The 124,259-nt window shown below is 43.9% G+C and overlaps 4 protein-coding genes and 2 long non-coding RNA genes across 25 annotated transcripts; 5 read left to right on the top strand and 1 right to left on the bottom strand.

Annotated features, from left to right (window-relative positions):
* Positions 1-4,676: 4,676 nt before the first annotated feature.
* Positions 4,677-5,168, top strand: LOC123728179 (uncharacterized). Its single transcript, XR_006760053.1, has 2 exons — positions 4,677-4,802; positions 5,034-5,168. It is a non-coding gene; the product is annotated as an uncharacterized lncRNA (long non-coding RNA).
* Positions 5,169-7,853: 2,685 nt separating this feature from the next.
* Positions 7,854-17,994, top strand: LOC106596969 (uncharacterized). Of its 15 annotated transcripts, XR_006760048.1 has the most exons (11): positions 7,854-8,081; positions 8,520-8,599; positions 8,728-8,928; positions 12,108-12,313; positions 12,710-12,825; positions 13,098-13,236; positions 13,318-13,362; positions 13,573-13,612; positions 13,719-13,776; positions 17,551-17,645; positions 17,753-17,994. XR_006760048.1 is itself a non-coding variant. In XM_045699237.1 (10 exons), exons 3-9 carry the CDS (start codon positions 8,793-8,795, stop codon positions 13,733-13,735), a joined length of 699 nt encoding a protein of 232 aa, XP_045555193.1. In that variant the 5' UTR covers positions 7,854-8,081; positions 8,520-8,564; positions 8,728-8,792; the 3' UTR covers positions 13,736-13,776; positions 17,753-17,994. The 15 variants fall into 15 exon arrangements, 7 of the variants coding, with proteins under 7 accessions (XP_045555193.1, XP_045555189.1, XP_045555188.1 ...); XR_006760052.1 differs by lacking the exon at positions 13,318-13,362; XM_045699237.1 differs by lacking the exon at positions 17,551-17,645 and having other exon boundaries at positions 8,520-8,564.
* Positions 17,995-33,398: 15,404 nt separating this feature from the next.
* Positions 33,399-43,484, top strand: LOC106612415 (uncharacterized). Of its 4 annotated transcripts, none has more exons than XR_006760044.1 (10): positions 33,399-33,626; positions 34,065-34,144; positions 34,273-34,473; positions 37,619-37,824; positions 38,221-38,335; positions 38,611-38,746; positions 38,833-38,872; positions 39,083-39,122; positions 39,229-39,286; positions 43,243-43,484. It is a non-coding gene; the product is annotated as an uncharacterized lncRNA (long non-coding RNA). The 4 variants fall into 4 exon arrangements; XR_006760043.1 differs by having other exon boundaries at positions 38,608-38,746; XR_006760042.1 differs by lacking the exon at positions 38,833-38,872.
* A 16,945-nt stretch (positions 43,485-60,429) lies between these two features.
* Positions 60,430-68,018, top strand: LOC106592393 (ubiquitin-protein ligase E3A). Of its 2 annotated transcripts, none has more exons than XM_014183730.2 (12): positions 60,430-60,744; positions 61,521-61,565; positions 62,116-62,354; positions 62,528-63,207; positions 63,327-63,893; positions 64,066-64,210; positions 64,397-64,602; positions 64,842-65,006; positions 65,184-65,339; positions 65,433-65,506; positions 65,721-65,864; positions 66,107-68,018. In XM_014183730.2, exons 1-12 carry the CDS (start codon positions 60,677-60,679, stop codon positions 66,225-66,227), a joined length of 2,610 nt encoding a protein of 869 aa, XP_014039205.1. In that variant the 5' UTR covers positions 60,430-60,676; the 3' UTR covers positions 66,228-68,018. The 2 variants fall into 2 exon arrangements, with proteins under 2 accessions (XP_014039205.1, XP_045555186.1); XM_045699230.1 differs by lacking the exon at positions 60,430-60,744 and adding an exon at positions 60,780-61,176.
* A 1,893-nt stretch (positions 68,019-69,911) lies between these two features.
* On the bottom strand, positions 69,912-77,036 carry LOC106575665 (cyclic nucleotide-gated channel cone photoreceptor subunit alpha). Of its 2 annotated transcripts, none has more exons than XM_045698610.1 (9): positions 76,766-77,021; positions 74,365-74,500; positions 74,056-74,106; positions 73,677-73,844; positions 73,415-73,471; positions 72,265-72,351; positions 72,054-72,155; positions 71,850-71,956; positions 69,912-71,749 (listed from the first exon to the last, which is right to left on the bottom strand). In XM_045698610.1, exons 2-9 carry the CDS (start codon positions 74,457-74,459, stop codon positions 70,377-70,379), a joined length of 2,040 nt encoding a protein of 679 aa, XP_045554566.1. In that variant the 5' UTR covers positions 74,460-74,500; positions 76,766-77,021; the 3' UTR covers positions 69,912-70,376. The 2 variants fall into 2 exon arrangements, with proteins under 2 accessions (XP_045554566.1, XP_045554565.1); XM_045698609.1 differs by having other exon boundaries at positions 69,913-71,749; positions 74,365-74,503; positions 76,766-77,036.
* A 5,055-nt stretch (positions 77,037-82,091) lies between these two features.
* LOC106575661 (transmembrane protein 131) lies at positions 82,092-117,948 on the top strand. Its single transcript, XM_014152280.2, is given in 36 exon segments — positions 82,092-82,325; positions 83,561-83,622; positions 84,850-84,890; positions 92,141-92,209; positions 94,033-94,153; positions 95,079-95,195; positions 95,514-95,717; positions 95,896-96,046; positions 97,907-97,963; positions 98,110-98,280; positions 98,398-98,506; positions 98,665-98,818; positions 99,097-99,267; positions 99,762-99,872; positions 100,088-100,222; positions 100,704-100,808; positions 102,015-102,101; positions 102,215-102,443; positions 102,543-102,796; positions 103,894-104,003; positions 104,176-104,242; positions 104,350-104,504; positions 105,286-105,428; positions 106,276-106,462; positions 106,604-106,789; positions 107,056-107,214; positions 107,372-107,781; positions 107,994-108,273; positions 108,720-108,862; positions 109,050-109,214; positions 109,409-109,852; positions 109,855-109,981; positions 110,220-110,344; positions 112,196-112,387; positions 114,467-114,627; positions 116,858-117,948. Coding segments are annotated over 36 exon segments (5,817 nt in total). The 5' UTR covers positions 82,092-82,201; the 3' UTR covers positions 117,149-117,948.
* The last annotated feature ends 6,311 nt before the right edge of the window (positions 117,949-124,259 follow it).

Raw genomic sequence — 124,259 nt, 5'->3', positions numbered from 1 at the left:
CTGTGTCTGTCAGCGTAGTGTCCAGAGCATGGAGGCGCTAACAGGAGACAGGCCAGTACATCAGGAGACGTGGAGGAGGTCGTAGGAGGGCAACAACCCAGCAGCATGACCGCTACCTCTGCTTTGTGCAAGGAGGAGCAGGAGGAGCACTGGCAGAGCCCTGCAAAATGACCTGCAGCAGGCCACAAATGTGCATGTGTCTGCTCAAACGGTCAGAAACAGACTCCATGAGGGTGGTATGAGGGCCCGACGTCCACAGGTGGGGGTTGTGCTTACAGCCCAACACCGTGCAGGACGTTTGGCATTTGCCAGAGAACACCAAGATTGGCAAATTTGCCACTGGCGCCCTGTGCTCTTCACAGATGAAAGCAGGTTCACACTGAGCACGTGACAGACGTGACAGAGTCTGGAGACGCCGTGGAGAACATTCTGCTGCCTGCAACATCCTCCAGCATGACCGGTTTGGCGGTGGGTCAGTCATGGTGTGGGGTGGCATTTCTTTGGGGGGCCGCACAGCCCTCCATGTGCTCGCCAGGGGTAGCCTGACTGCCATTAGGTACCGAGATGAGATCCTCAGACCCCTTGTGAGACCATATGCTGGTGCGGTTGGCCCTGGGTTCCTCCTAATGCAAGACAATGCTAGACCTCATGTGGCTGGAGTGTGTCAGCAGTTCCTGCAAGAGATAGGCATTGATGCTATGGACTGACCCGCCCGTTCCCCAGACCTGAATCCAATTGAGCACATCTGGGACATCATGTTTCGCTCCATCCACCAAAGCCACGTTGCACCACAGACTGTCCAGGAGTTGGCGGATGCTTTAGTCCAGGTCTGGGAGGAGATCCCTCAGGAGACCATCCGCCACCTCATCAGGAGCATGCCCAGGCATTGTAGGGAGGTCATACAGGCACGTGGAGGCCACACACACTACTGAGCCTCATTTTGACTTGTTTTAAGGACATTACATCAAAGTTGGATCAGCCTGTAGTGTGGTTTTACACTTTAATTTTGAGTGTGACTCCAAATCCAGACCTCCATGGGTTGATAAATTGGATTTCCATTGATTATTTTTGTGTGATTTTGTTGTCAGCACATTCAACTATGTAAAGAAAAAAGTATTTAATAAGATAATTTCTTTAATTCAGATCTAGGATGTGTTGTTTAAGTGTTCCCTTTATTTTTTTGAGCAGTATATATTCGACTTAGCTTTGCTCAATGTATCACGACTCAGGATATGACCCAGATGCAGACACAGGAGGTGGATGGTTCGGTTCTCTTCTTTTTTTGCTGAGTTTATATTCTGCTTTGAAAGAGGTCTCAAAGAATTATAGTGGAATTAAAGGGTATTTGTGTCTGTCTCAGTCACCAGGCTCAACCCATTTGGACACTTATGGGAGATTCTGGAGTGGTGCCTGAGCAGGGTTTTCCATCAAAACACCAAAGGATGGAATTCCTCCCCAAAGAATGGTGTTGAATTCCTGCAAAAGAGTTCGAGACACTTGTTCAATCCATGCCAAGGCGCATTAAAGCTGTTATGGCATTTTGTGGTGTCCCAATGCCCTATTAATACACTTTATGTTGGTGTTTCCTTTATTTTGGCAGTTAGCCTACCTGTACTTTACCTTATATTAAAGGACCCACCAGAGGGCAATGCTGCCCTCATTTCGAAGTAATTTCTGCCTAATAGCAGAATGCTTGTTTGGGTTCCACCTCCGAAAAATGCTTCCGACTACTTATAGGCCTATATATTCACGAATTGTGGGTGGGAAGGAACGTGGTGACTAGTGATTTCCATGTGGAGTGGACAAACATCAACAAATAGGTAGCTGACAGCTGTCAGTGTAGCTAGCTAGCATGCTAACCTTAGCTAGCTAATGTTATCTGATGTTGCTGTTTTTTTTTACTACACCATATTCAAAAGATTAGGCTATTCTGGAGCTGGATTCGTCATAAGCATTTAGGGAAAAGCATGGCCACAGATGGAAACCAGTATCTTTGACTTCACGTTCTATTGTTATCTCTGAAGATTGGGCATCTTCAAAAAGAGACGTGTTTTTCTCCATTGTAATGGACACAGTGCAACCTTTGGTAGGTAGTCATTGAGCAAAGCCAAGTAATAAATAGTAATTGAATAAAACCAAGTCATATATACAGTCATTGTGTCACACCCTGAAGTGTTTCAGTTGTCTTGTGCTTGTCTTCACCCCCCACCAGGTGTCTCCTATTTTTCCCATTATCCCCTGTGTATTTATACCTGCGTTTTCTGTTTGTCTGTTGCCAGTTCATCTTGTTTTGTGAGGTCTTACCAGCATGTTTCCCATTTTTTCTAGTCTTCCCGGTTAAGACCTTTCTACCTTCCCTGACCCTGCCTTGGACTATGAACCTATGCCTGTCCTCGACCTGCACCTTTGGCTGCCCCTTGGTTATAATAAATATTCTGAGAACCAAACCATCCACCTCCTGTATCTGCTTCTGGGTCATGTCCTGAGTTGTGATACATTGAGCAAAGCCAAGTCAGCCCATGGACTGGAGTTTTTTTAATAAAAAACAATGAGTGACCTAAGCGACTTTAAGCGTGGTATGACCATAGGTGCCAGGCGCGCCTGTTACGGTATCTCAGAAACAGCTGGCCTCCGGGGCTTTTCACGCATGACAGTGTGTAGGGTGTACCTAGAATAAACAGTTCTACAAACAAAAAACATCCAGTCAGCGGCAGTCCTGTGGGCGAAAACAGCTCGTGATGAGAGAGGTCGAAGGAGAATAACAAGAATCGTGCAAGCTAACATGCAGGCCACAAACTGGCAAATAAAGGTGCAGTACAACAGTGGTGTGCATCTAATGCAAAACTCGTCGGTCACTTGTCACGGATGGGTTATTGCAGCAGACGACCACACCAGGTTCCACTCTTATCAGCTGAAAACAAGAAGAAGCGGCTCCAGTGGGCACAGGATCACCAACACTGGACAATTGAGGAGTGGAAAAGCATTGCCTGGTCCGATGAATCCTGGTTCCTGTTGCGTCATGCTGATGGCAGAGTCAGGATTTGACGTAAGCAGCGTGAGTCCATGGCCCCAACCTGCCTGGTGTTAATGGTACAGGCTGGTGGAGGTGGTATAATGGCATGGGGAATGTTCTCCTGGCACACGTTAGGTCCAATGACACCGATGACTCGGGTGGGGAAGTCTATGTTTTTTTGTTTCTTTGTTTTTGGGCCAGTGTGGTTCCCAATCAGAGGCAGCTGTCTATCGTCTCTGATTGGGAATCATACTTAGGCAGCCTGTTTTCCACCTGTGTTTGTGGGAGGTTATTTTCTGTTTAGCATCTATGCCTGACGGAACTGTTCGCTTTCGTTTTGTTGCTTTTGTTTATTCTTGTTTGAGTGTTTCTTGAAATAAATTATCATGAACACTTACCACGCTGCGCTTTGGTCCACTTCTCCATTGAACGACGAGCGTTACAATCTGAGACAACTATCAGACATACTGTAAAAACGTACAGACATACACACTATTAAAAAAAACCATTCATTTCAATTACAGAAACATACAAGCGTCATACTTAGATAAAAAGTCAATAAAATGTACCACAGCATCAAGTCCTGATGACATTCACATTCCTCAGTAACATGTGAGTCAACCAAACTTTTATTCTCCTCCAAGGAAACAAGATCCAGGAGTTTAAAGCTGATCTGGAGAGAATTCCAGGACCACGGAGCTGAGAAGCTAATATACTTTTTGCCATGATCCGTTCTGATTTTAGGAACCGTTGAAAGGAAGTAGGACAGAGACCATAACTGGTATTTATTTCCTGTCCTCATTAAAGATGAAAAGCGATAAAGTGTTTTCACAAAGTGGCCTTATAGATCATAGTATTCCAATGTTAAAGCCTACGTAGAGTCAACGAAGACCAGCGAACAGCGCTATAGAGATCACAGTGGTGTGTCTGATGCTTTTTGGTGGTAATAAAACTAAGTTTGAACACCATAGATTATCAAGCTGATTTAAGTTAACTGTAACTAGGCCACTCAGGAACATTCAACAATTTCTGAAGTTTTACTTCAGTGCCTTATTGCAAACAGGATGCATGTCTTGGAATATTTTTTATTCTGTACAGGCTTCCTTCTTTTTACTCTGTCATTTAGGTTAGTATTGTGGCGTAACTACAATGTTGTTGATCCATCCTCAGTTTTCTCCTATCACCGCCATTAAACTCTAACTGTTTTAGTCAACATTGGCCTCTTGGTTTCCTTCGTCTCCAGCAACTGAGTTAGGAAGGACGCCTGTATCTTTGTATTGACTGGGTGTATTGATAAGCCATCCAAAGCGTAATTCAAACTTCATCATGCTCAAAGGGATAATGAATGTCTCTTTTTTTGTTATTTTCTAATAGGTGCCCTTTGTGAGGCATTGGAAAACCTCCCTGGTCTTTGTGGTTGAATATGTGTTTGAAATTCACTGCTCAACTGAGGGACCATACAGATAATTGTATGTGTGGGGTACAGAGATGAGGGTAATCATTCAAAATCATGTTAAACGCTATTATTGCACACAGAGTCCATGCAAGTTATTATGTGACTTGTTAATTAAGCACATTTTTACTCCTGAACTTATTTAGGCTTGCCATAACAAAAGGGTTGAATACGTATTGACTCAAGACATTTCAGCTTTCAGCTTTTTTCCTCGTACCAAACAATGCAAATCTGCCCAAGATATTCCAGATCATCGCTGAAGGGGTCGCCAACGAGTTGGTCAAGAGTGAGGACGCGTGCAGCAAGAGATTGGCAAATGTCATCCGCCAAGTACAGGTCAGTGATTGCTCTACTTGCCGAAGTTACATTTTGTTCAATCTAGAAACTTCTGCTGTTGATCGATCAAATTGAGCAAAGCAATGAGGAATACTGAATCTTGGCTTGAACCAAACACGTTAATTTGAAACACCTTGTCAGTGTCCCACATTGAAATGTCCTAGGTCTAGTAGTCAGTCAGCAGTTTCTTCATCTCTAAAAGCTTCTTGTGTTCCTCTACCCCCCCCCCAGGGATCTGGAGGACTGTGGACACAGTGTGTAACGATGCTGAATGAGACTCAACAGAAGGCCATCCAGGACCTCCTCAACACCGCTTGAGAAGCCTTATCCCCTTCCTTTGTTTGTTGGAAAGCAACGATACCATGTTTGAAACATCTAGCTCCTGGATCTCCTCCTTCCTAATTCACCACCTCCCTCCCTACCTCCTTTTCCAGCTCTGATCTGTAGTGTGTGTGTGGACTTCACTGCAGCCTCCTGCCACACCCCTCCCTATCCCCTCAGTCAGTCTCCCCTGCACTCAACTAACTGTAGGGACCAGGTTGGTTTGACCCCTCCCCTTTAAGTCACTAATGTGTTTACGCCCACTGGAGCGGTCTATACCCTCTTTTCCTGAATCCTGACGGTTGGAGCATTGTTGGCCTCACCTGCACAAAGGGAAAACAAATTAACACAAGTATTAATCCAGTTTCTTCTACATCCTGTTAAACTACTAAGAAATATCTGGTTTTATGATGAAATTAGACTTTTAAACCTTTCCATAACAAAATTGACTGGTGTAGTTTTGCTCATGTGAAAATGTCATGTTTACCCAGGTTTTAGAAACTCCTAGAAGTGTCAGACTTGGTAGGACCCAGATGCTGTATGAGGAGGAGTCTTGACTGGGGAATAGAAGAGGTGGGAGTGTGTACATGTCATGGGGTGACCACTTCCTGCCTCTATGAATTCACGGTTATTCTTTTTGTCTAAGCTGACATGGAATTGTTTTAAGATAGGCCTTAAATCCATGGAATGACCATTTCATGCTCTAGTCTCTGTTTGGCGTTTACAGCCATCTTTACTTCAACAGGCCGACCAGAGGACACATCCCAGAATGCAATGTTGCCCTCTGAATATGATCAAAGCCCTTTCCCTCACTTTTGAGCTCAGCTCAGTCATTGAGCTACTGAAAAAATAGTGAAGCCTTTCAATGTCTGTTACAAATTCCTCCAAAATACATAGCTATCCCTATTATTTTTGTGGCTATCAAGTTTTCCTTGATTCAGGCAACCCGGGTTCCGCCAGTGTTCACTACACTGGTGTCAGAAGTGGGATGCATGTACTAACAATTTAGTTATTTGAAGTCTAAGCTGTTGTGGGGGGTTGACATATGAAATGGTTTTAATTGGGTCATACCATGGATCATTTAGCTATTTGATTTAGAATTTTTGTTATCCCCCCTAAAAATTCTAAAATATTGAATTTGACCAAGTAATATAGCCCATAGAAACACATTGCATAAAACATTCATAAATGGCAAAAAAAGACAGACCAAAAACGTATAAGGAATAAGGTTCTGAAGTGTCTGTCCTATATCTAGGAGATATAAGAAAGCTCAGGAAATATATAGGCAATGCTGTATATATTGTTCACATCCTTTTTTGGGTAGGCACAAAACTACCTCCATACTTTCATTCATTTTTTAGACTTCAGATGAGTCCCCTGACACTTGTGGAGTTCATAGAGAAAATGTTCGTGAGAATCTCCCCTTTCCACAGTGGGGTCACATTAGTTTGTAGCTCAAAATGTTCGGATGCTACAGCCATTTTCGTGATTTCTAATTGTCTGACAAACACCGTTCTAGCTCTGCCAACTTTCACCGCAGAAGCGAGACATCGGCGCATGTGGTGGATTGAGACGCAAAAAATGCAACAAAAAAATAACATATCTCTAGTTTAAACGGAATTGATTTTGATTATGATTTTTTTTTTCAAATGTTACTTATATTGACACACCGGTGTTTAAACCTAAATTACAGGACAATAACATCAATCATGATCTGTGGTTGAAAATATGCCGCGTTCAAAACAACTGGGAACTCGAAAAATTACGAGGTCAAATCATGATGTCAGTGATCTTCAAATCGGAAAGTCGGAGCTCTAGAAAGAAAACCGATTTCCCGAATTGGAAGAGTTAAATGACCGTTCAAACCGAGTTTTCCCAGTCGGAGCTCTTTTTCGGAGTACCAGTTGTCTTGAAAGAACTGAAGTCTGAGATTTGCGAGTTCCGAGCTCCCAGTTGTTTTAACGCCGCATTAATTCTACAGTTCAGCCTGACGACATTCTACCGCGAGTGCTAGGAGTGCAGAAAACCAGTGTCACTATCAAATCAAATCAAATTGTATTTGTCACATGCGCCGAATACAAGGAAACGCTTACTTACGACCCCTTAACCAACAATGCAGTTCAAGAAATAGAGTTTAGAAAATATTAACAAAATAAAAGAAAGTAAAAAATACAATAAAAAGCAACACAATAAAATAATAATAACGAGGCTATATACAAGGGGTACCGAGTCAATGTGCAGACAGATTTTTAAGCAATTGAGGCAAGCAAACAAATTGAAATCGTGCTTGGTCTAACTACTGTTATGCACCTTATTAAAGTGGCAATCTGCTATTGGTACATACATTTTTGGACTTTTGAATTAATGATATATACAGCCATTGATTCTTAAGGACTATAAATTATAATTGCACTATGAGATTACTTCAACTGTCAACCCCATCAGAACCCAAAATATAAACTTGTTTTATTGCATTGTTTTTAAATGTGTAATTGTAAACAAACACTGTATAGCCTCAAACCATGGCTAAAATGATCATTTTGATATCATGGATGGTGGAGCATCCATAGCTCTGTCTATAAATGTGTGGTTACATTTCTTCAGCCCATCCCTCAGCTGTTTACCAAATCAGTGGTGCCCACTTTGTTGTTTGAACTATAGATTGCCTAGATGGTTGCGTTCATACAGGCAGCCCAATTCTGATGTTTTTTTCAGATCAGCTCTGAAAAAGTTCTGTTGTGAAAATATCTGATGTGATTGGTCAAAAGACCAATTAGTGGAAGAAAAATCAGAATGCAGCTGCCTGTGTAAACTCAGCATTTGTGACTTTCTGAAAAAATTGCCCCCTCCCCTTATTATCTCATGCTGTTTAGTCTTACTTTCTCTTTGCTATTAGAACAGATCACTTCAAAACACAACTGCAATACAGTTAACAGAAAATAATCCCATAGCTGCAGGGTAAGTCTACTTTTGTGATCATTTAATATTCTATGTCTACAACAGGAATAAAACAGTACACATGGTTAAGTGGAAACTGGTAGTGCAGAATTTAATGGAATGTTTTTTAGATTACAGTAATTCTATGAATGTAGAATAGAACAGAGGCAGTAAGTACATTTACAATAACACATTGCTTTCACTTTCTAATTCCAAGAAATCATGTGGTTCAGTGGAAGGACTGAGGTGGTTAAGTACTCTAGAGCTGGATATTGTGAAAGATTAGAGCAAAATAGTTACTGTTTAGAATGTGGAATTGCCTCACACTGCTGTACACAGTTTGTACTGTAGAGAAAGATATTTTATGTTCATGGTTTGCACACTGGTTGTAATTTTCCTGTCCTGAATTTATCTATCTAGACTAATAAACCCCTTTGTCTGTTCATTCACTTTCTATAGATCCATATTGGAGCGCAGAGGTCATTTTCAACAGGGCTCTTTCGTGTAATTTCAGATTTTCATAAAGTGTGCACTATAAAGTAAATTGTTAAACCTACAATACTCAAATCTGTCTGAACTATGGAGCAAATATCCATCGTGCCAAAATAATGTATACTTTAATCAATGACCTTTTTGACCTTCCTCTTTCTTGTCTGTTTAAAATCAGTGGCACCCGAGATTAAATACTACACAGTTGAGACTGGCAATACTTTGGATTCTCATATTCAGTTTATGAGTCAACTCAACAAGACCACAAGATGTTTTACGGAAGTCGAGTCGCCAGTGGAGAGTGATGTCATCCTGGCTTTCTGTCCCATCGTCTCCCGCGCCGGGACTGATATTGAAGCAGCACTGCAACAGATTCCAAGTACAGTAACTCATCCCAAATATGACTTCCCAAGCAATGTTATTTCCTTCCATACCAGATACAGTGGGGGGAAAAAGTATTTGATCCCCTGCTGATTTTGTACGTTTGCCCACTTACAAAGAAATGATCAGTCTATAATTTTAATGGTAGGTTTATTTGAACAGTGAGAGACAGAATAACAACAAAACAATCCAGAAAAACACATGTCAAAAATGTTATAAAATGATTAGCATTTTAATGAGGGAAATAAGTATTTGACCCCTCTGCAAAACATGACTTAGTACTTGGTGGCAAAACCCTTGTTGGCAATCACAGAGGTCAGATGTTTCTTGTAGCAGGTCACCAGGTTTGCACACATCTCAGGAGGGATTTTGTCCCACTCCTCTTTGCAGATCTTCTCCAAGTCATTAAGGTTTCGAGGCTGACGTTTGACAACTCAAACCTTCCGCTCCCTCCACAGATTTTCTATGGGATTAAGGTCTGGAGACTGGCTAGGCCACTCCAGGACCTTAATGTGCTTCTTCTTGAGCCACTCCTTTGTTGCCTTGGCCGTGTGTTTTGGGTCATTGTCATGCTGGAATAACCATCCACGACCCATTTTCAATGCCCTGGCTGAGGGAAGGAGGTTCTCACCCAAGATTTGACGGTACATGGCCCCGTCAAATGGTGCAGGGAAGTTGTCCTGTCCCCTTAGCAGAAAAACACCCCCAAAGCATAATGTTTCCACCTCCATGTTTGACGGTGGAGATGGTGTTCTTGGCGAGTTGAGTTGATGCCAAAGAGCTCCATTTTGGTCTCATCTGACCACAACACTTTCACCAGTTGTCCTCTGAATCATTCAGATGTTCATTAACAAACTTCAGGCGGGCATGTACACTGCAAAAAAAAATAAAGGGAACACTTAAACAACACAATGTAACTGCAAGTCAATCACACTTCTGTGAAATAAACTGTCCACTTAGGAAGCAACAGATTGATAATACATTTTACATGCTGTTGTGCAAATGGAATAGACAACAGGTGGAAATTATAGGCAATTAGCAAGACACCCCCAATAAAGGAGTGGTTCTGCAGATGGTGACCACAGGCCAGTTCTCAGTTCCTATGCTTCCTGGCTGATGTGCTTACAGCCCAACACCGTGCAGGACGTTTGTCATTTGTCAGAGAACACCAAGATTGGCAAATTCGCCACTGGCACCCTGTGCTCTTCACAGATGAAAGCAGGTTCACACTGAGCACGTGACAGACGTGACAGAGTCGGGAGACGCCGTGGAGAACGTTTTGCTGCCTGCAACATCCTCCAGAATGACCGGTTTGGCGGTGGGTCAGTCATGGTGTGGGGTGGCATTTCTTTGGGGGGCCGCACAGCCCTCCATGTGCTCAGCAGAGGTAGCCTGACTGCCATTAGGTACCGAGATGAGATCCTCAGACCCCTTGTGAGACCATATGCTGGTGCGGTTGGCCCTGGGTTGGCCCCGTTCCCCAGACCTGAATCCAATTGAGCACATCTGGGACATCATGTCTCGCTCCATCCACCAACGCCACGTTGCACCACAGACTGTCCAGGAGTTGGCGGATGCTTTAGTCCAGGTCTGGGAGGAGATCCCTCAGGAGACCATCTGCCACCTCATCAGGAGCATGCCCAGGCGTTGTAGGGAGGTCATACAGGCACGTGGAGGCCACACACACTACTGAGCCTCATTTTGACTTGTTTTAAGGACATTACATCAAAGTTGGATCAGCCTGTAGTGTGGTTTTCCACTTTAATTTTGAGTGTGACTACAAATCCAGACCTCCATGGGTTGATAAATTGGATTTCCATTGATTATTTTTGTGTGATTTTGTTGTCAGCACATTCAACTATGTAAAGAAAAAGAATTTAATAAGATTATTTCATTCATTCAGATCTAGGATGTGTTATTTTAGTGTTCCCTTTATTTTTTTGAGCAGTGTATATGTATTCTTGAGCAGGGGGACCTTGCGGGCGCTGCAGGATTTCAGTTCTTCACGGCGTAGTGTGTTACCAATTGTTTTCTTGGTGACTATGGTCCCAGCTGCCTTGAGATTTTGACAAGATCCTCCCGTGTAGTTCTGGGCTGATTCCTCACCGTTCTCATGATCATTGCAACCCCTCGAGGTGAGATCTTGCATGGAGCCCCAGGCTGAGGGATATTGACAGTTCTTTTGTGTTTCTTCCATTTGCGAATAATCGCACCAAATGTTGTCACCTTCTCACCAAGCTGCTTGGCGATGGTCTTGTAGCCCATTCCAGCCTTGTGTAGGTCTACAATCTTGTCCCTGACATCCTTAGAGAGCTCTTTGGTCTTGGCCATGGTGGAGAGTTTGGAATCTGATTGATTGATTGCTTCTGTGGACAGGTGTCTTTTTTACAGGTAACAAGCTGCGGTTAGGAGCATTCCCTTGTCATAAATGTTGCCGTGTTGAATTTACCAAACCGCAGCAGGAATACTCATCTTTTTAATATTTTAGAGCAAAGTATACACAGAAAACAAAACCACGAACGACTCCAGACAGGCTGACAGGCTACTTACAAAATCATAGCAGTGTTAACACAACCATCCACAAACCCAAGTGACAAACATACTCCTAAATATATGACTCCCAATCAGGAACAACGATAACCAGCTGTCCCTGATCGGGAGCCACACAGACCAACATAGAAACATAACACCCAGAACAAACATATACAGACATCTTCTGCCACTTCCTGACCAAAATACTACACAACTACACCCTCTGCTGGTCAGGACGTGACATCCCTTTAAGAGTGTGCTCCTATTCTCAGCTCGTTACCTGTATAAAAGACACATGGGAGCCAGAAATCTTTCTGATTGAGAGGGGGGGTCAAATACTTATTTCCCTCATTAAAATGCAAATCAATACATAACATTTTTGACATGCGTTTTTCTGGATATTTTTGTTGTTATTCTGTCTCTCACTGTTCAAATAAACCTACCATTAAAATTATAGACTGATCCTTTCTTTATCAGTGGGCAAATGTACATAATCAGCAGGGGATCAAATACTTTTTTCCCCCACTGTATTCTCTTTCCACACCAGATTTACTCAATGTGCCAACAGCATAAATTACATTACTAAATATTTTATTTGAGAGGATTATTGGTTTATTTTGACATATTCCCTCATTCTCTTGACAGTTGGTAAAGATGTAATTCTGGTAGTGCTGCATCACATCTTCAACCCAGACTCCACTGTACCTGACAGCTGCAGACTAGTGACCAGAAGTGATGTAATACTCACAGTGGACTGTCTGTTCCATGAGAGCCAGGGAGGACTACTGGACTGTCCTCGCAATGATGCAGCAGTCAGCGCGATTCTGAGGAGGCTGATTAAACAACCTAAGGTAGCTAACCCTAATTCAAGGTTCAGGGAGGACCACTCTCCCCATTCTCCCTGCAACAGCCTGTGCTGTATGGTTACAACCATGTTCAATAACTGTCAATGACTAACTTTAAATAGCACAAAAGGTTAACCTTTTCCCTTAATCTTAACCACACTGCTAACCTTATCCCTAACTTTTAAATTAAGACCAAAAAGCTCATTTTAGTTTACATTTTACGATATAGTTAATTTTGACTTTGTGGCTGTCGTAACTAGTGGAAACCCTTGATTATCTCATGCTGTTTAGTTTCACTTTGTCTTAGTTTAGCCATTGGTAAATGGAAAGGGGTCAGTTGTACAACTGAATGCATTCAACTGAAATGTGTCTTGCACATTTAACCCAACCCCTCTGAAACAGAGAGGTGCAGGGGGCCCAACGCTCCTAACCTCCAGGCCACCTGCCGCCCCCCGGAACAGATCACATCAAACCACAACTGCAATACAGTTGGCAGAAAATAATCCCATAACTGCAGGGTAAGTCTACTTTCCTCATTTCCTTTCATTGACAGTTCATGTTCAATATGAACACCATAACTATCATTTACAGTTGGGTGGGTGTCATGAAAGTATTTCTGATCATTGAATATTCTATGTTTACAACAGGAATTAAACAGTGCACATGGTTAAGTGGAAACTGGTAGTGCAGAATTTAATGGAATGTTTTTTAGATGAGTAATTCTATGAATGTAGAATAGAACAGAAGCAGTAAGTACACTTATAACAACACATTGCTTTCAACCTGACAGCAGCAGACTAGTGACCAGAAGTGATGTAATACTCACAGTGGACTGTCTGTCCCATGAGAACCAGAGAGGACTAGTGGAGTGTCCTCACAATGATGCAGCAGCCAGCGCGATTAGGAAGAAGCTTGGCATAGATCTTATGGTATGATGTCAATTAATCATCATGTTGAATACAGTTTTTCTGTATTTGATGTACTCATTTTTCCTCTCCTTTATTTTACAGACCAGAAGTCATGGCTTTCTATCTAGGATTATAAACATTGTCATGGTATGTCAAATCATTGCAAATTATAAAAGTAACTATACATCATTAACTACTATAATGAACAAAAATAAACGCAACATGCAACAATTTCAAAGATTTTACTGAGTTATAGTTCATATAAGGAAATCAGTCAATTGAAATATATTAATTAATGGGGCTGTTAAACAACAGTCAGTACAACTGTGGATCTCACACCAATCATTCTCTTTCCAGGCGGCAGCGACTTCAGTCTACGACTACTTTTTCAATCACAGTAGGTTCTATTGTGTGGTCATTCATCTGTTCAATTTGATACAGTAATCATCACAGGTCAAATCAGCACTAACGTCTTGTGTTTTATGTTTCCTAATCTTTTCAAGATCCACGTCCTTCTTAAAGACCTTGTTCTGGCAGTCTGAGATTGTGAGCTATATAATGGTTTGTCAAATATTATACATCATAAACTAAAGATGTAGGATCTTAATTTGATCACTCTTTTGTTGCTGAAATGCAAACTGGTAGTGTATTTGCATTTTAAAAAGGCTTCTAAAGTTTGTAATTTCCACTATGAAATTTCAGGCCTTTCTAATCGACCTGGCCCTGGTACCCTGGAAGGATATTGACCTCATCCCTTCAGTAGAGGATGCCTGGTTATTTTTTTAAATGCCTTCCTCACCATCTTAAATAAGCATGCCCCATTCAAGAAATGTAGAACCAGGAACAGATATAGCCCTTGGTTCTCTCCAGACCCGACTGCCCTTAACCAACACAAAAACATCCTGTAGCGTTCTGCATTAGCATCGAACAGCCCTCGTGATATGCAACTTTTCAGGGATGTTAGAAACCAATATACACAGGCAGTTAGAAAAGCCAAGGCTAGCTTTTTCAAGCAGAAATTTGCTTCCTGCAACACAAACTCCAAAAAGTTCTGGGACACTGTAAAGTCCATGTAGAATAAGAGCACCTCCTCCCAGCTGCCCACTGCACTGAGGATAGGAAACTCTGTCACCACCGATAAATCCACTATAATTGAGAATTTCAATAAGCATTTTTCTACGGCTGGCCATGCTTTCCACCTGGCTAACCCTACCCCGGTCAACAGCACTGCACCCCCCCACAGCAACTCGCCCAAGCCTTCCCCATTTCTCCTTCTCCCAAATCCAGTCAGCTGATGTTCTGAAAGAGCTGCAAAATCTGGACCCCTACAAATCAGCCGGGCTAGACAATCTGGACCCTTTCTTTGTAAAATTATCTGCCGAAATTGTTGCAACCACTATTACTAGCCTGTTCAACCTCTCGTGTCGTCTGAGATTCCCAAAGATTGGAAAGCAGCTGCGGTCATCCCCCTCTTCAAAGGGGGGGACACTCTTGACCCAAAATGCTACAGACCTATATCTACCCTACCCTGCCTCTCAAAAGTCTTTGAAAGCCAAGTCAACAAATAGATTACCGATCATTTCGAATCCCACCGCACCTTCTCCGCTATGCAATCTGGTTTCAGAGCTGGTCATGGGTGCACCTCAGCCACGCTCAAGGTCCTAAACGATATCTTAACCACCATCGATAAGAAACAATACTGTGCAGCCGTATTCATTGACCTGGCCAAGGCTTTCGACTCTGTCAATCACCACATCCTCATCGGCAGACTCAATAGCCTTGGTTTCTCAAATGATTGCCTCGCCTGGTTCACCAACTACTTCTCTGATAGAGTTCAGTGTGTCAAATCGGAGGGCCTGTTGTCCGGGCCTCTGGTAGTCTATGGGGGTGCCACAGGGTTCAATTCTTGGGCCGACTCTTTTCTCTGTATACATCAATGATTTCGCTCTTGCTGCTGGTGAGTCTCTGATCCACCTCTACGCAGACTACACCATTCATTATACTTCTGGCCCTTCTTTGGACACTGTGTTAACCACCCTCCAGACGAGCTTCAATGCCATACAACTCTCCTTCCGTGGCCTCCAACTGCTCTTAAATACAAGTAAAACTAAATGCATGCTCTTCAACCGATCGCTGCCTGCACCTGCCCGCCCGTCCAGCATCACTACTCTGGACAGTTCTGACTTAGAATATGTGGACAACTCCAAATACCTAGGTGTCTGGTTAGACTGTAAACTCTCCTTCCAGACTCACATCAAACATCTCCAATCCAAAGTTAAATCTGGAATTGGCTTCCTATTTCTGTCACGGTTGTCGTAGGATGAAGCGGACCAAAGTGCAGCGTGATTGTCGTTCCACATATTTTATTGAACTGTGAAACTATGCGATACATACAAAATAAACTGAACGAACAAAACAACAAACCGTGACGCAGCGTTACAAAATACACCTACTCAAAATCAATCTCCCACAAACCCAGGTGGAAAAAACACCTACTTAAGTATGATTTCCAATTAGAGACAACGATGACCAGCTGCCTCTAATTGGAGATCATCCCATACAAAGCCAAACATAGAAATACAAAACTAGAACATGACAACATAGAAAAACTAAACTAGAAAAACCCCTGTCACGCCCTGACCTACTCTACCATAGAAAATAACAGCTTTCTATGGTCAGGACGTGACAATTTCGCAATAAAGCATCTTTCACTCATACTGCCAAACATACCCTCATAAAACTGACCATCCTACCGATCCTCGACTTCGGCGATGTCATATACAAAATAGCCTCCAATACCCTACTCAATAAATTGGATGCAGTCTATCACAGTGCCATCTGTTTTGTCACCAAAGCCCCATATACTACCCACCACTGCGACCTGTACGCTCTCGTTGGCTGGCCCTCGCTTCATACTCGTTGCTAAACCCACTGGTTCCAGGTCATCTACAAGACCCTGCTAGGTAAAGTTCCCCCTTATCTCAGCTCGCTGGTCACCATAGCAGCACCCACCTGTAGCACGCGCTCCAGCAGGTATATCTCTCTGGTCATCCCCAAAGCCAATTCCTCTTCAGCCGCCTCTCCTTCCAGTTCTCTGCTGCCAATGACTGGAATGAACTACAAAAATATCTAAAACTGGAAACACTTATCTCCCTCACTAGCTTTAAGCATCAGCTGTCAGAGCAGCTCACAGATTACTGCACCTGTAAATAGCCCATCTATAATTTAGCCCAAACAACTACCTCTTCCCCTACTGTATTTATTTATTTATTTTGCTCCTTTGCACCCCATTATTTCTATTTCTACTTTGCACTATCTTCCACTGCAAATCTACCATTCCAGTGTTTTACTTGCTATATTGTATTTACTTTCGCCACCATGGCCTTTTTTGCCTTTACCTCCCTTATCTCACCTCATTTGCTCACTTTGTATATAGACTTATTTTTCTACTGTATTATTGACTGTATGTTTGTTTTACTCCATGTGTATCTCTGTGTTGTTGTATGTGTCAAACTGCTTCGCTTTATCTTGGTCAGGTCGCAATTGTAAATGAGAACTTGTTCTCAACTTGCCTACCTGGTTAAATAAAGGTGAAATAAATAAATAAAATGTGCCTTAACAAAAAATATCAACCCCTACAAAAATTTCCATTAACAATAATCCACATAACAATTCACATTTCCTGTTGCTGCAGGATTATTTTCCTGATGTAGTAAACTGGCTCAAATTAAGATTCTACATCTGTAAACACTAAGTATACCAAACATGAGGAACACCTTTCTATTATTGAGTTGCTACAGTATATAATTGTCACGCTCGTGTGGAGAGACGGACCAATGCACAGCGTGATTGGAGTTCCACATCTTCATTTTTAGAAAAACTTAAAATAAACCAAGAAACAAACAACGACCGTGCAGTACTGAGGTGCAACGTGCACTCACTCAAAAACAATATCCCACAAAGCAGGTGGGAAAAGGGAACCCTTAAGTATGATCCCCAATTAGAGACAACAAACATCAGCTGCCTCTAATTGGGAACCATACCAAGAGCACCAACATAGAAATATATAACCTAGAACACCCCCTAGTCATGCCCTGACCTACTGCACCATAGAGAACAAAGGGCTCTCTATGGTCAGGGCGTGACAATAATGGTATGTCAAATATTTGCCAAATGATAAAACTATACATCATCAATCATGTGCCTCTTCAGGGAGACACTTATAAAGAAAGATCAATAGAAGTGAAACGTATGGATGGTGTCAGTCATAATGGAGCTGTTAAACAAGAGTCAGTACTGCTGTGGATCTCACACAAGTCATTATTCTCTTTCCAGTGGGCAGTGTATTCAGTCTACAACTACCTCTGTACAAGGCTGTCATATGTGAAGCGGAGCTTCTGGGACAATAATTAGGTTTCAGTAGGTTCAAAGTAGGTTGTAGGTTGTCATTCATGTGGTCAATGTAATTAGAGTAACCATCACAGGTCAAATCTGGACCATTAACATTTTGTGTTTCATGTTTCCTAATCTTTTCAAGATCCATGTCCCTCTTCAAGACCTCGTTCCAGAAGTGATGAAAGCAGTTCCACTTTTGTACCAGCAATGAGACATGTTGATTGTTTTCATGGATTACATCTTTAATTTCATGGCCTACTTAAGAAAATGTCTTTACTTTTGATGCTAAGAGCACTTGCGGTTGTAATGTATAGAAATTGGGGCCGATATAAAAAATGTTAATAAAAATGAATGGAAAAAAATAAAGAACAAACCGTATCTGTGGAAGGGGATGCGTTTCAACATCACTGCTAGTTTACACATGCATCCTACTTCTGACACCAGTGTAGAAAATAGTGGGGGGTAACCCGGATTGCTTGACGCAAGAAAAACTTGCTAGCCACAAACTCAATACGGATAGCTTTCTCTTTTGGAGGAGTTTGTAACAGGCATACAAAGGCTTGACTTTTTGCAATAGTTCAATGACTGAGCTAAGCTGAAAAGTGAGGGAAAAGGCATTTGAACAAAACATTGCATTCCGGGATGTGTCCCCGGGTTGGGTTGTTGAAGTCAAGATGGCTGTAAACACCAAACGGAGACGAGAGCATGAAATATGCCTTAAATGAAGTTCCTTACTCTATAAAATCCTTAAAGGGCAACTCCACCACTTTTCAACCTCATTGTCATTATCTTCAGCACAATACATGCACAATACCATTGTCAACATTCACTATATATACAAAAGTATGTGGACACCCCTTCAAATTAGTGGATTCGGCTATTTCAGCCACACCCATTGCTGACAGGTGTATAAAATCAAGCACACAGCCATGCAATCTCCATGGGAAAAACATTGGCAGTAGAATGGCCTTACTGAAGAGCTCAGTGACTTTCAACATGGCACCATCATAGGATGCCACCTTTCCAACAAGTCAATTTGTCAAATTTCTGCCCTGCTAGAGCTGCCTTGGTCAACTGTAAGTGCGGTTATTGTGAAGTGGAAACGTCCGGGAGCAACAACGGCTCAGCTGCGAAGAGGTAGGCCACACAAGCTCACAGAATGGGACTGCCGAGTGCTAAAGCGCGTAGCGCGTAAAAATCCCTCTGTCCTCGGTTGCAACACTCACTACCGAATTTCAACTGCCTCTGGAAGCAACATCAGCAATATAACTGTTTGTCGGGTGCTTCATGAAATGGGTTTCAATGACCGAGCGGCGGCACAGAAGCCTAAAATCACAATGCGCAATACCAAGCGTCGGCTGGAGTGGTGTAAAGCTCGCTGCCATTGGACTCTGGAGCAGTGGAAAGTCGTTCTCTGGAGTGATGAATCACGCTTCACCATCTGGCAGTCCGACGGATGAATCTGGGTATGGTGGATGCCAGGAGAAAGCTATCTGCCCCAATGCATAGTGCCAACTGTAAAGTTTGTTGGAGGAGGCATAATGGTCTGGGGCTGTTTTTCATGGGTCGCGCTATGCCCCCTTGTTTCAGTGAAGGGAAATCTTAACACTACAGCATACAATGACATTCTAGATGATTCTGTACTTCCAACTTCGTGGCAACAGTTTGGGGAAGGCCCTTTCCTGTTTCAGCATGACAATGCCCCCGTGCACAAAGCGAGGTTCATACAGAAATGGCTTGTCGAGATTGGTGTGGAAGTACTTGTTGTCCACATACTTTTGGTCATGTAGTGTATGTTAAAACGGCGCTTTTGTATGAAAAAATATTTAAAAAACGCTGATTTTCAAACACTGATTCGCGGTGACGTAGGGAGCAAGAAAATACCCTACCTTGGGCTAGAAACTCACTGCAGGTTTTGAAAATCTATGTTTTTTACTTAGAATCCTACCCTAAACAACACAATGTAACTCCAAGTCAATCACACTTCTGTGAAATCAAACTGTCCACTTAGGAAGCAACACTGATTGACAATAAATTTCACATGCTGTTGTGCAAATGGAATAGACAACAGGTGGAAATTATAGGCAATTAGCAAGACACCCCCAATAAAGGAGTGGTTCTGCAGGTGGGGACCACAGACCACTTCTCAGTTCCTATGCTTCCTGGCTGATGTTTTGGTCACTTTTGAATGCTGGCGGTGCTTTCACTCTAGTGGTAGCATGAGACAGAGTCTACAACCCACACAAGTGGCTCAGGTAGTGCAGTTCATCCAGGATGGCACATCAATGCGAGCTGTGGCAAGAAGGTTTGATGTGTCTGTCAGCGTAGTGTCCAGAGCATGGAGGCGCTACCAGGAGACAGGCCAGTACATCAGGAGATGTGGAGGAGGCCGTAGGAGGGCAACAACCCAGCAGCAGGACCGCTACCTCCGCCTTTGTGCAAGGAGGAGCAGGAGGAGCACTGCCAGAGCCCTGCAAAATGACCTCCAGCAGGCCACAAATGTACATGTGTCTGCTCAAACGGTCAGAAACAGACTCCATGAGGGTGGTATGAGGGCCCGACGTCCACAGGTGGGGGTTGTGCTTACAGCCCAACACCGTGCAGGACGTTTGGCATTTGCCAGAGAACACCAAGATTGGCAAATTCGCCACTGGCGCCCTGTGCTCTTCTGAGCACGTGACAGACGTGACAGAGTCTGGAGACGCCGTGGAGAATGTTCTGCTGCCTGCAACATCCTCCAGCATGACCGGTTTGGCGGTGGGTCAGTCATGGTGTGGGGGGGCATTTCTTTGGGGGGCCGCACAGCCCTCCATGTGCTTGCCAGAGGTAGCCTGACTGCCATTAGGTACCGAGATGAGATCCTCAGACCCCTTGTGAGACCATACGCTGGTGCGATTGGCCCTGGGTTCCTCCTAATGCAAGACAATGCTAGACCTCATGTGGTTGGAGTGTGTCAGCAGTTCCTGCAAGAGGAAGGCATTGATGCTATGGACTGGCCTGCCCGTTCCCCAGACCTGAATCCAATTGAGCACATCTGGGACATCATGTTTCGCTCCATCCACCAAAGCCACGTTGCACCACAGACTGTCCAGGAGTTGGCGGATGCTTTAGTCCAGGTCTGGGAGGAGATCCCTCAGGAGACCATCCGCCACCTCATCAGGAGCATGCCCAGGCATTGTAGGGAGGTCATACAGGCACGTGGAGGCCACACACACTACTGAGCCTCATTTTGACTTGTTTTAAGGACATTACATCAAAGTTGGATCAGCCTGTAGTGTGGTTTTACACTTTAATTTTGAGTGTGACTCCAAATCCAGACCTCCATGGGTTGATAAATTGGATTTCCATTGATTATTTTTGTGTGATTCTGTTGTCAGCACATTCAACTATGTAAAGAAAGAAGTATTTAATAAGATTATTTCATTCATTCAGATCTAGGATGTGTTATTTTAGTGTTCCCTTTATTTTTTGGAGCAGTATATATTGAAAGCAGGTGCTTCCACACAGGTGTGGTTTCTTAGTTAATTAAGCAATTAACATCACATCACGCTTAGCGTCATGCAGAGAAATGCCCAGTTCCCCATTATTTTGGCTACCATGGATAGAAGAAGAGATCTCAGTGAACAGAGAGGAAGAAGCAAAGAGAAATGGTCCAATCCCATCAAAATCTAGCCATGTGGGAATACTACATTCTGTTTATTAAGCAGACCTCCTGCCTTCTCACCTTTGGGACATCGACTCCCATTGTTAGGGCGGAGACAAGAACATCTCATTATATACATATATATATATTCTGCTTTGAAAGAGGTCTCAAAGGATTATAGTGGAATTAAAGGGTATTTGTGTCTGTCTCAGTCACCAGGCTCAACCCATTTGGACACTTATGGGAGATTCTGGAGTGGTGCCTGAGCAGGGTTTTCCATCAAAACACCAAAGGATGGAATTCCTCCCCAAAGAATGGCGTCATATTCCTCCAAAAGATTCCAGACACTTGTACATTTTACATTTTAGTCATTTAGTAGACGCTCTTATCCAGAGCGACTTACAGTAGTGAATGCATACATTTCATTTCATGCATTTTTCTTTGTTTGTACTGTACAATCTATGCCAAGGTGCATTGAAGCTGTTCTTGAAGCTGTTCTGTCAGATTGTGGTGTCCCAACACCCTATAAAGACACTTTATGTTGGTGTTTCCTTTATTTTGGCAGTTGGCATACCTGTACTTTACCTTATATTAAAAGACCCACTAGAGGGCAATGCTGTCCTCATTTCGATGTAATTCCTGCCTAATAGCGGAATGCTTGTTAAGGTTCCCCCTCCGAAGAATGACGCAGACTACTTGCAGGCCTACATATTCACGAATTGTGGGTGGGAAGGAACGTGGTGACTGGTGATTTCCACGTGGAGTGGACAAACATCAACAAATAGGTAACTGACAGCTGTCAGTGTAGCTAGCTAGCACGCTAACCATAGCTAGCTAATGTTGCCTGTTGTTGCTGTTTTTTTTTACTACACCATATTCTAAAGATTAGGCTATTCTGGAGCTGGATTTATCATTAGCATTTAGGGAAACGCATTGCCGCAGACTGAAACCACTATCTTTGACTTCACATTCTATTGTTATCTCTGAAGATTGGGCATCTTCAAAAAGAGACGTGTTTTTCTCCATTGTAATGGACACAGTGCAACCTTTGGTAGGTAGTCATTGTGCAAAGCCAAGTCATATATACATTCATTGAGCAAAGCCAAGTCATAGATATACAGTCATTGAGTAAAGCCAAATCATATATAAAGTCATTGAAGAAGGCCAAGTCAAATATAAACTCAGCAAACAAAGAAACGTCCTCTCACTGTCAACTGCGTTTATTTTCAGCAAACTTATGTGTAAATATTTGTATGAACACAACAAGATTCAACAACTGAGACATAAACTGAACAAGTTCCACAGAAATTGAATAATGTGTCCCTGAACAAAGGGGGGGGGGTCAAAAGTAACAGTCAGTATCTGCCACCAGTAGGGCTGGTGGCATTGTCATGCTGGAGGGTCATGTCAGGATGAGCCTGCAGGAAGGGTACCACATGAGAGAGGAGGATGTCTTCCCTGTAATGCACAGCGTTGAGATTGCCTGCAATGACAACAAGCTCAGTCCGATGATGCTGTGACACACCGCCCCAGACCATAACGGACCCTCCACCTTCAAATCGATCCCGCTCCGTAGTACAGGCCTCGGTGTAAAGCTCATTCCTTCGACGATAAACGTGAATCCGACCATCACCCCTGGTGAGACAAAACTGCGACTCGTCAGTGAAGAGCACTTTTTGCCAGTCCTGTCTGGTACAGTGACAGTGGGTTTATGCCCACAGGCGACGTTGTTGCCTGTGATGTCTGGTGAGGACCTGCCTTACAACAGGTCTACAAGCCCTCGGTCCAGCCTCAGACTATTGCGGACAGTCTGAGCACTGATGGAGGGATTGTGCGTTCCTGGTGTAACTCGGGCAGTTGTTGTTGCCATCCTGTACCTGTCCCGCAGGTGTGATGTTCGGATGTACCGATCCTGTGCAGGTGTTATTACACGTGGTCTGCCACTGCGAAGACAATCAGCTGTCCGTCCTGTCTCCCTGTAGCGCTGTCTTATGCGTCTCACATTACATACATTGCAATTTATTGCCCTGGCCAAATCAGCAGTCCTCATGCCTCCTTGCAGCATGCCTAAGGCACGTTCACACAGATAAGCAGGGACCCTGGGCATCTTTCTTTTTGTGTTTTTGGAGTCAGTAGAAAGGCCTCTTTATTGTCCTAAGTTTTCATAACTGTGACCTTAATTGCCTACCGTCTTTAGTCTGTTAGTGTCTTAACGACTGTTCCACAGGTGCATGTTCATTAATTGTTTATGGTTCATTGAACAAGCATGGGAAATAGTGTTTCACAATGAAGCTCTGTGAAGTTATTTGGATTTTTACGAATTATCTTTGAAAGACAAGGTCCTGAAAAAGGGACGTTTCTTTTTTTGCTGAGTTTATGTACTACCGGATCAAGTTCTAATGACATTCACATTCCTCAGTAACATGTGAGTCAACCAAACTGTTATTCTCCTCCAAGGAAACAAGATCCAGGAGTTTAAAGCTGATCTGGAGAGAATTCCAGGAACACGGAGCTGAGAAGCTAATATACTTTTTGCCATGATCCGTTCTGATTTTAGGAACCGTTGAAAGGAAGTAGGACAGAGACCATAACTGGTATTTATTTCCTGTCCTCATTAAAGATGAAAAGCGATAAAGTGTTTTCACAAAGTGGCCTTATAGATCATAGTATTCCAATGTTAAAGCCTACGTAGAGTCAACGAAGACCAGCCAACAGCGCTATAGAGATCACAGTGGTGTGTCTGATGCTTTTTGGTGGTAATAAAACTAAGTTTGAACACCATAGATTATCAAGCTGATTTAAGTTAACTGTAACTAGGCCACTCAGGAACATTCAATGTCAACTTGGTAAGCAACTCCACTGTATATCTGGCCATGTGTTTTAGGTTATTGTACTGCTAAAAGGTGAATTTGTCTCCCAGTGTCTGTTGGAAAGCAAACTGAATCAGGTTTTCCTCTAGGATTTTGCCTGTGCTTAGTTCTATTGTTTCTCTTTATCTTAAAAGACTCCCTGGTCCTTGCCGATGACCAGCATACATTCCCATATCCAGTGATTGACTTGGACTAAAATATGTTCCAGTACTCTTGGTGCCGGTGCTGTTTATATTTAGGTGCAGGAGCTCCACAATACTTTTGAGCTTATATTCTAGAAAAGGAACAGGAGCTCAAGCAGTAGAACATTTGACGTTCCGGTACTCAGCTCCGGTGAGCTCCTGCCCAAGTCAAGCACTGCCCATAACATGATGCAACCACCACCATGCCTGAAAATATGAAGAGTGATACTCTGTGATGTTTTGTGCTGGATTTGCCCCAAACATTCCACGTTGTAGTCAGGATATAAAGTAAATTTCTTTGCCACAATTTCTGAAGTTTTCCTTCAGTGCCTTATTGCAAACAGGATGCATGTCTTGGAATATTTTTTATTCTGTACAGACTTCCTTCTTTTTACTCTGTCATTTAGGTTAGTATTGTGGCGTAACTACAATGTTGTTGATCCATCCTCAGTTTTCTCCTATCACCGCCATTAAACTCTAACTGTTTTAGTCAACATTGGCCTCTTGGTTTCCTTCGTCTCCAGCAACTGAGTTAGGAAGGACGCCTGTATCTTTGTATTGACTGGGTGTATTGATAAGCCATCCAAAGCGTAATTCAAACTTCATCATGCTCAAAGGGATAATGAATGTCTCTTTTTTTGTTATTTTCTAATAGGTGCCCTTTGTGAGGCATTGGAAAACCTCCCTGGTCTTTGTGGTTGAATATGTGTTTGAAATTCACTGCTCAACTGAGGGACCATACAGATAATTGTATGTGTGGGGTACAGAGATGAGGTAGTCATTCAAAATCATGTTAAACGCTATTATTGCACACAGAGTCCATGCAAGTTATTATGTGACTTGTTAATTAAGCACATTTTTACTCCTGAACTTATTTAGGCTTGCCATAACAAAAGGGTTGAATACGTATTGACTCAAGACATTTCAGCTTTCAGCTTTTTTCCTCGTACCAGACAATGCAAATCTGCCCAAGATATTCCAAATCATTGCTGAAGGGGTCGCCAACGAGTTGGTCAAGAGTGAGGACGCGTGCAGCAAGAGATTGGCAAATGTCATCCGCCAAGTACAGGTCAGTGATTGCTCTACTTGCCAAAGTTACATTTTGTTCAATCTAGAAACTTCTGCTTTTGATCGATCAAATTGAGCAAAGCAATGAGGAATACTGAATCTTGGCTTGAACCAAACACGTTAATTTGAAACACCTTGTCAGTGTCCCACATTGAAATGTCCTAGGTCTAGTAGTCAGTCAGCAGTTTCTTCATCTCTAAAAGCTTCTTGTGTTCCTCTACCCCACAAGTATTAATCCAGTTTCTTCTACATCCTGTTAAACTACTAAGAAATATCTGGTTTTATGATGAAATTAGACTTTTAAACCTTTCCATAACAAAATTGACTGGTGTAGTTTTACTCATGTGAAAATGTCATGTTTACCCAGGTTTTAGAAACTCCTAGAAGTGTCAGACTTGGTAGGACCCAGATGCTGTATGAGGAGGAGTCTTGACTGGGGAATAGAAGAGGTGGGAGTGTGTACATGTCATGGGGTGACCACTTCCTGCCTCTATGAATTCACGGTTATTCTTTTTGTCTAAGCTGACATGGAATTGTTTTAAGATAGGCCTTAAATCCATGGAATGACCATTTCATGCTCTAGTCTCTGTTTGGCGTTTACAGCCATCTTGACTTCAACAGGCCGACCAGAGGACACATCCCAGAATGCAATGTTGCCCTCTGAATATGATCAAAGCCCTTTCCCTCACTTTTGAGCTCAGCTCAGTCATTGAGCTACTGAAAAAATAGTGAAGCCTTTCAATGTCTGTTACAAATTCCTCCAAAATACATAGCTATCCCTATTATTTTTGTGGCTATCAAGTTTTCCTTGATTCAGGCAACCCGGGTTCCGCCAGTGTTCACTACACTGGTGTCAGAAGTGGGATGCATGTACTAACAATTTAGTTATTTGAAGTCTAAGCTGTTGTGGGGGGTTGACATATGAAATGGTTTTAATTGGGTCATACCATGGATCATTTAGCTATTTGATTTTGAATTTTAGGACCCCTTTAGTTATCCCCCCTAAAAATAAAAAATTCTAAAATATTGAATTTGACCAAGTAATATAGCCCATAGAAACACATTGCATAAAACATTCATAAATGGCAAAAAAGACAGACCAAAAACGTATAAGGAATAAGGTTCTGAAGTGTCTGTCCTATATCTAGGAGATATAAGAAAGCTCAGGAAATATATAGGCTATACTGTATATATTGTTCACACAAAAAATGCAACAAAAAAATAACATATCTCTAGTTTAAACTGAATTGATTTTGATTATGATTTTTTTTTTCAAATGTTACTTATATTGACACACCGGGGTTTAAACCTAAATTACAGGACAATAACATCAATCATGATCTGTGGTTGAAAATATGCCGCGTTCAAAACAACTGGGAACTCGAAAAATTACGAGGTCAAATCATGATGTCAGTGATCTTCAAATCGGAAAGTCGGAGCTCTAGAAAGAAAACCGATTTCCCGAATTGGAAGAGTTAAATGACCGTTCAAACCGAGTTTTCCCAGTCGGAGCTCTTTTTCGGAGTACCAGTTGTCTTGAAAGAACTGAAGTCTGAGATTTGCGAGTTCCGAGCTCCCAGTTGTTTTAAACGCCGCATTAATTCTACAGTTCAGCCTGACGACATTCTACCGCGAGTGCTAGGAGTGCAGAAAACCAGTGTCACTATCAAATCAAATCAAATTGTATTTATCACATGCGCCGAATACAAGGAAACGCTTACTTACGACCCCTTAACCAACAATGCAGTTCAAGAAATAGAGTTTAGAAAATTATGTAACGACCCCGTATTGTGTTCTGTGTTTGTGGGTGTGTTATGGTTCTCATGGCTACTAGCAGGGGTTAAATATGTCAGGACAGAGGGAAAGGTTGGGGGGGTATGATGGGTAATCCCGCGGGATTTGGAAATGCATAAATAGGGATTACTGTCTCATCTTTCTTTTTTTTCTGTTCGGGGCCTTGATCTGTTCCTATGGGAGTGACCCTTAACTCGACATGGTATAATTGTGTACGTTCGGCATTTAGCGGTGTGGGCTGTGGCCTGAACAATAGCCCAGTTTAGGAATAAACCTGTGTTCTGACCTGCACACCTAGAGTCCGTCTCTTTTCCCTTTATGACCCAGCCGGGTCATTACATTGGCGTCAGAAGTGCTTTCGAACTACGGGATCGAGACTAGGCAAGTTAGCTGTTCAGTATAGGCCGGGTTGGCTTTAGCGTGACTCGCATCTACGGTCATGATGCTTGGGGCGAGGCGGAAAATTAAGGAAGAGTCGGACAAAGTGTCCGTTGTGGGCTCGGGGGTACCCGGTCGGGAGGGTCGGGCGGCGACTGCCGTAGAAGAGCTGGAGGGCCACATGGCGGGAGTTAAATTGTCAGTCAGCAAGATGGCAGAACTGGCGGGTTTTCCTTCACACCGCTCGAGAGCAGACGTCACGGCGACGGGGATATCGACGTCACTGGGTGCGGAAATGGCGGGGCCTGCTTATGTAAACAGAGATGGCAGCGGCCTATTGCCATTAGCCACGGTAGCGGCTAAACTACCAAAGTTCAATGGACAAGGTAAATGGGAAGTTTTTTTCACTCAATTCGAGTTGTTGGCTAGAGCCGGGAGGTGGTCTGACGAGACGAAAGCGTTACAGCTTGCCCTGAGCCTGGCAGAGGAGGCGTCGGAATGCCTGTTAACGCTAGCCCCGGACGAGAGGGGCGACTACGGTGCGCTAGTGGAGGCATTGGGGGGCCGTTTCGGCAGCGACGCACAGCCCAACATGCTGCGGATTGAACTGAGTAACAAAAAGAGACTTCAGGGGGAATCATTAAAGGCGTTGGCAAGTGGTATTCTGAGCCTGACCAGGCGGGCTTATGCAACTATGCCGATTGGGGTGCAAGACGAGCTGGCACGGGACAGTTTTATTAGAGCGCTCTCTTCCACCGAACTGGGTAAGCATGTTCAGATGGCGGACCCACCATCTCTGCGGGCTGCAGTGGAGATAGCCAGGAAGAGGGAGCTGATCTGGGGTGAGGGAGTGAGAGTGGAAGTCGCCAGTCAACCAGAGGTGAGAGCAGTGGTGGCTGGGGTGCCAGGGGTCACGAAACCAGAGTGGGTCGACGAGTTGGGCGGGCTAGTCAAGACTGCTTCGCTTGTCATGGAGAGGGGCTCCAGGCAGCGTCGCAGTGTCAGCTCAACTCCTATTGTCTGCTGGGGTTGTGGCCAGCCTGGCCACATTCAGCGGGAGTGTGGCAGATTCCCCCGTCACCAGGGAAACGACGGCGGGTTCTCGCGCAGGGGGCAGCGCGGACCCACCCCCCCGCCCCCGAACCCACTGTAAGCAAAAGAGGTACCCAGCAGCGCAGACAAGAGGGTGGGGACCTGCTCCCCCAGGGTGTAGCTGCCGCCGTGTTTCCTAGTCCGGTAGTTGTGGTGGGACGTACCATCGTTGGGGACTTCTGCAATGTCATCGTCAAGGTAGAGGGGGTGGAATGTTTGGCCCTGGTCGACACGGGCTCTACAGTAACCCTGGTGAGACCAGACATACTACCTGTTGGGGTGCGGGTGGAGCCGACCCTTGTCCAGCTACGGACTGTCACGGGGGAGCTAGCCCCCATGTTAGGGAAGTGTCAGCTATCTGTGACTGTGGGGGGGTGAACTGTGGGGTGTCTGGCGTGGGTAGCAGCGGTGCAGGACCCCTGTATACTGGGAATGGACTTTTTGAAAAACTGTGGGGCTCAGTTGGACTTAGCGTCGGGCACTTTGAGGCTGTCGGGGGGGCCCACAGTGGGAATGTCGCCTTCGGGAGGGCCAGCAGGGGGCAGGGCTGTCCCTCCGTCTTCCTCCAAGCTTGCAGAAACTCCACCGGTCATCCCGGCTGCTCCCTTGGTCGTTGTGCCATTCCAGCAGCTGTCTCCGGCGGCGACGGCCTTCACTCCCCATCATGGTGCAAGCACAGGCAGCTCTGTAGCCCAAAACACACTGGCTCCTTCACCCCATCAGCCCGACGGGGGGAAGGAGGAAGCTATCGACGCCGTCGAGGCTGTGTGGCTGAAGAACTGTCAGGGTCTGGATGAGAGACAACAGAGACAGTTAAAGCAGCTGCTGTTGGACTTTAAAGATAGCTTCGCTTGGGGTGAAGATGAGGTAGGACAAACGCACCTAGTTCAGCACGAAATAGACACTGGGGACGCCCGACCCATTAAAATTCGGCCCGTCGTATTCCCCTTGCCAGGAGGGAAGCAGCAGACACAGCTATTGTTGACATGTTGCGGGCTGATTTCATCGAGCCATCAGATAGCCCATGGTCCGCGCCGGTCGTCATGGTGCCTAAGAAAGGGGGTAAACTTAGGTTTTGTGTTGACTACAGGGGCCTAAATTCTGTCACCACTAAAGACTCTTATCCCCTACCGAGGATTGATGAGTCGCTAGACCACGTGAGAGGGTCCTCGTGGTTCTCCTCCCTTGATCTGCGCAGTGGCTACTGGCAGGTGCTCCTCTCGCCAGGGGCACGTGAAAAAACTGCCTTCTCCACAGATAGGGGCCATTGGCAGTTCAAGGTGCTGTGCTTCGGGCTCTGTAATGCTCCTGCCACCTTTGAGAGGCTCATGGACAGAGTGCTGGCGGGGGTTCCGAGAGACGAGTGTGTTGTGTACCTAGACGACATATTGGTGCACGGCACATCGTTTGAGGGGGCACTGGGGGCAATTAGGCGAGTGTTGGAGAGGATCTCGGGGGCGGGGCTAAAATTACATCCGGGAAAGTGCCATTTCATGCAAAGGGAGGTGGCGTTCCTGGGGCATCAGCTGGGTGGTGAGGGCATCAGCACGATGCCAGACAAAGTAGAGGCTGTGAGGGGGTGGCCAGTTCCAGGGGGAAAAAAAGAGCTAAGAGATTCCTGGGGCTGGCATCCTACTATCGTAGGTTTGTGAAGGGGTTTGCGGGGGTAGCGGCTCCTTTGAACCACCGTCTCAAGGAGGACACTGTTTTTCAGTGGACCGAAGAGCACCAGCGGGCGTTTGAGGCCCTCAAACGTGCCCTGATGGAGGCCCCTGTCCTGGCCTCACCAGACCCGAACCGTCCGTTCATCCTGGACACCGATGCAAGCAATGAGGGTTTGGGGGCTGTGCTGGCTCAGCGTGGTCCTGATGGGGAACACGTAGTAGCTTATTACAGCAGAACTTTTGATAAGGCTGAAAAACGCTACTGCGTGACAAGGAGAGAGCTTTTGGCTGTCGTGGCAGCAGTACGCCATTTCAAGTACTACCTGGGGGCCTGCCGTTTGTGGTCCGGACGGATCACTCCGCCCTGCAGTGGCTTCTCTCCTTCAAGGAGCCAGAGGGTCAGATTGCCCGCTGGCTGGAGGAGCTGCAACCCTACGACTTCCAGGTGGAGCACAGAGCCGGCCTTCGCCACAGCAATGCAGACGCCTTGTCCCGCCGCCCGTGTGCTGAGGATGGCTGTGGGTACTGCGCCAAACGGGTGGAGCGAGAGAGATAACTGTGCAGGGAGGAGGGAGTCACCGCCACGGTGAGTCAGCTGAGTGTGACAGAGTGCCGGGAGCTTGAGGCTGTGGACGTTGGGGAGTGGAGGCGTCGCCAGGAGGAGAAGGCAGAGCTGCGTCCTGTGCTGCGGTGGGTGGAAGAGAGAAGACGACCGCCGTGGGGGGAAGTAGCCCCTCTATCACCCGTCACCAAGGGACTGTGGGCTAAATTCACAGTCCTTAGAGTGGCTGAGGGAGTGCTCCAGAGGGGGTGGAAAAAGCCAGCGACTGGAGAAATTACGTGGCAGGTAGTGGTGCCCAAAAGGCTGCAGGGGAGCGTGTTACAGCAGCTTCATGGGGGAGTTGGCGCAGGGCATTTTGGGGTCTCCAAAACGTTAAAGCGCGTGCGTGAAGGCTTCTATTGGGCCAGGCACAGGAGGGATGTTGAGGACTTTTGTAGGCAGTGCGACGAGTGTGCTGCTAAAAAAGGACCTCCAGGTCAGTCACACGCCCTCCTACAACAATTCCCAGTAGGGGAGCCCATGGAGAGACTGGGGGTAGACATAGTGGGGCCGTTTCCAACCACAGACAGCGGTAACAGGTGGATTCTAACCGCTATGGACTACTTCACCAAGTGGCCGGAGGCTTACGCTCTCCCAGACCAGGAGGCAGAGACAGTAGCTTATGCGTTGGTGGGGGGAATAATCAGTCGGTTTGGGGTGCCACAGTCTATTCACAGCGACCAGGGGAGAAACTTCGAGTCACGGGTGTTCTCAGAGTTGTGTAGACGGTTAGGCGCGGAGAAGACGCGCACTACTCCGCTTCACCCCCAGAGTGATGGGCTGGTGGAAAGATTTAACAGAACATTAGCACAGCAGCTGGCCATCGTTACCTCAAAACACCAGAGAGATTGGGACACCCACTTACCGTTTATTCTTATGGCATGTAGGTCGGCTGTTCAAGAATCGACTGCGTGCTCCCCAGCGCTACTAATGTTAGGTCGTGAGTTGCGCACCCCAGCCGAACTGACGTTTGGCCACCCTCCTGATAATGACGACGGGGTTTTGCCTGGCCCGAACTATGTGTGTCGTCTGCAGAACCGGTTAGAAGTGGCTCACACCTTCGCAAGAGAGCAACTCGAGAACGCAGGGGTGCGCCAAAAGCGCCACTACGACTCGCACGCTAGGGGGAGGCACTTTGGAGCGGGAGAATGTGTGTGGCTTCACAACCCGCAAGAAGGGGCGGTGCCCAAAGCTGGACAGTGCATGGGTGGGGCCGTGTCTGGTGATAGAGAGAGTGGGGGAGGTGACGTACCGGGTGGAGGTCCCCCCACGGAGCAGGAAGGTGGTGGTCCACCGGGACCGATTGGCACCCTACAGAGGGAGGAAAACGGTAGGAAATGGGAGTGAGGTCTCTGATGTGAGCCCACGGGAACAGTCTAACGAGGAGACTCTAGAGCAACCTGAGCCTGGGATGGGGGCTGCTTCTTCGGAGGGTGCTGGAAATGACATTGGGGCAGATGAGTGTTCTGGGGGTTCACCAGTGAGAGCCACGGGGAGGCCCAAGAGACTGATGCGACCTCCGGGTCGTTTTAAGGATTTTGTTGTGTAACCCTAGGGGCTAGGGTTTAGAAAGGGGGGGGCTATGTAATGGTTCTCATGGCTACTAGCAGGGGTTAAATATGTCAGGACAGAGGGAAAGGTTGGGGGGGTATGATGGGTAATCCCGCGGGATTTGGAAATGCATAAATAGGGATTACTGTCTCATCTTTCTTTTTTTTCTGTTCGGGGCCTTGATCTGTTCCTATGGGAGTGACCCTTAACTCGACATGGTATAATTGTGTACGTTCGGCATTTAGCGGTGTGGGCTGTGGCCTGAACAATAGCCCAGTTTAGGAATAAACCTGTGTTCTGACCTGCACACCTAGAGTCCGTCTCTTTTCCCTTTATGACCCAGCCGGGTCATTACAATATTAACAAAATAAAAGAAAGTAAAAAATACAATAAAAAGCAACACAATAAAATAATAATAACGAGGCTATATACAAGGGGTACCGAGTCAATGTGCAGACAGATTTTTAAGCAATTGAGGCAAGCAAACAAATTGAAATCGTGCTTGGTCTAACTACTGTTATGTACCTTATTAAAGTGGCAATCTGCTATTGGTACATACATTTTTGGACTTTTGAATTAATGATATATACAGCCATTGATTCTTAAGGACTATAAATTATAATTGCACTATGAGATTACTTCAACTGTCAACCCCATCAGAACCCAAAATATAAACTTGTTTTATTGCATTGTTTTTAAATGTGTAATTGTAAACAAACACTGTATAGCCTCAAACCATGGCTAAAATGATCATTTTGATATCATGGATGGTGGTGCATCCATAGCTCTGTCTATAAATGTGTGGTTACATTTCTTCAGCCCATCCCTCAGCTGTTTACCAAATCAGTGGTCACCACTTTGTTGTTTGAACTATAGATTGCCTAGATGGTTGCGTTCATACAGGCAGCCCAATTCTGATGTTTTTTTCAGATCAGCTCTGAAAAAGTTCTGTTGTGAAAATATCTGATGTGATTGGTCAAAAGACCAATTAGTGGAAGAAAAATCAGAATGCAGCTGCCTGTGTAAACTCAGCATTTGTGACTTTCTGAAAAAATTGCCCCCTCCCCTTATTATCTCATGCTGTTTAGTCTTACTTTCTCTTTGCTATTAGAACAGATCACTTCAAAACACAACTGCAATACAGTTAACAGAAAATAATCCCATAGCTGCAGGGTAAGTCTACTTTTGTGATCATTTAATATTCTATGTCTACAACAGGAATAAAACAGTACACATGGTTAAGTGGAAACTGGTAGTGCAGAATTTAATGGAATGTTTTTTAGATTACAGTAATTCTATGAATGTAGAATAGAACAGAGGCAGTAAGTACATTTACAATAACACATTGCTTTCACTTTCTAATTCCAAGAAATCATGTGGTTCAGTGGAAGGACTGAGGTGGTTAAGTACTCTAGAGCTGGATATTGTGAAAGATTAGAGCAAAATAGTTACTGTTTAGAATGTGGAATTGCCTCACACTGCTGTACACAGTTTGTACTGTAGAGAAAGATATTTTATGTTCATGGTTTGCACACTGGTTGTAATTTTCCTGTCCTGAATTTATCTATCTAGACTAATAAACCCCTTTGTCTGTTCATTCACTTTCTATAGATCCATATTGGAGCGCAGAGGTCATTTTCAACAGGGCTCTTTCGTGTAATTTCAGATTTTCATAAAGTGTGCAATATAAAGTAAATTGTTAAACCTACAATACTCAAATCTGTCTGAACTATGGAGCAAATATCCATCGTGCCAAAATAATGTATACTTTAATCAATGACCTTTTTGACCTTCCTCTTTCTTGTCTGTTTAAAATCAGTGGCACCCGAGATTAAATCCTACACAGTTGAGACTGGCAATACTTTGGATTCTCATATTCAGTTTATGAGTCAACTCAACAAGACCACAAGATGTTTTACGGAAGTCGAGTCGCCAGTGGAGAGTGATGTCATCCTGGCTTTCTGTCCCATCGTCTCCCGCGCCGGGACTGATATTGAAGCAGCACTGCAACAGATTCCAAGTACAGTAACTCATCCCAAATATGACTTCCCAAGCAATGTTATTTCCTTCCATACCAGATACAGTGGGGGGGAAAAGTATTTGATCCCCTGCTGATTTTGTACGTTTGCCCACTTACAAAGAAATGATCAGTCTATAATTTTAATGGTAGGTTTATTTGAACAGTGAAAGACAGAATAACAACAAAACAATCCAGAAAAACGCATGTCAAAAATGTTATAAAATGATTAGCATTTTAATGAGGGAAATAAGTATTTGACCCCTCTGCAAAACATGACTTAGTACTTGGTGGCAAAACCCTTGTTGGCAATCACAGAGGTCAGACGTTTCTTGTAGCAGGTCACCAGGTTTGCACACATCTCAGGAGGGATTTTGTCCCACTCCTCTTTGCAGATCTTCTCCAAGTCATTAAGGTTTCGAGGCTGACGTTTGACAACTCAAACCTTCCGCTCCCTCCACAGATTTTCTATGGGATTAAGGTCTGGAGACTGGCTAGGCCACTCCAGGACCTTAATGTGCTTCTTCTTGAGCCACTCCTTTGTTGCCTTGGCCGTGTGTTTTGGGTCATTGTCATGCTGGAATAACCATCCACGACCCATTTTCAATGCCCTGGCTGAGGGAAGGAGGTTCTCACCCAAGATTTGACGGTACATGTCCTGTCCCCTTAGCAGAAAAACACCCCCAAAGCATAATGTTTCCACCTCCATGTTTGACGGTGGAGATGGTGTTCTTGGCGAGTTGAGTTGATGCCAAAGAGCTCCATTTTGGTCTCATCTGACCACAACACTTTCACCAGTTGTCCTCTGAATCATTCAGATGTTCATTGGCAAACTTCAGGCGGGCATGTACACTGCTAAAAAAAATAAAGGGAACACTTAAACAACACAATGTAACTGCAAGTCAATCACACTTCTGTGAAATAAACTGTCCACTTAGGAAGCAACAGATTGATAATACATTTTACATGCTGTTGTGCAAATGGAATAGACAACAGGTGGAAATTATAGGCAATTAGCAAGACACCCCCAATAAAGGAGTGGTTCTGCAGATGGTGACCACAGGCCACTTCTCAGTTCCTATGCTTCCTGGCTGATGTGCTTACAGCCCAACACCGTGCAGGACGTTTGTCATTTGTCAGAGAACACCAAGATTGGCAAATTCGCCACTGGCACCCTGTGCTCTTCACAGATGAAAGCAGGTTCACACTGAGCACGTGACAGACGTGACAGAGTCGGGAGACGCCGTGGAGAACGTTTTGCTGCCTGCAACATCCTCCAGAATGACCGGTTTGGCGGTGGGTCAGTCATGGTGTGGGGTGGCATTTCTTTGGGGGGCCGCACAGCCCTCCATGTGCTCAGCAGAGGTAGCCTGACTGCCATTAGGTACCGAGATGAGATCCTCAGACCCCTTGTGAGACCATATGCTGGTGCGGTTGGCCCTGGGTTGGCCCCGTTCCCCAGACCTGAATCCAATTGAGCACATCTGGGACATCATGTCTCGCTCCATCCACCAACGCCACGTTGCACCACAGACTGTCCAGGAGTTGGCGGATGCTTTAGTCCAGGTCTGGGAGGAGATCCCTCAGGAGACCATCTGCCACCTCATCAGGAGCATGCCCAGGCGTTGTAGGGAGGTCATACAGGCACGTGGAGGCCACACACACTACTGAGCCTCATTTTGACTTGTTTTAAGGACATTACATCAAAGTTGGATCAGCCTGTAGTGTGGTTTTCCACTTTAATTTTGAGTGTGACTACAAATCCAGACCTCCATGGGTTGATAAATTGGATTTCCATTGATTATTTTTGTGTGATTTTGTTGTCAGCACATTCAACTATGTAAAGAAAAAAGAATTTAATAAGATTATTTCATTCATTCAGATCTAGGATGTGTTATTTTAGTGTTCCCTTTATTTTTTTGAGCAGTGTATATGTATTCTTGAGCAGGGGGACCTTGCGGGCGCTGCAGGATTTCAGTTCTTCACGGCGTAGTGTGTTACCAATTGTTTTCTTGGTGACTATGGTCCCAGCTGCCTTGAGATTTTGACAAGATCCTCCCGTGTAGTTCTGGGCTGATTCCTCACCGTTCTCATGATCATTGCAACCCCTCGAGGTGAGATCTTGCATGGAGCCCCAGGCTGAGGGATATTGACAGTTCTTTTGTGTTTCTTCCATTTGCGAATAATCGCACCAAATGTTGTCACCTTCTCACCAAGCTGCTTGGCGATGGTCTTGTAGCCCATTCCAGCCTTGTGTAGGTCTACAATCTTGTCCCTGACATCCTTAGAGAGCTCTTTGGTCTTGGCCATGGTGGAGAGTTTGGAATCTGATTGATTGATTGCTTCTGTGGACAGGTGTCTTTTTTACAGGTAACAAGCTGCGGTTAGGAGCATTCCCTTGTCATAAATGTTGCCGTGTTGAATTTACCAAATCGCAGCAGGAATACTCATCTTTTTAATATTTTAGAGCAAAGTATACACAGAAAACAAAACCACGAACGACTCCAGACAGGCTACTTACAAAATCATAGCAGTGTTAACACAACCATCCACAAACCCAAGTGACAAACATACTCCTAAATATATGACTCCCAATCAGGAACAACGATAACCAGCTGTCCCTGATCGGGAGCCACACAGACCAACATAGAAACATAACACCCAGAACAAACATATACAGACATCTTCTGCCACTTCCTGACCAAAATACTACACAACTACACCCTCTGCTGGTCAGGACGTGACATCCCTTTAAGAGTGTGCTCCTATTCTCAGCTCGTTACCTGTATAAAAGACACATGGGAGCCAGAAATCTTTCTGATTGAGAGGGGGGGTCAAATACTTATTTCCCTCATTAAAATGCAAATCAATACATAACATTTTTGACATGCGTTTTTCTGGATATTTTTGTTGTTATTCTGTCTCTCACTGTTCAAATAAACCTACCATTAAAATTATAGACTGATCCTTTCTTTATCAGTGGGCAAATGTACATAATCAGCAGGGGATCAAATACTTTTTTCCCCCACTGTATTCTCTTTCCACACCAGATTTACTCAATGTGCCAACAGCATAAATTACATTACTAAATATTTTATTTGAGAGGATTATTGGTTTATTTTGACATATTCCCTCATTCTCTTGACAGTTGGTAAAGATGTCATTCTGGTAGTGCTGCATCACATCTTCAACCCAGACTCCACTGTACCTGACAGCTGCAGACTAGTGACCAGAAGTGATGTAATACTCACAGTGGACTGTCTGTTCCATGAGAGCCAGGGAGGACTACTGGACTGTCCTCGCAATGATGCAGCAGTCAGCGCGATTCTGAGAAAGCTGATTAAACAACCTAAGGTTGCTAACCCTAATTCAAGGTTCAGGGAGGACCACTCTCCCCATTCTCCCTGCAACAGCCTGTGCTGTATGGTTACAACCATGTTCAATAACTGTCAATGACTAACTTTAAATAGCACAAAAGGTTAACCTTTTCCCTTAATCTTAACCACACTGCTAACCTTATCCCTAACTTTTAAATTAAGACCAAAAAGCTCATTTTAGTTTACATTTTACGATATAGTTAATTTTGACTTTGTGGCTGTCGTAACTAGTGGAAACCCTTGATTATCTCATGCTGTTTAGTTTCACTTTGTCTTAGTTTAGCCATTGGTAAATGGAAAGGGGTCAGTTGTACAACTGAATGCATTCAACTGAAATGTGTCTTGCACATTTAACCCAACCCCTCTGAAACAGAGAGGTGCAGGGGGCCCAACGCTCCTAACCTCCAGGCCACCTGCCGCCCCCGGAACAGATCACATCAAACCACAACTGCAATACAGTTGGCAGAAAATAATCCCATAACTGCAGGGTAAGTCTACTTTCCTCATTTCCTTTCATTGACAGTTCATGTTCAATATGAACACCATAACTATCATTTACAGTTGGGTGGGTGTCATGAAAGTATTTCTGATCATTGAATATTCTATGTTTACAACAGGAATTAAACAGTGCACATGGTTAAGTGGAAACTGGTAGTGCAGAATTTAATGGAATGTTTTTTAGATGAGTAATTCTATGAATGTAGAATAGAACAGAAGCAGTAAGTACACTTATAACAACACATTGCTTTCAACCTGACAGCAGCAGACTAGTGACCAGAGGTGATGTAATACTCACAGTGGACTGTCTGTCCCATGAGAACCAGAGAGGACTAGTGGAGTGTCCTCACAATGATGCAGCAGCCAGCGCGATTAGGAAGAAGCTTGGCATAGATCTTATGGTATGATGTCAATTAATCATCATGTTGAATACAGTTTTTCTGTATTTGATGTACTCATTTTTCCTCTCCTTTATTTTACAAACCAGAAGTCATGGCTTTCTATCTAGGATTATAAACATTGTCATGGTATGTCAAATCATTGCAAATTATAAAAGTAACTATACATCATTAACTACTATAATGAACAAAAATAAACGCAACATGCAACAATTTCAAAGATTTTACTGAGTTATAGTTCATATAAGGAAATCAGTCAATTGAAATATATTAATTAATGGGGCTGTTAAACAACAGTCAGTACAACTGTGGATCTCACACCAATCATTCTCTTTCCAGGCGGCAGCGACTTCAGTCTACGACTACTTTTTCAATCACAGTAGGTTCTATTGTGTGGTCATTCATCTGTTCAATTTGATACAGTAATCATCACAGGTCAAATCAGCACTAACGTCTTGTGTTTTATGTTTCCTAATCTTTTCAAGATCCACGTCCTTCTTAAAGACCTTGTTCTGGCAGTCTGAGATTGTGAGCTATATAATGGTTTGTCAAATATTATACATCATAAACTAAAGATGTAGGATCTTAATTTGATCACTCTTTTGTTGCTGAAATGCAAACTGGTAGTGTATTTGCATTTTAAAAAGGCTTCTAAAGTTTGTAATTTCCACTATGAAATTTCAGGCCTTTCTAATCGACCTGGCCCTGGTACCCTGGAAGGATATTGACCTCATCCCTTCAGTAGAGGATGCCTGGTTATTTTTTTAAATGCCTTCCTCACCATCTTAAATAAGCATGCCCCATTCAAGAAATGTAGAACCAGGAACAGATATAGCCCTTGGTTCTCTCCAGACCCGACTGCCCTTAACCAACACAAAAACATCCTGTAGCGTTCTGCATTAGCATCGAACAGCCCTCGTGATATGCAACTTTTCAGGGATGTTAGAAACCAATATACACAGGCAGTTAGAAAAGCCAAGGCTAGCTTTTTCAAGCAGAAATTTGCTTCCTGCAACACAAACTCCAAAAAGTTCTGGGACACTGTAAAGTCCATGTAGAATAAGAGCACCTCCTCCCAGCTGCCCACTGCACTGAGGATAGGAAACTCTGTCACCACCGATAAATCCACTATAATTGAGAATTTCAATAAGCATTTTTCTACGGCTGGCCATGCTTTCCACCTGGCTAACCCTACCCCGGTCAACAGCACTGCACCCCCCACAGCAACTCGCCCAAGCCTTCCCCATTTCTCCTTCTCCCAAATCCAGTCAGCTGATGTTCTGAAAGAGCTGCAAAATCTGGACCCCTACAAATCAGCCGGGCTAGACAATCTGGACCCTTTCTTTGTAAAATTATCTGCCGAAATTGTTGCAACCACTATTACTAGCCTGTTCAACCTCTCGTGTCGTCTGAGATTCCCAAAGATTGGAAAGCAGCTGCGGTCATCCCCCTCTTCAAAGGGGGGGACACTCTTGACCCAAAATGCTACAGACCTATATCTACCCTACCCTGCCTCTCAAAAGTCTTTGAAAGCCAAGTCAACAAATAGATTACCGATCATTTCGAATCCCACCGCACCTTCTCCGCTATGCAATCTGGTTTCAGAGCTGGTCATGGGTGCACCTCAGCCACGCTCAAGGTCCTAAACGATATCTTAACCACCATCGATAAGAAACAATACTGTGCAGCCGTATTCATTGACCTGGCCAAGGCTTTCGACTCTGTCAATCACCACATCCTCATCGGCAGACTCAATAGCCTTGGTTTCTCAAATGATTGCCTCGCCTGGTTCACCAACTACTTCTCTGATAGAGTTCAGTGTGTCAAATCGGAGGGCCTGTTGTCCGGGCCTCTGGTAGTCTATGGGGGTGCCACAGGGTTCAATTCTTGGGCCGACTCTTTTCTCTGTATACATCAATGATTTCGCTCTTGCTGCTGGTGAGTCTCTGATCCACCTCTACGCAGACTACACCATTCATTATACTTCTGGCCCTTCTTTGGACACTGTGTTAACCACCCTCCAGACGAGCTTCAATGCCATACAACTCTCCTTCCGTGGCCTCCAACTGCTCTTAAATACAAGTAAAACTAAATGCATGCTCTTCAACCGATCGCTGCCTGCACCTGCCCGCCCGTCCAGCATCACTACTCTGGACAGTTCTGACTTAGAATATGTGGACAACTCCAATTACCTAGGTGTCTGGTTAGACTGTAAACTCTCCTTCCAGACTCACATCAAACATCTCCAATCCAAAGTTAAATCTGGAATTGGCTTCCTATTTCTGTCACGGTTGTCGTAGGATGAAGCGGACCAAAGTGCAGCGTGATTGTCGTTCCACATATTTTATTGAACTGTGAAACTATGCGATACATACAAAATAAACTGAACGAACAAAACAACAAACCGTGACGCAGCGTTACAAAATACACCTACTCAAAATCAATCTCCCACAAACCCAGGTGGAAAAAACACCTACTTAAGTATGATTTCCAATTAGAGACAACGATGACCAGCTGCCTCTAATTGGAGATCATCCCATACAAAGCCAAACATAGAAATACAAAACTAGAACATGACAACATAGAAAAACTAAACTAGAAAAAAACCCCTGTCACGCCCTGACCTACTCTACCATAGAAAATAACAGCTTTCTATGGTCAGGACGTGACAATTTCGCAATAAAGCATCTTTCACTCATACTGCCAAACATACCCTCATAAAACTGACCATCCTACCGATCCTCGACTTCGGCGATGTCATATACAAAATAGCCTCCAATACCCTACTCAATAAATTGGATGCAGTCTATCACAGTGCCATCTGTTTTGTCACCAAAGCCCCATATACTACCCACCACTGCGACCTGTACGCTCTCGTTGGCTGGCCCTCGCTTCATACTTGTCGCTAAACACACTGGCTCCAGGTCATCTACAAGAACCTGCTAGGTAAAGTTCCCCCTTATCGCAGCTCGCTGGTCACCATAGCAGCACCCACCTGTAGCACGCGCTCCAGCAGGTATATCTCTCTGGTCATCCCCAAAGCCAATTCCTCTTCGGCCGCGTCTCCTTCCAGTTCTCTGCTGCCAATGACTGGAATGAACTACAAAAATCTCTAAAACTGGAAATACTTATCTCCCTCACTAGCTTTAAGCACCAGCTGTCAGAGCAGCTCACAGATTACTGCACCTGTACATAGCCCATCTATAATTTATCCCAAACAACTACCTCTTCCCCTACTGTATTTATTTATTTATTTAGCTCCTTTGCACCCCATTATTTATATTTTAACTTTGCACTTTCTTCCACTGCAAATCTACCATTCCAGTGTTTTATTTGCTATATTGTATTTACTTTTGCCACCATGGCCTTTTTTGCCTTTACCTCCCTTATCTCACCTCATTTGCTCACTTTGTATATAGACTTATTTTTCTACTGTATTATTGACTGTATGTTTGTTTTACTCCATGTGTATCTCTGTGTTGTTGTATGTGTCAAACTGCTTTGCTTTATCTTGGTCAGGTCGCAATTGTAAATGAGAACTTGTTCTCAACTTGCCTACCTGGTTAAATAAAGGTGAAATAAATAAATAAAATGTGCCTTAACAAAAAATATCAACCCCTACAAAAATGTCCATTAACAATAATCCACATAACAATTCACATTTCCTGTTTCTGCAGGATTATTTTCCTGATGTAGTAAACTGGCTCAAATTAAGATTCTACATCTGTATACACTAAGTATACCAAACATGAGGAACACCTTTCTAGTATTGAGTTGCTACAGTATATAATTGTCACGCTCGTGTGGAGAGACGGACCAATGCACAGCGTGATTGGAGTTCCACATCTTCATTTTTAGAAACAAACAACAACCGTGCAGTACTGAGGTGCAACGTGCACTCACTCAAAAACAATATCCCACAAAGCAGGTGGGAAAAGGGAACCCTTAAGTATGATCCCCAATTAGAGACAACAAACATCAGCTGCCTCTAATTGGGAACCATACCAAGAGCACCAACATAGAAATATATAACCTAGAACACCCCCTAGTCACGCCCTGACCTACTACACCATAGAGAACAAAGGGCTCTCTATGGTCAGGGCGTGACAATAATGGTATGTCAAATATTTGCCAAATGATAAAACTATACATCATCAATAATGTGCCTCTTCAGGGAGACACTTATAAAGAAAGATCAATAGAAGTGAAACGTATGGATGGTGTCAGTCATAATGGAGCTGTTAAACAAGAGTCAGTACTGCTGTGGATCTCACACAAGTCATTATTCTCTTTCCAGTGAGCAGTGTATTCAGTCTACAACTACCTCTGTACAAGGCTGTCATATGTGAAGCGGAGCTTCTGGGACAATAATTAGGTTTCAGTAGGTTCAAAGTAGGTTGTAGGTTGTCATTCATGTGGTCAATGTAATTAGAGTAACCATCACAGGTCAAATCTGGACCATTAACATTTTGTGTTTCATGTTTCCTAATCTTTTCAAGATCCATGTCCCTCTTCAAGACCTCGTTCCAGAAGTGATGAAAGCAGTTCCACTTTTGTACCAGCAATGAGACATGTTGATTGTTTTCATGGATTACATCTTTAATTTCATGGCCTACTTAAGAAAATGTCTTTACTTTTGATGCTAAGAGCACTTGCGGTTGTAATGTATAGAAATTGGGGCCGATATAAAAAATGTTAATAAAAATGAATGGAAAAAAATAAAGAACAAACCGTATCTGTGGAAGGGGATGCGTTTCAACATCACTGCTAGTTTACACATGCATCCTACTTCTGACACCAGTGTAGCAAATAGTGGGGGGTAACCCGGATTGCTTGACGCAAGAAAAACTTGCTAGCCACAAACTCAATACGGATAGCTTTCTCTTTTGGAGGAGTTTGTAACAGGCATACAAAGGCTTGACTTTTTGCAATAGTTCAATGACTGAGCTAAGCTGAAAAGTGAGGGAAAAGGCATTTGAACAAAACATTGCATTCCGGGATGTGTCCCCTGGTTGGGTTGTTAAAGTCAAGATGGCTGTAAACACCAAACGGAGACGAGAGCATGAAATATGCCTTAAATGAAGTTCCTTACTCTATAAAATCCTTAAAGGGCAACTCCACCACTTTTCAACCTCATTGTCATTATCTTCAGCACAATACATGCACAATACCATTGTCAACATTCACTATATATACAAAAGTATGTGGACACCCCTTCAAATTAGTGGATTCGGCTATTTCAGCCACACCCGTTGCTGACAGGTGTATAAAATCAAGCACACAGCCATGCAATCTCCATGGGAAAAACATTGGCAGTAGAATGGCCTTACTGAAGAGCTCAGTGACTTTCAACATGGCACCATCATAGGATGCCACCTTTCCAACAAGTCAATTTGTCAAATTTCTGCCCTGCTAGAGCTGCCTTGGTCAACTGTAAGTGCAGTTATTGTGAAGTGGAAACGTCCGGGAGCAACAACGGCTCAGCTGCGAAGAGGTAGGCCACACAAGCTCACAGAATGGGACTGCCGAGTGCTAAAGCGCGTAGCGCGTAAAAATCCCTCTGTCCTCGGTTGCAACACTCACTACCGAATTTCAACTGCCTCTGGAAGCAACATCAGCAATATAACTGTTTGTCGGGTGCTTCATGAAATGGGTTTCAATGACCGAGCGGCGGCACAGAAGCCTAAAATCACAATGCGCAATACCAAGCGTCGGCTGGAGTGGTGTAAAGCTCGCTGCCATTGGACTCTGGAGCAGTGGAAAGTCGTTCTCTGGAGTGATGAATCACGCTTCACCATCTGGCAGTCCGACGGATGAATCTGGGTATGGTGGATGCCAGGAGAAAGCTATCTGCCCCAATGCATAGTGCCAACTGTAAAGTTTGTTGGAGGAGGCATAATGGTCTGGGGCTGTTTTTCATGGGTCGCGCTATGCCCCCTTGTTTCAGTGAAGGGAAATCTTAACACTACAGCATACAATGACATTCTAGACGATTCTGTACTTCCAACTTCGTGGCAACAGTTTGGGGAAGGCCCTTTCCTGTTTCAGCATGACAATGCCCCCGTGCACAAAGCGAGGTTCATACAGAAATGGCTTGTCGAGATTGGTGTGGAAGTACTTGTTGTCCACATACTTTTGGTCATGTAGTGTATGTTAAAACGGCGCTTTTGTATGAAAAAATATTTTAAAAACGCTGATTTTCAAACACTGATTCGCGGTGACGTAGGGAGCAAGAAAATACCCTACCTTGGGCTAGAAACTCACTGCAGGTTTTGAAAATCTATGTTTTTACTTAGAATCCTACCCTAAACAACACAATGTAACTCCAAGTCAATCACACTTCTGTGAAATCAAACTGTCCACTTAGGAAGCAACACTGATTGACAATAAATTTCACATGCTGTTGTGCAAATGGAATAGACAACAGGTGGAAATTATAGGCAATTAGCAAGACACCCCCAATAAAGGAGTGGTTCTGCAGGTGGGGACCACAGACCACTTCTCAGTTCCTATGCTTCCTGGCTGATGTTTTGGTCACTTTTGAATGCTGGCGGTGCTTTCACTCTAGTGGTAGCATGAGACAGAGTCTACAACCCACACAAGTGGCTCAGGTAGTGCAGTTCATCCAGGATGGCACATCAATGCGAGCTGTGGCAAGAAGGTTTGATGTGTCTGTCAGCGTAGTGTCCAGAGCATGGAGGCGCTACCAGGAGACAGGCCAGTACATCAGGAGATGTGGAGGAGGCCGTAGGAGGGCAACAACCCAGCAGCAGGACCGCTACCTCCGCCTTTGTGCAAGGAGGAGCAGGAGGAGCACTGCCAGAGCCCTGCAAAATGACCTCCAGCAGGCCACAAATGTACATGTGTCTGCTCAAACGGTCAGAAACAGACTCCATGAGGGTGGTATGAGGGCCCGACGTCCACAGGTGGGGGTTGTGCTTACAGCCCAACACCGTGCAGGACGTTTGGCATTTGCCAGAGAACACCAAGATTGGCAAATTCGCCACTGGCGCCCTGTGCTCTTCTGAGCACGTGACAGACGTGACAGAGTCTGGAGACGCCGTGGAGAATGTTCTGCTGCCTGCAACATCCTCCAGCATGACCGGTTTGGCGGTGGGTCAGTCATGGTGTGGGGTGGCATTTCTTTGGGGGGCCGCACAGCCCTCCATGTGCTCGCCAGAGGTAGCCTGACTGCCATTAGGTACCGAGATGAGATCCTCAGACCCCTTGTGAGACCATACGCTGGTGCGATTGGCCCTGGGTTCCTCCTAATGCAAGACAATGCTAGACCTCATGTGGCTGGAGTGTGTCAGCAGTTCCTGCAAGAGGAAGGCATTGATGCTATGGACTGGCCCGCCCGTTCCCCAGACCTGAATCCAATTGAGCACATCTGGGACATCATGTTTCGCTCCATCCACCAAAGCCACGTTGCACCACAGACTGTCCAGGAGTTGGCGGATGCTTTAGTCCAGGTCTGGGAGGAGATCCCTCAGGAGACCATCCGCCACCTCATCAGGAGCATGCCCAGGCATTGTAGGGAGGTCATACAGGCACGTGGAGGCCACACACACTACTGAGCCTCATTTTGACTTGTTTTAAGGACATTACATCAAAGTTGGATCAGCCTGTAGTGTGGTTTTACACTTTAATTTTGAGTGTGACTCCAAATCCAGACCTCCATGGGTTGATAAATTGGATTTCCATTGATTATTTTTGTGTGATTCTGTTGTCAGCACATTCAACTATGTAAAGAAAAAAGTATTTAATAAGATTATTTCATTCATTCAGATCTAGGATGTGTTATTTTAGTGTTCCCTTTATTTTTTTGAGCAGTATATATTGAAAGCAGGTGCTTCCACACAGGTGTGGTTTCTTAGTTAATTAAGCAATTAACATCACATCACGCTTAGCGTCATGCAGAGAAATGCCCAGTTCCCCATTATTTTGGCTACCATGGATAGAAGATGAGATCTCAGTGAACAGAGAGGAAGAAGCGAAGAGAAATGGTCCAATCCCATCAAAATCTAGCCATGTGGGAATACTACATTCTGTTTATTAAGCAGACCTCCTGCCTTCTCACCTTTGGGACATCGACTCCCATTGTTAGGGCGGAGACAAGAACATCTCATTATATACATATATATATATTCTGCTTTGAAAGAGGTCTCAAAGGATTATAGTGGAATTAAAGGGTATTTGTGTCTGTCTCAGTCACCAGGCTCAACCCATTTGGACACTTATGGGAGATTCTGGAGTGGTGCCTGAGCAGGGTTTTCCATCAAAACACCAAATGATGGAATTCCTCCCCAAAGAATGGCGTCATATTCCTCCAAAAGATTCCAGACACTTGTACATTTTACATTTTAGTCATTTAGTAGACGCTCTTATCCAGAGCGACTTACAGTAGTGAATGCATACATTTCATTTCATGCATTTTTCTTTGTTTGTACTGTACAATCTATGCCAAGGTGCATTGAAGCTGTTCTTGAAGCTGTTCTGTCAGATTGTGGTGTCCCAACACCCTATAAAGACACTTTATGTTGGTGTTTCCTTTATTTTGGCAGTTGGCATACCTGTACTTTACCTTATATTAAAAGACCCACTAGAGGGCAATGCTGTCCTCATTTCGATGTAATTCCTGCCTAATAGCGGAATGCTTGTTAAGGTTCCCCCTCCGAAGAATGACGCAGACTACTTGCAGGCCTACATATTCACGAATTGTGGGTGGGAAGGAACGTGGTGACTGGTGATTTCCACGTGGAGTGGACAAACATCAACAAATAGGTAACTGACAGCTGTCAGTGTAGCTAGCTAGCACGCTAACCATAGCTAGCTAATGTTGTCTGTTGTTGCTGTTTTTTTTTACTACACCATATTCTAAAGATTAGGCTATTCTGGAGCTGGATTTATCATTAGCATTTAGGGAAACGCATTGCCGCAGACTGAAACCACTATCTTTGACTTCACATTCTATTGTTATCTCTGAAGATTGGGCATCTTCAAAAAGAGACGTGTTTTTCTCCATCGTAATGGACACAGTGCAACCTTTGGTAGGTAGTCATTGTGCAAAGCCAAGTCATATATACATTCATTGAGCAAAGCCAAGTCATATATACAGTCATTGAGTAAAGCCAAATCATATATAAGGTCATTGAAGAAGGCCAAGTCAAATATAAACTCAGCAAACAAAGAAACGTCCTCTCACTGTCAACTGCGTTTATTTTCAGCAAACTTATGTGTAAATATTTGTATGAACACAACAAGATTCAACAACTGAGACATAAACTGAACAAGTTCCACAGAAATTGAATAATGTGTCCCTGAACAAAGGGGGGGGGGTCAAAAGTAACAGTCAGTATCTGCCACCAGTAGGGCTGGTGGCATTGTCATGCTGGAGGGTCATGTCAGGATGAGCCTGCAGGAAGGGTACCACATGAGGGAGGAGGATGTCTTCGCTGTAACGCACAGTGTTGAGATTGCCTGCAATGACAACAAGCTCAGTCCGATGATGCTGTGACACACCTCCCCAGACCATAACGGACCCTCCACCTTCAAATCGATCCCGCTCCGTAGTACAGGCCTCGGTGTAAAGCTCATTCCTTCGACGATAAACGTGAATCCGACCATCACCCCTGGTGAGACAAAACTGCGACTCGTCAGTGAAGAGCACTTTTTGCCGGTCCTGTCTGGTCCAGTGACAGTGGGTTTATGCCCACAGGCGACATTGTTGCCTGTGATGTCTGGTGAGGACCTGCCTTACAACAGGTCTACAAGCCCTCGGTCCAGCCTCAGACTATTGCGGACAGTCTGAGCACTGATGGAGGGATTGTGCGTTCCTGGTGTAACTCGGGCAGTTGTTGTTGCCATCCTGTACCTGTCCCGCAGGTGTGATTTTCGGATGTACCGATCCTATGCAGGTGTTGTTACACGTGGTCTGCCACTGCGAGGACAATCAGCTGTCCGTCCTGTCTCCCTGTAGCGCTGTCTTATGCGTCTCACATTACATACATTGCAATTTATTGCCCTGGCCAAATCAGCAGTCCTCATGCCTCCTTGCAGCATGCCTAAGGCACGTTCACACAGATGAGCAGGGACCCTGGGCATCTTTCTTTTTGTGTTTTTGGAGTCAGTAGAAAGGCCTCTTTATTGTCCTAAGTTTTCATAACTGTGACCTTAATTGCCTACCGTCTTTAGTCTGTTAGTGTCTTAACGACTGTTCCACAGGTGCATGTTCATTAATTGTTTATGGTTCATTGAACAAGCATGGGAAATAGTGTTTCACAATGAAGCTCTGTGAAGTTATTTGGATTTTTACGAATTATCTTTGAAAGACAAGGTCCTGAAAAAGGGACGTTTCTTTTTTTGCTGAGTTTATGTACTACCGGATCAAGTTCTAATGACATTCACATTCCTCAGTAACATGTGAGTCAACCAAACTTTTATTCTCCTCCAAGGAAACAAGATCCAGGAGTTTAAAGCTGATCTGGAGAGAATTCCAGGAACACGGAGCTGAGAAGCTAATATACTTTTTGCCATGATCCGTTCTGATTTTAGGAACCGTTGAAAGGAAGTAGGACAGAGACCATAACTGGTATTTATTTCCTGTCCTCATTAAAGATGAAAAGCGATAAAGTGTTTTCACAAAGTGGCCTTATAGATCATAGTATTCCAATGTTAAAGCCTACGTAGAGTCAACGAAGACCAGCCAACAGCGCTATAGAGATCACAGTGGTGTGTCTGATGCTTTTGGTTGGTAATAAACCTACATTTGAACGCCATAGATTATCAAGAAGATTTTAGTAAAAACTGTAACTTGGCCTTCAATGTCAACTTGGTAAGCAACTCCACTGTATATCTGGCCATGTGTTTTAGGTTGATGTCCTGCTGAAAGGTGAATTTGTCTCCCAGTGCCTGTTGGAAAGCAAACTGAATCAGGTTTTCCTCTAGGATTTTGCCTGTGCTTAGTTCTATTGTTTCTTTTTATCCTAAAAGACTCCCTGGTCCTTGCCGATGACCAGCATACATTCCCATAACCAGTGATTGACTTGGACTAAAATATGTTCCAGTACTCTTGGTGCCGGTGCTGTTTATATTTAGGTGCAGGAGCTCCACAATACTTTTGAGCTTATATTCTAGAAAAGGAACAGGAGCTCAAGCAGTAGAACATTTGACGTTCCGGTACTCAGCTCCGGTGAGCTCCTGCCCAAGTCAAGCACTGCCCATAACATGATGCAACCACCACCATGCCTGAAAATATGAAGAGTGATACTCTGTGATGTTTTGTGCTGGATTTGCCCCAAACATGACACTAGTCAGTATATAAAGTTCATTTATTTGCCACAATGTTTGCAGTTTTCCTTTAGTGCCTTATTGCAAACAGGATGCATGTTTTGGAATATTTTTATTATGTACAGGCTTCCTTCTTTTCACTCTCATTTAGGTTAGTATTGTGGAGTAACTACAATGTTGTTGATCCACCCTCAGTTTTCTCCTATCACTGCCATTAAACTCTGTAACTGTTTTAGTAAATATTGGCCTCTTGGTTTCTTTCCTCTCCGGCAACTGACTTTGGAAGGATGCCTGTATCTTTTTAGTGACTAGGTGTATTGATACGCCATCCAAAGTGTAATTCAAACTTCATCATGCTCGAAGGGATATTCAATATCTCTTATTTTCCAATAGGTGCTCTTTACAAGGCATTGAAAAACCTCCCTGGTCTTTGTGGTTGAATCTGTGTTTGAAATTCACTGCTCGACTGAGGCACCTTACAAATAATTGTATGTGTGGGGTACTGAGATGAGGGCGTCATTCAGAAATCATGTTAAACACTATTATGGCACAGTGAGTCCATGCAACTTATTATGTGACTTGTTTAGCACATTTTTACTCCTGAACTTAGCTAGATAGCGTTATGGCAAGCCTAAATATCTAGCTAATCGAAAGGTGGGGGACAGACTTTAAAATGACTTACTTGGGTTATGTTCATTAGGCTCTGAACGGTAGTTAACTGACAAACAAGGAATGGCTACCTGGACTTTTTTTATTTAGCTTTCAGTTGCTAAGCGTTTAGACATTTTCCATTGTGTCGCCTAATGAACATGACCCAAGTGTTGCAGTTGATATGTCTATGGTATAGATGTCGTTCTCTTTGTTAATAATGTATTTTCCTACCAACAGCAACAATCATATTGTCCTCGGACCAGACAATGCAAATCTTCCCAAAATATTTCAGATCATCGCTGAAGGGGTCGCCAGCGATTCGGTCAAGAGTGAGGATGAGATTTGCAGGGGCTCGGGGGGAACAGTGGGCGCCGTCGCACAGAGCGCTGCGCTCTCTCCTGTCCTCTCCCCCTCGTCCCGTCATGGTCGCCATCTCTTCTGGCCGCCCTTAGGGTGTCACCAGGGTGACATCACAACCACCTCTCTCGCCGGTGGAGCGGCTGCTCTCTCTGGTGCTGCAGGAGGGGCGGGAGGTGCTTGTGGAGCGGGGGCGGGGCCCACCCTTGGTAGGCCGGATGCTGCGATTCGACGGGCTCTCCATCTGGCTGTAGACCCAGGTCTACTAGAGATGGTGAAGCTGGGGGGCTCTCTGGGAAGTGATCTAGACCCTCCTGCCAATGTCTAGATAGCTGCTTCCTTTATCTTTGTCAGATTCCTTCATGGCCGTCAAAGACAGCCAGAGGTGTCGCTGAAGTGGCCATGGACTTCCCCGCACACACAGCCGGCGGCTGCGGGAGATGAAGTATGGCGCCGGAAATTCTCGACGCCTCTTATATCTCCTCTCCTGACAGCTCAGTCTTACCCGTGGTGAGAGGGGACAGAGAAGCTGCCAAGAGGGCAATATTATTCGCTGCTGCTACAGCCTGGACATCTAGTGCAAAGGACTTCTCTACCAGCTGAGCTGTGAGCCTGTCCTTTGTCGTAGGTAGAGTTGGTTTTCTGGGCGATGGCCAGGAGCTCGTACCCGGGACGAGGTATGCAGCCATGGTGTCCTCGAGCCTGGGGATCCACTGGGGTCGTCTGCCGTCCACTCTGGTGAATGGGGTGTAAGCTTTTGTCGGCTTTCTGGCCATCAAAGGTGACCCCCATGAACCCTCCATATATTTATTGAGCGAGGGCATGGCTGGTGCCAGTGGCACCACCGCCCTTCTTGGTCTAGAGTAGGGGCCGCCCTCCATCATTTCCACTTCCGGGTTGGAGGGAATGGGGGGCAGCGTGATCTCCAGCCGGCCTGCGTAACCGGTGTGAAATGGCTAGCTAGTTAGCGGTGGTGCGCGCTAATAGCGTTTCAATCGGTGACGTCACTCACTCTGAGACCTTGAAGTAGTTGTCCCCTTTGCTCTGCAAGGGCCACGGCTTTTGTAGAGCGATGGGTAACGATGCTTCGAGGGTGGCTGTTGTCTATGTGTGCAGAGGATCCCTGGTTCGATACCAGGTAGGGGCGAGGAGAGGGACGAAACTAAACATTGATGCTGTTGACCCGGATCACTGGTTGCTGTGGAAAAGGAGGTCAAAATTGGGGTGAGTGTAACCGGTGTGAAATGGCTAGCTAGTTAGCGGTGGTGCGCGCTAATAGCGTTTCAATCGGTGACGTCACTCACTCTGAGACCTTGAAGTAGTTGTTCCCCTTGCTCTGCAAGGGATACGGCTTTTGTGGAGCGATGGATAACGATGCTTCGAGGGTGGCTGTTGTCTATGTGTGCAGAGGGTCCCTGGTTTGAGCCCAGGTAGGGGCGAGGAGAGGGACGGAAGCTATACCGTTACACTCGCAGCCCGCTCAATGAGCCCTGGAAAATCCGAGCGCAGAGAGGCCGTTGCGTAGGAGGGGGCTGCTGAAATTTCAGAGCCCGTCTCTTCCTCTCCCAAGGATGAGAAAAACCTTGCACTCTCCATAGGGAGGGGGATTTTTATCAAACTCAGTCAGTGGAGTGGATTGTTCCACTCACTTCCACACCCAAGAAAAATCCACACACTTCCCAATATCCTCGTCTTCTCTAGAGGCGGCATCGTCATATGAAGCCTCAGAACCTGAGGCTAGCACAGAAATGGCGTCCTCTAGAGGGATATCGACCCCTGAAAAAAAGCCCACCACTGCTTCCTCTCCTTTAAAGAAAGGAGGACGTAGCTAGGGCATTCCGGGGGATCTGTGAGGCCGTCCCTAGCGTGCTGTGATCCTAGGCACACAAAACACAAGTCGTGTGAGTCCACAGTCGCCATAGTGGAGCAGCGACACTGAGCTCTTAAAATAGCTTTTGGGTTGGGTGGAAATGGTGTGCTCATTTAGAAGGACGACGTCGAGACTTGGAGATCAACAGCAGGTTTGTCCTGAGACTTACCTTCTCTCTTCTCGGCTTCTTCAGTCCGTCGCTGAAGATAATGGGAGGCTGATTGAGGGGAAGCATCCCCTTATATAGGGACACCTGTACTCCCATTGACTGCAGGTGTGTGCATCATTTTCTCTCAGGCTATTCGCTGCCTAGGCAGCAGGGTAAACCACTAGGAGCAGAGATCCCCTATGGGGTGGAGCTCCACGATATAGAACATGAATCATGATCTGTGGTTGAAAATATGCTGCGTTCAAAACAACTGGGAATTCAAAAAAATACCAGGTCAAACCATGTGCTCTTCAGGTCGGAAAGTCGGAGCTCTAGAAAGAGGCCCGAGTTCCCGAATTGATAGAATTAAATGACCGTTCAAACTGATTTTTTTCCACCAGTTTTTTCAGGGTACCAGTTGTCTTGAACGCACTGAAGTCTGAGATTTCCAAGTTCCAAGCTCTCAGTTGTTTTAAACGTGGCATTAATCTTACATTTCAGCCTAATGACATTCTACCGCGAATGCCAGAAGTGCAGATGACCAGTGTCACTATCAAATCAAATGTTCAATCAAGTCAAATTGAATTTGTCAGGTGCCGAACACAACAGGTGTAGACCTTACCGTGAAATGCTTACTTACGAGCCCTTGACCAACAATGCAGTTCAAGAAATAGAGTTAAAATATTATTTACTAAATAAAGTAAAAAATACAATAAAAAGTAACACAATAAAATAACAAATACGAGGCTATATACAGAGAGTACCGGTACTGAGTCAATGTGCAGGGATACATAAGTCAATAGACTAAAGATGAGCTTCCACCATATTGTTTTCACCTGTCAAGTCTTTCCAATCAGTGCAGGTGAAGGGGACGAGAGGACAGATTTTTAAGCAATTGAGGCAAGCAAACAAATTGAAATCGTGCTTGGTCTAACTACTGTTATGCACCTTATTAAAGTGGCAATCTGCTATTGGTACATACATTTTTGGACTTTTGAATTAATTATATATACATCCATTGATTCTTAAAGACTATAAATTCTGATTGCACTATGAGATTACTTCAACTGTCAACCCCATCAGAACCCAAAATATAAACTTGTTTTATTCCATTGTTTTTAAATGTGTAATTGTAAACAAACACTGTATAGCCTCAAACCATGGCTAAAATGATCATTTTGATATCATGGATGGTGGAGCATCCATAGCTCTGTCTATAAATGTGTGGTTACATTTCTTCAGCCCATCCCTCAGCTGTTTACCAAATCAGTGGTCACCACTTTGTTGTTTGAACTATAGCCTAGATGGTTGTGTTCACACAGGCAGCCCAATTCTGATCTTTTTTTTCACCAATTTGGTCTTCTGACAAATCAGATCAGCTCTGAAAAAGATCTGATGTAAAAAGATCTGTTGTGATTGGTCAAAAGACCAATTAGTGGAAGAACAATCAGAATGCAGCTGCCTGTGTAAACTGTGTTATCTCATGCTGTTTAGTTTCGCTTTCTCTTTGCTATTAGAACAGATCACTTCAAGCCACAACTGCAATACAGTCAACAGAAAATAATCCCATAGCTGCAGGGTAAGTCTACTTTTGTGATCATTTAATATTCTATGTCTACAACAGGAATAAAACAGTACACATGGTTAAGTGGAAACTGGTAGTGCAGAATTTAATGGAATGTTTTTTAGATTAGAGTAATTCTATGAATGTAGAATAAGAACAGAGGCAGTAAGAACATTTACAATAACACATTGCTTTCACTTTCTAATTCCAAGAAATCACTGGTTCAGTGGAAGGACTGAGGTGGTTAAGTACTCTAGAGCTGGATATTGTGAAAGATTAGAGCAAAAAAGTTACTGTTTAGAATGTGGAATTGCCTCACACTGCTGTACACAGTTTGTACTGTAGAGAAATATATTTTATGTTCATGGTTTGCACACTGGTTGTAGTTTTCCTGTCCTGAATTTATCTATCTAGACTAATAAACCCCTTTGTCTGTTCATTCACTTTCTATAGATCCATGTTTGAACGCAGACGTAATTTTCAACAGGGCTCTTTCGTGTAATTTCAGATTTTCATAAAGTGTGCACTATAAAGTAAATGGTTAAACCTACAATACTCAAATCTGTCCGAACTATGAAGTAAATATCCATTGTGCCAAAATAATGTATACTTTAATCAATGACCATTTTGACCTTCCTCTTTCATGTCTGTTTAAAATCAGTGGCACAGAATATGAAGTACTACACAGTTGAGACTGGCAATACTTTGGATTCTCATATTCAGTTTATGAGTCAAGTCAACAAGACCACAAGATGTTTTACGGAAGTCGAGTTGCCAGTGGAGAGTGATGTCATCCTGGCTTTCTGTCCCATCGTCTCCCGCGCCGGGACTAATATTGAAGCAGCACTGCAACAGATTCCAAGTACAGTAACTCATCCCAAATATGACTTCCCAAGCAATGTTATTTCCTTCCATACCAGATATTCTCTTTCCACACCAGATTTACTCAATGTGCCAACAGCATAAATTACATTTCTAAATAGTTTATTTGAGAGGATTATTGGTTTATTTTGACATATTCCCTCATTCTCTTGACAGCTGGTAAAAATGTAATTCTGGTAGTGCTGCATCACAACTTCAACCCAGACTCCACTGTACCTGACAGCAGCAGACTAGTGACCAGAAGTGATGTAATACTCAGTGGACTGTCTGTTCCATGAGAACCAGGGAGGACTACTGGACTGTCCTCGCAATGATGCAGCAGTCAAACAGATTAGGCAGAAGCTTGACATGGTATGATGTCAATTAATCATAATTTTGAATACAGCATCTCTGTATTTGATGTACTCATTGTTCCTCTCCTTTTTTTACAGACAAGAAATCGTGGCTGTGTAGCTAGGAGACGAAACTTAGTAATGGTATGTCAAATCATTGCAAATGATAAAAGTAACTATATGTAACATCTGTCTTCAGAAATGGACCAAGGCGCAGCGGGAATGTGGATACTCATAGTTTAATAAACTTAAGTAAAGCATCCACAGGCAAAAACAATACTCACGACGACAGGAACAGTCTTACAGGCACACAAAACGCAATGCAAGAACAACTACCCACAACCCCAAAGAATATATAGGACTCCCAATCAAAGGCAACTCAACACACCTGCCTTCAATTGGGAGTCCAATCACCAACACAACCATTCACACACACAAAAAACCCTGCCACATCCTGACCAAAACTAACACCATTACGCCCTCTGCTGGTCAGGACGTGACAGTACCCCCCCCTCAAGGTGCAGACCCCGGAATGCACCTAAAAGAAAAAACAAACCCCCAAACAACAAAAAATATCCCCCTAAACAATAAGGGAGGCACTGTGCTACGCCCTCCCTCCCCAACCCACCTCTCCTGGAGGTGGCTCAGGTGCAGGACGTGGACCTCGCTCCACTTCGGTGGCACCGATACCTGCGCCGGGCAGACGGGCCACTCGGGCTGACCCTGGCAGACGGACCACTCGGGCTGGGCCGGAGGACAGGCGGGCCACTCGGGCTGGGCCGGAGGACAGGCCGGCCACTCGGGCTGGGCCGGAGGACAGGCGGGCCACCCTTGCAGACCCGGGCAGGCGGGCACCTCTGGCAGCTCCGGGCGGTCGGGCCGCTTTGGCCGCTCCGGGCGGTCGGGCCGCTCTGGCCGCTCCGGGCGGGCGGGCGGCTCTGGCGGCTCCTGACGGGCGGGCGGCTCTGGCGGCTCCTGACGGGCGGGCGGCTCTGGCGGCTCCTGACGGGCGGGCGGCTCTGGCGGCTCCTGACGGGCGGGCGGCTCTGGCGGCTCCTGACGGGCGGGCGGCTCTGGCGGCTCCTGACGGGCGGGCGGCTCTGGCGGCTCCTGACGGGCGGGCGGCTCTGGCGACTCTTGACGGGCGGGCGGCTCTGGCGACTCTTGACGGGCGGGCGGCTCTGGCGACTCTTGACTGGCGGGCGGCCCTGGCGACTCTTGACTGGCGGGCGGCCCTGGCGACTCTTGACTGGCGGGCGGCCCTGGCGACTCTTGACTGGCGAGGCTGGGCTGACACACTAGACGCCTGATGCGTGGGGCTGGTACTGGACGTGCCAGCCTGGAGACACGCACCTCCATGCTAGTGCGTATAGCGGGAAACACCGGACCGTCGAGGCGCACTGGCGGTCTTGAGCGCTGGGTTGGCATCACCCCTTCCGGCTCGATGCTCACCTCACCCTGGCACATGCGGGGCGCTGGTACAGGGCGGACTGGCCTGTGCGTAGGTATAGACGAGATGGTGCGTACCTCAGCGTAACATGGCGCCCTCCACCTCATACGCACCTCCCTGTAATCACGGGTAACTGGCTTACGGCTCTTCCTTGGCCTGGCCAAACTACCCGTGTGCCCCCCCCAAAAGATTTCTTGGGGGTGCCTCTCCGGTTTCCTCGCCAGCCGTGTTCCAGCATAACGTTCGCTCCCTTCTCCTGCTGCCTCCGCTCTTCTCAGTGCTTCCACCTGTTCCCATGGGAGGCGATCCCTTCCGGCCAGGATCTCTTCCCAGGTGTAGGATCCCTTGCCATCCAGGATGTCCTCCCATGTCCATTCATCCACCCGATGCTCCTTCCTCTTCCGCTGCTTGGTCCTTTTGTGGTGGGTAGTTCTGTAACATCTGTCTTCAGAAATGGACCAAGGCGCAGCGGGAATGTGGATACTCATACTCACGACGACAGGAACAGTCTTACAGGCACACAAAACGCAATGCAAGAACAACTACCCACAACCCCAAAGAAAAACACACACTACTATATAGGACTCCCAATCAAAGGCAACTCAACACACCTGCCTTCAAATGGGAGTCCAATCACCAACACAACCATTCACACACACAAAAAACCCTGCCACATCCTGACCAAAACTAACACTATTACGCCCTCTGCTGGTCAGGACGTTACACTATACATCAGTAACTACTATAATGAACAAAAATATAAACAATGCAACCATTTTAAAAAATGTACTGAGTTACAATTCATATAAGGAAATCAGTCAATTGAAATAAATTCATTAAGTCCTAATCTATGGATTTTACATTAATGTTCAAAGATACCTTAAAAAAGGTAGGGTGTGGATCAGAAAACCAGTCAGTCTGGTGTAACCACCATTTTCCTCATGTAGCTCAACACATCTTCACATAGAGTTGATCAGGCTGTTGATTGTGGCCTGTGGAATGTTGTCCCACTCCTCTTCAATGGCTGTGCGAAGTTGCTGGATATTCTCGGGAACTGGAACACGCTGTTCTACACGTCGATCTAGAGCATCCCAAACATGCTCAATGGGTGACATGTCTGGTGAGTATGCAGGCCATGGATGAACTGGGATACTTTCAGCTTCCAGTAATTGTGTACAGATCCTTGCGACATGGGGCAGTGCATTATGCTGAAACATGAGGTGATTGCGGCAGATGAATTGCACAAAATGGGCCTCAGGATCTCGTCACGGTATATTTGTGCATTAAAATTGCCATTGATAAAATGCAATTGTGTTCGTTGTCCGTAGCTTATGCCTGTCCATAACCCCGCCACCATGGGGCACTGTATTTACACTGTGAACAGAGTGGCCATCGAAGGTGAGAATTTGCCCGCTGAAGTCGGTTACGACGCTGAACTGCAGTAAGATCAAGACCCTGGTGAGGACGACGAACACGCAGATGAGCTTCGCTGAGACAGTTTCTGAAATTCTTTGGTTGTGCAAACCCACAGTTTCATCAGCTGTCTGGGTGGCTGGTTTTAGACGGTCCTGCAGGTGAAGAAGCTGGATGTGGAGGTCCTAGGCTTGCGTGGTTACAGGTAGTCTGCAGTTGTGAGGCCGGTTGGACGTACTGCCAAATTCTCTAAAACAACGTTTGAGGCGGCTTTTGGTAGAGAAATGAACATTAAATTCTATGGCATTCCTGCAGTCAGCATGCCAATTGCACACTCCCTCAAAACCTGAGACATCTGTGGCATTGTGTTATGTGACAACTGCACATTTTAAAGTGACATTTTATTGTCCTCAGTACATCTGCATCTGTGTAATGATCGTGCGGTTTAATCAGCTTCTTGATATGCCAGGTGGATGGATTATCTTGGCAAAGGAGAAATGCTCACTAATAGGAATGTAAACACATTTGTGCTCAAAATCTGAGAGAAATGAGCCTTTTGTGCATATGGAACATTTCTGGGATCTTTTATTTCAGCTCATGAAACATTGGACCATCACTTTACATGTTGCGTTTATATTTTTGTTTAGTGTTTATTAAATATCTTCCTGTCTAGTGTTGGGGATACATGTTCCATAATGTAACTATTTAGAGCAAAGTCAGAACTGCAGTGTATCTCTGATGCAGATAGGTCACTTTCAAATCATTATTTTATTTCCAGTGTTTACGGTCTTTATGCTGCATCTGCCCTTGCGGGATGGGGCTCAACGCAGGCAAAAGTAGGTTCCAGTAGTTTTAAAGCATTCATTAATATCGCCATTGTAATTACAGTTATCATCACGGGTCAAATCAGCACTAACATCTTGTGTTTTATGTTTCCTAATCTTTTCAAGATCGACGTCACTCTGCTAGACCTCGTTCCAGAAATGAAGACGATTCACTTTTGGCCCAACCATGAACACGTGATAATATTTAGTGTGATTTCTGTAAAAGTGATTATCAACATCTTCAATTGCATGTAATTTAGGCCTAGTTTAAAAAGTAAAGATCATTTACAGTGGTAATGTATGGAATTATGCCTGGCTGTATCAATGTAACAATAATATGGAAATAATAAAGAAGAAACAGGATCTGTGGAAGGGCACGAGTCTCAACATCACTGGTTATACCCTAGAGTCTATGCGTTAATCTAAGTAACAAAAATTATATATATTTCATGAGCTTTCTTATCTATTATATATAGGACAGACACTTCAAAACCTTATTTCTTATGATTTCTTTTTTTACTGTCTTTTTTTGTGCCATTTATGAATGTGTTATTCAATGCGTTTCTATAGGCTATAGTAATAAAGGCCAAATTCTATATTTTATCAAATAATTAAACAAAAATATGATATACCTAAAGGGGTCCCCCCCCCCTCCAGCTTAGACGTTTAAGAATGAAAATGTTAGTACATGTATCCCACTTCTGACACCGGTGCAGTAATTCGTGGCGGAACCCGGGTTGCCTGACTCAAGGAACACTTGATAGCCACAATTTTAATAGGGACAGCTATGTATTTTGGAGGCGTTTGTAACATGCATACAAAGGCTGCACTATTTTTGCAGTAGCTCAATGACTGAACTGAGCTCGAAAGTGAGGGAAAAGGCTTTTGAACAAAACATTCCGACCGCAACATTGCATTCTGGGACGTGTCCCTTGCTCGGGTTGTTGAAGTCAAGATGGCTGTAAACACCAAACAGAGACTAGAGCATGAAATAGGCCTTAAATGAAGTTCCTTATTCAATAAAATCGCCCATCACCGTCAAGAGCCTTTAGCAGTAACATAACGTTTTGTTGAAAATTTATCCAACCTGTGGAGAAAGTGTTCATTCATACAGTTACACAGGATCACGAGCAACTGCGGGAGAAAGTCTCGTATGAATTCCGACGAGAGGGACTGTGAGCTACCACAGGCCGAGACATCCCCTGCAGGAGGATACGACAGGTCGGCATGGAGATAAATAGAGTGTCGTGGTTTGGAGAAGGATGCATGTTTTTGTATCTTAGCAATACAATGTTTCCCAACTTCTGGTTTCTGGCTAGCTAGCTATGTAACTGACATGTAAAATGAAGTAAACGTGCAACATTCCTGCAGATTTTCAGTTATGTAGGTCGCTAGTTAACGTAGCCCTCTAGCTAGGCTAGGCCTGAAAAGTGAATTTAGCAACCGCTAGTTGGCTAGCTAGTAATGCTACTTAGTTAGTTATTAACGTAACTGTTAGGTAGTTAGTTCGTTTGCTGTTCTGATTTCACGTTAACGTACAGTTACGACGATGTATTGCTGAATTGTAACTATGTTACCTAAAACATTAACTAGTTAGCTCACTGTTGTATTATCGGCTGTCTTATCACCTGGACGACTTTGCCTAGCTACTTAGTAAGCAAGCTGCACGGTCACCACTCTGTCTGCGTTAGCTAGCTAGTCAACGTTAGCTACTTGTGTCGGTCTTAGAATATTTATATTCGCTGTTCCTATAGCCATTTCATCATCAGTCAGAAATGTTTACATTAACCTAAGATTAACTAGCGTTCACTTACTGATAGTTGTTGTGGCGGCTATCTTAACTAGCTAGCTAACACTATAGTAGTAAAATTCGTTTCACTCACTAGACGAGTTAGTTAATTTCTCTGCTATAGCTAGCTGTAGTAGGTAGGCTAGATGGTTCTGTCAACAGATTTAGCTACATATTCCTGACCTATGCTCTTGATGTGTTTGTTTAGAATACAAGAGGAGTCTCACATAGAAAACACTGAAGCAAGCCGAATGTAAGTTTATTTTAAGTTGTCAGTCATGTCATTCTGTGATTAACATACAGTAGCTAGCTACAGTACAGTAGCTAGCTACAGTACAGTAAGTTAATTTAGTCACCTACCTCAGAACATGTTAATTAACTATCTATGGAATGCTAATATTTAATATCTCCCTCCTTTCACTAACCAATGAATGTACACAGTCATTCTATCAAATTGTCACCATCCATGCACCTTCATATTAATAATTTTCCTCTTTGGCTTCCACACACCATCCCTCCTGCATGGTCTGCTGACAAGAGCAGGCACACAGTGGATGCTGAGTCCACAAGTTCCCAATGAAAATTTACTTTTTCGTTCTTAAATGTTTATGGGCTTATCTCATTTCCAATGTAGACCACATTGATATTTATAAATGACATTAAGTTCCCTTTGTTTTTCGTTTTTTTTAATGTTTACCACTTTGGATGTTGATAAGACTGATTTCAGTGCTGTTTTGATTGAGACTTGCAGCCATGAGTTTCATAACTCTCCATGCTTCCAATCTGAACGGCCTCCAATTCAGGAAGCGAGCAGCCGCCAAGCATCTAATAGAGCGCTACTACCACCAGTTAACGGAGGGCTGTGGAAATGACTCCTGCTCGAACGCGTGGTGCTCCTCGTCCCGGGGCTCCCACCGCTTGGACAACAATGCAGCCGCCGTCAAGGCCCTGGAGCTGTACAAGATCAATGCCAAACTGTGTGACCCACACCCCTCCAAGAAAGGCACCACAATGAACCATTGTGTAAGGGACGACTTCAAAGGTGTGTTGGCATAAGTGACTCATTCGTGCATCAATACTTTTCGGAGTGTTTCAATTGTAGTGCAGAATTTCAGAATCAGACTGTCGATCTTAACTGAAACCGTTAACTTTTTAGCCATAACTGGATATTACATATGCTGCATTAATTAACTGTATTACATTGATGTTTTCCAGATGTGAATTACCTAACAGAGGAGAAAGTGTATGAGATCCTACACATGTGTGGAGAGAAGGAGGACTACTCCCCTCTGATCCGGGTCATAGGACGGGTGTTCTCCAGCGCAGAGGGTCTGGTGCAGAGTTTCCGCCGGTCCAAACCACCCACCAAGGAGGAGCTCAAGTCCCTCCAGAGCAAGGACGAGGACAAAGACGAGGACGAGGAGGAAGCGGCCGCCTGCTCCGCTGCTGCTATGGAAGAGGACTCGCCCGGTTCCTCATCCCGGTTAGACGGCGCTGCATCAGGGGACAATGATGTGGGGAAGCTGGGTCCTGACGAGGTGTCTGTGGACATCGACGCGGTCAGGAGGGTCTACCAGAGACTGCTGTCCAACGATAAGATCGAAGCTGCCTTCCTCAACGCACTGGTCTACCTGTCGCCCAACGTGGAATGTGACCTGACGTACCACAACGTCTACTCCCGGGACCCCAACTACCTGAACTTGTTTGTGGTGGTGATGGAGAACAGTAACCTCCACAGCCCAGACTACCTGGAGATCGCCCTGCCCCAGTTCTGCAGGGCCATGAGCAAGCTGCCCCTACCCGCGCTGGCCAAGCTGGCCCGCCTGTGGTCTCACTACAGTGCTGAGCAGATCCACCGCATAATGGAGACCTTCCAGCAGCTCATCACCTACAAGGTAGCTAGATTCTCTTGGTATTTTGTATTTTCTTTTTTTCGGCCTACATAGAGCTATGAGATTCCTCTGTAATGAAAAGCACTATACAAATTAAATGTATTGTTATTTTAATTACAAAGGTGGTCAGCAATGAGTTCAACAGCCGCAACCTGGTGAACGACGACGATGCAGTGGTGGCAGCCACCAAGTGCTTGAAGATCGTCTACTATGCAAATGTCATGGGAGGGGAGGTGGACACGGAGCACAATGAAGAGGAGGACGATGAGCCCATCCCTGAGTCCAGCGAGTTGACGCTGCAGGAGCTGCTGGGCGAGGAGAGGAGAAACAAGAAGGGCCCCCGGGTGGACCCCCTGGAGACTGAGCTTACCATCCGGACGTCCGACAGCCGGCGGCCCCTCATCCCCTTCCAGGAGTTTGTCAACGAGCCCCTGAATGAAGTCCTAGAGATGGACAAGGACTACACGTTCTTTAAAGTGGAGACGGAGAACAAGTTCTCCTTCATGACGTGTCCGTTCATCCTCAACGCCGTGACCAAGAACCTGGGCCTGTACTACGACAACCGCATCCGCATGTACAGCGAGCGACGCATCACTGTACTCTACAGCCTGGTGCAGGGACAGCAGCTCAACCCCTACCTGAGGCTTAAAGTACGCCGAGACCACATCATCGATGATGCCCTCGTCAGGGTAAGTCCAAGGCCCTGTTTAGTTTCTCCCACCCCGAAGTGTGCACTTGTTTCGTCTACTCCCCCTCAAGGATTTAAAAGCATTGGAGTGGTGTTTGTATTGACTGGAGAGTGTCCACTATATTCCACACACTAGTCTTAGATCATTCTTTTAATTCTGTTCTTGCTGTTAGCTTGAGATGATCGCCATGGAGAATCCTGCAGACTTGAAGAAGCAGTTGTATGTGGAGTTTGAAGGAGAGCAAGGTGTAGATGAAGGAGGGGTTTCCAAAGAGTTCTTTCAGCTCGTCGTGGAGGAGATCTTCAACCCAGATATTGGTGAGAAACCAAGTCGTCAGTGGGTCGATACGTTGCTGAACCGTCACTGTGAGACTGGGATTGGATGTGGTTGGTTTGTGTTGTGTTTTATAAAGGTCCTCATCGTTACTGCAGTGGATGTGGTTGGTTTGTGTTGTATATTGTGAAGGTTGATCCTTGTCCTTAACACGGCTTCCTTCTCCTCAGGAATGTTTGCGTACGACGAGCGCACCAAGATGTTCTGGTTCAACCCATCGTCGTTTGAGAACGAGGGTCAGTTCACGCTGATCGGCATCGTCCTTGGCCTGGCCATCTACAACAACTGCATCCTGGACGTTCACTTCCCCATGGTGGTCTACAGAAAGCTCATGGGCAAGAAAGGAACCTTCCGGGACCTCGCAGACTCCAATCCGGTTAGTATTTGAAGTCCTGTTTATTAATAAAATTAGCTTAATGATTTTCATCTCCAGAGTGGTATTTAAACCTTTGTGCTGCGACATGGCTGTAGACTCCTATGGCGTTACATAGCAATTTATTTCAGGGCAATATAGACTTTAACAGCTAAATACCATTGAAATGGTGGTATGTACGAAGGTGTTATTGATAACGTGTTTCTGTCTGCTCTCCCCTGTGTCCTGTTGTCTGTGTGCAGGTTCTGTACCAGAGTCTGAAGGAGTTGTTAGAGTACGAGGGTAGTGTGGAGGAGGACATGATGATCACCTTCCAGATATCCCAGACGGACCTGTTCGGAAACCCCCTCATGTACAATTTAAGGGAAAATGGTGATCAAATTCCAGTCACCAACGAGAACAGAAAAGTGAGTTTCAAGAATTTGTGGAGAAAATGATTTCACTCAAAATCATGCTTTTAGACATTTTAATTATTAGGGTTTTTCTATTTTAGATGTAGCTTATTTGACCAGTGGGGTTGAATAGAGTATGAGGTAGCGTTCCGTTCAGAGAATCATGCCGTTGTTTCATCTTGTGGTCGACAGGAGTTTGTAGCTCAGTATGCAGAGTACATGCTGAATAAGAGCGTTGAGAAGCAGTTCAAAGCCTTCAGAAGAGGTTTTCACATGGTCACTAACGAGTCCCCGCTGAAATATTTATTCCGGCCAGAGGAAATCGAGCTGCTCATCTGTGGAAGCAGGGTAAGCTGTAGAAAAGAGAATTTAGTCGTTTGTATTTATTTTTCAGTGATTTTTAAATATGATTTTAACTCCATAACTCCATATCACACACAGAACCTAGACTTTCAAGCACTTGAAGAAACGACAGAATACGATGGCGGCTACAGCAGAGATTCACGCATCATTAAGTAAGGGATTGCTTTATTTTTGTGTGTGTGTGTGTGTGTGTGTGTGTGTGTGTGGAGGTGATTGACCATTATTTCAAAAGGGACTTGACTGGAGAAAGGACAGTCCAAACATTTTGAAGTTCAACGATTTGATCTGCTGCTGACATCAGGGACAGTGACCCAAAACCCTGAATATGACACTAATATAAAGCCTCGTCTGTACTTGACCCACCAGGGAGTTCTGGGAGACGCTGCACTCGTTTGCTGAGGAGCAGAAGAGGCTGTTCCTGCAGTTCACCACGGGCACAGACAGAGCCCCTGTCGGAGGCCTGGGAAAGCTCAAGATGATCATCGCCAAGAACGGCCCCGACACAGACAGGTGAGGATGTCTTCCTTCTGCAGCCCACAGAGCTCACTCGCATCACTTTGGAAACATGCAACTAGCAAATGTGTTTGCTATAACCATGTACTTTGCATGCATTTGGTTTGAGGGGAAATTGATGAATTGGCTTCAGACTACAGTGGAACTTCAAGGTAATCCCATTTCAAATGAATGGCCTGTTGACCTTAGCAATTGGAATGGACTTTGACCCCTTCCCTCTCCTCTGCCCCTTTCTGCAGGTTACCCACATCTCACACCTGCTTCAACGTGCTGCTGCTCCCAGAGTACGACACCAAGGAGAAGCTGAGAGAGAGACTGCTCAAAGCCATCCTCTATGCCAAAGGGTTTGGCATGCTCTGAGGCCATGGCTGCCACACTGAAAAAGGACTCCTTTTCACAATCTCCCTCCTTCCCCCATATCAGAAAAAAATAACGAAAGATCACCAACCAACACAAAATTGTTTAAGATTCGAGATGAGAAAATCCGAAAATCAACACAATGGTTCATCTAAAGGTAGAGCGCTCTAGTAGTCGAGTTTGTCCGTGCCAGCGTCCCGATCTCTTGGAGCAGCTTCATTGAACTTCATGTGATCAAACGTACGTTTCCTTTCCCACGTTGTGTGAATGTGTTCTGAACGCATCCTTTATCTTATTTGATTATGTACAGAGGATTGTTTTCCCCCTTACTATTTATTTTAAGGTTGAAATCGGTTATTTTGATGCTTGACTGTATTAACACCTTTTTTTGTTGGGAAAGGGGAGGGCTGGGATTATTTAATAATCTGGATTGTGACAATGACAATGTAGAAACCTTTTACCATTTGTGAGACAGAAAAGGCTGCATCCATTCATGCATCGCAGTCCTCATTGCAGTCTGTTACTTTGCGATCGTTCGGTAGCATCGCTGTAGTCAGATGCTGATGTGACGAGGGAAACCGTGAGCTCTTGGAGTGTATATGATGTCCTGCCACCCCCCCACACCTTCCATATTATTTAGCCAATCGAACCAGACTCCGTTTTTTTATGGAAGTGTTTGGAACTTGGGAAGTAATTTCATTCAGACAGCATCTTCAGAAAATGTTTACCTTGACCATCTGTCCTAAATGACACCCTATTCCCTATCTATTGTTCTACTGTTGACTAGGGCCCATTAGGGTGCCATTTGGGACACATGCCATTATTTTCACCATTGGAGCACTGAGAGTAGACTGAAACTTTGTCGGAGCTGTTGTAAGTGCACTTAGACATTTTCAGAATGTTTATTTTTTTTGGCCACAAGTACATGATTGTTCTCAAATATTTTTTTTCTAAAGTCTTCCTGTGTTGCCCTTGTCTAACCGGTATTATATTGTAATCCTCAGTACATTTATATAATCAGAATAGCATTTATTCTGGTTGTCTACACTTCTAGAAGACCAACCCCAAATATGTCCCAGGTTTAGCTAGGGCATCTTCCTTTTAGAATCCAGGCATTTTGTACTAAATGAAATGTCTATAGACATTTGCCAAGTGTTACTTACAAATCTTTGCTCTCCAGTGATCCTCTTCAGCGATCTAGATTTGTCTCCGGGTAGAAAATAACTTACGACAGACCTTTTTTAAATTGTTAATTTTTGATTTGGAAAAGCTAGCTGTGAAAATTCCTTCAGCACAGTAAACAGTTGATTTGTTTCTTTGTCTTTTAGTTTCTGGACAATTCCATAGGGATGTAATCACTGCTTAGGATTGTCAATGGATCCTGAATCCTGATGCCGTCTTTCAGTCTGTCGGGGCGTAAGCAGTCAGTCAGCTCGCAGTAATGCCACTTAACAACGGTGCTCGGCTGCTTGTGAAGAACCTGCCCCAACAAATATATTTCAGATATTGTGGCCTGAGCCTTCCCCTCCATCGCTTCTTTGGGTTTCTGCTGTACCTCGTTTATTTGTATCTCTGTTTTGTACTGCTGAAGTTGCTGCTCGCCTGTACATTTAAAAGGACTCCAGGGCCCAGAGAATGGAACACTTTCACCCTGGTCTTGGAATGGAAGCAGTCAGATTATAGATTGGTTTGAATTAACTGTTACCTTTAAAAAAAAAAACATGTAATTGATAAAAAGGCTTAAAATCAAGTGTTGTGAAAACATGCTAAATAAAAGTGACTGCTTTTTTCCAACTTGTACTTGGTGAAGAGTTAATTTAAACATGCGAACAGATGGATTTGTAAGACTTTTGAACATTGTTTGTATCATTTATGATTCTGAAGTACTTTTCCACTTTTTTACTGTCTCGTGAAGTTAATCAAGACATGTTAATTTATTCAACACCATACATTCAGTCGATTGGCTTAAAAGAGCTGAGTTGTTCAACCTCTGAAAAGAGAGAACATATTACTGAAAGTTCAAATAAATACGTTTGCATTTGATTTTACAGTTTAAGCTTCTTAGTTTTAACAAGTACAGTACACTCTGAGTTTAAGTGAAAATGACTTGGAAATGATAGTAAACCATAATGTCCATTGCAACTGACCTAGACATTTCAAAAGCACACCAGCAGCAAAATTCAACTACCAGTATCTTTTGGATTCAAATACAGACCAATTTTGGATAATTTGTATTTATTACAAAATAAAAACCTTTTGGTATCACTTTAAACCTATCAAACAAGCAGTACAAATAACTAAACTCAGCAAAAAAAGAAATGTCCCTTTTTCAGGACCCTGTCTTTCAAAGAATTTGTAAAGATCCAAATAACTTCACAGATCTTCATTGTAAAAGTTTAAACACTGTTTCCCATGCTTGTTCAATGAACCATAATCAATTAATGAACATGCACCTGTGGAACTGTCTAAGACACTAACAGCTTACACACGGTAGGCAATTAAGGTTATAGTTATGAAAACTTAGAATACCAAAGAGGCCCTTCTACTGACTCTGAAAAACACCAAAAGAAAGATGCCCAGAGTCCCTGCTCATCTGTGTGAACGTGCCTTAGGCATGCTGCAAGGAGGCATGAGGACTGCACATATGGCCAGGGCAATAAATTGCAATGTCCGTACTGTGAGACGCCTAAGACAGCGCTACAGGGCTACAGGACGGACAGCTGATCGTCCTCTCAGTGGCAGAACATGTGTAACAACACCTGCACAGGATCGGTACAACCGAACATCACACTTACGGGACAGGTACAGGATGGCAACAACAACTGCCTGAGTTACACCAGGAATGCACAATCGCTCCATCAGTGCTCAGACTGTCTGCAATAGGCTGGATGAGGGCTTGTAGACCTGTTGTAAGGCAGGTCCTCACCAGACATCACCGGCAACAACGTCGCCTATGGGCACAAACCCACCGTCACTGGACCGGACAGGACTGGCAAAAAGTGCACTTCACTGACGAGTCGCGGTTTTGTCTCACCAGGGGTGATGGTCGGATTCGCGTTTATCGTCGAAGGAATGAGCGTTACACCGAGGCCTGTACTCTGGAGCGGGATCGATTTGGAGATGGATGGTCCGTCATGGTCTGGGGCGGTGTGTTACAGCATAATCGGACTGAGCTTGTTGTCATTGCAGGCAATCTCAATGCTGTGTGTTACAGGGAAGACATCCTCCTCCCTCATGTGGTACCCTTCCTGCAGGCTCATCCTGACATGACCCTCCAGCATGACAATGCCACCAGCCATACTGCTCGTTCTGTGCGTGATTTCCTGCAAGACAGGAATGTCAGTGTTCTGCCATGGCCAGCAAAGAGCCCGGATCTCAACCCCATTGAGCACATCTGGGACCTGTTGGATCGGAGGGTGCGGGCTAGGGCCATTCCCGCCAGAAATGTCCGGGAACTTGCAGGTGCCTTGGTGGAAGAGTGGGGTAACATCTCACAGCAAGAACTGGCAAATCTGGTGCAGTCCATGAGGAGGAGATGCACTGCAGTACTTAATGCAGCTGGTGCCCACACCAGATACTGACTGTTATTTTTGATTCTGACCCCCCCCCCCCCCCCTTTGTTCAGGGAAACATTATTCCATTTCTGTTAGTCACATGTCTGTGGAACTTGTTCAGTTTATGTCTCAGTTGTTGAATCTTATGTTCATACAAATATTTACACATGTTACGTTTGCCTTAAATAAACGCAGTTGACAGTGAGAGGATGTTTCTTTTTTGGCTGAGTTTATGTTTGAATCTAGGTATACTTTTGACCAGTGGATGCTGGTGGGAGGAGCTATAGGAGGACTGGCTCATTGTAATGGATGGAATGCAATAAATTGAACGGTATAAAACATGGAAACCACATGTTTGACTGCATTCCATTTATTCCATTGCAACCATTACAATGAGCCAGTCCTCCTATAGCTCCTCCCACCAGCCTTCACTGCTTTTGACTAGTCAACAATACAGTTTATGGTTATAATCCACTTGGATGGAAAGCTATTTAGATCTAACCAGATCTAAATTGTGAGTATGGACTATAGATTTACATTTAAGATACATTTAATGTCTGTGTCTACCAAATATGTAGAGTAGATATTCTGCATGTGATTATTTGTCCTTCATCACCTCATCCATCCCCCTGAGGGGTTTGACCCTGGCCTCCATGTTGCTGATGCGCTGCTTGACCTTGGCCTGGTATGTTGCCCATTCAGCAATCATTCTGGTGAACTTGATCGTCATGACCTCCATGTTGGTTTCCATCGTAAGGACTTTGTTCTCCATTTCTTTGGGGTCGGCCCTGTTTCCCAATTCCTCATCAATGAGGTTGTCTTTCATCAGGATGGCCTTGCCTTTCTCCTCCAGAGCGTACTTGGCGTCAGGGTACTCTGTGAGAGCATCCATCAGGTCGTCTTTAGACAGGGCGAAGAGGTCAGAGTAACCCACGCTCCTGATGTTGGCTGTTCTTCTGTTGCCAGCCTTACTGCCCTTGATGCCCAGGATACTGAGATCTCCGAAGTACGCCCCATCGCTCAGCACACACCACTGTGTGACCCCGTCGTCCGCCACCACAGCCAGCTTCCCTTCTTTGATGATGTACATCTCTCGGCCAATGTCGCCCTTCTTACAGATGTAGTCTCCGGGGCTGAAGACCTGTGGCTGCAGCTTGAGCACAAGCTCGATCAGCAGGCCGGCTTCACAATCCTGGAAGATACGCACTTTCCTTAGCGTCTCCATGTGGACGTTGATGGCAATCTCAGCCTTCAGCTTGTCCGGCAGGTTCTTCAGAACCTCCTTCTCGTCGCAGGTCTTCTTCTCCGTCCACAGGTAGTCAAACCACTTGACCACCCTGGCCTCCAGGACCTTGGAGACCTTACGAAACTCCATGTACTGCTTGATGGAGTCGATCTTGGCCTGGAACTCGGCGCGTGCCGCGTTCATGTTGGAGATCATGGCGCCCACGTTACCGACAATGGTGGCAAAAATCAGCACGCCCGTGAGGAAGTCGGCGACGACAAACAGGTACTCGATGTCTCTGACAGGGGGCGGGGTCTCTCCAATGGTGGTCAGGGTCAGGGTGGACCAGTAGAGGCAGTAGACGTACTTCCTGGACAGCTGGCCCATCTCAGGGTCAGTGATGTTTGGGTACACCCAGGTGTCTGAGCCGAAGCCCAGGAGTTTGGAGAGGGCGTAGAAGACGCAAGCGTTCCAGTGGATGATGATCAGGATGTAAAGCACAAGGTTGCTGATTCTGAAAATGTTGGGGTAGTTTGTCCTGGTTTCCGTTCGGTCAAAGAACTCAAAGAGGCGCGCCATCTTGCCGAGGCGGTTGAATCTGAACTCTGGATTGTTGTAACCGTATGGAATGAAGGCAAGATCAGTAGGTATCATCGATATGATGTCATATTTAAATTGCTTCTGGGCTCGGTAGTGTTCTTTTAGTTTCACTGGGTCCTTCACGAGCAATCCTTGTTCCAGGAAACCTGTTGATGACATTCCAAAGCTTTATCGCAAACACTAAATCGTTAAACAAGGATATGTTATGTCAATTATTTCAACAACCCTAAACAAGAATGGTTTTACCTGTCCTAGATCTCACAAACGTGTCAATGTAATAGATGACATCTGAAGTGTAGTCGAGAACCATCCACAGCATTACATAGTTGGCCTGCAGGTCATTGAAACTTGCCCTGGGAGACAAGCAGAAACACAAGAGTATTGATCATTCACAATTACTCAACAATATCTTGGGAAACCCGAAAACTGGAATTCTAAAGCAGCACACACCTTGGCACCAGAAGCATTAAGTTGTAGAATGCTGGGACAGCTACTATTGTCAGCCATTGGTAGTACATATCTGTGGCGGGGTCAATGATCCACACTTCTTTACTGAAATAAACATAAAATACAAAGCTTTTTCCTCTTAACTTATAATCTGTTTTTTTTTTGTTTATAGATATAAGACTTCCATATAACCATAGAAACTGAATATACTTACGGGGGATCCGGTTTCTTCTCATCCGGTTTCTTATCAGGTGGCTTCGGGGGATCCGGTTTCTTCTCATCCTTCTTTTCGTCTTTTTTTCTGAAAACATTATTTTTCCACACATAATTTTATCAATCTCAATGAAGCATGTACTAACTACAGCACATAACACTATTATACAAGGGGAAAATAAGAGGATTATCTATAGCGGGTGTAATCAACCAAGCCTCGTTCGACCATCCTGATCTCGCAAGCTTACATTCTGTTTTTCTATATGAAGCAGAGGAGGCTGGTGGGAGGAGTGGACGGGCTCATTGTAATGGCTCGAATGGAATGGAGTTAAACATGTGGTTTCCATATGTTTGATGTGTTTGACACCGTTCCATTTATTCCCTGCCAGCCATTAACATGCGCCTGTCCTCCTATAGCTCCTCCCACCAGCCTCCACTGATACGAAGTGAAAAGAAACAAAAGCGCAGCAATCGGGAGGGTGGATCAGGCTAATCAACTGAACTAACGTCACTCTTACAGATTTGTTTGGTGATATTGGATTGTAATGTTCATGGAGGGTGTTATTTGGTTTCAATTAGATTTTCCATTGCATGAAACTATGTGCAATGGTTTATCAAGACCAGAGGGGGGCAGCGTGCTACTGTCGGGTCAAGAGAGTAGTGACAGGTCTCTTGGCTTTCTACTGGTATTTCTTTGTCATTTGTCATTCTTTGTCCTCCAGTATGACATTTATAAAAACAAATATGTTTCTGATCACAATTATGTAACACAAAATACTTTGGAGAGTGACAGGGAACAAAACCATATACAGCTATTTATTTACAAGCATTTTGCTACACCCGCAATAACATCTGCTAAATATGTGTGTGTCACCAATAACATTTGATTTGATTAGATTAGTTACTACCTACATAGTAAATGAAAGGTTCTGAATACTTATGTAAATGTGATATTTCTATTTTTTATTTGTTATAAATCAGCAAAAATGTCTCAAAAACAGTTTTTGCATTGTCATTATGGGGTATTGTGTGTAGATTGATGAGGGGAAAAAAACAACATTAATTTTAGAATACAAAGTTTTATCATAACAAAATGTGGAAAAAGTCAAGGGGTCTGAATACTATCTCAACGCTATAGTTGGTCCACTTACTCATCCTTGTTGTTGCAGTTGTTCATATTGTATGCTGCAAGGGGCCATTGACCATTGCTTGAACAAATATATAAATACACGTGTTAGCTTCAAATCAAATAATCTATTTCAATTAGAAGTCATAATAATTGCAACATGAGAGAAAGAGAAATTGAGCGACACACACACACACACACACACACACACACACACACACACACACACACACACACACACACACACACACACACACACACACACACACACACACACAGGGACTCACTTCCTCCTGCGGACTTGGTCAGAGAGTCTGGTGTTGGACATGCTCTCTGCCCTCCAGGCCTCTCTGAACTCTGTGTGTGACTTCATGGTTGAGTCTAAAGGAAGGGCATCTGAGGGCTGACTACTGTGAGATGACCAGCCCTTCACCAACACCATGAAGCGAGACAGCCTGAGAGAAATGCATTGTAATGTTGTTCAAACAATGTTCAAACATTGAGAAAACAACTATACATGCATTATAAAACAATGAGAAACAACTATACACACATTATAAATTATGAAGGATAAAAAAAACAAAGTCTATTGACTTATTTCCATTGTAGTCCTCAAAATGAGCATAAATGTAAATAATGATATGGAAAAAAGACATCTGCACTGACCTGGACATGCCTCCTGTCCCCGTGAAGGAGGGGTCCAGTTGGTCCTCATGGCTGCAGCGTAGAGAGGACACCAGGAAGAGAGTGTGAGGCCTCCACCATGCTAAAAATATACACTGAAATTGTACTAGCGTGGGACGTGTCAATGTTTGTGTTTCCTGTGTTTGGAGTGTCACTACACTGAAATAAATCATGATCACACAGAACGCTTACTGGCATTCAAAAATGGAGTCTGTGTGTTGTTGGCTCTTCAAAGTAAAAGCTTCAAATCCTAAACTAAACCCAGCTGGTAAAATCTTGTAAAATTCTTACCTGCTGCCACTCTCAATCTGGTCCAGGTTGTCGGGGGTGTTTACCGAACAGCGGCCGTGGCTGGGATAAGACTGCTCTGTGCTGATCTTAGGCATCTTGGTTCACTCTATGGTCCCCAATGCATCAGGCTGGTGGACTGCTGTGAACAGAACAGAATAGTGAGGATACATTAGAGTATACATGTAGGGTTTGATTATTTACATTGTTCACAGTCTCACAAGTCAGAACAACTGTGTGTTAAATATTAAATACACCTACAACTATAACGGAGACATTTCAATGTTGAAGCCTAGAAGTTGAGGCTACAATGTTCATATCAGTAGTTGTTTACCCCCACATTTTATAGTAATGTATCACAACTTTATAAAGTGTATGACTATTTTTCAACGATCTATTCTAGGACAACTCTAGGTCTAGGATGACTCTGTCACTCTCATAGAGGGGAGAAGCATGAATAGGGATTTTAAGGGATGGTGAACCACGTCTCACTGTGGATTTAGAAGGGATTTTTACAGACTTAACAATGGTCTGAGAAGCTGTTCTAGAATAAGGAATGGCTGAGTCTTAAATGTCACACAGGATCAACTCCCTACACTGTCTTCTAAGAAACAAGTGTTTAAAATAAGCACTTGGAAGGGCAAATAGGTTTCAGAGATTACATCTATCTACAGATATACACCTACACTGAGCGTACAAAACGTTAGGAACACTTGCTCTTTTCATGACAGTCTGAAAAGGTGAATCCAGGTGAAAGCTATGATCCCTTATTGATGTCACTTGTTAAATCCACTTCAACCAGTGTAGATGAAGGGGAGAAGATGGGTTAAAGAAGGATTTTTAAGCCTTGAGACAATTGAGACATGGATTGTGTATGTGTGCCATTCAGAGGGTGAATGGGCAAGACAAAAGATTGAAGTGCCTTTGAATGGGGTATGGTAGTAGGTGCCAGGCGCACAGGTTTGTGTCAACTATTGTAACGCTGCTGGGTTTTTCACTCTCAGCAGTTTCCTGTGTGTATCAAGAATGGTCCACCACCCAAAGGACATCCAGCCAACTTGACACAACTATGGGAGGCATTGGAGTCAACATGGGCCAGCATCCCTGTGGAACACTTTCGACACCTTGTAGAGTCCATGCCTCGACGAATTGAGGCTGTTCTGAGGGCAAAAGGGGGTGCAACTCAATATTAGGAAGGTGTTCCTAATATTTTGTACACTCAACGGCTGTATTATTTAATGACATATTCGTATATTTGTGTGTGTGTGTCATTCCGTTTTTATTTGGATACTGTCTTTGTGAATGGACTCATAAATTATTTTACAATTTAAATTCATCCAAACTCTGACTTCATATAGACTGATTCACGATTTTTATGAATCTACATTGTATTGATGAATGTGTGTTGGACTGTACTGACAAATACATTTGCTTAATAACAACAACAAAAAACAAAAATGTGATCTAAAAAAATACGATTTTTCTTGTTGGTCCACAACCACAATGCACGCAAGTGCATTATAGACTCCCACTGAAGTAATGCTTTGCTTTCCAAAGCGTTACATGCAAATGGTTTGGTGTATTGACATGACCTGCCCATAGTATGCCGTGTGTGATGTCTTTGAATGGCCCTGTCTGAACCTCAAATTGAACAATTAAATGAAACACGAGATTAGAGAAATAATACATACAGTAGTAAGTATTATTCTGCGCAACATGTTTTATTTGTAATTAAAGAAAAAAAATATTGAAATGGAATATGTATTCGTGCTTTTTTTAAAATGTCAAATAACGGATTAACACGCATTCAATCTAACATTTTACAACCTGCATGCAAGGAATAATTAATTAATTAATCCACACATTTTACAACACTTTCGGGTAGGCTACATCTCTACTGTTAAGAATTACGAAGGAATCCAATTTATTGACCTTTCCCCTTTCAGAATGTTTGATGTTTCCAATGTTTCCAATGTATCTATAATTTATGTTAACATGTCTTTATGGTTGATTATAAATTATTTCATCAGCTGGTGATAATAATACAAATCTGCCATAAAGGTTAGAATAAGGCCTACATCTAGTTGTCATTTTTTTCATTACATTTTCAAACTTTGAGTTAATTCATTGTGATTTAATTTAGTTGTTTAGTTCATCCTATTTTTAACACAGTATTCTGCTTAATGTGATCTAATCAGAACGTCCTCACAAATTGCCTTACCAAGTAGCCATAGATGCTTGGATCTATCCTTCATTGTTGGTCCCGATTAAATTTAGGCTATACGAAAACATTTTATCTAGCTATAACATTTGATGAATCATATATTATTTGCAACAATACGGATAAATCAGTTATTTCTTTAGACTACCACACAATTTGTGCACATCTCTAGTCTAAATGTACCTGAATATAGTTTAGGGAAGGATAGTCCTCAAGCAAATGTCTTCGTCAAAGGAACTTTCGATGTGATATAATCCCATGTTTTCCTCCTACGCATCATAAGGTACACAAACGTTGTCAAATCATTAATTCCTCGGTAGACACGCCTTACATTACTTTCAAACGATATACTACTGAACACAACGACTTGGAATTATATTTCAGCACCGAGGCCAACGGACAGCTCCCCCTGTGTCCTTTATTACCCAAGCAGCCTTCTTTAAACCGTAACGCACTTCCGTCACCTTCATGAAGTCATTAACTGCTTGGGGGAAGAAGAGAGAGAAGGGAGGGGTCTGTGAGCGCCACCGCTTGCTGCGAAGTGAAGTTTCTACAACGTTTAACGACTACCACATAAGGGCAGTATTCTTTTAGTGTTGTAATTTTTGCCATTAGCCTACAGTTAGGTAAGAAAGTACTTGTTCAGGTGGTGAAGTCATATCATTTATCATTAGATGTTATCTGAAACAAAGGGATGTAGTGCAACAGAGTCCTTGCAATGAGCCCTAAATGTCAGCCACCCCTGGACCAGATGTCAGCTCTTCCACCAGGTTCGACTAAACAAGGTTCGAGACCAGTTTGCCATAAGTGCATGGTCATGAGAGCATATTAAGAAGGAAGACGGATTTACTCTTTGGCTCCAGTGAATAATAGAGCAGGAGTCAGAAGGATGAGATGAACTGGGGCTTAAAGAGGCTTAAAAGCTCATAGTCCATTAGAAATGTAGAGCGTAGCTCATACTCACCCCCTCTCCCTGCCTTCTTGAAAATGAGTCCCTAGACTCCCACTTAGCAACACTGCTCCTCTGTTGGGACTGAAAGAGGTGCTATGTGTTGCTCCTCACCTGCATAATAACAGATAACAAGAAACGTCCCCTACCAGATTGGATAAGTGGTCGAAATATCCTGTAAATTCCACCTAGCCTATCAGAGGGCAAGGTGAAAATATTATAATATTCCAGACAACTATCCACTCCATTCATATCTACACAAGTGTCTTGTGGTTAGTGGGTAGGTGTCGATTTAAGACTGGGTGATTGGTATTGTGTCGTATCAGGCACGTAGTTTACCTACAGTTTACAAATACAGGAAGAGCCAAGTGCCCTTTTCTGCCCTTAGCTTGGTAGGACACAGTTGGCTCTCTTCTTTCCTTCAGCACAGCCTGGGCCATGAGCTGCTGTGAGATGTCACCGATGTTCAGAATGTCTCACCCACTAGGCTGCTCTACTGCATGGCCACAGAGGCCCCACCCACCTGGGAAAAGAGGAGAAGACACAGGGGAAATCCTCCGTCCTTCATCTGTAGAACAGAAGCTCTAATCTTAGATTTAAGATTGTTCAGACAGTGTTTCTTCACTACCACAGCTATAAATACTTATCAAGGGCTCAGAAATAAACATTGAATTAACAGTCATTAATAAAAGGCTAATTCTGTCCAACAACAATTACAGAAACTGCATGACCTGTCCTGTTGGTTGTGAGATGTAGGTGTTTACTGGCCATACAACGTTAGATAATGGGCCAGAAAAGTGATTGTGTGACTGTGGGACATGCATTCGTACCAGGCACCCTCTTCAAGTAGTAGACTAAATCTACACTGATGTAATATTAGAGGCATAGATGGAGGTTCAGAGTCCATAGACTGAAATTGTCTTGAAGTCTTTTTGTTTGTGTTTTATTTGTCTTTACGTTTGAATCTTGTGTACTCCAAAAGCCTCCTTGTGGCCAGACTGCAGTCACTGTCACTGTGGGATTAGTACTTACAAAGGAGATTGCCTCTAATCTTTTGATGGTATTTGGACATTCACGAGAGAGGCAATGACAACTGCAGTCAGCAGGGAAGAAGTTAACAAGAAGAGTCTTCAGGGTGTTCTTCAGGGTCTCCCACAATACAGTTTATCAAAATATCCAAATGTATCCTAATATGGAGGAGCCACTTCCTTTTCTCTCACATGAGAAATCATTGATCTTGTGAGATTGTGTATGTAACCATGATACCAATGATTCACTCCATCCTTGGCGTCATTGTCAATGTGCTGAGGGATCAATTAAAAATCTCTTTGTGCTGGAATAAACAGGCCAATACAAATCATACACTGCTGTCCTGGAGCATTTCCTAGTATGACCTGGAGTATTTCCTAGTATTTCCATATATTTCAGTTTATTAGGTAAACCCATCTAGTACTGGGTCGGACCCCTCTGCCTCCAGAACAGCCTGAATTCTTTGGGACATGGAAACGTTGCTCAATGGGACCTAACGTGTGCCAGGAAGACATTCCCCAAACCATTACACCACTGCCACCAGCCTGTAACGTTGACACCAGGCAGGATGGGCGATGAACTCATGCTGCTTTTCGCCAAATCCCGATTCTGCCATCAGCATGACGCAACAGGATCTGGGATTTGTCGGACCAGGCAATGCTTTTCCACTCCTCAATTGTACAGTGTTGCTGATAGTGTGCTCACTGGGGCTGCCTCTTCTTGTTTTTAGCTGATAGGAGTGGAAACAGGTGTGTGACAAGAACCGAGGAGTTGTGCGTTCCGAGATGCCTGTACTGCGCCTTTATTTGCCTGTTTGTGGCCAGCCTGTTAGCTTGCACGATTCTTGCCGTTCTTCTTTGATCTTTCATCAACAAGTTATTTTCCTCCACAGGACTGCCGCTGACTGGATGTTTTTTGTTTCTCGCACCCTTCTCGGTAAATCCTAGACACTGTCGTGTGTTAAAAGCCCAGGAGGCCGGCCGTTTCTGACATTCTGGAACTGGCATGCCTGGCACTGATGATCATACCACGCTCAAAGTTGCTTAGGTCACTAGTTTTGCCCACTAACGTTCAATCGAACAGTAACTGAATGCCTCGATGCCTGTCTGCCTGCTTTTTATAGCAAGTCACATCCACATGACTCACTGTCTGTAGAAGCCAACCATTTTTGTGAATGGGGTGGTGTACCTAATAAACATCCCTACACATGGGCTACGCACATAAGACCCCATATGTGTTAACCAAACCACACATTCAAAGACTCAAAGGACACACATCAGGGAACTAAGACATTCATAGTAAAGTCTCTGTATAATACCCCAGATATAATAATACATTTGATTTGGCAGACACCTTTCAGGACACTCATGGACATCTTACATTAAAATGCCTACATAAAATCTAGTGCATATCCTCAGCCAGATCTAGACAGGACTGTTAACATGAGAGGATGTAAATTGGGATGAGTGAAGAGGGCATGGCTTTTCCTTTGGGTTTCTTCATGTTATCTCATAGGCTCAATCCACTTTTGCAGGTTTAGTAAAATGGAAAGACCCAGTGTCACGACCGTCGTATGAATAATTGGACCAAGGCGCAGAGTGAGTAGAGTTCCACATTTTAATGATAGTGAAACTACCAAAACAACACATATATAACAATCGTGACCTACATAGGCACTCATACAAAACAATATCCCACATCGCAGGTGGGAAAAAGGACACACTAAGTATGATCCCCAATTAGAGGTAACGATTATCAGATGCCTCTAATTGAGAACCATACACACACACCAACATAGAAATATAATACCTAGAAACCCCCCTAGTCATGCTCTGACCTAAAACACCATAGAGAACCCAGAGGGCTCTCTATGGTCAGGGCGTGACACACAAGGTAGGTCAGGGGTGGCCAACCGTCCTCCTGGAGAGCTACAGTACTGGGTGTCTGTAAAACAACAACCATTTGTTAGATATTATGCTTCATTGTTGGCTCACCTATTAATTTATTTTAAAATTTTATACAGATGGCTGGTCATAAAGTTTAACATTTGTGGCATAATATAAATTATTATGATGAACAAAACATTTGAGCTTTTTTTCACTGAGGATCAATCAAATTCATAATCTGTTATCTACATAATCTGTTATCTACATAATCTGTTATCTACATAATCTGTTATCCACTTGCCCTGTGCTGTAAAGCCTAACCCATCACCATCCTGTATGTCTCCAGCAGTGGAGACTGCTGAGAGGACGAGGGCTCATAATAATAGCTGGAATGGAGCATAATGGCTGGAATGGATACCATTCCAGTCACTCAATTCCCACTAGCGGTTCTGGGGGGGCAGTGCTCCTGTGACAACAATTCTGGACCCCCTTGTGGCCCCCCTAAATGTGGAGAATGAAATAATTTTTACATAACAGATTTTTGCTATCTTTCTTTTTTTACATCCGTTATTAATGTAACTGGCCCCTCTAACAGTACAACTGGCCCCAGCTTTGCGCCCCCAGTTGGAATGGTCGAGAACTGCCATTGTCAATTCCAACCATTGTAATGAGCCGTCCTCCCTTCAGCAACCTCCACTGGTCTCCAGGCAGTTGTTTATTCTATTGTGTTGTGGGTAAACGCAACAATAATTGCTAAACCCATGTGCATTTCTAATTGCTTAACCATCTTTCGCTTCACTCCATTCACACCACTGGGTCCCTGATCTGCCCTACTAACTGTGCAGTTGTCAAGGTAGAGGAACACCTTTGTGTCCTGGGGGGCCTGTATTATCTCCCCTAGGACCCAGCACTAGGGCATACGGACCTTGCACGGAAAACAATTGGCCATATATCAGCAAAACAAATTGAATGTCTGCATGCTGATTGTTGCTCCCTTCAAATAAACTCAGGGAAGGAGTCACAAATGGTATGAAGTACATTTACTTTAGTGTATTAAAGTGTGTCATACATTATAACTTGGATTTGATGGTGTCATTGGGTTATGGTGTCATTTGGGTCATACAAATATATTGTGAATGTGTTTTTCCCCATTCTCGCTAACTTTATTTTGGGATATTGAAATTTGATTGGGAAATGATGTAGCATTGCTGCCCTCTGGAGTTGAAATGTATTATTCCACTTTGATCTTCACCCATCAATTTAATGAAAAGCAACGCGTAAGGATGATAATCAGATATTCATAATTGATTAGTAATGCCTGACCTGTGTCTATAAATTCCTGTTTGTCATGTGAACTGATAGAGAGGGTGGCTGCTAAGAGAATAAAGACACGGTATACATAGCGCCAGTCAAGTTTTAACTAAACGTTAAACAGTTCACTGCTATAATACAAATAAAGAGACATCTATGAAGTCTAGAACTGCTGATAAAAAATATTATGTATGAACCTGGAACGTAACTTTTATGACTGTTGCATGTGAAATAGATTATAGAAATGAAGGATGTAAAAACACTAAAACGTGTGATAAGGTCGAGGGGCAAAGACCAAAGTACTTGCTCTTGTGCTGTTGCCAAGTGCCAACTGCACTGTTCACAGTGTCCACAAAGTTTCCTCGTGTCACTGCTTGCCAGTTCTTGCGCTCAATGTTTATAGCTAGGAGCACACGATCATAGTGATGCAGTCAGAGCAGAAGAATGGCGCAAGCAGAAAGAACACCGAGTTTCCTTCACTTGCCAGTGAGGGGAAAAACGTCTTGTTTCGGATATCTTCGGGTTTTATTTTTTGCACTTTTTCATATAGCTCAGGCAAATAAACAAGGTTTGTATTTTTAGTTGTCATTTTTTTCGCTACATTTAGCCAGCAAGTGTACTATTGCTAGCTAGTAAGCTAGCAAGCTTAGCTACCGTTAACGACCTAACGTTAGCCTGTGTTCAAGACTAGAGCCAAGGTGTCCAGTGATTGAGGGGGGTGTCGGCTTGTATTTGGACTGGCTTAGTAAAGGACATGGCTCAATAGCTAAATGTAATACTTGGTTGCATTATGACCAAACTAGTTAGTTAATATATTCACACATTCCTAACCAGTTCAGTCGCTTCTTTTAACGTGTCGGTAACGTCGTTAGCCAAGCTAGCTAAGGTGGCCCTTGAGATTTCAAGCAGTAACGTTTGCAAACTAACGTAGCTAGCTCAATTGTTTTGCTAGCTCCAGTCATGTTTCACAGAATATCCTGAATTTAGCTAGTTAACGTAATCATTTTGGATATCTATCGCTAGTCCTGAGTAACTTGTCATCAACCTTCACGTAGCTAACGTTAGTGCTTGTCACACTGGTTTAGCTGTTCTTTTTAAACCAGGAAATAAGTGGTATTTTTAGTTTGTCAAGACCGACAAGTTCAAGTTCATTTATTTGTCATTTACATATAAGCTACACATTATATACATCATGGACTGGAGTACAGTGCAACAAAATGCTTACTCATCATAGGTGTGTTCATTTAGCAGGTTAGCGTTTTTTCTTAGTGGTTTGGTTTGCTAACAAGCTATCTAGCTAGCTATCCTAGTAACGTTATGTTTCGTGCAGTCAGAATTAAGGCCATTCCTCACTAGGATTCAACAACACAGTAGCTAGCTAGATGGCTACAGTTGTTTAGGGAAGTATTCGTTTGCTAGTACACCTTCCCATATCCAATGAACTGTAACTTTGAAAAATAAAAATGTAGCCCTATAGCTAGGGTGAAAAGGAGAACTCTTTCCACCAGCAGTTTCAATATGTGAAGCAGTGGTGGGTTGAGTTTAAATGCCACAGTTGAAATGCTTCCTGTCTAAAGTATGGTTGTTTCCTGCATTGCTGAACATAATCATGACATGTTTAAGCAATGCACTGAAAATGGTGACCTATATGCACACTTAACACACCCTACCAATAACAGAGACATGGATATTTTCATCTGTTTTCTGCTCTGTTTACGGTTCTCAAGTCAACTCTGCCACTTCCTGCAGAATGTAATTATGGGGGGGTCTTTTAATAACTGTTGACAAATTGTGTCTCCACAGCATTCATCCAATCAGACACAATCTTAGAGGTACTTCACTTTGGTGAGGGAGGCCTCTTGCAGGTAAGACACAGTTTCCTTACACTCCCCTCCTAGCGTGGTCACATGACCCTCCCTATACAACATGCACAGCTGAACACACTATCACGCTACTATGTAGTTACTCAGTAAACACGAGGTGAATAGCAGCCTGTGAAATCAAGTATAATCGCTGTAAAAATTAAGATGAGAGCAGTATCTTCTCAAAGCTGTAACTTTCACTTTCTCTGCTATGTATTTTTACCCACATAGTCTGTGGTTAGCCTTTATCAGGTCTCCTTGGTCGTGTGCTGTTCACTGTTTCACATGAAACAAACGACAGACAGGACTTCTGTGAGATGTCCAAAAGGACATTATTTACAGTGATACTACCCAGATATCATAGTTTACAAACATGTCACTGTTATAGAGGCTAGCTAGCTCTGGTCAGCCCGGCGGGGTCAGCACATCTTTGTATCCACTGTCCATCCCACATGTCACTGCTCTGAAAGTCAGTCACTCCTCCTCTCTCCACCACTGTTCACCTGAGCACCTCGCCTGCCTGTGCTGATTGGCCTTAACAGAGCAGTTGAGGGCTCAACTTATTTAAACCCCCTGTAGAGTGTTTGCATAGTAGATAAACATCCCCTCTTTATCTATGATCAAATAGGCCTAGAATTGCAAACAAGTTGAGGGAATGGTAAGAAACAACAGGTAGACTGCCACCACTTCACAGGTTAAATGGTCCTAGATGAACAAGGGCAGTAGTTGTGTAAATAGAGATGATGCATAAACATGGCAAAGGCCGGTTTGATTGAAGGAGGTCCATAGTCAGAGACGTTAAGCTTTTGCTGGTTTTGATGCTTGAATCACTGTAGTGCAAAATATGATTTTTCAATTAGCAGTGAGGTGGATATAGAGTTAATACAGCACATTCTGACTCCAATGCAAAATGGGCACCAGTCTTGGGTTCAATTAATGGGTGTCAAAGGCCTTTGTGTGGAAACACATCTGTTTGACTGCTGTTATAAAACAAAATTACATCATCATGTCAGTACTGCTCAAATTTGCATGCTTCAGCACGTCTTACTTTCTTATTTGCCTACGACTTTCTGCATCTAGACTTGGTTTGTTTGTTCTGATGATATCATTAGGAGTGGGATAACTTTCTTTTTGTTCCTACATTTCGAGCCGTGTCATGTCAGACTAGAGCTATGGAGATCGCCTGCTGCTCATCTGCTCACCTGACATGGATTTTTCTTTGTTTTACAGATAGAGCCTGACCTTCACCTGGGTTCATATCATCAAAAAAGGTATGATGTATATCTTTTTTATTATCTTTGAATGCACCTATGACTGTCTCTGAGAGAACTATATTTGTTGTTGCAGGCCATAATGACTGTAAACACTTAATTCATTAAACGTCCTTATGTAACACCAGTCGTACCTAGATAGACTCTAAATGGGAGGGTAAACCCTGGCATTAGAATCACATCTCTACTCAGCTTATCTATGCCTGAGTTTTTATGGCTGCTAGCCAATTCCATATGTAGCGGCTTGGCTTCGTAGGAGACTGATCCTCCGTTTGCCACACCTTGTTCTCATTTCCATCAACATAGTCATGCTCTTGGAGGTGGGGCTGGTTAGCTGGCTGCTGGGAGGTGGAGCTGGTCGACTGGCTGCTGGGTTTCACTGGAGGTAGACGACGGGAGGGTGTGGGTCTGTGTGTGTCCTAGTCACTATGGAGACAGTGGAGGGATGTTAAGAGTTTTCAGGAGGCTCAATCAGAGCCCCCCTGCATCAAGGCAGTGTTAGGATCACATCGGGAGGGGACTGGGTTTACGTAGCATGTGGACAGACATCATCGTTAAAAGAGAGAAGTGGATTGTGAATACGTTCCCCCTTTTATACCTCGGTTATGAAGCTTTCAGCCAAACTAGGTGGCAGTTCGCTACACTTAACCTTGGTGGCATTTAGAAGAACCGGTCTGAAACATGTTAATCCTCTTGAATAATCAGTGTGTCCTGCCTTGCATTCCTCAGGCCAGGTTAACTGTCAACCTCAGCCAATCAGGTTTCTCCAGATCAGAGGCCTGTCTCTTTCCTTAAGTAAACACACACACAGGTGAACCTAACAGGCTTCCAGGGATTGTTTGGCAATCTGTGTGTTTCTGTGCTAGGGTCACAAACTAACTCAATCTGCACAGTGCACTCCACACCGGCGGCACACGCCCATCAGGCGGCACACGCCCATCAGGCGGCACACGCCCATCAGGCGGCACACGCCCATCAGGCAGAAGTACATGTGGCATGACATAATAAGTCGGTCAGATCATCATGAGAACCACATCAGAAAACATGGATGGGGTGGAAGGCCACAGTGCAGCACGTCATCGTGGCGATTGTCAACATCAGCAGGGTTTCTTTCCCATGACGTTGTGTGTGCCCTAGGTCTGTTTTGGTGTAAAAATCTATTAGTGTAAAAATAGCCAAAGCACAGGCCTTGGTTAGGATATTTGAGTGCTTCTCTCCAGGGCTTTAGTGGCTCCTTCACGTGAATCTATTTGGTCTGAAAGTGTCTCGCTCCATCTTTTTCACTCTCCTTCATCAGCTCTGAAACTGAGACTATTATGGTGGATGGGATCATGTGAGTTTTAGTAAGTTTCACAGAGGGATCTCCTCTCAGTATTTACTGTTTTCTACATTGTAGAATAATAGAGAATGTTAAAACTATGAAATAACATGTGAAATCATGTAGTAACCAAAAATCTTTAAAAACTCTAAATATATTTGAGGTTCTTCAAAGTAGCCACCCTTTGGCTTGATGACAGCTTTGCACACTCTTGGCATTCTTTCAACCAGCTTCACCTGGAATGTTTTTTCAACAGTCTTGAAGGAGTTCACACATATTCTGAGCACTTGTTGGCTGCTTTTCTTTCACACTCTGCAGTCCTCATTTGGGTTGAGATCGGGTGATTGTGGAAGCCAGGTCATCTGATGCAGCACCATCACTCTCCTTGGTCAAATAGCCCTTATACAGCCTGGAGGTGTGTTTTGGGTCATTGTCCTGTTGAAAAACAAATGATAGTCCCACAAGCCGTAAACCAGATGGGATGTCGTATCGCTGCAGAATGCTGTGGTAGACATGCTGGTTAAGTGTGCCTTGAATTCTAAATAAATCACTGTCACCAACAAAGCACCATCACACCACCACCTCCATGCTTCAAGGTGGGAACCACATATGCAGAGATCATTCGTTCACCTACTTTGCGTCTCACAGAGACATTGCGGTCTAATGTCCATTGCTTGTGATTTTTGGCCCAAGAGAGTCTCTTCTTATTGGTGTCCTTTAGTAGTGGTTTCTTTGCAGCAATTCGACCATGAAGTCCTGCTTCACGCAGTCTCCTCTGAACAATTGATGTTGAGATGTCTGTTAATTGAATTCTGTGAAGCATTTATTTGGACTGCAATCTGAGGTGCAGTTAACGCTAATGAATTTCTCCTCTGCAGCAGAGGTAGCTCTGGGTCTTCCTTTCCTCTAGCGGTCCTCATGAGAGCCAGTTGCATCATAGCGCTTGATGGTTTTTGCGACTGCACTTGAAGAAACTTTCAAAGTCCTTGACTTTTTCCGGATTGACTGACCTTCATGTCTTAGAAATGACAGTCCATCATTACTTTCTTTGCTTATTTGAGCTGTTCTTGCCATAATATGGACTTGGTCTTTTACCAAATAGGGCTATCTTCTGTATACCACCCCTACCTTGTCACAACACAACTGATTGTCTCAAATGCATTAAGAAGGAAATAAATTCCACAAATGAACTTTTAACAAGGCACACCTGTTGAGTAGGTGTGTCAACTTTTGACTGGTACTGTGTGTATATATATCTCTCACACACACATGTTGCCAAAATGCAATCTGGGTAACTATTTTTAATCCTATGTTGATAGTTAATGTACCAATTATATGACAATGGAACAACACACAACATTCAGATTTTACTGACTTACAGTTAATTTAAGGAAATCGGTCAATTGAAATACATTTATTTGGACCAAATATATGGATTTCACCAGACTGGGAATGCAGTTGTGAGGCCTGTTGGACGTACTGCCAAATTCTTTAACCTCTTGGGGCTAGGTGGGACGCTAGCGTGCCACCCGTGGTGCACTCCATCAACAGCAGGTGCATTTCAAGAGCGGCAAATTTGAATCCAAATAAATGTCAAAATTCAAATTTTTCAAAAATACAACTATGTTACACCATTTGAAAGATAAACATCTCCTTAATCTAACCACGTTTTACGATTTCAAAAAGGTTTTACGGCGAAAGCATAAATTTAGAGTATGTTAGGACAGTACATTTACAAGAGTTGTGTGTAATGTTTTGTCAAGTCAAAGACAGGGTCACCAAAACCATAAAACCAGCTAAAATGATGCACTAACCTTTTACAATCTCCATCAGATGACACTCCTAGGACATTATGTTAGACAATGCATGCATTTTTAGTTCTATCAAGTTCATATTTATATACAAAAACAGCGTTTTACTATGGCATTGATGTTGAGGAAATCGTTTCCCTCCAATAACCGGCAGTCAAGTCAGCGTCAGAAATTAAATAATTAAAATTAGAAAACATTGGTAAAATATTATATTGTCATTTAAAGAATTATAGATTTACATCTCTTGAACGCAATCAACTTGCCAGATTTAAAAATAACCTTACTGGGAAATCACACTTTGCAATAATCTGAGCACTGCGCCCAGAAAAATACGCGTTGCGATACAGACTAGACGTCATGTTGGGGAGATCTAAAATCGAAAATACTATGTAAATAATCCATTACCTTTGATTCTCTTCATCAGATGTCACTTCCAGGTATCACAGGTCCATAACGAATGTAGTTTTGTTCAAAAAAGCTCATCATTTATGTCCAAAAATCTCCGTCTCGTTAGCACATGATGTAAGCCAGCCGGACTTCTCGTCATGAACGAGGGGAAAAAATATATTTCCGTTCGTTCAAACATGTCAAACGTTGTATAGCATAAATCATTAGGGCCTTTTTTAACCAGAACATGAATAATATTCAAGGTGGACGAATGCATACTCTTTTATAACATATTGGAACGAGGGTACCCAACATGAAGTAGCGCGCCAGGTGTCTAATGGGACATCACCGTTCCATGGCTCTTGTTCGGTCAGATCTCCCTCCAGAAGACTCAAAACACTTTGTAAAGGCTGGTGACATCTAGTGGAAGCAATAGGAAGTGCCAAAATATTCCTAAACCCCTGTGTTTTTCAATGGGATAGGTTTAAAGTCAATACAACACATCAGGTATCCACTTCCTGTCAGAAAATGTCTCAGGGTTTTGCCTGCCAAATGAGTTCTGTTATACTCACAGACACCATTCAAACAGTTTTGGAAACTTTAGAGTGTTTTCTATCCATATATAATAAGTATATGCATATTCTAGTTACTGGGTAGGATTAGTAACCAGATTAAATCGGGTACATTTTTTTTATCCAGACGTGCAAATGCTGCCCCCTAGACCCAACAGGTTAAAGCGACGTTGGAGGCCGCTTATGGTAGAGAAATTAACATTACGTTCTCTGGCAACAGCTCTGGTGGACATTCCTGCAGTCAGCATGCCAATTGCATGCTCCCTCAACTTGAGACGTCTGGGGTGTTATGTGACAAAACTACACGTTTTAGAGTGGTCTTTTATTGTCCCCAGCACAAGGTGCACCTGTGTAATGATCATTCTGTTTAATTATCTTCTTGATATACGTCAGGTGGATGGGAGAATTTTGACAAAGGAGAAATGCTCAGTAACAGGGATGTAAATTAATTTGTGCACACAATTTGAAAGAAATAAGCTTTTTGTGCATATGGAACAGTTCTAGGATCTTTTATTTCAGCTCATGAAACATGGGACCAACACTTTTTTATTTTTTTATTTTTTACATGTTGCATTTTATTTTTATGTATTCATTCTGATAGACCCTAATAGCAACAGCTCATATTGATGCCAATGGAGTCCCCTCACACCTCCCTCTCTGTTCACCTTTGTCCTCTTAGTTGACTTGATTCCTCTCCATTGTTTGTGTAAACATCCCTAAGGGCAATTACGTTCATAGCTCTCTTATCTAGAAGTTTTGGGTTATACCAGTGCTTAGATTGGAGGAAGTTGGTATAACCCAGTTGACGGAAGTGATGTCCCAAAGGTATAGAAATTCATTTAATTATAAAATGAAATGGAATGGCATTGAATGCTCTCTCTGCATAAAGTGAATTGCTTGAAGAGCAAGGAATTCAATTGAGAGATCAATACAAATGGAAAATAAGGTGGTGAATGGATTTTGTAGCGGAAATGTACGCTGTTAGTTATTGTATGCATGTGCCTTTTTAAAGTCTGACTTGATAATGAAGGTCAATGTCCAGACTCCAGGGCAGCATGTGTGTATGAGGATGCAGGCGGTGCTCAGAAGAGCCTTATGTTGTGGTTATTGTCTGGTACGGCTGCAGGTGCCTGTTCTTTTACACACCGGAGTGTCTGGTCTACTGTTTCTAACAGCTGAGATGCCGTGTTTGCTCTTTGTCATTAGTCTCTGAAGATTATCTCACAAATGGTTTATCAAGACACAACTTTTCCAGCACTACAGATTTAGCAAAGTTCTGCTTTTGCTATTTAGATCAGTTTCGATTCAGTTGAAAGAGCCCCCATGGTTAACTTTTATTTAACCTTTATTTAATATGCAAGCCTGGCAATTTTCCTTTCACTTTGACTTGAGGTTTCTGTCCACAACACCAAGGACTGATTGACCACCAAAAGCATGAAATAACACAACGGCTTATGTATTTCCTCTCCAGATGACTAGTTGTGTTCAGCTTGTAAATAGTTGTTATTCATTGTCTAGTCAGCATCGTGTTGAGGCCAAGATTAGATTTAGTAACACGTGGTTAATCTGTTTTCTTAATTTTATTAACCTTTCTCCGTTTTATTTTTGTCTTTCCGTTGCTTAGGCGTCACACCAGTTATTATATATAATGCAATAGGTGTCTATTTATCATGGTTCCACCTCTTCTGGCTAGCAGCCAGTATCATTAGCTTTCTTTTACATTTCTCTACAATATGCAGAAGATTCATTATCAGATTCACTTTAAGTTCTCTAGACAATCTCTATAATAGGCAGAAGAGACTTTTGCGTTGTTCAGTTGCTTAGTTGGAACAGGAAATGGCTTGTGGCTTTTTAGTCACGATGCTGACTGACGATGCATCTGTTCCTTTTTTGATAGGCTAAACTTCGCACCTCTCCTCCACCCACGGCGAACTAACACCGCCAAGCGTCCCATCTATCTGCTGACATAGTTTTTTTTAAGCATTCAGTCTACATCAGAAGTTGGCCAATGCACGCCACGCAGAAAGGCAATGTCTTAGTATTTGCATTTTGAAACCTCAAGAATTTAGAGTGAGTGATTGGCTGTTACACAGGGGCCTTTTTCAGTCAGTCAGTGGCCCATTATGACCATTTAAACAACACATTATGTGGCTTTGTTTGTACTCTGAAGCTATAGGGGGAAAACTACAGGGAATTTACCTCTGTTTACATTATAAATAATATGATCTACAATTAATATAGGCTGAACACCGTCTGCATTGTTCGCCACCTGCAAATGTATGTTCAAACGCAGTTATAAACGCTGCAAAATGCAGGAGTGGAGGAGTCATTCTGAGAGAGGTATGGTTGGTTGTAGAGCTCTGTAAACACACAAACACACACATAGACAGAGGGGTGTGTGTGATTTACCCAGCTGAAGGTCAATCTCCCATAGCCACATTAAGAGCATATGCAGTTATTTTCCGCCTCACTCTCTTAGAACACACAAGACCACAGTAGTAGCACAACTAAGTTCTAATGTACAACTATGACTTCATAGAATTCATTTGTATTCTAAGTGTAGGCCTTGGAAACCAAGGAATAATAAAAACATATATTCCTTGTTGCACTCCAACTTAAGAAGCAAATGAGTTCCTGACGTTGCATAACATTGGTCATGGCTCCACAGTGACACCTTTTTATGACTTGCCTGTGTGCTGTCGGCTTATACGTGTTGTTCAGTGAAGTCATACTGTCTGTGGCATGTGCAGGGAGCGGTTTCCCTTTTGGGTGCCTTATTTCTCATTCAAAGATCTTGTTTGTCTGAGCTGAATACACATGCAATGACACATCTGTTTAATGCATATCTCTGACTTCAATTATCTTTGCAAAAACTATTTTTGGGGGAAATTACAATATGTAGTCATAGTCAGTCAAAATTATATAAGGGAAGCAACCTTGCAGTAGATGACTTGTTTTTGCAAAGCAGGTTTGGCAGGTTTCCTGTCTTGTTTTGGCTGTTGCCCTGAGCTTTTACATGTTAACCTGATTTGCGTTACACACACAAACACTCCTCCTGGAACATGAGCGTTAGGCAATAGGAAGTAGGACTGCAGCATGGATGAAAAGCCGTCCTTGTTTCCCTTCTCTTCCTCACTATGGTTCCTGTTTTTTCTCCCACAGCTCACCCTTACAGAGAGGGAACAGCAGGCCCATACGCTTTGAGCCGCCAATGCTGGACTTCCATGAACAGTGAGTTAACTTCCTCTACCTACAGATATACCTGCAAGTAACCTAGCGCTTAGAGCGTTGGGCCAGTAACCGTGAAGGTAGCTAGTTTGAATCCCCAAGCCAACAAGGTGAACCATCTGTCAGTGTGCCCTTGAGCAAGGCACTTAACTCTAATTGCTCCTGGGTCACCATTGATAATGGCAGACCCTGGCCGTGACCCCACTCTCCGAGGGTGTCTCACCCCACTCTCCGAGGGTGTGTCAGGGAGAGTTGGGATATGTAACAAAAACACATTTCCAATTCAAACGTGTTTAACATAGGGCTGGGTGGTAGACCGTATTTTCCTATATACCGGTATTTATGCACGGACCGGTTTGGGTGTTTACTCTACCTTCTATAAATGTATTTGAATGTTTGGTTTGTTAAATGTGATACGCCGTGTGTAACGTCCATTTTTATAGTTTACTCCGCTACTTGAGTCATCTCTCTCTCTCTCCATGCTGCTTTCCACACAGACCTAGTCCCACCCCCTGTCACTCAAGGAGCGCATTTGTTGTTGCTTGACCACGACACTTTCGTTCAGACTGCATGGTCAGCGCAGCATATGCAACAATGTTGATGACAACGATGTTGCCACTTTGATCTTAATATAAATCTACAAGCGTTCTATAATTACAGCTAGTTTGTATTTTCTTAGCAAGTTAAGCTAAATCGTGTTAGCCAGTTAATAAAAGTACTAAGTCAGATCAAACGTAGCTAGCTAATACAGCCTGATACCAGTACTGGTGGAGGCTTAAATCAGCATGTTGTTTGTGCAACAGTATCTTCTAAATCAAAGAGGAATAGGCAAAGAATGAATATGTTGGCTATATGAATAAAGATTTAATGTAGCCAAAGGTTATAGGGTCCCCTAGGAAACACTGAACATCACTTTGGTTCCTACCCTGTCACAATAACTCGTCCATGGCATTTTCATTTGTTGTCATGTCAAACAACATTGTATTCAAAGTGCCCACTATTATTTATATTCTAACTATAGAATTATAATAAACATTCTATTTCCATGATTCCAAAAGTTCACCCAAGTGTTTTGATCTAAATCACAATTGCAACATTTGGTTAAAAATAAGGCCTAGTATTTTTGCCCCTATCATGGCAGTGTGGAAATGATCTCAAATGAGTCCAGGAAATGCAGGAAATGATTTTAGGTTGAAGTTGACTAGAACAGTATAAAACAATCACAATGGAGAAAAACCCATTGAAATCATTTAGAATATATGTGTTGCCACCGTAGGGTCACGCACTACTCATAAAGCAAATGGAGAACTTTTATTAATCAAAAACATAAAATACTGTCAAGTGAAAAATACCATATGATATTTTGGCCATATCGCTCAGCCCTAGTTTAACAAGTGTTTCGCTACACAACCGCAATAACATCTGCTAAATATGTGTATGCAATCAATACAATTTGATAATACAGACTTGTACATGTGTGAATTGGGACAAATTCAACCATCAACTATTCTGTTTATTTTCGTCCTGTCACTTTGTTGAGATTTACATTCTGTGCATCACCCTCACAGATCATTTGACAACTTGGCATTGATACGTTTTAAACGTGCTCTTATCTGCTGGGTATTTCCACAGTTAAGAGAAGAGGCCTCCTGGAGCATGATCGTTTTATCAACATCCGTTAGGAGAGACAAGGAAATGGAAATAAAAGATTTTCTTTGAGACTCCATTTAACCCCATTAGGCCTATATGTTTATGACAGTTGTGTTTCAGACAGCTATATGTTGGTGCAACAGCTTTCACAACATTGTTTCTCTTCCTGTTCCCAGGCCTGTTGGAATGCCAAAAATGGAGAAAGTTTATTTGCACAATCCTAGTGCAGAGGAAATAAGCTTGATATCTATATCAGCAACAACTGCACATTTTCATGCATCATTCTTTCAAAACAGGGTGAGTAGCTAATAAGTATAACCCTATGGCTGTGTCCCATTCCACAAAGATGCAGTCTTTTGAGGCAGCATTTCAAGGCAGGATGTCAAAATTGGCGTGTCACAATCCCAAGGCACCTTAAAATGCTGCCTACGAATTTAATCTTAAATGTCAGTTACCTACTGACGAATGTTCTACCTACAAATGTAGGTCCTTTTGGAGCAGGCAGGTAGGCAGCAGGCAGGTAGGCAGCTAGCTGCCTTTTGGTTTGGCACACAGCCGATATCTCCTGTCTTGAGGTGTTTCCTCGTCTACAGGCATGCACATGGCTTGTTCAAAGGCTAAAAGAATAAGCCCTGTGTTTGTCGGTGGACAGAGGCTCATTTATCCGGCCATTCCGATTCCCCTGCCTGTCAGTCTGACCATGTGACCTGGCTGTTATGGGTATCATGTGCTGGTTTTGTACTTTTTGAAAAACAAGAGGCACGTGCTCAACTGTCAACATTCCGCCATCTTGGGCCTTTTAACTGAATTGTAAAACTCATGACAGCTCTGAATCCAGTGCACTCCTGAGCAGAGGAGATGGTGAATGGCGTGACTGTGCTGCTCAGCATGTTTGAGTCCTGAGAGTAGAGCAGGAAAATCAGGTCAAATAAGGAATAATGTTGGCTGGAGCAAAATACGCCCTCTTTCCACCTGGTCTTTAAACATTTTTATTGTTAAAACGATTTGTTTATGTCTGGCTGTCTTCCAGTATCTTATAAAACGATCTATGGCATCATGACAAGAATCTTCATGTTTACTGCTTTATCACACCCAAGACTGATCTTAAATGGTTGGTTACATTTATAGTTCCAAAAGTAGCTCGACCTTTTGATTGGATAATTGTTGTATTCTTTCTCTCCAGTTAATTTATCCCATCCCTTCTCTTCTTCTCTCCCTGTAGATAATTCCACCAGGGGGGAATACGTCGTTTGATGTGGTCTTCCTCGCTCGAGTAGTAGGAAATGTAGAGAATACTTTATTTATTAATACCTCGCATCATGGAGTGTTTACATATCAGGTGTGTATGAATACGTATGTTTACATAATGTGTCACTATGTATACTAATAATTCTGTAATATGTCTGTATACTGGAGGTGTGTTCTGTATATAAGGATCCTTTGTGGGTTGCATTTTCTGCTGGTTTTCCCCCCTGCCTGCCACTTGGAAACCAGCTCACACTGTGAACCTCTGGATCTGAGTGCTCTAGATCACATAGGTGTAGGAGGCTTAAATCAGGTCTCTGCTGTAGGTCCCTGCGTAGATCCCTGCTCTAGATCAAGTATGTCCCTGCTGTAGATCATGAGTCTTATGTTGTTGGTGTCTTATCCCCTGCAGGTGTTTGGTGTGGGCATCCCCAACCCCTACAGGCTGCGGCCGTTCATCGGGGCCCGAGTCCCAGTCAACAGCAGCTTCTCTCCACTCATAAACATCCACAACCCACACAGTGAGCCACTGCAGGTAGTGGAGATGTACTCTAGTGGAGGAGACCTGCACCTGGAGCTCCCCACAGGGCAGCAGGGAGGAACGCACCATCTGTGGGTGTGTATAGATCAGGACAATCGGGGGCTTTTAGATTATTATCCTGTTACTTCCACACAATTAGCATTGGAATTGAGACAAATACTTGACCAGAACGGAATTTTAATTGGGCAACTACTTGACCCCTGAATAGAACTAAACATGTCTTTTCTGTTCTTTCTTCCTGTGTGGTTGTCAGGAGATTCCCCCATTTGAGACGAAGGGGGTGATGAGAGCCAGTTTCTCGTCGAGAGACGCAGACAACCACACGGCCTTCATCAGAATCAAAACAAACGCCTCCAACCAGGACGAGTTCATCATCCTGCCTGTAGAGGTGGAGGTCACCTCGGGTGCGTTTCCAATAGCAACGCCTCACACCATATGTTTCCAATAACAATGTTTCCAATAGCATCGCCTTACACCATACGTTTCCAATAACGTTGTTTCCTATAGCAACGCCTCACAGCATACGTTTCCAATAACAACGTTGTTTCCTATAGCAACGCCTCACCATAGATTTCCAATAGTAATACAGTGAGGGGGAAAAAGTATTTGATCCCCTGCTGACTTTGTACGTTTGCCCACTGACAAAGAAATGATCAGTCTATAATTTTAATGGTAGGTTTATTTGAACAGTGAGAGACAGAATAACAACAACAAAAAAATCCAGAAAAACGCATGTCAAAAATGTTATAAAATGATTTGCATTTTAATGAGGGAAATAAGTATTTGACCCCTCTGCAAAACATGACTTAGTACTTGGTGGCAAAACCCTTGTTGGCAATCACAGAGGTCAGACGTTTCTTGTAGTTGGCCACCAGGTTTGCACACATCTCAGGAGGGATTTTGTCCCACTCCTCTTTGCAGATCTTCTCCAAGTCATTAAGGTTTCGAGGCTGACATTTGGCAACTCGAACCTTCAGCTCCCTCCACAGATTTTCTATGGGATTAAGGTCTGGAGACTGGCTAGGCCACTCCAGGACCTTAATGTGCTTCTTCTTGAGCCACTTCTTTGTTGCCTTGGCCGTGTGTTTTGGGTCATTGTCATGCTGGAATACCCATCCACGACCCATTTTCAATGCCCTGGCTGAGGGAAGGAGGTTCTCGCCCAAGATTTGACGGTACATGGCCCCGTCCATCGTCCCTTTGATGCGGTGACGTTGTCCTGTCCCCTTAGCAGAAAAACACCCCCAAAGCATGATGTTTCCACCTCCATGTTTGACGGTGGGGATGGTGTTCTTTGGGTCATAGGCAGCATTCCTCCTCCTCCAAACACGGCGAGTTGAGTTGATGCCAAATGGCTCCATTTTGGTCTCATCTGACCACAACACTTTCACCTAGTTGTCCTCTGAATCATTCAGATGTTCATTGGCAAACTTCAGACGGGCATGTATATGTGCTTTCTTGAGCAGGGGGACCTTGCGGGCGCTGCAGGATTTCAGTCCTTCACGGCGTAGTGTGTTACCAATTGTTTTCTTGATGACTATGGTCCCAGCTGCCTTGAGATCATTGACAAGATCCTCCCGTGTAGTTCTGGGCTGATTCCTCACCGTTCTCATGATCATTGCAACTCCACGAGGTGAGATCTTGCATGGAGCCCCAGGCCGGGGGAGATTGACAGTTCTTTTGTGTTTCTTCCATTTGCGAATAATTGCACCAACTGTTGTCACCTTCTCACCAAGCTGCTTGGCGATGGTCTTGTAGCACATTCCAGCCTTGTGTAGGTCTACAATCTTGTCCCTGACATCCTTGGAGAGCTCTTTGGTCTTGGCCATGGTGGAGAGTTTGGAATCTCATTTGATTGATTGCTTTTGTGGACAGGTGTCTTTTATAGAGGTAACAAGCTGAGATTAGGAGCACTCCCTTTAAGAGGGTGCTCCTAATCTCAGCTCGTTACCTGTATAAAAGACACCTGGGAGCCAGAAATCTTTCTGATTGAGAGGGGGTCAAATACATATTTCACTCATTAAAATGCAGATCAATTTATAACATTTTTGACATGCGTTTTTCTGCATTTTTTTGTTGTTATTCTGTCTCTCACTGTTCAAATAAACCTACCATTAAAATGATCGACTGATCATTTCTTTGTCAGTGGGCAAATGTACAAAATCAGCAAGGGATCAAATACTTTTTTCCCTCACTGTACCTCTATACTTATCTGTGACTGGCTGATTGAGACATCTCCTGATCCTGTGTGTCTTTGTCCTCAGCACCGGGAATCTACTCCTCAATAGAAATGTTGGACTTTGAAACGCTACGCTCACAAGGTATGCTGTGTTCACTTCACGTTTATACCCTCATTCTCCAATGGGTCAGGCTTTCATGAAATATTTGAGTGATTTGGATGTTTCAAAATGGTTATTGGGTGATTTGATTAGTTGTTTATTGTATTTTCTGTTGAAACGTTTTACAGATCGACCAAAGCTGTTGAATTTGCATCTTCTCAATTCCGGAACAAAAGATGTGCAAATAATGAGCGTTCGAGCGACGCCGTCAAACGATGCCATCACAATAGACTTCAAGGCCGTCACGCTAAAAGCTGGAGAACATAGATACACCAAAGTCGCCAGTATTAGTTTTGATGGTAAGTGAGCTATATTGCTCAGTACTCCCCATACCTTCTGGAATTTCTCCTGCATATTGCAACTCTGCCTTTTTGTTCCAACCTGTTTTGACATGGTTTTGTTTTTTTGATTTCCAGCATCGAAAGTTCAAAAAGCTTCCCAGTCCTCTGGTAAAATAACAGTAAAAGCGAAAGAGAAAAGCTACTCCAAACTTGAAATCCCATACCTAGCTGAAGTTCTAGACGGGTAGGTTTTTCTGTTTCCTTGACCAATGACAAGTAGTGTATATAATCAGTGAAAAGAAGTGTTATTTTTCTTTTTTTTACTTTAACGAATCACTATTACACAATTTCGGAACATTTGAAACGTCTCCACTAACTCTCCTCTCCATCTCTGTGTGTCAGGTATTTGGGGTTTGACCATACGGTCACGTTGTTCCACATCAGAGACAGTGTGCTAGAGCCAGTGGTCAAGCCCATCCACCTCACCAACACCTTCCACTTTGCCATCCGCATCCATGACGTGTCCCTTCCAGATGAAGCCAAGACCATGTTCTTAGTGAGTAACTGTTTTGAACTGTATCGTGTTCCAGAGGCCTGTTGCTGTCGGCCAACTCAAAGCTTGCAGGCTTTTGTTCCAACCCAGCTTAAACACAACCAACTTCAATCAATTACTAATCACGGCCCTCAAGTCTTACGATAAGGAATGGCTACATTATTGATTCTTGAGGGGACTTTGGTTTGTCAAGTATTAAATGTGTTGAACCGCTCTGTTGCCCTCTGAGTGTGTCCTAAGGTGGCAGTATATATATATGAATGGTCCCGTGTCCTCCTCAGGTGCAGAACTTCAGTGAGCCGGTGCTGATCCCCCCTCAGGAGTCTCGCTACATCTTCTCCCTCCACTTCCAGCCCGTCCGGCCCTCCAATCACATCGACAGCAACATCCTGCTGGTCACCAACGCCTCCAAGTTCCACCTCCCCGTCCGCGCCTACACTGGATTCCTGGAGGTACTGCAACACGCACGCACACACACACACTGGGGAAATGGTGTACACGCACACATGAAATCCTGCACACACTCAAGTACATTGTGGGGGAAACGCCTGCAAATGCATATTGTTACGAAACCCATAACTAGATCTTGACCTCTTGGTCGCCAGTCCAGGCAGATTATCATTTGTTCAGATGGTGACTAAACATAAATATGTGCAAAAAAGAAAATTCCGAACGGCATACCTAAACGAAAGATTTCAAATCAAAACGAAAGGCCTTATGGCCACCAAACCAACCAGCAGCCTCATGTCTTGCAAGCTGGGACACTGACTGACGATCACCTGATGTGCTTATCAACCTGGCTGAACAAGGTTCCTGCTGCCCCCTGGAGGAATGGTGTGTGGAAGTGTACCCTGGATAGGGTGTTGGTGCATGTCCTAATACTAACCTGGCCCCCATATCATAACAATATACTCTCGTTTTTCTCTTCCTCCCCTCCTCCCTACAGCCTTTTGTCCTGCCGCCCAGTCTGCAAGAGAACTTCCTAGACTTTGGTGTTCTCAGCGCTACAGACACCAGCAGCATCCTGTTTGTGGTTGTCAACAGCAACCCCATCGAGGTGGGCTCACCCTCAACACCCCTCTGCTCTGTAGACATCCCATAATAAAGCTGTACAGCTCTCTTTTTGAATGCATGCATAACCATGGGTAACTATTTCAATGCTTCACTAGAGGTGGCTACCTAGTATCTCTCCTTCACCTCAACTTGTTTGAAAACAGATTGGATTAGTGTGACGGAAAAGGAGTCGAGTCATTTTCTCACTCACTTGTACAGCTGGTGATCCGGCCGTGGCTGCTAACAGGAGAGAGTCTGAGTGTGGAGCTGTTGAAGATAGAGAGAGGTAACAGAACCACAGTGCTGACCAAGACCAGAGAGCTACACAGCGCCTCAGCTTCTCCTCACAAAACGGTAACAGCATCACAACTACTACTGTCCCTGGACTGACTGAATCTAGCGATTCTTGGTTGGAGATAATGGAGGTCATTTAAGTCTGCTATGAAATATATCTTCTCTCCATTTTCTTTTCCTTGAAATATAAGTTTAAAAATATATATATATTTTAGTGTTATCCAGAGTGACTCAATGCATTCATCTTGGTGGGACAATCGCATCTTTTTTTTCCACTTAGTCGGGGATTCAAACTACCAACCTTTCTGTTACTGGCCCAACCTCTTAACCACTAGGCTACCTGCCGCCCCTACATATTTAGTATGTAAGCACTCTCATGGTCCTGTACAGATGGAGTAGAAAGGAGGTGTGTATAGATAACTACAGAATGCTGTGTTCATCTGCTAGGAAACACCAACAAAGTGGCCTTGTGTCTGAGAGCAGCAGGTAAAGTAGATGGAAATCAGGAGGCTGACTGACGGCTCTGTTGTTCCACCTGCAGGTGATCCTGGCCTCGGGCTACTACGCTGCCTTCCGGGTCACCCTGGTGGCTAAAGACCTGGAGGGGGCCTATGACGGAGCTATCCACATCACAACAGACTACCAGGTATACCTGTCAACTGGCCCGTCAAAGTGCTACTGTCACTAAGTCCTGCTATTGAGTTGCTAAGGCAACTATATACATTTTAGTTTTGTGAAATTGTTCTATTTACATTTACATTTTAGTCATTTAGCAGACGCTCTTATCCAGAGCGACTTACAGTAATGAATGCATACATTTCATACATTGTTTTGTACTGGCCCCCCGTGGGAATCGAACCCACAACCCTGGCATTGCACACACCATGCTCTACCAACTGAGCCACAGGGAAGGCTGTGTGGCAGAAATGAATCAAAAGTCACAGAAATTGAGGTTGTAGTGGCAGCGGCAGAGAAGTACTTGGGATTGCAAGGATTTACTGCAGAACAGTTGCACGGGGTGTTGAGTGGTAGTGTTATGTCCTCTCAGACTGTTTGTCTGGAGTAGGACTAGGTGGGGTTAAATAGTGGAATGTGTGGTGTTTATTTTAGAGAGGGTTAATAGGTGCTAGGGTCAGTTTCCTTTTTCCCCAATCACGATGAGACTGATTGCGCAATGTCCACCAAAGAAGCCCAGCTGTTAAGTTTAAATGTCTTTCTTTTATGGCTATGTAGCACTATTTTGTTCTTCTTTTTAATGTTTTTGGAAGCTATTGTCCAAGTCATTGTTATTAAGAGTTTGTAACTAACGTTGGAGTCTGATCCTAGCTACTGAAATTGACTAGGTGAAGTTATGGAGCCATAGCTAGCTACAGTAGCTAGCATAATCATTAGAAAAGGAGTTCTGCTAAGAACTAACAACTGTCAGAATACCATCCAGTTAGATCTGGAGTTTTAGTAGAAGCACGACTGAAGATAGAAATCTATTTGTTTAGCGTTGACATTAACTGCATTTTGTGAATCTGTACTGCCCTTTAATTAATGTAAAACCCTATCTAAATAATTTCCAATTGTGTGTCCCCACTCTCCTATTCTATATTTATTGCAATTTGATACTGTGATTTATTGCGTTCCAAACATAATGCTCACCATATTTGGACAGGGCTCACTTGAAATAGAGATGTCAATCTCAACGTAACTTCTCTGGTTAAATAACGACACACACACACACACACACACACACACACACACACATAAAAAACGAAAATCAATACATAAAATGCATTAATTTGTTCATTGCTCCTGTGTGATGTTTAAGAATCGTCAGTGATTTTCATTCCTCTTCTGTAAACAGATATTAACGATACCAGTGAAAGCAGTCGTTGCAGTGGGCACGTTGACCAGCTATCCCAAACACATTGTCCTCCCGCCATCTTTTCCGGTTAGACTAACTATATTTTTCTTGTCGTAGATTGCTATATTGTTTTGAGTGTATCAAACATTTTTGTATTTTGCCTCTATAATATTTTTCTACGTGTTTTCTGTCCCTCCCAGGGTAAGGTAGTGCAGCAGAGTCTAAGCATGGTGAGCTCGTTCTCTCAGAAGGTGACCCTACAGCAGATCCACTCTCTGACTGAGGACTCGCGTTTCTACTACAGGAGACTGAAGAACAACCGGGACGAGCTGGAACCCAAACGCAAGTCCAAGGTCGCGAAGATTTATTTTGACGCCAGCTTGCAGTGTGGCGACCACTGTTATGTGGGAGTACCGTTTGTTCTGAAATGTGAGTATTTTGGTTGTTGGCGTGTTTCTTTAATGGTTTCTGGTTAGTTTGCTGCTGTACTTACTTATTCTTCATTAAAACATCTTGATCTTCTTTCAGCGGAGAGCAGACCGCCTGGGCTGTCAATGCAGGAGGATATGTGGGATGTGGATGTAGATTTGTATCAAATGCTCCGTCGGCGATGGAAAGCACTGAAGGAGAGTTCAGGACACATGGCGGAGGCGGTGTTTGAGGCCAACGCTGACCTCCAGAAGAACATTGAGACCAGAGTGTCTGCTCAGCTGAAGTGGCCTTCTATCATGAACTCTTCCCAGCAGGTCCTGTTCCCTCTCACCAGCCTCACCAGCTCATCGGTGAGGCGGATTCATTAACATCTATTCTATGGGAAGATCTCAATTGCATACTCCTCGCATCCTCTCGTCTCCTCAAAACCCATTGGATGAGAAAGCCAAACCTCCTCCAATGGGTTTTGAGGAGGAGACAGGGTGCGAGGAATATGTAATTGAGATCTTTCCTATGTCTAGCTTAGAATACTATACTGAACATAAACGCAACATGCAACAATTTCAATGATTTTACTGAGTTTATAGTTCATATAAGGAAATCAGTCAATATATATATATTTTTTAAATTGGGCAATCTATGGATTTCACGTAACTGGACAACTGGGCCTGGCTCCTCAGTGGAGCCAGGCCCACCAATCAAGACGTTTTCCCCACAGAAGTGCTTTATTACAGACAGAATACTCCTCAGTTTCATCAGCTGTCCGGGTGGCTGGTCTCAGACCATCCCGCAGGTGAAGAAGCTGAATGTGGAGGTCCTGGGCTAGCGTGGTTACATGTGGTCTGTGGTTGTGAGGCCGTTTTGACATACTGCCAAATTCTGGCGGCTTATGGTAGAGAAATCATTAAATTCTGGCAACAGCTCTGCTGGACATTCCTGCAGTCAAGATGCTAATTGCGTGCTCCCTCAACTTGAGACATCTGTGGCATTGTGTTGTGTGACACAACTGCACATTTTACTGTCCCCAGCACAAGGTGCACCTGTGTAATGATCATGCTGTTTAATGAGCTTCTTGATCTGACACTTGTCAGGTGGATGGATTATCTTGGCAAAGGAGAAATGCTTACTAATAGAGATGTAAACTAATTTGTCCACAACATTTGAGAGAGATGAGCTTTTTGTGCATATGGAACATTTCTGTGATCTTTTATTTCAGCTCATGAAACATTGTACCAGCACTTTACATGTTGCGTTTAGATTTTTGTTGAGGATAGATTGGCAGGCCCTGGGGGGTTCCCTGACCATGTGACCAGAGCAACTCTAAACTAAGGCTATAACTAGAGCCAAGAGTTTTCCTGTTCAAGTCATACGGTCAGGAACAACTTGGGGTCCTGTACATGCTACTGTATTGAGCCTTCTATTCTAACCAGCAGTCTTCTGTTGCCAGGAGGTAGAGGTTGTCTTGGAGAACCCAGCTGACGTTCCTGTCTATGTCCAAGTCCTGCCATTAGCCCTTTATCCCAACCTCCCGGCCGTCACCCACAAACTGGCACAAATGTGAGTAGCCTTCAATATGCACTTGTAGTTTGCTAATAGTCATTTTGTCTGTCACCCCTTTTGGCAAGAAGTTTCATGTCACGCTGGTGTTTCTCCACCATAGAATTAGAATGAATGGAAAATAATTTTAGAAGTAATTCTATGGTCTTAACTTCTTATTCTTTCACGCCAGGTTTCCCCTGGAGAGGCTCCCACACTTCACCCCCGACACAATGGAGTTTCAGGTACACAGAAACCATGTGAGTTTACTTTGCTCTGTCTTTTAGTCCTGTGTTGTGCCAGTTGATCAAATACAATCATTTCGCAATGAATGTTTGAGACTTGACTCTCTCCTTCCCCTTTGCAGACGCCCGTGGTCAAAGGCAGCACAGGCTTTGCCGAGGGCTCGACGACACATCCCTACGTTTACAACCTAATGCTGCAGCCAGAGGAAGTGAGGTCGCTACGTGTGAAATTCTCCCCCGTCAGCAACCACACCGTTTCCTCTCTGCTTATGCTCAGGCATGTTAACCCTATAGCCTGTAGGACTTAACCAAATGTCCACTTACATAAGTCTCTTGTTTGCGTCCCAAATGGCATCCTGTTCCCTATATTGTGCACTACTTTTGACCAGGATCTATGGGTTTGTGGTCAAATGTAGTGCACTATATAGGGGATAGTGTGCCATTTTATTGTACAGTGTTTATTTCTTTTATTTAACCTTTATTTAACTAGGCAAGTCAGTTAAGAACAAATTCTTATTTACAATGACGGACAAGGAACAGAGGGTTAACTGCCTTGTTCAGGGGAAGAACGACAGATTTTTACCTTGTCAGCTCAGGGATTCGATCTAGCAACCTTTCGGTTACTGGCCCAACACTCTAACCACTAGGCTACCTGCCGTTTATGCTAACTTCTTGAGGTCAAGATCACTCTGAAGTTCCGGCAAGCTCTGATGTTGCTTCTAAAAATCTGCACCTCTTTGGGAGCAGGGTGCTGATTTGAGACGTTGAGCTATGAATATCTCTGTTGGACTGAGGAGGACGGGCACAAGAGGAATATAGTCTCCCAGGTGCTGTAGTAGCTACAGGGTTACAGAGAGAAGTCAGCAGTCAGACCATATATCTTTTACAGCCTTTGACTGTTAAATGTTTTTTTTTTTTTACTTTAAGTTCATTTGTTGACTTGGCCATATTGGTGGATGAATGAATTGCAATTTGAATCATATCGTTTGTGTGAATAAAATCTAAAGTGCTGTTTATTGTTCTATTGATGAACTGTGTATGTCTCTCTGTGTCTACAGGAACAACCTGACGGTAATGGAGTTCCTGGTGGTGCAGGGTCAGGGCAGCTATGAAAGGCTGAGGGTAGGGGGCAAGGCCCCGGGACCAGGGGGGTTCCTCAGGTTCAAGATGACTGAGTCTCTACTGAAGGACTGCACAGACAGTGAGTGGTCTAGAATCCAGATTGTTGTAGATGTCCTGCATGCACAGACAGTGAGTGGTCTAGAATCCAGATTGTTGTAGATGTCCTACTTGCACAGACAGTGAGTGGTCTAGAATCCAGATTGTTGTAGATGTCCTACTTGCACAGACAGTGAGTGGTCTAGAATCCAGATTGTTGTAGATGTCCTACTTGCACAGACAGTGAGTGGTCTAGAATCCAGATTGTTGTAGATGTCCTACTTGCACAGACAGTGAGTGGTCTAGAATCCAGATTGTTGTAGATGTCCTGCATGCACAGACAGTGAGTGGTCTAGAATCCAGATTGTTGTAGATGTCCTACTTGCACAGACAGTGAGTGGTCTAGAATCCAGATTGTTGTAGATGTCCTGCATGCACAGACAGTGAGTGGTCTAGAATCCAGATTGTTGTAGATGTCCTGCATGCACAGACAGTGAGTGGTCTAGAATTTAGTTTGGTATAGATGTCCTGCATCCACAGACTGAGTGGTCTAGAATTGAGTTTGTTATAGATGTCCTGCATCCACAGACTGAGTGGTCTAGAATTGAGTTTGTTATAGATGTCCTGCATCCACAGACTGTGAGTGGTCTAGAATTGAGTTTGTTATAGATGTCCTGCATCCACAGACAGGAAACCATTACTTATAGGTGGGTTGAACTCCGAGAATAGTCTTGAAGAGCCCTTTTGATAGTTTGTTTATGATTGTGTATTTGTGTAAATTATATATTTGATCTCTAGACACACAACCCTCTGCAGCTAAAAATAGATATGAATGAAAGAGGAAGTTGTTAGAGGTATGTGACTAATTAACTTTGTGAACCTTGTTTCAGAAATGAAGTTGAAGGAGCCGAACGTCACTCTAAGAAAATCCTTTAAGTTAGAGAACACTGGACAGCTGGAAATGAACATTCAATCCACTGAAATAAACGGACGTCTCTGTGAGGGATTCGGCTTTAAAGTCCTTAATTGCCAAGAGTTTTCACTAAAACCCAATGCTTCGAAAGAAATCGTCATATTGTAAGTAAACCTATAGCTAGCTTTTTAAAGTTAATAGATAGATAAATATCCCGTGAATCACTACAATTGTTTTGTGCTTGCTTTGTTTAATCACTAGTACCTCCAATGACCAACGTTGATGTGTCTCTTCATCTCTCTCAGGTTCACGCCGGACTTCACAGCCTCCAGGGTAATCCGGGAGTTAAAGTTCATCACCACCGGAGGCTCTTACTTTGTGTTCTCCCTCAACGCCTCTCTGCCCTACCACATGCTGTCTGCCTGTGCTGCTGTCCTCCCCAGACCCAACTGGGAGCTGGAGCTCTATGTCATCGTCTCTGTCATCATGAGGTGAGAGGAGGAGCCTCACAAATAGAACACATTCTAATTCTATGGGCGGAACCCCACCTAGACCATGTGTTCCCTAGATTAGTTCAGCGGCCTAGTATCTAGAACTAGGCTCATAGGTTGCACCCCATATATCATGAATTATCTTGGCATATCAGCCTTTCTACATGTTCAAAATACATTTATTTAGCTACATTTCTTGGACAGATATTTCCCCTGTATCTAAGGCTGTAAGGATAACTGACGTTGCCTCTATCTGTTGTCCCCAGCTCTATGTTTCTGCTGGTGATTGTAGCGGCCTATCTGGAGGCCCTGGGCATCTGGGAACCGTTCAAGAGACGCATGTGTTTCGAAACATCCAGCACCTCCATGGAGACAGGGAGGCCCTTTGACCTCAGGGAAATAGTACGACTTCAAAGCGATGCACAGTGAGTTTGTTTTCTGAATGTACGTTTTTGTGTAAACTTTGTCTGACATATGTTGACGTTAGTATCTGAAATGGTTTGATGAGTAGATCAGAGATGTTTAGTATGTAAATATTATTTTATTCTATAATTACTGACTTCTCAGTATTTTGTCTCCCAGTATGAATGGGTACGGTGGAGAAGCCAACCACAACTCCCTGCGAGGGATGCCAGGCTCTGCCTCCAGGGCTGCTAGCAGGAACACCAGAGGAGGCCACAACCGAGGCCCCACACAGCCCCCGATCCCCCCCTCCCAGCCAGGCTCCAAAGTCTCCGACAGCACCCCCTCCTCTGGCCAACAGGCCAGCCGCAAGGCCCGGAGCCCCAAGCAGCCACAGCCAGCTCCAGAGAACCAGCAGCACCCCTCACAGGCTGGTCCTTCAGCCCCAGGAAGAAGTCCCCTAGATGGGCCACGCCGGCACAGCTCGGAGGACTCGGACTATGTGAGCCTGGTGGAGACCATGGATAAAGACCTGGACAGACCGGAGTCTGCTGAGGAGGGGGGGAATCAGGATGCAGTTAATGGCAAAGGTACCTACCTGGATATTAGTATTAACCCTGAGAAACATATGCTTTTGTGTTGAGAATTTGGATGGCCCTTAAAATGTGATTACCTGCTTATTTAACAACTGACTCATTCAGGGGTACACAGTACAAACACTCCTATTATTGACAGGATTTTATTCAGTTCACACAGTATACACAGTGTAATGAATCTGTCTCATCTTCTTCCCTCCTTCCAGCCAGTGCAGCCAAAGGGAAAGTGCAGCAGACCAAAGCCAAGGCCCTGAAGAAGAAGGAAGAGAGGGAGAAGAGGATCAAGGGAAGAGCTCAGGGAGGAGAGGAACTGAGGGAGGACAACGATGACAGCTCCTCCACCACCACAGAGAACTCCAACCCAGACATAATGGAGGACAACAAAGGGAAGAAGAAATATGATACTCCTGAAGCTCACTCAAAGTCCAAGAACAAGAAGCCAGCAGCCATTACAAAGGAGAAAAGCCAAATGGATGCAAAGTCTAGGTGGGGTTTATTTTATTTTTATTTAACCAGGTAAGACCCATTTGAGGTTAAAAACCTATTTTGCGAGGGTGACCTGGCAGAAGGCTAAACAGGGCAATAGCAACATGTACATAATATTACCCAAAAAATACTAAATACACACAAGACAAAGTGTCAGTTGCAGATACAGTTGAAGATTAGAAAACAACTGCAGCTATCACAAACAGTGAGTCTTAAGTTTGGTTCCTCTTTGGTTATTCCGGCTTGTACACATTCTTCTCAATGACCTCGATACAAAATTCAAATTCTGACATGCTCCGCTCTTAGTAAGTTCTGTAGCCCAGGAGTAATCTGACTTGTGTGAAAAAGAGGGACAGCACTCACATATAAAGCATTCCTTTTGTGTTGTTCAGACGTGATTGAGCTTCCAGACGTTGACCACTTTATTCCATGTTGTTTTTCCACAGCTCACTGGAGCTTCCGTACGTTACCCCACTGGAAAACAAGCGCAAGAGCTTCAATTCCAAGAACATGGTGGTGGTGCAGCAGGCCCTGGCCAGCAGCTCAACAACAACTACCATAACAAGACCCATACCTCCTAAACCAAGAGGTCAGTTACTACCTTCCAGCTAACTGACCTTTTGACCTTTCTGTTTTCTCACATTGACATGGCAAATGTCTTGTTTGGGTTTTACCTGCCTTTTTTCCACTGACTTGGGAGACACCTTTTCAGGACTGTGTAGGGTTATGTTTGAGTCTAGTAAGTGGCCCTCTCGTTCCCTCCTCTCAAACCCCAGTGCCTCGTGTGAAGCTGGAAGACTTCCGCCCCTCTCTCCTGGCTAAGTTCCTGTTCAACGAACCGGTGGTGCAGGAGCTGGGGAACAGCAGCGGCTCAGAGGGGGAGAAGGACATCTCTCCTCCCCCGGAGTGGGACTGTGTACCCCTCCACATAGCACACAATGGTGAGTTACGTAGTGCACTACCACAACCCCCTCATACCTGCTCCAAACCTGTTTCCCCACCTCTTCTAGCATATTAACTCTTTTTAACTTCCTGAATCAAGCATGTATCAATCCAGTCTTTCAAATAAAAACAAACCAATTGAGTATTGTGATAAATGCAGCCATATGACATGCATCTCCCCGTTTCCTCTCAGCTGTGGACAGTCTCCAGCAGATCTCCCTGCAGACCATGAATGCTGATCCCTTCCTGAAGAGACCCATCGAAACCCCTCTACCTCCCTCGTCTGATCCCTTCCTGAAGAGACCCATCGGAACCCCTCCCCCTCCCTCGTCTGATCCCTTCCTGAAGAGACCCATTGGAACCCCTCCCCCTCCCTCGTCTGATCCCTTCCTAAAGAGACCCATTGGAACCCCTCCCCCTCCCTCGTCTGATCCCTTCCTGAAGAGACCCATCGGAACCCCTCCCCCTCCCTCGTCTGATCCCTTCCTAAAGAGAACCATTGGAACCCCTCCCCCTCCCTCGTCTGATCCCTTCCTGAAGAGAACCATCGGAACCCCTCCCCCTCCCTCGTCTGATCCCTTCCTAAAGAGAACCATCGGAACCCCTCCCCTCCCTCGTCTGATCCCTTCCTAAAGAGAACCATCGGAACCCCTCCCCCTCCCTCGTCTGATCCCTTCCTAAAGAGAACCATCGGAACCCCTCCCCCTCCCTCGTCTGGCTTCTCTCTGTATGACTCCTATAGCGGCATGGTCAACACTGCTACCAGGTGAACAAACCTACAACAGAGACCTGCACAGCTCTTCATCTTCAACTGATCTAGAAGTCATACAACTATCTGTGTAGTTACCTGTGCCAGAGGGACATGAAACATAAGGGGTGATGAAAAGAAGAATGCAAAAAGAATAACCCCAAAATATATATAGATCAAGATAATAATTGAATCTACATCCAAGAGTGGTTATTTCTAAATACCAAAGTCTTCTTTGTTTCTGTGTGTTTTCCAGCGAGGTGGGTCTGATGTCTTCTGCATCAGGCATAAAGAACAAGCTGACCAAGTCGGTCTCCGTACCTGGTCAGAACGGGAACCCTACCTTCGCTGCTGTGGCGGCTGGATTCGACAAAAGCCCAGGTCAGTCAGATGTCGTCTCTGACCACTTCTTCCCTCATGTCCCAAATGGACCCCTCGCCCCTACACTCCAGCCCCTAGACTCTAGCCCCAACACCCTCAGCATCTGTGTAAAATTTGAGATGATCGGATGTGTCTAAGCAATATGGCCACCTAGCCAATCAAAATCTAATTTTATAACAGGTGTGGACTAACAGTGAAATGCTTACTTATGGGCCCTTCCAACAACGCAGAGAGAGAGAAATAATAGAAACATAAAACGCGTAATAATAAATACACAATGAGTAACATTAACGTGGCAGTATACACATGGTACCAGTACCGAGTCGATGTGCAGGGGTACGAGGTAATTGAGGTGTACATATAACGAGGAATAAAGTAACCGATAATAAACGGTAGCAGCAGCGTATGTGATTAGTCAAAGTTAGTGCAAAAAGGTTAAATGCAGATATTCCGGGTAACTATTTAGCAGTCTTGTGGCTTGGACGTAGAAGCTGTTCAGGGTCCTGTTGGTTGCAGACTTGGTGCATCGGTAATGCTTGCTGTGCAGTAGCAGGGAGAACAGTCTATGACTTGGGTGGGTGGAGTAAATTGTTTTCTGACACCGCCTGGTATAGAGGTCCAGGATGGCAGGGAGCTCGGCCCCAGTGATGTACTGGGCTGTATGCACTACCCTCTGTAGTGCCTTGCGGTTGGATGCAAAGCAGTTGCCATACCAAGCGGTGATGCAGCCAGTAAAGATGCTCTCAATGGTGCAGTTGTATAACCTTTTGAGGATCTGAGGGCCCATGACAAATCTTTTCAGCCTTCTGAGGGGGAAGAGGCGTAGGCGTGCCCTCTTCTCGACTGTGTTGGTGTGTGTGGACCATGGTCCATCCTTAGTGATGTGGAATTTCAAATTCTGATATGCACTTTGAAGATTTTTGAATAAGCCAACAAGACGAGTACTGAACAGCAAAATCACTAGCCTATGTCAATATAGTAGAAAAGTTGACACATTCTATTGGTCAGCTTGTTGAGAAAGAAATGGCCTATTCCATACAGACTCTGTGACAGTTGTGGGACAATAGAGCCCAAATTCATACAAAACACTGTTGCCAAAAGGGCACCGCACATGCGAGAAGAAAATACCCGTTAGAAATGTAGAAAGAAAGGAGATCTAATGGATTACTCTGATGCAAGGTAAGACATGCCTCATATGTATTAAAACATTCAGGTTTCAAACAATGAAGTATATGTTTTCAAAATGCATACTGCCTTCAGCTCATTGCAAAGTGGTGTGTGACGCGCCGATGAAGGCTGCCTTCCGTTGCCATTTGAGATGCTGCATGATGTGTATGATGTGTGACAAATAAGATGCATAACAAATATACCGTAACACACGGCAATTGAATGCCACAAAATTATGCAAATGAACCTATAGACTGATAAGCATGACCAGTCAAATGTATTTAGGCTAAAAAGCATTATTTCGCAATGGGATTTTTTTCTTCTTGGCACCAGTTTTATCTATAGGCATTAAAAAAAATATTGTCCAACAGTCTGCTATTACCGGCTAACGGAAACCCTGACATAGACATAAAAATGGAATCCGCGTGTTTATTTGACTCTGGGGAAGTAGAGAAAGGGCCTCCTTTCCAAAATCCCCGAAGGGGCCCTTTAATATTAGATATCACGCACCAGCTGTTCTTAACAAAGAGACACGCACCTCCAAGGTGGAGTTCTTACCATATCGCATCTAACTATCCAGTCCTTTCAGGGGAAGGGGGTTGATATGGGAGTGAATGAAGAAGCTCAATGTGTCCACTCCTGTAGCTGTTGTGCTAACCTGCTGTTCTCTCCTCCGACCACCAGGGTGCAGTGCAGCGAAGGCGGCTGTGGGGAGCAGAGACAGAGATGTCCTCCAACACCTCTCCTCTGTAGAGAGTGATGGATCAGACAGCTCGGGGTTGTGGAGCCCTGTAGGGAACGGCAGGAGACCCAGCCTCAACTCTGTCAACTCCTTCTCAGCCTTCGGACCCAGCAACACCTTCAACCTGTCTGGAGGTAAGCAGTTAGAAAAAGCAGCCAGAATAGCTTGTGAAATGCATGAATATGTCTAACTGGGACACAATAACACCTGCACTCTGTACACTCTCTTTCGAGATAAGATCGCATGGAATAATGTGGTGTGATCTGTTACATGGTGTAGGTCCCTGAGTCTTTCATGGACATGTGACCATCCAGGAAAAACATGGCCCTAGACGAGGCTGTTAAATTAACTACACTGAGTGTACAAAACATTAGGAACTTTCCATGACATAGCTTTCACCTGGTCAGTCTATGATCCCTTGTTGATGTCACCTGTTAAATCCACTTCAGTCAGTGTAGATGAAGGGGAGGAGACCGGTTAAAGAAGGGATTTTTAAGCCTGGAGACAATTAGGACATGGATTGTGTAAGTGTGCCATTCAGAGGGTGAACGGACAAGACATAAGTTTCACAGTGCCTTCAGAAAGTATTCACTACTTGTATTTTTTTCAAATTATGTTCTTTAAAATTGATTCAATGGAGATTTTTTTTGTCACTGGTTTACACACAATTCCCCATAGTCAGTGGAATTATTTTTCTATAAAAATATTTTATTAGGTCACAATAAGTTGCATGGACTCACTCTGTGTGCAATAATGGTGTTTAACATTTTTCAATGACTACCTCACCTCTGAACCCCACACAATTATCTGTAAGGTCCGTCAGTCGAGCAGTGAATTGAATATCCCTTTGAGCATGTTGAAGTTAGTAATTACACTTTGGATGGTGTATCAATATACCCAGTCACTACAAAGATACAGGCGTCCTTCCTAACTCAGTTGCCGAAAAGGAAGGAAACCCCTCAGGGATTTCACCATGATGCCAATGGTGACTTTAAAACAGTTAGAGTTTAATGGCTGTGATAGGAAAAAACTGAGGATGGATCAACATTGTAGTTACTCCACAATATTAACCTAATTGGCAGAGTGAAAAGAAGGAAGCCTGTACAGAATAAAAAAATATTCCAAAACATTTGGCAAAGCAATTCACTTTTTGTCCTGAATACAAAGTGTTATTTTTAGGGGCAAATCCAATAAAACACATTACTGAGTACCACCATTTTCAAGCATTGTGGCGGCTGCATCGTGTTATGGGTATGCTTGTAATTGTTAAGGACTGGGGAGTTTTTTTCAATATTAACATTTTTACATAATGGAGGTAAGCACAGGCGATATCCTAAAGGAAAACCAGACACTGGGAGATTAATTCACCTTTCAGCAGGACAATAACCTTAACCACAAGGACATACCTACACTGGAATTGCTTACCAAGAAGACAGTGAATGTTCCTGAGTGGCCAAGTTACAATTTTGACTTAAATCTGCTTGAAAATCTATCACAAGTATTGAAAATGGTTGTCTAGCAATGATCAACAACCAATTTGACAGAGCTTGAATAATTTTCTTAAAGAATAATAGACAAATATTGTACAATTCAGGTGTGCAGTGCTCTTAGGGACGTACCCAGAAAGACTCACAGCTGTAATTGCTGCCTAAGGTGATTCTATCACCGACTCGGGTGTGAATACGTATACATTCATACCGCTGAATGTAAATTCATTTTCAGTATATTTGCAAACATTTCTACAAACATTGTCATTATGGGGTATTGTGTGTAGATGGGTACGAAAGAAAATACATTTGATCAATTTTTGAATTCAGGCTGTAACACAACAAAATGTGGAATAAGTCAAGGGGTATGAATACTTTCTGAAGGCACTGTAAGTGCCTTTTCAACAGGGTATGGTAGTAGGTACCCGGGCAACGGTTTGAGTGTGTAAAGAACTGCAACGCTCAACAGTTTCCCCCGTGTGTATCAAGAATGGTCCACCCCCCCAAAGGACATCCAGCTAACTTGACACAACTGTGGGAAGCATTGGATTCAACATGGGGCAGCATCCCAGTGGAACGCTTTCAACACCATGTAGTCCATGCCCCGACGAATTAAGGCTGTTCTGAGGGCTAAAGGGGGTGCAACTCAATATTTGGAAGGTGTTCCTAATGTTTTGTATAATCCGTGTATATGGAAACCAGTTGATGTTTGACTGTGCTGTGTAGTGTTCAGTGGGATGACCTCGGGGAGGAGTGCTATGGAGCCCCAGCAGAGTTGGCCTGAGTTCAGACATACCACCCCGTCCGTCTGGCCAAACGAGTCCCTGCAGCCTCTACAGCCCTGGCCCATCCAGCCCAGCTCCAGCTCCCCTGCTACCCCCACCACGGTAAGACCTCTTTCACTGCTCCATACTTATGTCAAATGGCCTGCGTCTCTCCTGACACCCTACAGTATTCCCCATGTAGTGCACTACTTTTGACCAGAGCCACATTGGAATGCGAAAGTATCTATAGTGTAGGATGACTGTCAGGAGAGACGCAGGCAGTTTCCCAGGTGAAACAGGGTGTGATTTGGGACGTTTACATGGGCACCAGAAATGTCTTCAGTGTTGGAGTCACACTCTTAATTTAGTTAAAGGCCCAGTTCAATCAAAAATGTGATTCTTCTGTTTTATGTTTCCACACTGAGGTTGGAATAATATTGTGAAAATTGTTAACCTCTCTAGGCTAGGCGGGACGAATTCGTCCCACCTACGTAACAGCCACTGCTATCCTGTGGCGCGATTTTCAAAACCTTAAAAATCCTATTACTTCAATTTCTCAAACATATGACTATTTTACAGCCATTTAAAGACAAGACTCTCGTTAATCTAACCACACTGTCCGATTTCAAAAAGGCTTTACAACGAAAGCAAAACATTAGATTATGTCAGCAGAGTACCAAGCCAGAAATAATCAGACACCCATTTTTCAAGCCAGCATATAATGTCACCAAAACCCAGAAGACAGCTAAATGCAGCACTCACCTTTGATGATCTTCATCAGATGACAACCCTAGGACATTATGTTATACAATACATGCATGTTTTGTTCAATCAAGTTCATATTTATATCAAAAACCAGCTTTTTACATTAGCATGTGACGTTCAGAACTAGCATACCCCCGCAAACTTCCGGGGAATTCGCTAACATTTTACTAAATTACTCACGATAAACGTTCACAAAAAGCATAACAATTATTTTAAGAATTATAGATACAGACCTCCTCTATGCACTCGATATGTCCGATTTTAAAATAGCTTTTTGGTGAAAGCACATTTTGCAATATTCTAAGTACATAGCCCAGGCATCACGGGCTCGCTATTTAGACACCCGGCAAGTTTAGCACTCACCATAATCATATTTACTATTATTAAAGTTTCATTACCTTTTGTTGTCTTCGTCAGAATACACACCCAGGACTGCTACTTCAATAACAAATGTTGGTTTGGTCCAAAATAATCCATCGTTATATCCGAATAGCGGCGTTTTGTTCGTATGCGTTCCAGACACTATCCGAAATAGTAAAGAAGTGTCACGCGCATGGCGCAATTCGTGACAATAAAATTCTAAGTATTCCATTACCGTACTTCGAAGCATGTCAACCGCTGTTTAAAATCAATTTTTACGACATTTTTTCTCGTAGAAAAGCGATAATATTCCGACAGGGAATCTCCTTTTCGGCAAACAAAGGAAAAAATCCCAAAGGCGGGGGCGGTCGGGGTCATGCGCATAAGCCAGTGTCTCTTGATCGGCCACTTGAGAAAGGCGATAATGTGTTTCAGCCTGGGGCTGGAATGACGACATTCTGTTTTTTCCCGGGCTCTGAGCGCCTATGGACGACGTGGGAAGTGTCACGTTAGAGCAGAGATCCTTAGTAAATGATAGAGATGGAAAAGAAGTTCAAGAAATGGTCAGACAGGCCACTTCCTGTAAAGGAATCTCTCAGGTTTTGACCTGCCATTTGAGTTCTGTTATACTCACAGACACCATTCAAACAGTTTTAGAAAATGTAGGGTGTTTTCTATCCATATGTAATAAGTATATGCATATTCTAGTTACTGGGTAGGAGTGGTAACCAGATTAAATCGGGTATGTTTTTTATCCAGCCGTGTCAATACTGCCCCCTAGCCCTAACAGGAATGCACTTTTTTTTGTGTAAGCTGTTTGAAAAGAAGGCCTGAAATTTTAGCCTGTTTTGGTGAGGGGGAGTTTTTGCCTTCCATGGTGACATCGCCATGCCGTAAATTAGTTAATAGACCAATAAGAAAGACTTCCAAACCTCTCTGCCAATAACAGCTCATTTTTAAATTTCCCCTCCCTACTCAGACCACTCCCAGACAGTCCCAGCTAAATTCTTCCTTGAGAAATTGCTCTTTGCTAAGAAGATATTTTGTCTTTTTGACCATTTTAATTTAAAACAATCACTGTATGTTTAATTGTTACCCAGAAATGATTTGATATTGAGATAAAACCGGCTGCATTGGACCTTTTTAACGTCTGTTCCACAAAGACATCAGACTGTACTAGTAGTCCAGGTCCCTAACGGTCAGCCTCTCTCTCTCCTCTCTCATCCAGTCCATCCTGGGCAGCAGTAGCATGTGGGGCTCCAGCCCTCCATTCAGCCCCTCCATCTGGTCCACCAGCCCCCCCTCTGACTCCCCCCTACATGCCTTCTCTCCTTCCTCTGCCTCCCCCCTGACTGATCTGATGGGTAGCACTGACAGTGGAACCCCGCTCCCGGCCCCAACAAAGCCCTCCCCCACGCAGCTGAGCCCCTCCTACAACCCTTGGAGCATGTGGAGGCCCACCTTCAGTAGACGAAGCTCGGAGCCCTGGCCCAACCAATCGGACAGCAGCACCGGCTGAAGGGGATGTCACCGCGGTCTCCTCCCACTGATAGACTGAGAAGATGAATGCATTTTCACCGGTTTAGAATTTCACCAAATTCCTATTATAATGTACACATTGGATTTCTAAGCAAATTATGTCCTCAGAATTAGTCTGTTTCTATGACGACTTGGAAAACTTAACAAAACAATATTAGTAGAAGAATCATAAAAGAAGAATCCTTATCAGATTGACATAATGTGGTTAAATGTGGCTGCTTTTTTTCAAATACATCCTCAGTAATGTTTTTGATAGCAGTGACGGCCCTAAGTGCAATCAGGAAAAACCTGAGAAATAATATTATGTTCATTATTTAGTATTGCTGTTTTGGGATTACAGTAGAGTTACTTATTGGAATCAAGCACATTGTTTAAGCCTTATCATCGCTCCATTAGAGATTATTATTTAAGGGTTACAATCAGTTAAGACTGGCAGTAAAGGGATTTTTTTGGTGAAAATAGTCATTTTCATGACTGCTATGTCAAGTCGATGCCATTGGCATCAGAAGACCATGACTTTACGTTTCTATGCCATTGCAAGCCTGAACACATTTTATTTGTCAAACAACTCACAACATTCATGGCCAATATTCGCGAGAGATGCTTTTTAAGTTATTTTAATGACCACGCTAAGTTTTAAAGTCTGTTAAAAGAGAGGGTTTTCATTTCCTTTATAAACAGTTTGAAAAATGTTGGTGGATACAAGCTTCCCCTCTTTCTGACATGTTGGAAATGTGGGACATTTGTCACAGCTTCCATATAAAACATATGAGACAGTTATCATGGTGTAAAATGTGCTTTATTTGGTATTATGTATGCCTTTTAATCGTTTTTAACTCCTGTTATCTAATCAATGCTACTTCTTGAGTCAATAGCTGAGGGCGTCAGGTAGCCTAGCGGTTAAGAGCGTTCGGCCAGTAATCCCCAAGCCGACTACGTTAAATCTGTCTACGCCCTTGAGCAAGGCACTTAACCCTAATTTGCTCCTGTAAATCAATTTAAGAGCGTCTGCTAAATGACTAAAATGTAAATGTCTAACCTCCATTCCTCTGCTCCTCCCTCTCTTCCAAGCTCACCTTTTTGAGTTGTTTCAGGTCTGCTCCACTAGGTGGCAGCACAGCTATAGAATAATAATAATCATATACTACAGAATAGACAGGTTGTATTGAAGGCAGCTTGTATCTGGTGGCGGTCGGTGCCTGATCAAGGTGGTAATCATTAGTTCAAACAGTTGCATACAAGAGTTTCTATTGGTCAAATTCAGGTAGATTTATCACTGTTTTGTTCCGTTTGCTTCCGTTTAAGAAACCTTTTTCAACAATCGGCGGAATGAATACACCCCTGATCACCTGCACACACAGTTCACTTTCATAGCAGCCACATACAAACAGCATCATCACTTTGCTTGTTGTATAATTCCTACTTGAATCTACACGCTCTCCTCCTCTCACCTTTATCCTTCGCTTATAGACTTCAGTGCAGCTGTCTGTGACCAGGCGGGAAAAAAACTTTCCAAGCCAAACCTTTATACCACATAACCACTAAACACAGCCTACATCGTTGTCAATTTCACCTTATTCGCAAACATAGTCAATATGGCTACTATAACTAACGCGCTAGTAAACCAGCAGTGTACATCAAGCAGTTTAGCAGTTACACCGACGGGCCCTCTTGGCAATACATTTATAAAACTGAAAGCTTACTTTGACTTGGAAGAGTTCCAGTGTTGGATAGCCTTTGCCAGCTAGCTAACATAAGCATTGCTCTCTGTTTGAGTAGGCTATATTAGGTCGCTGCATTTGCTAAGTGAAAAAAAAAATACAATGACAATAGCTAACTAGCTTTCTCTGATGTTTAACTTTTTTTTAAGAAATACATTTTTCAAAACAAACTATCCTCTTTCCATCTGTGTCAACTACTTACATTTTATGCACTGCAGTGCTAGCTAGCTGTGGTTTATGCTTTCAGTACTACATTAATTCTCTGATCCTTTGATTGGTTGGACAACATGTCAGTTCATGCTGCAAGAGCTGTGATTAGATTGGAAGACATCCTCTGGAAGTTGTCATATTACTGTGTAAGTCTGTCGAAGGGGGTGAGAACCATGAGCCTTCTAGGTATTGAAGTCAATGTACCCAGAGGAGGACAGAAGCTAGCTGTCCTCCGGCTACACCATGGTGCTACTCTACAGAGTGCTGTTGAGGCTACTGTAGACCTTCATTGCAAAACGGTATGTTTTAATCAATTATTTGGTGACGTGAATATATTTGCTATAGTTTTATCTAAAAATGTTTACTTTTTAAATGTTTAACTGTTTATATTTTCTGAAATTCACTGAGTAGGATGGTCCTCCTCTGACGAGCCTCCACTGCTTGTATCATATTACTCCGACAAGGCACCTGATATGATGCTTACCCATGCAGAATCAGATCTACTGTGTAGTGTTTAAAACAAGTTCCCCGCAATAGATGTAGCCTAATTCTCTTAGTATCTCTTATGATTGAGGACTGCTTTATTAACAGTATGGCAAGATAAATCCAGAGTGATTCTCTATAGAACTGATGTTTACAAGACATCAGGGTTCTAGGTGGACTGAGGGCTATGGAGCGACTGTCTCTATTTACATGTCTGTTCTCTGTCTAGAGAATAATCCAGATATCAGTGACTGTAACATACAAGGTATTATAAAATGCATGGTTCGAGCCCTGAATGCTGATTGGCTGACAGCCGTGGTATATCAGACCGTGTACCATGTATATGACAAAACATTTTTAGAGCTTTAATTACGTTGGTAACCAGTTTATGATAGCAGTAAGGCACCTTGGGGGTTTGTGGTATATGGCCGCGTCGTGCTTAAGAACAGTCCTTAGCCGTGGTATATTGGCCATATACCACACCCCCTCGTGCCTTATTGCTTAATTATCTCCACTATAACAACTCATTTCTTTTAGTGTTCATCCATTCTGTACATCGCCACACGTTCTTTCAGCTGCCATTTTGTCCATAATGTACTGAACTCGGCAAAAAAAGAAACGTCCCTTTTTCAGGACCCTGTCTTTCAAAGATAATTCGTAAAAATCCAAATAACTTCACAGATCTTCATTGTAAAGGGTTTAAACATTGTTTCCCATGTTTGTTTTAATGAACCATAAACAATTAATGAACATGCACCTGTGGAACGTTCCTTAAGACACTAACAGCTTACAGACGGTATGCAATTAAGGTCACAGTTATGAAAATGTAGGACACTAAAGAGGCCTTTCTACTGACTCTGAAAAACACCAAAAGAAAGATGCCCAGGGTCCCTGCTCATCTGTGTGAACATGCCATAGGACTCCAGATGTGGCCAGGGCAATAAATTGCAATGTCTGCACTGTGAGACGCCTAAGACAGCGCTACAGGGAGACAGGATCGACAGCTGATCGTCCTCGCAGTGGCAGACCACCTGTAACAACACCTGCACAGGTTCGGTACATCCGAACATCACACCTGTGGTACAGGATGGCAACAACAACTGCCCGAGTTACACCAGGAACGCACAATCCCTCCATCAGTGCTCAGACTGTCTGCAATAGGCTGAGAGATGCTGGACTGAGGGCTTGTAGTCCTGTTGTAAGGCAGGTCCTCACCAGACATCACCGGCAACAACGCCGCCTACGGGGACAAACCCACCATTGCTGGACCAGACAGGACTGGCAAAAAGTGCTCTTCACTGACGAGTCGCGGTTTTGTCTGACCAGGGGTGATGGTCGGATTCGTGTTTATCGTTGAAGGAATGAGCGTTACACCGAGGCCTGTACTCTGGAGCGGGATCGATTTGGAGATGGAGGGTCCGTCATGGTCTGGGGCGGTGTGTCACAGCATAATCGGACTGAGCTTGTTGTCATTGCAGGCAATCTCAATGCTGTGTGTTACAGGGAAGACATCCTCCTCCCTCATGTGGTACCCTTCCTGCAGGCAAATCCTGACATGACACTCCAGCATGACAATGTCACCAGCCATACTGCTCGTTCTGTGCGTGATTAAATGCAAGACAGGAATGTCATTGTTCTGAGATAATGGACTGTTCTGGAGTGGCCAGTGAAGAGTCCACATATGAATCTCATCCATAACCTATGGCGAGAGGTGAAAACAGCACTTGGTGGAGGGCACCCCTCAAGCATTAGAGCAGTTTGCTACTGAAGGGTGGACCAAATTGTCAGTAGAAAGGTGCAGCAAGCTCATTGATGGCTACAAGAAGTATTTGTTGGCAGTTATGTTGGCCAAAGGCCGTGCAACCAAGTACTAGCTCCAGGGTGCCAATAATGTGTCTCTATTTTCTAAATTAAAATAGAAACATAAAAATAAAATTGGTTATGCAAAGATGAAAATCGAATAACAAGGTGGGGAGAACAAAAGTTAAATAATTCCCTATTTCTTTAAGAAAAGTGCAATGGTGCCAATATATTCTGCTACAACTATATCAAATCAAATGTATTTATATAGCCCTTCTTACATCAGCTGATATCTCAAAGTGCTGTACAGAAACCCAGCCTAAAACCCCAAACCGCAAGCAATGCAGGTGTAGAAGCACGGTGGCTAGGAAAAACTCCCTAAAAAGGCCAAAACCTAGGAAGAAACCTAGAGATGAAACAGGCTATGAGGGGTGGCCAGTCCTCTTCTGGCTGTGCCGGGTGGAGATTATAACAGCACGTGGCCAAGATGTTCAAATGTTCATAAATGACCAGCATGGTCAAATAATAATAATCATAGTAGTTGTCGAGGGTGCAACAAGTCAGTAGGCTTTTTCATAGCCAATCTTTGAGAGTATCTCTACCGCTCCTGCTGTCTCTAGAGAGTTGAAAACAGGTAGGACGGCCGGTAGGACAGCCGGTGAACAGGTCTGGGACAGCAGGTCTGGGACAGGTAGCACGTCCGGTGAACAGGTCAGGGTTCCATAGCCGCAGGCAGAACAGTTGGAACTGGAGCAGCAGCACGGCCAGGTGGACTGGGGACAGCAAAGAGTCATCAAGCCAGGTAGTCCTGAGGCATGGTCCTAGGGCTCAGGTCCTCCGAGAAAGAGAGAGCATATTTAAATTCACACAGGACACCGGAAAAGACAAGAGAAATACTCCAGATGTGACAGACTGACACTAGCCCCCCGACACAAACTACTGCAGCATAAATACTGGAGGCTGAGACAGGAGGGGTCAGGAGAAACTGTGGCCCCATCCGATGAAACCCCCGGACAGGTCAAACGGGTAGGACAGGCCAAACAGGTAGGATATAACCCCACCCACTTTGCCAAAGCACAGCCCCCACACCACTGGAGGGATATCTCCAACCACCAACTTACCATCCTGAGACAAGGCCGAGTATAGCCCACAAAGATCTCCGCCACGGCACAACCCAAGGGGGGGCGCCAACCCAGACAGGAAGACCACGTCAGTGACTCAACCCACTCAAGTGACGCACCCCTCCCAGGGACGGCATGGAAGAACACCAGTAAACCAGTGACTCAGCCCCTGAGTATATATATATTTTTTCAAACTGACATTTTAATAATCACCCAGCTGTGTTGTTCTTGATCGGTGATTGGAGCCCAGTCACAGTGTGATGTCGTTCTGTTATAGCCACACAATGGACTGTTAAAAGTGGGATGAGCCAGATGATCCATCTCCTTGGGTGTAGATTAGCCTAGCCTGAGGTCTGATAGGCCTCTGTAATAGGGTGTAGATTAGTCTAGCGTTAGGTCTGATAGGCCTCTGTAATAGGGTGTAGATTAGTCTAGCATTAGGTCTGATAGGCCTCTGTAATAGGGTGTAGATTAGTCTAGCGTTAGGTCTGATAGGCCTCTGTAATAGGGTGTAGATTAGCCTAGCGTTAGGTCTGATAGGCCTCTGGAATAGGGTGTAGATTAGCCTAGCGTTACGTCTGATAGGCCTCTGTAATAGGGTGTAGATTAGCCTAGCGTTACGTCTGATAGGCCTCTGTAATGGGATCCCCCTCATCTCATTGCCTACCACCCTTAAGCATGGATCCTCTTCAGTAGAGAGAAAAACGTTATGAAACGGAGAGGTTCTACCTGTACTGTTGTAAAATGTTTTCAACACAAGCCTGAATCTTAAGCCCTGTTTTTGAACACGACCCTGAATCTTAACAGATACCCATAGACTACCAGTCATTACACTAACGCTAGTTAGCATGGCTCACTGAAATACATGACCTCTAACTTCCTTCATACTGGACACAGAGACATAAACATGTTCATCTGACTCTGGGGAACTAGATAAATGGCCTCATTTGCAAAATTCAGAATTATCCCTTTAACCCATTTTAAAACCCAACCCTACTGAACACAACCTTGTCCCTGCTCCATCACAGGTGCGATTGCTGCTGACAATAGATAAGCTCTGGGAGATGACCTCCATCGTGGCTGTGTGTGGAGGACATGGCTATGATGCAGTGGGGGACAAACTGAACATTTGTAATTTCTGAAAGGGTTCAAGTTGTTGAGGATTATTTTGCTTGTTCAGAAATGGTGCTCTGAATCATATCCAGCCTTATGAACTGGGTGGTTCGAGCCCTGAATGCTGATTGGCTGAAAGCTGTGGTATATCAGACTGTATACCACGGGTATGAGCATACCACTGTCCATCCCACTGCTGGCTTGCTTCTGAAGCTAAGCAGCGTTTGTCTTGGTTGGTCCTTGGATGGGAGACCACATACTGCTGGAAGTGGTCAGATCGAGGCACCCTTTCCCAGGGCAGTGATTGGGGACATTGCCCTCTGTAGGGTGCTGTCTTTTGGATGGGATGTTAAACAGGTGTCCTGACTCTCTGTGGACACTGAAGATCCCATGGCACTACTTGTAAGAGTAGGGGTGGTAACCCTGGTGTCCTGGCTAAATTCCCAATCTGGCTCTCATACTGTCATGGTCACCTAATCATCCCCAGCTTACAATTGGCTCATTCATCTCCTCTCCCCTGTAACTATTCCCCAGGTCGTTGCTGTAAAAAGGAATGTGTTCTCAGTCAACTTAGCGGGTAAAATAAGGGTTAAATAAATAAAAAACATGTATTTTGCTGATCTAATTACGTTAGCAATAAGGC

Source organism: Salmo salar, chromosome ssa17 (assembly GCF_905237065.1).
Source record: "Salmo salar chromosome ssa17, Ssal_v3.1, whole genome shotgun sequence".
Taxonomy (NCBI): domain Eukaryota; kingdom Metazoa; phylum Chordata; class Actinopteri; order Salmoniformes; family Salmonidae; genus Salmo; species Salmo salar.
The sequence above is the reverse complement of the archived record's forward strand: the minus strand, read 5'-3'. Positions and strand labels throughout refer to the sequence as shown.

Bases quoted from the DNA above. Each gene is read 5' to 3' on its own strand.
- LOC106596969 (XM_045699232.1), top strand. The intron at 12,826-13,097 runs GTAAGTCTACTT...TCAACCTGACAG, and splicing joins AATAATCCCATAACTGCAGG to CAGCAGACTAGTGACCAGAA. The intron at 13,363-13,572 runs GTATGTCAAATC...TTCTCTTTCCAG, and splicing joins GGATTATAAACATTGTCATG to GCGGCAGCGACTTCAGTCTA.
- LOC106592393 (XM_014183730.2), top strand. From the start codon at position 60,677: ATGAATTCCGACGAGAGGGACTGTGAGCTACCACAGGCCGAGACATCC. The intron at 63,208-63,326 runs GTAGCTAGATTC...TTAATTACAAAG, and splicing joins AGCAGCTCATCACCTACAAG to GTGGTCAGCAATGAGTTCAA. The intron at 65,865-66,106 runs GTGAGGATGTCT...CCCTTTCTGCAG, and splicing joins AACGGCCCCGACACAGACAG to GTTACCCACATCTCACACCT.
- LOC106575665 (XM_045698609.1), bottom strand. From the start codon at position 74,459: ATGCCTAAGATCAGCACAGAGCAGTCTTATCCCAGCCACGGCCGCTGT. The intron at 73,845-74,055 runs GTCAGTGCAGAT...CATTTCTCTCAG, and splicing joins GGGACAGGAGGCATGTCCAG to GCTGTCTCGCTTCATGGTGT. The intron at 71,750-71,849 runs GTAAAACCATTC...TGTCATCAACAG, and splicing joins GTTTGTGAGATCTAGGACAG to GTTTCCTGGAACAAGGATTG.